This window comes from Myotis yumanensis, unplaced genomic scaffold, assembly GCF_028538775.1.
Source record: "Myotis yumanensis isolate MYYU_CA2020_CCGP unplaced genomic scaffold, mMyoYum1.0.hap1 SCAF_17, whole genome shotgun sequence".
NCBI classification, from domain to species: Eukaryota; Metazoa; Chordata; class Mammalia; order Chiroptera; family Vespertilionidae; genus Myotis; species Myotis yumanensis.
The window spans coordinates 42339366-42477082 of record NW_027223768.1 but is presented as its reverse complement, the minus strand read 5'-3'; the positions used below and the strand labels follow the sequence as shown (position 1 = coordinate 42477082).

The 137717-nt window shown below is 56.2% G+C and overlaps 4 protein-coding genes across 15 annotated transcripts; 3 read left to right on the top strand and 1 right to left on the bottom strand.

Moving 5' to 3' along the window:
* Nucleotides 1–4090: 4090 nt before the first annotated feature.
* Nucleotides 4091–35526, top strand: UAP1 (UDP-N-acetylglucosamine pyrophosphorylase 1). 3 transcript variants are annotated; one of them, XM_070396286.1, is made up of 12 exons: nt 4128–4176; nt 4981–5047; nt 8705–9041; nt 15423–15627; nt 17536–17711; nt 18849–19021; nt 26745–26938; nt 27656–27796; nt 28342–28530; nt 29714–29764; nt 32580–32646; nt 35002–35526. In XM_070396286.1, the coding sequence occupies exons 3-12, from the start codon at nt 8762–8764 to the stop codon at nt 35092–35094; spliced, it is 1569 nt and encodes a 522-aa protein (XP_070252387.1). In that variant the 5' UTR covers nt 4128–4176; nt 4981–5047; nt 8705–8761; the 3' UTR covers nt 35095–35526. The 3 variants fall into 3 exon arrangements, with proteins under 3 accessions (XP_070252385.1, XP_070252386.1, XP_070252387.1); XM_070396284.1 differs by lacking the exon at nt 4981–5047 and having other exon boundaries at nt 4091–4176; XM_070396285.1 differs by lacking the exons at nt 4981–5047; nt 29714–29764 and having other exon boundaries at nt 4091–4176.
* Nucleotides 35527–44647: 9121 nt separating this feature from the next.
* DDR2 (discoidin domain receptor tyrosine kinase 2) lies at nt 44648–109574 on the top strand. Of its 3 annotated transcripts, XM_070397432.1 has the most exons (17): nt 44648–44814; nt 68254–68354; nt 80717–80819; nt 81944–82175; nt 82264–82411; nt 82680–82785; nt 85924–86107; nt 87057–87300; nt 90626–90688; nt 91386–91516; nt 94246–94456; nt 95549–95772; nt 96801–96928; nt 98519–98710; nt 98945–99179; nt 99928–100077; nt 103643–109574. In XM_070397432.1, the coding sequence occupies exons 2-17, from the start codon at nt 68273–68275 to the stop codon at nt 103775–103777; spliced, it is 2568 nt and encodes an 855-aa protein (XP_070253533.1). In that variant the 5' UTR covers nt 44648–44814; nt 68254–68272; the 3' UTR covers nt 103778–109574. The 3 variants fall into 3 exon arrangements, with proteins under 3 accessions (XP_070253533.1, XP_070253534.1, XP_070253535.1); XM_070397433.1 differs by lacking the exons at nt 44648–44814; nt 68254–68354 and adding an exon at nt 69266–69318; XM_070397434.1 differs by lacking the exons at nt 44648–44814; nt 68254–68354 and adding an exon at nt 70741–70894.
* Nucleotides 109575–113060: 3486 nt separating this feature from the next.
* Nucleotides 113061–127517, top strand: HSD17B7 (hydroxysteroid 17-beta dehydrogenase 7). Of its 3 annotated transcripts, none has more exons than XM_070396208.1 (9): nt 113061–113114; nt 113234–113366; nt 114282–114374; nt 115293–115403; nt 117209–117403; nt 121075–121179; nt 121862–121918; nt 124978–125076; nt 125209–127517. In XM_070396208.1, exons 1-9 carry the CDS (start codon nt 113080–113082, stop codon nt 125299–125301), a joined length of 921 nt encoding a protein of 306 aa, XP_070252309.1. In that variant the 5' UTR covers nt 113061–113079; the 3' UTR covers nt 125302–127517. The 3 variants fall into 3 exon arrangements, with proteins under 3 accessions (XP_070252309.1, XP_070252308.1, XP_070252310.1); XM_070396207.1 differs by having other exon boundaries at nt 113234–113437; nt 115289–115403; XM_070396209.1 differs by lacking the exons at nt 117209–117403; nt 121075–121179; nt 121862–121918; nt 124978–125076; nt 125209–127517 and having other exon boundaries at nt 113234–113437; nt 115293–115358.
* CCDC190 (coiled-coil domain containing 190) lies at nt 123334–130940 on the bottom strand. Of its 6 annotated transcripts, none has more exons than XR_011468652.1 (7): nt 130767–130940; nt 130320–130413; nt 129741–130021; nt 128192–128312; nt 126234–127989; nt 124172–125439; nt 123335–123561 (listed from the first exon to the last, which is right to left on the bottom strand). XR_011468652.1 is itself a non-coding variant. In XM_070396210.1 (5 exons), exons 3-5 carry the CDS (start codon nt 129934–129936, stop codon nt 127530–127532), a joined length of 777 nt encoding a protein of 258 aa, XP_070252311.1. In that variant the 5' UTR covers nt 129937–130021; nt 130320–130413; nt 130767–130940; the 3' UTR covers nt 123334–127529. The 6 variants fall into 6 exon arrangements, 1 of the variants encoding a protein (XP_070252311.1); XR_011468653.1 differs by having other exon boundaries at nt 123335–124140; nt 124779–125439; XR_011468651.1 differs by having other exon boundaries at nt 123335–124137; nt 124779–125439.
* Nucleotides 130941–137717: the final 6777 nt, after the last annotated feature.

The following is a 137717-nucleotide window of genomic DNA, read 5'->3' as shown; positions in this document are numbered from 1 at the left end:
TTTTTACATTAACATTAGAAAAAAAATTAGAAAAAAGGGTAAAAGTAAAAATTTGATTTTATAAAATTTGTTGAAAATACTTGTGCTGGGCCCCAGTTCTACCTTTTTTTCTTTTAAACGCTCTGTAATCATGATTCTGCTCTTTATCTGTGTTGGGTTTGGCCGGTGACATGGGCTGTGAAAGAATTCACAACTGAAAGGAGAGATACTGAGAGGAAGTTTATTTTCCTTCCCAAGAAAGGAAAGGGCCAAGCACTGCTAGTCACCTCAGGACAGGAAACAAAAAACGACTTCCACTTGTAAGAATAATGGCTACTGTCACTAGGTGAAAGGAAAGAAGGAAGGTTTGGCCTAAAATTGAACAAATACCAGAGGATGTCTTAAAAAGGATGTTTGCTTTCCAGGAGACAGTCCGACAGATGTTCTAGGGAGGGGTCTTATCAGTATTTTTTTCAAGTCTGTAAAACATGCTTAGAGTAAAAGTTATAAAGAGTTCAGAAGAGGCTTGCTTGAAGGGGTGAGGGAAAGGGAAATTTCTACTAACTAGAGCAGCGGTTCTCAACCTGTGGGTCGCCAACCTGTGGGTCGCGACCCCTTTGGGGGTCGAACGACCCTTTCACAGGGGTTGCCTAAGACCATCAGAAAACACATATAGCCCTAACCGGTTTGGCTCAGTGGATAGAGCGTCGGCCTGCGGACTGAAAGATCCCAGGTTCAATTCCGGTCAAGGGCATGTACCTTGGTTGTGGACACATCCCCAGTAGGAGGTGTGCAGGAGGCAGCTGATCGATGTTTCTCTCTCATCGATGTTTCTAACTCTCTATCCCTCTCCCTTCCTCTCTGTAAAAAATCAATAAAATATATTTTAAAAAAGAAAAAAAACCACATATATAATTACATATTGTTTTTGTGATTAATCACTATGCTTTAATTATGTTCAATTTGTAACAATGAAAATACATCCTGCATATCAGATATTTACATTACGATTCATAACAGTAGCAAAATTACAGTTATGAAGTAGCAACGAAAATAATTTTATGGTTGGGGGTCACCACAACATGAGTGCCGGGAGCCGGTCCATCCTTGCTGCTTGACACAGTCACTGCAGAGAAGAAACATCTGCACAGCATATGTTTCAAGGGACCTGGCATATATGGCATACTGTTCTTAATATGTTTGCTCCCCTTCTTGGCGCTATGTGTTTTAACCAAGGTCACCTCTCCGAGAAAGGTTGTTTTCCCAGGTAGGGATTTTTCCCTGAAGTTAAGGAGGGGATAAAACCTCTTAACTAAGTGCCAGGCGGGTAGTTAATCACTTTAACTACAAACAATCACCCTTAAGCTACATAATCTTTACTCCCTGGAATGGAGATAAGAAACGCCCTAACCTTTGCAATAGAAATTGACAGGATTAAAATTAACTGGTATAAATACAGATGTAACAAGACAACAAGACAGAGAACCTAGAGAGAGAACCAAGAGACAGGACTTGGCTGGAGATCCTAGACAGAACCTAGAGACAGAACCTAGCGAGAGAACATGGCTAAAGAACCTGGAGAACCTGGCTGGAGAAGCTGGATGGAGAACCTAGCAAGAGAACATGGCTACAGAACCTGGCTGGAGATCCTGACCAGAACTTGGCTGGATCCTAACCAGAACTTCGCTGGAGACCAGAACTTCGCTGGAGATCCTGACCAGAACTCGGCTGGAGTTCCTGGCTTGAGGTCCTGGAGGGAGAACCTCGCTATGCTGATCAACTGAACGCTGACCCTGTGCCATTCCTTCTTCGCCGACTCCGTCCACACCTTTGGGGACCCCTGGACCTGCTGGGGTTGGACCCCAGCACATGAGGAACTGTATTAAAGGGTCGTGGCATTAGGAAGGTTGAGAACCGCTGAACTAGAGATTCCTTGGTGCAAATTATCCCTAAATTGTGAGAAGAACAGGGAGGAGGGGGATACAAGAATGTAGCCTTGAGAGTAGCTTATCTTGTCCTGCCCAACAGTTTGAATCAGAGGAGCCAACAATCTTGTGGTTTTATTACCAGGTGCTTCTCATAAATTATAAAAGGCCACAGAAAAAAAAAAGCCTTTTTCCTGTCCTTACAATTTGTTTTTTAGGATTTATAGAATGCCTATAGCACTGCAGACACTACCACCAATTCCTTCTCATTAACCATTTACTACACTCACGTGGAGTAGACATTATTCTCACTTTATAAAGGAAGCAGTTGGGGTTTAGCAAGGTTAAGTGACACATTTTGTAAGGGTTGAACTGTGATTTCGAATGTTTCCCAGTTTTAATTTTTCTAAGCCCTCATGCATATCTTTCTCAAGGAGTAGGAAGAGTAACAATCAGCATATTTTTTAGAAAGCAACTGTCTTAAACCCTTCCCTGCATCGGAAGTGACAGTGGTCAGTGACGTGGGCAGGCTTCCAGGTCTGTCCGCATAGTACCTGGGCATCATTCGCGGAGTGGTTGTTCTTCCCAGTTATCCTGGGAGGCGTGAGGAAGGGCTGCTCCTGGGATCCGGGATCCAGAGGGCGGTGCGGGTACCCAGGTGTCCCGGAGCTAGACGGGTGCCTGACCCAAGAGGAAGCACTCAACATCAAAAGTTAAGATTTATTTAGTATTTACTCTGTTCTATATTCATTACTTGTGTTTCCTGGTTTAATCCTCACAATTTGTTTTTGCTTTTATTTTATAGATGAGAAAATTGATGCATAAGAGTTAATTAACTTGCCAGGGATCACAGCAGTAACGAGGCTGGAGCTCTGCAGATCCTGCTCTCAACCCCTCCATTTGCCAGATAAATGGGTCAAGGTCTGGGATCGTGAGAGAGTTCAACTTCCTGAATATAAACTTACCAGCCTACTCACCCAGTGTTAATTTTTCTGTTTGTTTTTTTAAAAATCCTTACCCAAGGATATGTTTTTTACTGATTTTGAGAGAGAGAGAGAGGAAGGGGGAGAGAAACATTGGTTGGTTGCTTCCTGTATGCCCCCAGGGGGAACCCAACCACCACCTGGTGTGCGCCCTGACTAGGACTCCACCGGCAATCCTGGGTCCGAGGCAGGACCCTCCATCCACTGACCCGCCAGGCCAGGGCGAATGTTCCTGTTTCTTGGATGCAGTGGGTGGTTTTGCAATTGACAGTGAATACGGGCCTGTTTCACCTAAGAATTCCCCATGCCCGGATTCTTTGTGTAGAATTAATCTAACGTGTTTCAGCGTCCGGACTTCTTGCAAAACTGCGCGCGGTGCAACCCAGCCCCAAAGGTAACGAAGGTAACGCGCTTCTGCGGGCCCCGTGCTGAGCTGGCAGCCGGCAGCGCCCCTGCCCACGAGGCCCGGACAGGCAGCGGTGCACCTGCCACGGTGACCTCGGTGACCTCGGGGCCCCCAGCCCGGGGGCGGGGTGGGGGGTGGGGAGGCCACAGGCGCGGAGCCTACCCTGGCGCCCGCTCACTGCCTCAGTTTACCTCCTCTCTATGCTGGCGTGTCCGGCTCCTTTCCTGCCTGTGTGAGCAAAAGTAACGGGTCTCCTCCCGCGCTGGGGCTAAACCCACACGACAGGCCAGCGGGCGCGGCAGTGGGGGAGGGGGAGGGGGGCAGCCGGCGGAGGGGGGCATCCGCGGCGAGGGCCCTCGTCTTTTTTTTTTTTTTTTTAAACATTTTATTGATATTTTACAGAGAGGAAGGTAGAGGGATAGAGAGTTAGAAACATCGATGAGAGAGAAACATCGATCAGCTGCCTCCTGCACGCCCCCTACTGGGAATGTGCCCGCAACCAAGGCAGATGCCCTTGACCGGAATCGAACCCGCCCCATCCACTGAGCCAAACCGGTCAGGGCGCGGGACCTCCTCTTTTGACACCGCAGTCCGGCCGGTCCCACTCGGGCCGTGGGGCGGGGCCTGGGGGCGGGGCGGGGGCGGGGCCGCGTGTGACGGGCGCGGCGCTCGGAGGGGAGTGACGCAGGCCCCGCCCCGCTCGCGGCGCTGACGTGTCTACGGCGCTTCCTCCTTCGCTTGGCCGCGTGGGCGCCTGCGGGGCGGGCTGGCGGCGGCTCCCGCCCGGCCCTCCCGCCCCCGCCCCCGCCCCCCGCCCCCCGCCCGGCGGGTATAAGTGCGGAGCGGCCGCCGCCGAGCCAGCCCGGGACGCCGTCGCGCCGAGGTCGGTCGCCGAGAGGCCCCGTCGCCAGGAGGGACGAGGGGGCCGGCGCGGGGCGGGGCGGGCGCGGTGGAGCCGGTGCCCCACGTGGACCGGGACGGGCTGGGCGACCCTGACGCCGGCCGCGGCTGGGAGGGGGTGGCGGCGCCGGGAGCGGGTCCTGACGGTGACAGCGGTTCCGCGGGCGCCGCCCGGGGACGTGGCCGGAGGTGCGTGGCGGCGGGGGGCGCCGCGTTGGCAGGGACCCGAGCCGCCTGGGTTTGGGGCGCCGCGGGTAGGTCCGCGTGGCCTCCGCTGCGCAGGTGCCGCCCCCGTGCTCGTGGGGATCGGCGGGGAGCGGTGCCCGCGTGGCTCGGGCGCGCAGGGGTGGGACCCGGACATCACAGAGCCGGGCCGGGTGGGCTCAGTGGCTGAGCTCGGCCCGCGGCTGGAAGCGTCCCGGGTTCGATCCCGGGCAAGGCCGTACCTGCACCTGGTGTGTAGGCTCCAGCCCCAGCCCCAGCCCCGGTGGGCGCGGGGGGCAGCCCGTGGACGGGTCTCTGCTTCCCCTGCCCTCCCGCTCTCCGGGGTCAGCGGGCAGTGTCCTTGGTGAAAGCGTAGATGGTTAGTCCCTCCCGCACCGCAGGTCGCTGCTTACCTGGGACGGTTTGCCTTCTGGGCTCTGCGGGCGCGGGGTCTCGGCCCAGGACCAGAGTTGTCTTATTTGCGAGGATTCATTTTCTCAAGCCTCGGAAGGTGGGGAGGTATCTAAGGGCTTTTGGAAAAGTTTGACTTGTGTCTTAAAATGCCGTCATACTGTGTTTGCAGGTTGAGTAGGCAGAGCCCTCTGCACTGTGAGCTGTCGCTGACGGCGGTGTCCGGAGTGTGTGCACAGGCAGGTGGAGGGTCCGGCAGTGGGGAGGGCGGACGGGGCGGACCTCTCCTTACCTGGCTCCCTGCTGAGCTTCCCCAACCTCAGGACAGACTGCATTGCTTGGAAAATGGTTTAATAGAAACTCTCAGCTGCCTTTTTTACTTGGTAATTTTAAAGCTAAGTAATGGCACCCTATCTCCTGACACCTATAGAAAGGCCTTCTAAAGCCTGTGAGTCCCAGGCTCCGTCTGCTGCCCCTTGCTCTAGTTTCCACCTGCCCCGCCTGGGGCCTCATGGAGCTTGGAGCTCCTGTCCTGGGCGCTGGTGACCTCTGAACTCCCATCTCAGACCTACCATGACAGGAAGTGGAGATGGATTCTCTCACTCTGAACACATCCCCACGTCTGGGCCTGTCTGTGTGTCCCCGCTCAGGACCTGGGACACCACCTGCAGTCGCTGCTGGATGCCTGTGGTCCTCTAGGCCGCCCCAGAACCGCCTTCGCCTTTGTGCCGAGCCCCGGCCATCTCTCCTCTAGATGACTCCGTGGTTCCCTGACGGTCTGCTGGCCGCTTTTCCCCACACAGCAGCGAAGTGACCCTTTAAAACCCGAATCAGACCAAGATACTGCTCGGCATCCAGGGCCCTCGTGAAGTGGCTCCGGCTTCATCGCCCTTCACGCTGTCCTTGAACAGCCAGCCATGTGCCTGTGCTGCGGCTGCTGCACCTGGAGCTCCGCAGCTGGAGGCTCCTCCCCAAGGTGCTGGTCATTCAGGTGTCTTGGCAGAAGTCTCAGCGAGGCCCTGCTGACCACACCGGCTGGGGACCAGCTCCTCCCCCTGCCCGCCCCCCCTCTTTTTCACCTTCCTGGTTTGCTTGTCTTCATAGCAATGCCTCGTCACACTCCTGACATTGCACCTGTCTCTCCCACGCTGGGGTGTGGGCGTGCACAGAGTTGCTTGGTCCACTGCTGTGTCCATCACCTGGCTGACCGTAGTGCTCACGATACCTTTGTCGCACGAACTAATGGCAATGACAGTCCATAGTTTTCCTCTGAAAGTCTTCCGATGTATCTGCATATTCTAGGACACGTGTAGAGGAACCTGCTCATGCACGTAGGTGAGAGGTGGCCGGGCCCTCTGTCCTCCACACAGCGGCAGCACAGGGAACAGCAGCAGCCTTAGCCCTGCGTCCGCTCCTGGAATGCTTTATTCACTGGGTTATTTTCATACTCTCACTGGCTGGACTTTTCTCTTCGTTCTTGTATCCTTGACAAACTCTTCATCCTCCAAAGCCGGACTCCGACAGTGGCCACCCTCGTGTTCAGGAGGCCGTGACTCTGGTCTGGGGTGCACACGTGCTTTTACACGAGAGCATGTAGGAGGGCTTCCTGGGTGCCGTGTGCAGGCTGAGTGCTCAGCATGGCCCTGGCACCTTGATGCTCCTCACCTCCCGTGAGCACCTCTCATCCTTGCTTTGTAGATGAGGAAGATGAGGTCACTTGCTCCAGGTCACAGAGTGAGCAGATGGTGGAGCTGGGCATGGCCCCCGTCGGTCTGACCCCAGAGCTCGCTCTGGTTAATACCCCACCTGTACGTAGGCCTTCAGCTGAGCGGCTAGTATTTCCTCTGCTTTTTTGAGAGATGCTGCCGATTGTGGAAAGATCTTAGGTATTAGGGTCAGGGTTAAAATTCTGGGTTAGAATTCCTGTTCTATCAACCAGGTAAGTAGCCTTGGGCAGAGTAGTTAGCCTCTTTGAGCCTCATTTTCTCATCAGTTATAAAGATTATTTTATTTATGCCTTTGAACTTCTGTGAGGGAAATTTCATTGTTCCCATTTCACAGATGAAGGTACCAGAGTTGAACGGATCTGCTCCTTGGCCCAAGCAATAGAGTCCCAGGAGTAAAAGTAGGTTCTGTTTGGTTCCCAAACCCATAAAGTCCGACTTCAGGCTGGAGTGTGTGAGGGGCCTCTGAGGACAGCTGGTCCTGGCAGATGGAGACCGAAGGGAGGCGGTGGAGGGTGGTTAGGGTCTCGGCACAGTGCGGTAGAGCTGTCCCGTGTCATCAGCAAGCCTTCGTTTTCATTTCATGGTCAAGCCTCAGTGTGGTCGCAAATCAGTGTGACTCGGAAAGTGTTTTACTGCGGGTGTCGTTCCTTCACACTGTCCCATAAAGCTCCTCACCCACGGGCCTGGGCCTTCTCTTCCTTTCTCCGTTTCACTGACATTTTTGCAAAGTGAGTCAGCTACAAGAACATCACGTATGTCTATATTCCTGAATAAACGCCATATGAATAACGTGTTTCTCTTGCACACACACAAAGATACAGTCTTCTTTGCCTGGCAGGCAGTGTAGCTTGGCGGTGAAGAGTGTGGACTGAGCTGCCTCTGAGGTGGGATCCCAGCTTTCACAGCTTAGGGCCTGGGCATGTCTCTGGGCTCTATTTCTTCCTGCCAAATAGTCCCATAGCAGCGTCTGCCGCCGTCCTGCGGACTAGAGGCACCGTGTGTGCGGGGCAGGACGTGCTGCCCCGTGAGCGCACGTGGTGGGTGTGCGTGGTGCTGCTCAGGTCCTGTTGGAATGGCGTGGACGCCGCCTCTCGCCGTCCCCACGGTGGATACGGCGGGCTGTGTCCTTGGTGCCTTCCCTTCCGAGCTGAGCCGTCACTGCCCAGTGATGCCTTCACAGTGACCCGCCTGCTTCCTTGGCGCTCGTCGCCTGGTCCTCGTGCCTGTGTGGCCGTCCCTCGTGGCCCTGCTCGGGTTGTCCTCTGGGCCTCTGCTCCTTGGTTTACTCTGAAAGTGCTGCCGCCCGTTCAGAGGGCTGCTGTTGGCTTCCAGGACTCTGGTTACTTAGTTTTCAGGGCTCTTGGCATTGGCCTCGAGCCCAACCCACATCCCTCCCACCATCCACACAAGACGCCCACCCAGGCCTGCTCCCGTGGCCGCCAGCTGTGCCTGCTCCACTCTCATCGGTGTCATCTGCTCCGCCCTCCAGGCACAGCTGTGTGCACTTCCGCTCTGAACTCCTTTTCTCTGTGAGGTGAGAAGGGTTACCTACTTCCTCGTTCTTTTCTCGAGCTGTGCCGCTTAACATTTGCTGTATTGTCACAGAATGCTCTCAGAAAACAGTCTCTTACCCATTGGTGGTTCTGTGTGTATTGCTTGTCCTCTTAGGGTTCCATTCTTAGTAAAGATAATGCGCATGTTTTTATCCCTTTTTTGAAAAAGGGATTGAAATAAAATTGATTATGTATGGTCCTGTCTTGAATTTTGTTGTCTTCTGAATACAACAGAGTTATTGCCGTCACTAGAGATTAAAGGAGGACACGGACTATTAGGCTGTCAGACATTCTTTCAGTGATGGCTGAGTGGTCAGAGGAACCATACAGAGGAGAGGTAACCACGGGTGGCGTGTGGGCCGGGAATCAGTCTGTCTGGGCTCCTGTCCTAGCTCCGCCACCTGAGGGAGACCATGTGGGTGAAGTGTTCAGTGCAGTGCCCGGCATGCGACGCTCAGTGTTGTCTTACAACTTTGGGGTCTTAAGGTACTGTGAGGAAAGGCCGAAGTTCATGTCTTAACATCAAGTTTGTTTAATGTACTTATTTATCATAGGAAAAACCTACCAGGTTTCATGGCTGGACTTTGACCTTCTGTTGATTTCTTTTCTCTTGTAGGTTTCTAGGTGCAGAAATCACACCCCTGTTTTCACAAAGCGTGGCACCCAGGGCATCATGAATGTCAGTGATCTCAGACTCCGGTTGTCCCAAGCTGGGCAGGAACACCTGCTGCAGTTCTGGAATGAGCTGGAAGAAGCCCAGCAGGTAGAGCTCTATGCAGAGCTCCAGGCCATGAACTTTGAGGAGCTGAACGTCTTTTTCCGAAAGGCCACTGAAGGGTTTAACCAGTCCTCCCAGCAAGAGAAGGTGGATGCACGGATGGAGCCTGTGCCCCGGGAGGTGCTGGGCAGTGCTACTAGGGATCAAGACCAGCTCCAGGCCTGGGAAAGTGAAGGTACTGGTGGGGAATGGGCTGCTCTGAGGTGTAGGTGAGCTCCGCTGCCTGTTAAAGTCGAGCCCTCTAACACTGCGACTCTCATAGCCCTTCAGCCAGGTGACCTCAGAAAGTGATGATTGTGCTTGTTTTGCCAAGACCTGTGCAGTGTCTCCCGTTGTTGGTCCCTGCATTCTCTGTTCATTCCGGTGCCGAAGCCGAGCCTCCTCTCATTCCAGTCTTCAAATGCCTCTGGTCTCTTCCTCAGCTTTCATGCTTCTAGATTTCCCTTCCTGAAGCTCAGGTTGCATGTTTATGCTGCTTGAACGAAACACCATCCTCCACTGGCCTGAGTGGTCACTTGCAGCCCTGTCTCCACTTGTCCTCTCCGCTGCTGCTGCCGCACGTGTCAGCCCGGCCGGTAGTTAGTTCTCCGAGCCTCCGCTCACGCGGTCCTGCCTGACGTGCTGGCCTTCGGGCCGCGAGGCCATCCCTGGAGCGCTGCCCGTGGGGAGCTCTCGCCCTTCTCTCGGCCTCAGCACGCCTTCTCTCATCCGCCTGTGGTGAGAGTTGTTCTCGTCGCCTTCACTGCACTTCGGCTGCTGTAGAGCAGCGGGTCCTGTCCTCGGCAGGACACATGGCACTTAGGACAGGGTTTTGAGCAATGAGCTGGTTGATGTTTGTTGAATGGCCCAGTGCTTTTTCTTCTAAAGCAGATCCTGAAAGCCGTCCCTCTTTCGAGATTGACACAGTAGCTCAAGTGTTGCTTTCTTGGTGGAGGTGAGAGCTGTGCTTTCTATGACCTTCTCCTCTGGAAGGAAAGGGTGGCTGAGCCCTGAGCCCAGGCCCAAGTGTCACATGTGCTCCGTCTGGTCTGGGCCTCGTTTTCTCAGTGAACAGACCGGCCTGGGTCTGTTCCTTCCTTTCTAATAAACATCACTGTACTGCAGAAGTCACATCAAATACCAGGGGTCCTGTAGGGAAAGGGCCTGGAGCCTTAGCAGACCTGTTGCTACTCGCTCCCGCCACCATCCTGTGTTTGATCACATCCAAGCTTGCTTTTCTCGATGTGCGGTAATATTCCAGCCAGGACCTTTCAGTCCATATTTGTACCACACTGTGGCTGTTTTTCTTTTCCGTTCTTTGGCACTCCCTGCTCCTCACACACAAAAAAGAAGGACAACTCCCACTATCCACCTTCTGTGTAGCTCGTATCTTTCTCTGAGCTTACAGATTACCTGATTTTCAAACTGTTCCAAAGGGCCCCAGGGTTCCGCGCCCAGGAAACTGTCCCCTGTCCCATGTAGGGCGGGAAGCAGAGTCTACACAGGTGGGTCTCCAGCCCCTTCACCCCCCACTGCCAGAGCAGTTCTGCTCGACCTCTTCTGTGTGTCTGATCTTTGCATGAGTTTTATTTAAAAGGAGTTAGAGATGAGAAAACATTGGCAATAGTCAGGAAGCTGCAAGGGCAGCTCTGAAATGCTTGGCAGCGACTAACCTCGCTTCATGCCGAGAGAGTGGCGTCCAGATGGACCTCTGCACAGAGATCCTGGAACCAGAGTGGTACCGGGACGCCTGCTGGCTTGGACTTGCCAGTCCTTCCTACTTCCCTGCGTTCTAAAGGCTGCACCAACCAGAAGCCGCGGCCTCTCGTGCCCTGGAGTATCCCAGCGGCCATGTTTCTCCTGGTAGTTTTATGGGGTGAAGTCTTCGAATGAACTCGTAGGGGAGTCGAGCTGTGACCTTGTAAAATGGACCATGAGCACTTGTCAAGGCTTCTTGTAACTTGAGTCTTTTTTACAACCTTCTTGTTGGAATCTGTAACAAGATTTTAAATTTCCTTTAAAATTAGACTGAACTCTGACAACCTAGCCTAGTATAAAAGAAGGTACAAAGCAAACTTCCTTTTGGCTTATTGTCAGGGAACAATGTTTACTTGTGGTTTAAACAGGAGGGGTGGAGAAGGAGACGCTTAACTGACCTGATATCCTTTTCCCTCAGCCAGAAACTTCCACGTATGCGAAGTCATGACAAAGCGAGGTTCCGTAGGCAGTTGTCACGGGGAAGAGATTGCCATTGTGAAGAGTATGATGTTATGTGTCAGAAAATAGGAGGGTCCTGGTAGATATTGTTGCCCCAGGAGTGGGGCAGGAAGGAGCAGTGTGCAGGGGTCCCACAGTGCTGGCGCTCGGACGTGGTGAGGGACGTGCAGCACTGGGTGCGAATCACTTCTACAGGCTCTGCGTGCGTGCGTGACGCCCACAGTGCTGCTGGGTGCCAGAGACGGTGCTGTAAGTGAGGCCTTGAAGTGCTCTGGCCAGGTGTGGAGGAGCAGCCCAAAAGCCTGTCTCACAGCGTGAGCCCTTGACAGGGGCGGCGGCCTCAACCAGAAGTCACTGGGAAAGACGTGCTGGGAAAGTGTATTTGCTTAGTAAACCGCCCTTCATTTTTAAATAACCCCCTGCTTATACCAAGCACAGAAGAATCTTCCAGTGTTATGTTATACTGGCAGCTTAGCATTTGGTATCAGCTCTTTTTGCCTGTGAGACACTTGAAACATTCATCTTCGGGGTGGCTCTCTGCCTGCGGTGCTGAGGCAGCAGGTGGGCGTGTTGTCTGGAAATGTGGTCAGAAGGTGGCCCCTCAGCGCTTTCTGTGATTTAGTGCAGAGGGTGACCTTCAGGGGTTGGTCCTGAAGTGCTGACATTTAGAGAGAGGGGAAAGGAGAGAGAGGGAAACATCCATGTGAGAGAGAACACCAGTCAGTTGCCTTCTGTACGTGCCCAGACGGGATCGAACCTGCAACCTTTCGGTATACGGGACAATGTTCCCACCAACTGAGCCACACCAGCCAGGGCTGCAGTGACATTTTTAACAGATTGTTTTACTTTAAAAGTAGCACATACCTGTTTTAGAGAAGTTGGAAAATAACTAAAAATTACAGAGAAATTTCTACCATCCCATAGTCCAGAGATAAATATTCAGTGGTAATATTTTACAGTACTTTCTTACACACACATATACAATTATGGTTTGTGTATAATTTTGTAGCCTGCTCTAAGAATTTGTTATTATGAAAACTGTCAAGCATATTTTGAAACAGATATTTATAAAGAAAAACAGTATCATGAACTCCCACACTCACATCACCTTGCTTAAATAATTATCAAACATTTTCGACTTTTGCTTTATCCCTCTCTTTCTTTTTCGGTGCTGTGGTATTTTAAGGCATACCTCCAACGTCATGTTATTTTACCCGCATTGAGTTCTGCAGCTTCACTGCTCACAATGTCACTTTTAAACGTAATGAAATTCACAGTAATCCCCCAGTAACTAAAACTAGTTCAAATAGAGGTTTCCTTCATTAGTCTGTTTAACTAATGTGCTCAAAAATGTGCTCAACATTCTAGGGGAAATGGTTAATTTATAATATCCTAGTTTCAGCTGTGATTAAAAGTTAAAGATGTAAAGTGTCTGTCTGACTCCCCCGCATTCTCTCCCGGCGGAGTCGCCGGCCTTCCCCACCCTGTGCTGGTGGAGGGTCAGATCTCCACCTTCGCACCTGGCATCCTCCAGGTCAGACAGGTGCCCAGTCAAGGTGTGTGAGGAGCTCATCCGAGCGGATGGTACCTAGGAAGTGGTAGAGCTGTGGCACGTCACTGTAAACCCTCCCGTTTCCTGTAAATGTTGCCAATTTTACTTAAGTTCTCAATGTACTAGTATATAAAAAATACATATAAAAACTCAGCCGGTGTGGCTCGGTGGTTGAGCCTGGCCCTGTGAACCGGGAGGTCATGGTGTGATTCCCAATCAGGGCACAAGCCCGGGTTGCGGGCTTGATCCCCAGTGGGGAGTGTGTAGGAATTACCCGATGAATGATTCTCATCACTGATGTTTCTATCTCTCTTTCCCTCTCTAAAATCAATAAAAATATATTTTTAAAAAATGCATAAAGCACAAAGTTGGTAAGTTAGATGGACCCACATTACCTAAGGATCCTATATAATAAAAAGGTAATATGCAAATTGACCCTAACAGTGGAACGGCCAGGAATGACCGGTCGCTATGACGTGCACTGACCACCAGGAGGCAGATGCTTAACAGAGGAGCTGCTCCCTGGTGGTCAGTGTGCTTCCACAGGGGGAGCGCTGCTCAGCCAGAAGCCGGCTCATGGCTGGCCAGCACAGCAGCAGTGGCAGAAGCCTTTCCTGCCTCCACGGCAGTGCTAGCGATGTCTGACTAATGGCTTAGACCCGCTCCCAGTCAGACATCCCCCCGAGGGCTCCTGGGCTGCCAGAGGGATGTCTGACTGCCAGTTTAGGCCTGATCCCTGGGGAGTGCCCTAAGCCGTTATTTCGACATCCCCTGAGGGTTCCCGGGCTGCCAGAGGTATGTCTGACTGCCAGCTTAGGCCTGGTCCCCTGGGGAGCAGGCTTAAGCTGGCAAATGGACATCCCCCAAGGGGTTCCGGACTGCAAGAAGGTGCAGGCTGGACTGAGGGGACCCCCCACCCAAGTGCACGAATTTTCGTGCACCGGTCCTCTAGTATGTAAATAAACAATAATTGATACCACTGCTTCATTCACAGAGTTTCTGAGAACTGTGTGGTTTTTTGTAATCTTCACGTGAAGATAGGATATTTTTTCATTGATTTTTTTTTTTAGAGAGAGTAGAGGGGAGACAGGACAGGGGGAGAGAGAGAGAGAGAGAGAGAGAAAAGAAAAACCACATCAATGTGAGAGAGACACATGGATTGGTTACCTCCCGTACATCAAGCCTGCAACTGAGATACATGCCTTTCACTGGGCTGACACTAACCACTGAGCAACAGCAACCAGGGCAGTTTCTGAGAACTTTAATGAGAAAAGCCACCCCTCACTGCTTTCTCTCATCTAACACTTCCCAGCTCTTCCCAGCATCCACTCTGCCTCTTCTTCCCAGTCACTGCCTGGTGCCGAGGTGTCACCTTACCATGATGATGGGGTGGCTCTGAGACATGGTAGGCAGAGAGGTTTAAAAATATCAAAACTGAGAGCCTCTATGGTTTGATAATAGTTTCATTTGTTTGCATTTGGATCTTAAATCAATCCTGAATTTATTTTTATTTGAGGAATAGTTTTTACTCAAGCATTGGTTATTACTTACTAGAGGCCCAGTGCACGAATTCGTGCACCCGTGGGGTCCCTCGGCCTGGCCTGTGAGTTCGGGCTGAAACCGGCTCTCCGACATCCCCCAAAGCGTCCTGGATTGTGAGAGGGGGTAGGCCAGGCCGAGGGACCCCACTGGTGCACGATCAGGGCTGGGGAGGGACACGAGAGGTTGGCCAGCTGGGGAGGGACCGCGGGAGGGCTCCAGGGAGTGTCCGGCCCATCTCACTCAGTCCTGATCGGCTGGACCCCAGCAGCAAGCTAACCTACCAGTTGGAGCATCTGCCTCCTGGTGGTCAGTGCACATCACAGTGATTGGTAGACTGGTCGACTGTGTGCTCCTTGTGGTCAGTGCACATCATAGTGAGCAGCTGAGTGGCCCTAGCATGTCATTAGCATGTTATACTTTGGTTGAACGGACGACTGGACACTTAGCATATTGGGCTTTTATTATATAGGATTGCCGAACATTCAACTAGTGAAAACGGACAAGCTTCTAGCAGCAGAAATAAATCAGCAACAAAAAGACTCAGTTTCACATTCTGCTGCTGTGGATGGCCCATTAAAAAGGCAGTTTAATCCATTTTATTGAAGTATAACTTATACACTAACATACTAGTCTTAGGAGTTTTAACAAATGTATACACCCACATAACCTCCACCTCTGTCAGAAGAGAGAACATGCCCATCACCCAGCCTCCTGTCGTTCGCAGGCATGCCCTAAGCTCACCCAGTCGGTGGGTTTCAGACCTGGGTCCTGACCTCAGAGCCTGGCTTCTAACCGCTGCGCTGCACACGCTGTCCTCACTGAGGCTGCTTTTCTGTACATTTGCTGCATGGTGGCTGCCTAGGAGATTAGCGTGCTCGTGGATTGACTGATTAATACTGATTTATTTATACGCTGGAGGTCATTGAAGAGCATCCATTCACCCTGGGGCCTAGACATCTCCCGCCCCATCTTTGTCTCCACTTGCCGAGTAGTCAGTACTTGTAAAACATTCGTAACATCTCTTGGTCGTCACCTTCCAATGATGAGAAAGATGACCATTGGTTCATTGAAGTTTATTACTTGGTGTTCGGTCTTTGGTTGGGTGTCTGTATAAATTAATTTTTTAATAATAAAAATGTTTTTATTACAGGAGAGTCACTGTGATTAGTGTGGAGTCCTCATTGGTTATGCAGAGGGCGACCTCAGGGGTGGGCCCTAAAGCGCTGACGTTTAGAGCTTTCCTGACACCAGCGTTTTCTCTCCTAGGACTTCTCCACATTTCTCAGAACAGAGTGGCGGTTCTTCTTCTAGCCGGTGGGCAGGGGACGCGGCTCGGTGTCACATACCCCAAGGGGATGTATGATGTTGGCTTGCCATCCCATAAGACCCTTTTCCAGCTTCAAGCGGAGCGAATCCTGAAGCTTCAGCAGCTAGCTGAGAAGTGCCATGGCAACAGATGCACCATCCCCTGGTAAGAGGCTCGTTGCGGGCCCCAACATGTGCTGGTTTCAGAGACTCAGAATGCATGTGAGCTGTATTCCTCAGCAGACATAGTTACTGCTGTTTTTATTGGGAGTTGTAATCACCATGTGTGTGAAAGGTGGCACGTATGAGCCAGCAGGTGAGCGCTGTAGCTTTAAGCAGCAGTGTGTTCTTCCCGCGTCTACATCCTCACCTGAGTCCTTTGGGTGCAGTGGGTTCTCTCCGTCTGGAAATTTCCTCCTCGTTGGTGGTTTGTGTGTAGAATGTCTGAACGTTTGAACCTTCGGAATTTGGAGGCGGCTCTGGTTCCCAGTGCCATTCTGCTTTCTGTCTCCCCTCTCTGAGAGCGCTTAGGGTCTCTCCTCATCTCCAGGATCTGGAATTTCTTGACATGGGGTGGGTCTGTTTTCAGTGGGTTCTCTCAGCCTAGGAACTCGTGTTCTGAAGTTCTAGGTTATCTAGCCTTTCCGAACCCCCTCCCCCCACAACCCTCCTCCCTGGCTGACCGCTCCACTGACTTCTCTGCTGTGGGCCAGGCTCGGCTGGGGCCGGGCACCAGGTCTGCCTCCGCCAGGGTTCCTCCTGAGCACCCCCATGGTGGAGCTTCTGCTCTGCTCTTGGGACGTTGTTGACTTAGCTCCTTAGTCTGTTTCTCCACAGCTTTGGAATTAGCACGTTTTGTGGGGTGACCCGCTGTGGATGTGAGATTCCTCAGGTCCCTGATCATGTAACAGCCACATGTGACCAGCAAACGCTCTGCTGGCTTCTCTGCCCATCTGCCTGGCCTGCAGGTGGCCCAGGAAGAGGCCCCTGAAAGACCCTCCGGTCCTGCGGTTGAGTCTGGCCAGTGTTGCTTCCCACCGGCTCTGTGCTTCCCCAGACGCCCAGGTCTTCCCACACAACTGCCGCTCCATCTGGGTCCCTGTGGGGACGTGGGAGGGACATGGTGTGCTCAGCAGCCAGCAGGACTCCCAGCCCAGGCCCCTGCGGTCATGTTGGCTTCCTTCTCTCCGCACAGCTGTGAAGTTGTGTTTCTCTTTGTCACCTTCTAGATCACATCCAAGCCCTTGTGCCCGGAGTTCAAAATGCCCACGACAGTTTGTTAAAGAGACAGATACCTACTGTGGTGGGAATGATACCATTGTCTTCATTGATTCACTCGACACATGTCACTTAGTTGAGTGTGTCTTCCAGGTGCTGGTTTTAGATTTGTCCTCCTCTGCCACCTGTGCTGGGGGATTCCTGTGGCAACAAAGAGTATAACTGTCCTCTGATTTTACATGAAGGCGACAGAGCCCACATTCCATTTCCGAATTGTAGCAGGAAACCACCAGAGATTATTGGATGTATCATAGTTACCCTTTTCTACTTTGTTAAAATATGAATTTGTTAACATAAAAACATTCAAACCTGTAAAGAATTTTTGTGAGTTTATTTGAGCTAAACTGTCGACAATTGCCAGGAAGCAGAACCTCAGTGGATTGAGATAATACTCCAGAGATGGTGGTTTTCACCTGTTTTTATGCATTACAATCAAAGGAGGGATGTAGGCGGGCTTCATGAAATCCATTGGTGATGGATTAGGGAGACGGGAGAAAGCAAAGTTGGGGGGGACTTCTTCCCTGAGCTTGTCAGCTTAGCGTGTGGCCCCTTTTGTCCACGGGTTTTTAATTTAAAATACACTTTTCACAGTTCCCAGCTCTTTCCTTGAGCTGGCTGCAGGCTCTGTTGCCGGTGGTGTGCAGAGGCATGTCTGATACCGAGGGTGGGAGGCGGTGGAAAAGGTTCCCTGAGGGAGGCCAAGTGCTCTCAAGATTTCCTTTCACTCGGGGCCCAGACAAGGCTTTTTGTGCCCTAATCCGATGGCTCGGTCTCAGAAGACACTTTCCTCCTGCAGGTATATAATGACCAGCGGCAGGACGATGCAGTCCACCGAGGAGTTCTTCGCCAAGCACAGATACTTCGGCTTAAAGAAGGAGAACGTCATCTTTTTCCAGCAGGGGATGCTGCCAGCTATGAGTTTTGATGGCAAAATTATTTTGGAAGAGAAGAGCAAGGTGTCCATGGCTCCAGGTCTGAAACCTCGCTTGTTAATGGTGACTAGGAGTGGGTGATGTAGTAATTGAGTTTTAATTTCCCTTTTAACGTCATCTGGATGTTGAAGATGAATGCTTTAGCATTTTTCGCAGTTTGGCAGTGATTTAAAAACGGACGTGCCTGTGGTGGGCTTGGTGCGCTTTTCTTCTTTTTGCGAGTGTCTGTCCTGGAGAGAGCCTGTGCGCCCAGAGCGCATGCTCCCTCTGCAGCAGGCTGCTCCGCCGGGGTTTATCGAAGCGAAAATTGCCAGCCACTGCAGTTTAAGAAGTAAGAGGCTGAGTTAGGGTTTATCGGTGCCCTTGCTTCATAAAGAGCATTGAAGTAATCGTTTGGAGCCGTTAAATTGCCAGGGAAATGGCCTCAGCAGGTGGAGTCAGAGAAGGAGAAACACAGCTGCACACACGGTGCCCTCAGAGCCTCTGCATCGCACAAACCCGGGCTGCGTGATCACAGGCAGCCCGAGCCATGACCTGGGTGTGACTCTGGGAGCAGGAGGCCAGGCTGCAGGCTCCTGTCTGGATCTGTGAGGGGAGGGGAGGCTGGAAGGAGACAGTGGTGTCCACAGGGTGCTTTTGGCTTCTTTCTTCTTCTTAATTCTTGCTGTCAGTGGAAGAGCTTGCTGTCCTGAGCCTCCTCTGTGCTGTCTAATTCGCATCATGCTGTCAGCTGTGGCTGAGGTTGCTGACAGGACATGAGGCAGCAGGAAAGGCAGAGGGAGGGGGCTTTCCTTGCATGGAGCTTAGGTCACCGACCTTCATGTGAGTCTGGTTTTAAACCAGTGACTTCACATGAAGTTTCCATGTGGTTTTCTCTCTGACATGGGTGACATCGTCAGGCTGCAAATGCAGTCAACGCCAATCATACAAACAGTAATAAAACTTGGAAGTTGTGGGATAATCATTGTCTGATAAGTAATTTGGTATTTCACCATATATTTCAGGCTAAATTGTTAAAAGGGCAGATTAAAGGAAAGTGTGGCCTCTGGGGTTGACTTGTTCATGCAGTGACGGCTTCTGACTCTGCTTGGACATGTTTTCTTGGCCCACACGGAGCGACCTTCGGGTGACCTTCAGAATGGGTCTGCTGTGCTCTAAGGGCTGTCTCATTTCCCAGACGGGAACGGAGGCCTTTACCGGGCTCTGGCCGCCTGGGACATCGTGGGGGACATGGAGCGCAGAGGCGTTGTCAGCGTTCACGTCTACTGCGTCGACAACATCCTGGTGAGAGTGGCAGACCCACGGTTCATTGGATTCTGCATTCAGCAGGGAGCGGACTGCGGCGCCAAGGTAAGGCCTCTACAGGGCTCCCTGCCAGCACCTCTTGCAGGAGTCCGGCCAGCGTTATTGGGTGATTGGAATATGGTAGAGCCATTCATCTCTCCAGGGATCTTACCCACTCACACCCACTCTTTTTCTTAACGTGGCAACGTTTGATTCCAGAAGTCAGGTTGTACGCTTGTCCATCAGGAGTGAGAGTTTGCAGTCAGCACCTGGGAGGGTGGTCCTCCCCAGGCCCGGCACCCACGGCCTCTGAGCCGGCTGCAGGGCTGTGGGGACGAGAGGCACAGAGAGCGGTCTTGGACGTCAGCAAGGCGCCCCTGGAGTCTCTCGAGTAAGACGGGGATGCAGATTGGGGGTGAGCGCAGTTGGGATTAGTGATGGCTCGACTGGCCACAGACATGCAGGGACTAAGTTGGAGGGAGGTTTGCAGGCAGTGCTGTGGGAGACGTGCCTTCAGGGAGACAGACAGTCCGTGGAATATATCTTGGAATCGGATGGACATGTTGGAAGGTTTAAAAATATGGATATAAATATTACTTTTCCTGGGAATCTATAAAGGTATCAATTCCCACAAATTAAAGTATCACACCGTCCTGATCAAAGTCTCAGTGACTCTATTCTGGGGCCAAAACAGTGATAAAGCTTAGAATAAACATGGGAAGGCGGCCAGGAAATGTTGAAGAAGGCTGGTGAGGAGGGGGGGAGAGGTTTGGAGACAGACTATCAGACATTCAGGTGGATTGTGAATACCACACGTGAGGCCTGCGGTGCTGACCCAGGAGAAGGCGGCAGATTGACGGCCAGAGCCCGCCCGGTGCACGGAGGAGTCTGTGCCACTCACACCTCAGGTTTCGGGGGTGAATGAGAATAAAGGAAGGTCTCTCCCTAAGTTCATACCACAATCAATTTCAAATGTATTATAGAGTCAAAAATTAAAAACTCCATAAAGATGTTAGAAGAAAAGGTAGAATAATTTTATGTATTTATTTAATTATTTAAATTCTTTATTGTTTAAAGCATTACATAAGTCTCCTTTTTCCCCTCATCGACCTCTCCCCAGCCTCCCTCACCCCCCAGCTCAGGCCCCCCCCCCGCCGTGTATGTCCATTGGTTATGCTCATGCATGCATGCAAGTCCTTTGGTTGATCTCTTACCCCCCACTCCCACCCTCCTCTGCCTTCCCTCTGAAGATTGACGTTCTGTTCGATGCTTCTCTGTCTCTGGATCTGTTTTTGTTCATCAGTTTATGTTGTTCACTATATTCCACATATGAATGAGATCATGTGATATTTATCTTTCTCTGACTGGCTTATTTCACTTAGCATAATGCTCTCCAGGTCCATCCATGCTGTTGCAAATAGTAAGGGTTCCTTCTTTTTTATAGCAGCATAGTATTCCATTGTGTAGATGTACCACAGTTTTTACAGTTTTTAATCCACTCATCTGCTGATGGGCACTTAGGCTGTTTCCAAATCTTAGCTATGGTAAATGGTGCTGCTATGAACATAGGGGTAAGAGGGTTCCTTTTTCTCCACATCCTCTCCAGCACTTGTTGTTTGTTGATTTTTTTTTTTTAATTAAATCTTTATTGTTCAGATTACATTTGTTCCTCTTTTTTTGCCCCCCCCATAACTCCCCTTCTCCCAGTTCCCGCCCCACCCTCCGCCCTCACTCCCCACCCACTGTCCTCATCCATAGGTGCACGATTTTTGTCCAGTCTCTTCTCTCATCTCCCACTCCCCTTCCCCCCCCAAGAATAGTCAGTCCATTCCCTTTCTATGTCCCTGATTCATTATAATCACCAGTTCATTCTGTACATCAGATTATTTATTCACTTGATTCTTAGATTCACTTGTTGATAGATGCATGTTTGTTGTTCATAATTTGTATCTTTACCTTTTTCTTCTTCTTCCTCTTCTTAAAGGATACCTTTCAGCATTTCGTATAATACTGGTTTAGTGGTGATGAACTCCTTTAGCTTTTCCTTATCTGTGAAGCTCTTTATCTGACCTTCAATTCTGAATGATAGCTTTGCTGGATAAAGTAATCTTGGTTGTAGGTTCTTGGTATTCATCACTTTGAATATTTCTTGCCATTCCCTTCTGGCCTGCAAAGTTTCTGTTGAGAAATCAGCTGACAGTCGTATGGCTATTCCCTTGTAGGTAATTGAGTCTCTTTCTCTTGCTGCTTTTAAGATTCTCTCTTTGTCTTTTGCTCTTGGCATTTTAATTATGATGTGTCTTGATGTGGTCCTCTTTGGATTCCTTTTGTTTGGGGTTCTCTGCGCTTCTTGGACCTGTAAGTCCATTTCTTTCACCAGGTGGGGGAAGTTTTCTGTCATTATTTCTTCAAATAGGTTTTCAATATCTTGCTGTCTCTCATCTTCTGGCACCCCTATAATTCTGATGTTGGTGCGTTTGAAACTGTCCCAGAGGCTCCTTACACTATCTTCATATTTTCGGATTCTTTTTTCATTTTGCTTTTCCGGTTGGGTGTTTTTTGCTTCTTCGCATTTCAAATCTTTGACTTGATTCTTGCGCTCCTCTGGTCTGCTGTTGGGTGTCTGTATAATATTCTTTATTTCAGTCAGTGTATGCTTAATTTCTAGTTGGTTCTTTATCACAACATCGAGGGTCTCATTAGATTTCTTGAGGCTCTCATCAAGTTTATCGGCAGTTTCTAGCAAATTATTGAAAGCCCTCAAAAGTGCGTTTTTTAGCTCTATATCTTCCATTTCTGTCATGTTTTTTTGTCTCCGCATTTTTTATGCTTTCTTGGTGCACCCCCTTGTGGTCTTTGTGCGCAGTCTTGTTGTAGTTAAGCCTTAATTGTTGTCGGCAATACTAGGGGTGAATTGACCTCCAGGCTAACTGGCTATGAGAGTCAGCTGTGTCTGCAGTGGGAGAACTTCTGTGCTGAATCTCTAGGGCGGTGCTAATCTAGCCTTTGCCTGAGGCTATCCGGCAAATGCTTCTGTGCAGGGCTTGAGCGGGGCGGGTCCCAGGGGATCTACAGGACGGGCGGAGGGAGCAGTTATGGCTGCTCTCAGTTCCGTCCCCAGCGGCTCTGCAACCGCTGCAAACCTCGGAGAGAAAGCTGCCTTCCCACTTCTCCCGTTTGAGTCTGGGTCCCTAGAAACTCGCCCGGATCTGGAGCTCAGAGTCTGAAACTCCCTCCCGATTGAAAACATCAACCGCGCCCTCCGCCGCCGGCCCGCTCCACGTGCACCTCCGCACCTTAGTATTTCACTTCAGCACTGCGCCTCCTCTGAGTCTGGGTATGGATTTCTCTTTACTTCTAGTTGTAGAATCTCTCCTCAGCCAGCCTTCCTGTGGTTCTGGGTAATGTCCGTTCCGTCTTTTAGTTGTATTTTTGAATTGGTTGTTCGAGGCGGCAAACTCCGGCGTTAACCTATGCCGCCATCTTGGTTCCTCCCTGATTTGTTGATTAGAATAATTTTAAAATATTGACATGAAGGGAAGGTCTTTCTGACAAAAACAAAATTAGATGACATAAATTTAAAAAGAAGGCTTGCCACAGAGACATGCCAGATCCCTGGTTGGAGATTTTCTGTTATAAAGATGTCCTTTCTCTCAAAATTTATCTGCAGTGTGAACCTGGAAGGGGTGTCAGCCCATTTGATCTCAGAAATGAGCAGCCGAGCTCCAGGCCTCAGTCAGTTCCAGGCTTGAGGGCTCCATCACCACTTCTCATTTTAGTATCATGTCACATTATATATAGACTAGAGGCCCTGTGCATGAAATTCATGCAGGGGGGGTGGGGCGTCCCCTCAGCCCAGCCTGCACCCTCTCAGCCCAGTCGGTACCCCTTGGGGGCAGTCGGACATCCCTCTCACAATCCTGGACCACTGGCTCCTAATCACACACCTGCCTGCTGGCCTGATTGCCCCTAATTGCGCCCCCCCCCCCCCCCCCCCCCCCGCTGGCCTAGTCGCCCCCAACTGTCCCTCCTCCACCCCCCCACCGCCGGCCTAGTCGCCCCATGCAGCCTGCTGTTCAGTCATTTGGTCGCCCCTCACTAACCCCCCTGCCGGCCTGGTTGTAGGCAGCCATCTTGTAAGGCTGTGAGAGTTAATTTGCATATTACCTCTTTATTATATAGGATTTTTAATATATATATTTTTTATTGATTTCAGAGAGGAAGGGAGAGGGAGAAAGCGATAGAAAAATCCATGATGAGCGAGAATCATGGATCGACTGCCTCCTGCACGCCCCCCATTGGGGATTGAGCCCTGACTGGGAATCGAACCGTGACCTCCTGGTTCATAGGTCGGTGCTCAACCACTGGGCCCCGCCATCCAGGCTCATGTCACATTATAAAAGCAAACCCTTAGAGTAGTTATGTTTGCTGGTAGCTAGGAACTGTGATCGGTGCCCTGACTTTCAGGAGTGTGCTGGTCTCACAGTCGCTCTTCTCGATGCCCCCAGGTCTGTGTCTGGAACCAAATGGGATTGGGCTGCTGTGGGTCCAGTTCCTAGAGCAGCGGTTCTCAACCTGTGGGTCGCGACCCCTTTGGTGGTCGAACGACCCTTTCACAGGGGTCGCCTAAGACCATCCTGCATATCAGATATTTACATGACGATTCATAACAGTAGCAACATTACAGTTATGAAGTAGCAACGAAAATAATTTTATGGTTGGGTCACAACATGAGGAACTGTATTTAAAGGGCCAGAAGGTTGAGAACCACTGTCCTAGAGGCATCGGAAACCACTTATTAATCTGTCCTCCCACCCTTTTCATTGTAGTAAAATCAAGACATACTTTTAAAAGCCGCCTGAGTTAGGGAGAGCCACAGTGCAGCAGTAGCGTTCTTTGCAGTGCTTTCTTACCAGGCTCCTGTGTTGTGAGTTAAGCTTTTTAAGGAATGAGAGCCTTGAGAATAGACTGTAGGGTGGTGTGGTTTGCACAAAGCTGAAAGGGCAGGACCATTGTGAGTTAAAGATCATTTTCTAGCGCAAGCCTGCACCCCCGCCCCCCCTCAGGCACCCATCTCCTACCCTCAGGGACCCCACGAGACTTGCAGCCAGGGGAGCAATGGGCAGCAGCAGCTTGTCCTGGGCCAGCTCCCCGAACCTGTCCCCAAGGCCCCTTTTCTCTCACTTCTCCGTGAGCCAGAGCAGCCCGTCTGGCTCTCCGAGGGTGCTGCCCTTCCGGCTTTAACAAACGCCCTCTCAGGCACCCACGCATTTCTAAAGCGGCTCAGGGACTCCGAGGCTCACGGGTGGCAGCTCAGCTTTCAGGGTTTGGCCCGTGACAGCAGAGCAGGCTCTGAGTTCTGCGCTGTCTTTTCTGAATAATGTAAGCTGACCTCCACCTGCGTGCGGCGTACCGATGCTCTCTCTGTGGTTTAGACTTACAGTCCCTGGAGGTTAGTACTTGTCATGGAAGGACACGCTTCACCCTGAGATGAACACTTGGCGTGTGTACAGTGCGCAGTGCTTCCTGCCGTTCCCATGGCGGTGGGAGCAGGGGACAGAGAGGACATTGGGAAACAAACCTTGTGCAAGTTTGTTTTTCTTTTTTTTTATTTATTTTTTTATTTATTTTTATTTTTTTATTAAATCTTTATTGTTCAGATTATTACATTTGTTCCTCTTTTTTCCCCCCATAACTCCCCTCCTTCCAGCTCCCACCCCACCCTCCACCCTCACTCCCCACCCACTGTGTTCATCCATAGGTGCATGATTTTTGTCCAAGTTTGTTTTTCTAACGGGATGAGAGGAGCCGATTCCAAACCCCCACTGTGGGCAGGGAGTGGGAGGCACGGCGGACGGATGGGATGGGACCACCTCCGAGAGGCCGTGGCCTGGCCGTGCTGTCCCCTCCAGCTCCACTCCTTTCCTTGGTAGAAGGCTCCTTTTCACCGTATCCTGTGCTCCTTTCAGGGCAAATAGTGCAAGGACACAGCGGGCAGCCCGCAGCTCGGCCTCTGGCCTCCTGGCCGTGGGAACCGAGCCCTCGCTCCTGCCTTCAGCCGCTGGCAGGTCGCGCTGGCTGTGCTGACTTAAGGAAAAGTTACCTTTCCTGATTTGCTTTCGTCTATACTTAGCATAGACTCTTCAAACCGGGGACACATTTTTCAAAATCCTTGGAAGCAGCTGGAACGTGAGTGAACAGGCAGAGCGTGCAGTCCCTTTAGCTACTCTATGTGATCCTTCTGAGGCTCTTTGTGTAGCGGAACCTGACCTCAGATTAGTTCTTTCACAGTTGTCTCCTGAGTAAGTTACACATTTAGATGAGTTGTGTGGGGTTGGGGTGGTGGGTGTCAGAAGTACCTGTGAGGTTTTTTGTTTTTTTAAAATATATTTTATTGATTTTTTTACAGAGAGGAAGGGAGAGGAATAGAGAGTTAGAAACATTGATGAGAGAGAAACATCAATCAGCTGCCTCCTGCACACTCCCCACTGGGGATGTGCCCACAACCAAGGTACATGCCCTTGACCGGAATCGAACCTGGGACCCTTGAGTCCTCAGGCAGATGCTCTATCAACTGAGCCAAACCGGTTAGGGCACCTGTGAGGTTTTTTTAATTAAATACTCTTACATCTCCCTCTGATTTCCGCACACCCCTTTCTCTCAGCTCCCCAGCCTGGAGCCATTGACAGAAGGTCCAATAGCTGGTTTACAAACTTTTTTAAAGAATAGAACCTCTTCAGACAAAACCTAGCTTGGGACACAGATCAGTCGGGGGGCCTTTCTGCCTGAAGTCGGGGTGGGAGCCAGCGACCTGCCTGCTGTCCCTGCCTCCCCGTGACATCCCTCAAAACAAGGAATATGCTGTTTCCATGAATGAAAATGGGGGGAAAAAGTCATTTTCAAATAAAACAGTGATTTGGGCAATATAAAACGAGAGGCAAAAGGCCTTACTTTTTGTCTTATGAATCTCAGAGAAATTTCATTCCATTTATTCTCAAAGTAGCTGAGTGTGGTTAAGGACACATCTATACTAATAATAGCCTAGGTGGTCGTCACGCCTTCCACTGTGATGCCCTCACGCCATCACAGTCCATCACCAGGAGGCTGCGTGCACATTGCGCGCGTGTGTGGGTGGGCGGGTACTTGAGGCGGGCCTTGCAGCTGCTCCACGCAACCAGGCCTGGGGGTCCTGTGGCCCCGCCTACCTCTTTGGGGCGATTGATCACAGGGCTCCCGCACTGTGAGAGGGCACAGTCCAGGCTGGGGGGAACCGCCCCCCTCAGTGCATGAATTTTGTGCACCAGGCCTCTAGTTAAATAATAAACATAAAGGTATTTGGGGGACGTAGGCTTCTCATTCAGTTATTCCCAGTTCCGGTGATTCCTGAAATGTGTCCCCAGTTTGAAAAGTTTATGCTGAGTATAGATGAAATCAAATCAGTAAAGTTAAAGCTTTTCTCCAGCAACTGATTTCCTTAAGTCAGCACAGCCAGTGCCGACCTGCCAGCGGCTGAAGGCAGGAGTGAGGGCTCGGTTCCCACAGCCAGGAGGCCGGAGGCTGCGCTGCTGGGCCGCCTGCTGTGTCGGGGACTTGCTGCTCCCTGGGCAGTTAACGATGAGCCCCCCATCCAGTTGGAAGGGAGTCTGTCGGAGACTGGGCAGGGGTAGGTGATGGTCTGCAGCTAGCGACTCCCCCTGCCTGGTAAGTGCAAGTGCACCAGGGCTGTGGAAATGGTGACAGGCAGCGTAGCGAGTGCTTTTCTTCCTGTGCTGTTGTCTGCCTGGGGCAGGTGGTGGAGAAGACGAACCCGACAGAGCCGGTGGGCGTGGTGTGCCGCGTGGACGGGGTGTACCAGGTGGTGGAGTACAGCGAGATCTCCCTGGCCACGGCGCAGCGGCGGGGCCCGGACGGACGGCTGCTGTTCAACGCGGGGAACATCGCCAACCATTTCTTCACTGTGCCCTTTCTGAGAGACATTGTCAAGTACGGCAGGGTGGGGCATTGCGGATTGTTTGCTGCGTGAGAAGTTGGGAGATAACCCCAAGTCCAGTCCTGCAGAATTCGTCCACTTCCTGGGGGTCACCTCTGCCCGGTGAAATGTTTCTGGCGCGGGGGGTCAGTGAGTTGGGGCATAGGAGCCCCTCCCGGGGCATAAGCTGAGGGCACAGCGTCGCCCCCCTTCTTCTCTTCCCTCCCGCCAGTGTGCTAGGCCTTGGTGAAGCGAGGGACAGACACGAACCCCTGGCTCTCCCACAGCCGGACACTTTGGAGATGCATTTGCCCCACAGCTGCTGAGCCAGGGTCTGGGACGTGTAGAGGGGTGTCAGTCTACGGGAGCTGGTGCTGAGGAACCTTAGGAGCCAGTGCCTTAGAGCGTGAGGGCAGCTGGGCCCGGGCGGAGCGTCTGCCCTGCCTGCCTGCCCAGGTGTAGAGGGAAGGGCACGTGCTATCTGACCCATCACGGGCCAGCTTCAGCGCCAGGACGGCTGCTCAGTCAGCCTGGCCCTCGGCATCCGCTCAGTTCCCAGCGATCCCCAGTCCACTGTGCTGCTTGTAGCCTCGCGCCTTCATCCGCAGTGACTTAGTGCTCCACTTCCCCCCCCACTCGGAGGAGAACGCTGACAGACCACGGCGTCCTGGGGAGGCGTTGGTGTGACGGCCTCGGAGGCCTCCCCTCCAGTGACCTCTCTTCCTGCCCAGTGTGCACGAGCCGCAGCTGCAGCACCACGTGGCTCAGAAGAAGATTCCGTGTGTGGACGCCCAGGGGCAGCGCGTGAAGCCCGATAAGCCAAACGGAATAAAGATGGAAAAGTTCGTCTTCGACATCTTCCAGTTTGCAAAGTAGGTGTCACAGCCCGTAGGATGGACCGAGGGTCTCGGGACCTGCCTTCCTCTCCCAGGCAGGGCGCTGTGATAGCATCGGAGCCCCAGGCCACGAGTGTCGAGTTGCCGGGAGGCTCTTCTCATGTCAGTGGTCGTCAGCAGGTGGCTCTCCTGCCCTTGCTCTGGCTGAGCGACTAGCAGGCCCGCCAGAGAGTCGGCCCTGGGTTCAGGCGTCTCCCTGCCCGAGAGCCAGGGTCACAGCGAGTGTTCTCAGTTCCCGTAGCTTCAGGAAACCGAGGAGCTGACCGGTATGAAAACGCAGACGACCGATCAGCTAAGAATCATCTCACCAAATACATTCCTAAATCGTCCTTTTTCTCCCCCAGAACAGACACTAATGGGATCTTTTTGCACCAAGATTTCTAGTCTTTGTGACTAGTTACTTCTTGGAGTCTTCGTCTGGGCTGGGTGGAGGCCCGTGAGGGGAGCGGAGGCCGGCGGTGGGGGCCATGCCGGGAGCAGCTTTATTTGTAGTCAGGCGTCTCTGTTTGCTTCCACGGCAGGAAGTTTGTGGTGTATGAGGTGCTGCGGGAAGACGAATTCTCCCCTCTGAAGAATGCAGACAGTCAGAACGGCAAGGACAACCCCACCACGGCCCGGCACGCGCTCATGTCCCTGCACCACTGCTGGGTGCTCAACGCCGGGGGCCACTTCATCGACGAGAACGGCTGCCGCCTGCCCGCCATTCCCCGGTGAGCGTGTGCCCCCCCCCCCCCCGCTCCTGGCCGCCTCCTCTCTCTCGGTTGTTACTGCATCTTTAACCAAGCAGAGCGTCCCTGCCTGGTGGGGGGGATGCCTGCTCTCCTCAGGGATCTGCGGAAGCCCTCGTGTTCACACACGTCTCCCGGGCGTGAAGTGACTCCGACTGAGCAGTGGTTGGAAGGGGACCCCTCTGGTGCCTCTGGGTCTGGCTGTCAGCAGCAGCTGTACTGTAGGTCACTGCCCACACATCTGGGGGACCCCCAAAACTCCCGCCACCCCTATGAGACACAGGGCCCCCGTGGCAGCATCAGGTCCTAAGAGAGGCGCCAGGAAGGGAAATGAATGCCACCGAGTCCCGAGTCCTCAACCTTGAGCAATGTTACGGGATTTTAGGTGGGGCAGGTGGTGGAGAAGACGAGATCTCGCCGTGGCCAGGGAGATCTCGCTGTACTCCACCACCTGGTACACCCCGTCCACGCGGCACACTACGCCCACCGGCTCTGTCGGGTTCCTCTTCTCCACCACCTGCCCCACCTTAAGTCAGCAGAGCCAGCGCTGACCTGCCAGCGGCTGAAGGCAGGCGTGAGGGCTCGGTTCCCACAGCCAGGAGGCCCGGAGGCCACGCTGCTGGGCCGCCTGCTGTGTCGGGGACTCGCTGCTCCCTGGGCAGTTAACGATGAGCCTCCCGTCCAGTCTCGGTGGCATTCCAGTTGGAAACAAGGAGATTCTTAGAGCTATTCAGCCGGATACAAAGGCCTTTTAGGCTAAACCTTATATTTTATGATAAAACCTTCACTGGCACCTGAAGTCCCTGCTAAGTCGTTTGGTTTCTGTGCTCACAAAGCATGTCCTGCCGTGTTCAGTTGTGCCCTCGCGGGATGGAGTGCTGGCTGGGTGCGCACAGGTGCTGAGCCCGGGTCCGTGCTGGGCCTCCGGCGGCTGGTCTGGCTGTCACCAAAGGGGCGTGCTGAGCGTGTCCCGGCCAGGGCCGCCGGCATGGGCGTGTCAGCTGTCCTTGCTTCGTCTTGGCCATTGAGTTTGTTTTTCAACCCTCCATCTCCTTTGTTGAGTTTATCCCTTACCACTCATCCTGCCTCCAGGCCAGCAGAGTTGGCAGTCCCCTCATTGTTGTTTGGTTTGCTCCCCCAGTAATGCTTCTTTATTCCCACATAGCACTGGTGCGCACGGACAGCCCGAGGCCGTCACAGCCGGGGTCGCGGACAAGTAACTATCCCGCCTGCCTGCAGCATGGTGTCGGGCTGCGCTTCTCCCGGAGCTAGTGTAGCGCTGCCGCGGGGGGCGGGGCTTCGGTGGGCGCTGCTTCCTTGGTGGCAGGCATCTGTCTGGACACTAACTCAGCGCTGTGCATGCTGGGCACGGGCAGCATGCCGTACTAAGACCCCACAGGTGTCTGAGCCGCAGTGAGTGTCCGCGAGTGCAGGTAAGGTTGGCACAGGCGTCCGGCGGGAGCACCACACAGCCACCACGTGGGCTGGGGTGTCTCCTGGACTGGAGTCATCCTGAGGCCCGAGGGGGCAGGAAACTGTTCTTGGGTTTGTTCTCATGCTAATAGCTCCCCATTCGGTCTCTCTGTGTTAGTATTAGTCACTGTCCTGCTCCTAAGAAAGTGTCTTGTTGTAAGAGCAGGTCATTTTTAGCTGGAGCACCCATGTCCTCTCCCCTCTGGGTGCTGCCAGCATCTGAAAAGCTATGGTCTGTGTAGCTAGAGAGCGTGGCAGATGCTGTCGCAACCCCGCAGGGCAGGCCTGGTCTGGAGGGAGGTTGTGGAGACCCGGGGACTGTGCCGGGCAGGGTCGGGGCAGGTTCCCAGCAGCAGCAGAGCTCTGTGGTCGCGTTGCCACCTTGCCCGGCAGAGGCCGCCCGTGGCTGTCGGGTCTGGGACGTGGGCTGTGCCAAGGAAGGGGACTCCCAGAGCTGGCTCCTGTCCTCTAGGAGCCTGGAGTCTGTCATCCTTGCACCAGGCGGACTGGGTGCAGCGCCTGGAAGCAGCTGCCTTTATGATTTAAGAAATAGATTTTCGACCTTAAATTTCCTTCTCATTGAACCACACAGCTTTTAGCCTGAAAAGTGAGCGATTCTTAATTATACAGCTGCAAACACCCTCCAGCGTCTCAGCGAAGATAAAGGTTTTAGAGTTCTCCCTGTTCAGATTCTTTTCGCTAGTACAGTGGTTCTCAACCTTCCTAATGCCTCGACCCTTTAGTACAGTTCCTCATGTTGTGGTGACCCCCAATTTCATGTTACAAATTGAACATCATTAAAGCATAGTGATTAATCACAAAAACAATATGTAATTATATATGTGTTTTCCGATGGTCTTCGGCGACCCCTGTGAAAGGGTCGTTTGACCCCAAAGGGGTCGCGACCCACAGGTTGAGAACTGCTGCTACTTTTCTCCCTGCTCCCTTTAGTTCTCTGGTGGGAACCTCTGTGGTGCAGAGGGAGGTCATGTTCAGGCAGCTGTGTATTCCTCGGGTTCAAAACTACCACCTGATCCTGGCCCCCAAGTCCCTCGGCCTCAGGTTCAGGGTCAGGTTTAGGTGGGACTTCATTTTCCCATTTGGCGTATGTGACCCTGAGCTGCCCAGGGGGTCTGCGCCAGATCTCTGGGGCTCTCGTGGTGGAACCTGACACAGTCTGCAGAGCCCTGCACCCCACCTTTAAAGCATCTTTCCTCCCGTCAGCCCGGGAGCCACCCCACTCAGGCCGCAGATGCTGTCAGCGTGCAGAGGCCCCGGGGCTCGTGAGGAGAGCAGGCGTTTCCTGCAGGCCCGGAGGGTCCCAGTGCATGTGCGTCTTCATCTTCCCCTGAGGATATGCTTGCTGACTTGAGAGAGGGGAGGGAGAAACACCCATGTGGGAGAGAAACATCGGTTGGTTGCCTTCCTGACATACCAGGGTTTGAACCCGCAGCCTAGGTATGCGCCTGAGCAGGAATCCAGCCAGCTGAGCCACAGCGCGGGGCCTCAGCAGATGCTAATAAGCATCATTTTGTTCAAGTAAATGAAGGAGGGCAGGCACTGTGGAGAGCAGTCAGGGGAAGGTGGGTTTGAGCTAATGTAGAGGACGGGAGATGGAGCTCGCCACAGGGGCCTGGTGGGGATGACCTGGAATAACCCCGAGTGGCCCGGTCAGAGGAGCGTGGCAGATGGTGGTCCTGGGGGCAGGACATGAGCAAGAGCACCTTGAATCCAGCTGACGGTTCTTTTGGAGAAAGACCGGGCGTGGCCCACGCAGGAGCTCGGCTCTGGGCTGAGCTGTAGTTTCAGGCCACGTGAGAGCACAGGGATGGAGAGAGGTCTCCAGGCGGCAGGAGGCCGGGCTTCTGTGCGCCTGGGGTCCTGTTGTAAACTCTTGACATGGCGAAAGCTCAGAGGTCTCATGGCTTTAGATATGTTTTAACACTTCATTGCTTTGTGCCAGGTGATGGAGACTCTCAGGCTGGCAGGTGCTGTCGGTGCTGAGCGTGGCCTGGAGGAGGCGCGTGGTGACGGGCCTGCTGTCGCAGCCTTGCGTGGCTACGGGCACTTGGAACACGGTCATTGTGATGCGAATTGAATTTTAAAATTAAAATTGAGATTTACAGTTTCAAGGAGTTCAGGTCTGAGTGCCCCCTGTGGCGAGTGGCTGCCGTGCAGGCTGCACCGTTATTGTCTTTGTCAGACTCTGCGCCTAGCTCTCTGGTGTGGCGAGGAGTAAAGTGACTGTGAAGGATCAAGCACCTGGGGACGTACCTGTACCGTGTCTGTTTAGTCTGCTGTCCCTTCCTTGTCAAATTAAAACTTGGACGTGAGATGTCCAGGAGGCGATGTGTGCACCGGCGGGCGAGGTGCGGCACGCCCCGGGCTGTCTGCTGACCGTGACCGTGTCCCGGAGCCTAATCCTCAGGGCGCTTGGTGGTCGTAGGGGCTGCTAACAGCAGAACTCTGTCCTCACAAGCTTCTCAGAGGAAAGCCGCTCTGCCTTTCCCTCTAGCGGGCAGCGTGGGGACAGTCTGTGACACGTGGTCTCTCCCCAGCCTGAAGGACGCCAGCGATGACCCGATCCAGTGTGAAGTCTCCCCCCTCACCTCCTACGCCGGAGAAGTGAGTAACTTTGCTTTTCTGCTCGTTTTTAAAGTAGAGTCTGGTTCTGTTTCATGTTTAAGTGGAGCTGCCCTCACAGGACGGAGCATTGCGGGGACCCTTCCCTGAGAGCCGGTCCTGGCAGAGCCGCCTTTGCTCTCGGCCCCTCCTCCGCGAGTCCATCCGGCTGTGCCGCAGAGCCCACGGGGCTGGTTCCCACGAAGAGACACTTCCACATCAGTGCATGTCCCTTGGACATGGAGATAGAACGGGCTTTTCAAAAATATGTGACCGCCTTGTTTTGTAGATAAATCATATGGCTCTTTTTACTTTACTTTTCTATACTAATAAAAGGGTAATATGCTAATTAGACTGGATCAACCGGCCATCTTCCGGACATCTGACTTCCTTCCGGACAAAGCCATGGTGGTGGGGGCCGAGGCAGAGGCAGTTGGGGGGGAGATCAGGACGGCAGGGGGTTAGGGGCGACCAGGTCTGCAGGGGAGGGCTGTTGGGGGCACAGTTAGGCCGGTAGGGGAGGGCAGTTGGGGGCACAATCAGGCCGGCAGGGGAGGGCAGTTGGGGGCACAATCAGGCCGGCAGGGGAGGGTAGTTGGGGGCACAATCAGGCTGGCAGGGGAGGGCAGTTGGGGGCACGACCAGGCTGGCTGGGGAGGGCTGTTGGGGGCGAGCTGAGGGACACCACTCCCCTGCACAAATTTTGTGCACCGGGCCTCTAGTGTTTTATTAATCCTCACCTGAGGATATTTTTTCCATTGCCCTTCAGAGAGAATGGGAGGAAGAGAGGGAGAAAGAGAGAGAGAAAAGCATCGGTGTGAGAGAGACACATCGACTGGTTGCCTGCCACACGTATTCCGAAGGGGCGGATCGAACCTGCAGCCCAAGTACATGCCCTTGACTGGGAATCGAATGTGAGGCTGATGCTCCAGCCACTGAGCCAGCGGAGGGTCTATTGTTCATAACCTAGTGCTCTCGCTTTGAGAACCAGGGACCTGGTTCTTCTAACCCAGCGGTTCTCAACCTGTGGGTCGCGACCCCTTTGGGGGTCGAACGACCCTTTCACAGGGGTCGCCGAAGACCATCGGAAAACACATATATAATTACATATTGTTTTTGTGATTAATCACTATGCTTTAATGATGTTCAATTTGTAACGATGAAATTGGGGGCCACCACCACATGAGGAACTGTATTAAAGGGTCGAGGAAGGTTGAGAACCACTGGTCTAATGTGTGACGTATTTTCCAGAAGCCCCGGCAGAGGCAGCCACCCCTCCCCCATGCTTAGCAAGTGACCCGCGCTGGGGACGATTAAAGGAAGAATGAGTGTCATCCTATTCACTTTAGAAATAACATTACAGTCAGAATAATTTTGCTGTAGTGTGGTCTTTCATGCTGTTATAAGTAGGTCATTAAGCTCACTTTAAAGTGTGTGCCCAACAGTCAGAGAAAGAGAAGTATCACTTGACCTCACCTTTATGTGGAATCAAATGAACCAGATAAACTGATGACCAGAATAAACACAGAGAGAAGCATGGACAGACTGGAATCTCAGAGGGAAGGCAGGAGAAGGTGGGTGGGAAGAGATCAACCAAAGACCTGTGTGCATATGTATAACCCGTGGACACAGACAATAGGGCGGGGTGGGCGGGGTGGGTGCGGGGGCGAACAGGAGCGGCTGGAAGAGATCAATGGGGGGAAAAAGAAGACCTATGTAATACTTCCAACAATAAAGATTAAAAAGATAATAAAATAAAATGTAAAAAAACAACAAAATAAAAACAAACAAAAGACACCGTCAATTCTCCACTGTCAGCTGCAGAGGTTTAAAGGGATTTGATGCCAACAAATTGCCAGGCCACTCAGAGTCCCGCCCGGCTCCTTTTAGACAACCTGGAAGGATTTGAAGGTCAGCAAGTACCAGGTTCATTCAGAAATGGGTGAATGCCAGGCTGGTATTCTCGGGGAGCCGGGAATGTTGGCAATTCAAAATAGAAAGAAAAAACCCTGGCTGCTTTATGTTCGATTTTAATCAGGTTCCTAATCCTCTGACCTTGTGCTAACTTTTTCTAAGTTTTGGGTTTTATTTTAAAGTTGCTCATGGCATAAGACAACTACAGGCATACCAGGCCACCAGGCCAAACTACAGGCATACCAGGCCACCAGGCCACCGGGTAGAGAAGTATTGCAATAAGGAAAAAGTGCACCAAATCGGTTCTTACTGACTCACCCTCTTCTCTCAGCCCAGCTTCTGTGCTTCACACCCTAAAGCATGTCACAGCCCCAGCCGCCTCGCAGCCGCCGTCCGCCCCACTGTCGCCGTTTCCTAACCTGCTTCATCTCGCCCTCCTCTCAGGGACTGGAGAGCCTCGTGGCCCACAGGGAGTTCCACGCGCCTCTGATCATCGACGAGCACGGGGTCCACGAGCTGGTGAAGAACGGGCTGTGAGGCAGGCGCTGTCCTCGCACCGAGAGCAGCTTCTCCTGGTGACGGACCGCGGGACCCGCAGGCCCTCAGGCTGCCTCCTGCTCCGCGAGCCCCTGCAGCTGCTGCACGGCCCCCGGAGCCGTGGACTGGGGTCAGGGCATTTCTGTGACTCTCAGCTCATTGAAGGTCTTATTTATATTTTTCAATTGTAGGATGTTCCCCATCCCAGGGGACCATGCCGCCCGGGACACATCCTGCCGCTTGTGTCCGGCAGGGTGCGTGGCTCGGTCCTCGGCTGGCCTGGCCCCTCACGGTGTACGTAGAGATAATGTGCATCGCTCACGTCGAAGGGTTTCTATGGTACTGAAGGTTGGTTTTACTTTATCAAAAAGTAAACTTTTTAAAGAAAATAATTAGACAGGGAAATAAACTTTTAATCTCTGTGGAGTGTCATTTGTACCTCCAGGAATTCATTCCGTTGGGAAAAGAGGGAACTTGGAAGGAACCTGAGATAATGCAGACGACAGGCTGCCGCTGTGGGAACTGGCAGGCACGGCGTCGCTACCCAGCGCCGGGACTGGTCAGTTCTCGCAGGGACTGGTCTGGGGACACATGCGGTGGCACAGCTGAGGGGGGGTGCAGGGCTCAGTCCTGCCGAGGCCGGGACCTCGTTCACCCCAGGGCTCCGCTTGCCTGAGCGCTCGAGGCACGTCTCCCGGGAGGTTCGGCACTGCCCTCCCGGCATTTTTGTCTTCTTTGTTTCCAGCTAGAAGATTTTTACAAAGGAGAATAATGTGGTTATTAAAACATGGACCATAGATCATTAGTGTCTAAAATAAGATTTGCATGAAAGTATTGAACTTCATAAATACATTTTACAAAGCATTTATTGACCAAACGCATAAAATTAGCATCTGGATAAATGAAAAATTCTGAAATCTGTCTTGGAAGCGATGGATACCTTTCCTCTTCCCTGCCCGGCTATGGTGGGGGAGTCCTGGGAGGGCCCTGGGCGTGGAAGCGGAAGTCTCAGGCCCGGTTCTGGCACGCAATGCTGGTACTGGTGTCTACGCTCATTTTCTGTGGAGAGGCCTAAACCATGTGTTGAGCCTATTTTCTGTTTTATCTCAGTAACAGCCTGACTTTGCTGCTTTCTATCCCATTTCTCAAAAAGATTTGTGAGGTTTGCGTTCTCCATCCAAGGGAGCTCCTGTCCCTGCCTGTCTGCCGGGTTCCCCCACTGCCCCTCCCGTGCTGGGTCGCACAGCGATGGCCGGCCGGGACGGTTTGATCGCGAGGACTGTGGTGGGTCTGGGTGCGAGGTGCTAGCGGTCTCTTCCTTCACAAGCCCTAGTCGGGAAATACAGAGCCGGGGAGATGCTCATGAAAATAGGAGTTAGCGGCCTTGGCATTTGAGTGGGATTTAAACCCAAGTGTCTCGACTCCAGGCCCTGCCTTCATGAGGCTGTGCTGCCCTGCCCGCCTCCGCACCCAGAGCCTCCGCACCCAGAGCGCTCTGGGCGGCGCCCTGCGCCAGCCGCAGCTGCGAAAGAGTAAAGGCACGAGGCAGTGCGGCCCTCCTGCAGCTGCCGGCGGAGGAGGATGGAGAAGCTGGGAGAGCAGGCCACGTGACAGGCCATGTGCTCAGAGGTGGGCCAGCCTGCAGCCTCCAGGAGGAAGCGGCACTGGCACCACGAGAGACCAGAGGTCACAACGAGATGCTGCCGCCAGGGCCATGCCCTGGGTGGTGTGAAATAAGGGGAACTGTGACCGCCACACAGCCTCTGCCCACTTACTCTAATGTACAGGAAGGAGCATGTGTGCGCGTGCACGTGTGTGTTTCTCTGTGGGTGTGCATGCGTGTATTTGTATCTGCATGTGTGCACAAGTTTGTATGTGTCTGTGTGTGCATCTGAGTGTGCGTGTGGTTGCAGGGACTAGCAAAGCAGTTCTGGGAATAGCTAAATCAACGTTTGAGCCCAGAGCTGGGCTGTGTTTAGATGAGTGGCTGTGTCAGTGGAACGTCTTTCTCACCCCCCCTCCCCCGCCTTCCTACAGTCTCTGCACACGTGTCCACTGCTCGGAAGGCACACGGAGGCCCATGCGCTTGGCAGTGGAGAGCAGGGCCGGCACTAAATCAGTTCCGTTCATTGTGCTGTGGGTCGTGGGGCACGTGCTTCTGGGGAGTGAGAAGAAAACCCTCCGTACGGTGTGTGCCGTGGGGTACAGGTGGGAGTTGGAAACGCCACCCACAGGCAGCAGTTGTCAGACTGCTTTGCTCACGGACCTTGTCTCAGAGGTGAGACGTCCTAGTGGCAACCACACCGAAGGCCCAGCGTGTTCTTGCCATCGGCGTGTTAGAAAGGGCGGCGTCTGCCTCCCGTGGGCCCGGCCTCCGCACTTCACCGACCTTCCGCAGTGCCGTTCCAGCTGGCTGCTGGAGGCTCCGGGCGTTGTGGCCGTGGCCCCTGCGTGTCCTCAGCAGCCCTGGCCTGTCGGGGCTGCAGGGAGCAAGCCTTGCGGGGGAAAAGGAGGTCGAGCTGGAGCCTGGGCGCAGGTGCGCGGCTGATCCTTCACGCACTTCTGAATGCGGACAGGCTGGTTGTGAGCCAGCTGCTCCCGGCCTGTCGCACCACTCGGCCTGGGTGGCCTGTGCCGCCTTCCCGGGAGGTTGTGTCTGTGCAGTCGGGGCAGCAGTTGCCAATGCGCAGGCACTGGAAGCTCCACCCGAGGCTCCAGAATGCTGCCGTCTGTGCGTACCCAGGGCCCGCGTCCACTCCAGGCCAACACTTGCATCTCCCCTGCCCCCAGCTCGGCAGGCACAGACTCTGCTGTCAACACTCGCATCCCAGAAGGACAAACAGGTCACGTGGTCTGAGCATTTTGCATAGGAGGCAACCAAGGACCGAAGAGAATTGACCTGTGGCTAGTGACAAAGCACAGACTAGAGTCTAGTCAGCCAGACTCGGAGCTGAGGGCTTCAGTTCACTGAGCGTAATTAAAGGTCAGTGTGGATCCAAAGGTAGGAACTGTGGGGGGAGATGAGGAAGGGGAGAGTAGGATGGGCCCAGATCCAAATCCCAGAAGGAGTACGAACAGTATGGACTGCAGAAATTAGTAAAGTGTTCTTATTTTATACTAGTGCCTTGGTGAACGGATTCGTGCACATTGGAAGGAACTTAATTAGAAGGTGGCTGGCGGGGCTGGGCGAGACGGGCTGGACACACCCTGGAGCCAACCTCCTGCGGTCCCTCCCCAGCCGGCTGCACCTGGGGCGGCACCATGGCTCGAAGGGTGTCTGCAGAGTAAGTAGGGTCCCTCTGGCAAATGGGGTCCCTCGGCCTGGCCTGCAGGGATCAGGACATAACAGGCTCTCTGACATCCTTGAAGGGGTCCCGGAGTGCGAGAGGGCACTCTGCAAAGCTGCAGTTGTACAGGGTGTGGAACGCAAACGCAGGTGTGCAGTAAACCAGATTCGAGGCAGAGAGTGCCCCACAACAACATAGCCCACGGCTGAAGGTAGAATCGCACGGCCCCGCAAGGAATCGGGCTCCCTCTCTGGTTTCAGGGCACGTCACCTGAGAACTGCCACTGCCAAGTCACTGCAGCTCGGCAGCTCCTTCATTGAGCATCTGTCCCCTGGTGGTCAGTGTATGTCAGTGATGGTGAACCTTTTGAGCTCGGCGTGTCAGCATTTTGAAAAACCCTAACTTAGCTCTGGTGCCGTGTCACATATAGAAATTTTTTGATATTTGCAACCATAGTAAAACAAAGATTTACATTTTTGATATTTATTTTATATATTTAAATGCCATTTAACAAAGAAAATCAGCCAAAAAAATGAGATCACGTGTCACCTCTGACACGCGTGTCATAGGTTCGCCATCACTGGTGTATGTCATAGTGACCGGTCGGATGGGTGGAGGGACACTTAGCATATTAGCCTTTTATATATATAGACTAGTGGCCCGGTGCACAAAATTCGTGTACAAGGGGATTAATTAGAGGAAATATTTTAATATTGCTATTTGCCCTTTATGATAGAAGTGTCAGAGATGAAAGAAAATTAGTCAAATGTATATGAAAATCTCCCTCCTGTCAGAGTCTGGGGTGCGCCGCAGGACCCAGAGTCAAGTCCCCGCCCACCCATGCACACCTTGAAATTGCATGAGATCCAGACTCAGCTGGCCCCACCGTCAAGCCCCGCAGGGCAAGGGGTGCTGCCTCAGGTCCCCCATCAAGCCCCACCGGGCGGGGGGCACGGCCTCAGGTCCCCCGGCCCTGGTTCGAGGGCGTGAGGGCGCGAGGGCATAGCGACCATTGCATATTGGCTCTTTATTATATAGGATGCTCTCTCCAGACCTCCCTGCAACAAAAGTCCTTTGGTTTGTTTGGACCCAGAATGTCAGAACATGGCTACGCTGTTACAGCATGCAGGAGAGGAGACCCAGAGGCCCTTCTCTGCTGTGATTAAAAAAATGCCTGGGTACATTTTTCTTGCTTTTACACTCTCAGAAGATTTATATAGGAGAATTCTTTTTAACTCATGGAGCAGAGCTTACCTAGTATTTACAAATCAACTCTTGACCCAAAGCATAATGAAAATATCAATTTTCAGTCGGTAGGCCGAAAAAAAGTTCTATTTTAGACATCCTTATTTTTTCCAAGTGTGCAACTGAGATTATGATAGTTTCACATTTCTATAATCGATTTCTTTTTTACAGAGCGCCTGTTAAGAGCCTCAAACTTAGAACACCAATTTTATTGTCATTGGATTCTTTTCTCTGAAAACTACAAATTACATTTATGTTATTTCCCAAACCCGCTTTCTTTCTTTTCTCCATCCCTGGGTTCACAAATGATTGCTCCACATGGAGACCCGACAGTGGCTGGTGCTGTGGTGCTGGTTGAAGTTCATATGTTTAACCAGCTGTTTAACCCGGAACACAGTCCAACCTGGTGGTAACCAGACCTCAGATGTATCTGCAAATACAGATCTCTCCCAGCGAGATCTCCTCATCTGCCTTTCCATAGACCAGGAGACTCTCGGGGCAAGCAGGACACACCACAATTATATCATCTACAACATTTGAGAGTGAAAAATTGGAAGTTTTACCAATATCCTGTTTTTGTCATTCCACAAAACGTTTTTGTGTGTGTGTGGTTGTCTTTTCTACTTTTTCCATTTTCTTTGAGACATTATTTTCAAATGTACATTTTAGGGATATGATTATGTAATATTGTGTTTCAGATTTGGAGGCTTTGTGGGTTGTTTCTAGAGACCCTGTCTTTTCAGCTAACTTCAAAATAGAAACTGAAATGCTGGAGAATCGAGATTAGACCTGGGAGACCAGGCCGATGCGGTTGGCCCTCAGCACCCTTCGCCCCTGCACTCTCTGGGTGTCTTTTGTCAGTTGCTTCTTATTTCCATCAGCATCTTCTGTGAGGTGTCAGGGGTCAGGACGCCTGGGCTCTCACCTGCCGTGTGATGAACCGGAGCGACCAGGGCCGACTCATGACCCCTTCCGGCCCCAGTCTCCTCACCTGCAGAGTGGAGTGGTGCGTGTGCGTGCGTGTGCGTGTGTGTGCGTGTGCATGTACGTGCCTGCTTGTGAAGGACTTGGCTCAATGAGCTGCACGTGTATTTCTCTGTGACCCCGATAAATATTTCTGGTTGTGCGTCTGAGCCTCACTCATCTGTGCTTTCACTGTTTCCTGATGTCCTTTCCTGATGTCCGCTTCCTATGTATTTCCTTCATATGTGTTTCCTGCCTTGTGTCGGGGCTAGTTCACATGGGTCCAGTGGTTGCTATGAGGCAGATACTGTTGTAACTGCTTTACACTTATTAGCTCATTGATTCTTCACAACAACCCTCTGAGCTACGTACCAGGACGTGGGGCTGTCTTCTCACGCTTTGCCTTTCACCATGAAATTGGATAAGCATTTTTCTCATCACGGCTCTTCCTTTCCTCCAGGTGATCATTCCCGGCGCCTGGCGAGCTGGCCTTGCGCTCCTCTAGGGTGTGAGCGCCTCGCTCAGGACCTCTCCGCCTCAGGGCCACCTTCCCGCCTTGCTCCCCAGCTACTCACATGCCTTCCCCTCCCTCACTGCAGAGGCACAGCTGCCGCTCGGAGAGGGGCCTTGTCGCCCAGCCTTTCCTCTAGAGTGTGGGAGGCACTTTCTAGCCAGGACATCTTTGGTGGCTTCGTTCTGTCTGCCTGGGATTCCAAATTGTATTTACTCCCCAAGACCCTGAAAAATGCTATTTTTTTCATGGAGCTCACCATCCATCTAACAAGAATCTTACAACCTAGACCTCATTCTGGGCATTTATCTTCTACCACATATTACAGTTCCGCTCCCATGGACTGAATAAGACGAGAGGTTGGAGCTGTGGGGGAGACCTCCTCTGGCTGTTCAGCAAGGACAGGGGGAGGGAGGACAGGGGGAGGGAGGACAGGGGGAGGGAGGACAGGGGGAGGGAGGACGGGGAGGGAGGATAGAGGGAAGGGAGGACAGGGGGAGGGAGGACAGGGGGAGGGAGGACAGGGGGAAGGAGGACGGGGAGGGAGGACAGAGGGAGGGAGGACAGGGGGAGGGAGGACGGGGAGGGAGGACAGGGGGAGGGAGGACAGAGAGAAGGGAGGACAGGGGGAGGGAGGGCTGCTGGTCAGGCGTGACACGGACGCGAAGCTGTGCCTCCAGCAGTGAGTCCTGCAAAGGCAGGAGGGCCCAGCCTCCAGGGGTCCCTCCCGCTCTTCCTCTGGGAAGGGGGCAGAGGCGCTCGGGCTTATTGTCATCATTTAGGGACACACCTGTGACAGTTCCCGAGTGGGAGCACGGAGCCCCTGAGAGGGACTAGGATACGCGATGAGCTCAGGTTCGGGTTGGAGGGAAGGAAGTGGTGGGTGGAATGAGCAGAAAGAACACGTAGGGAAGTTCATTCCAGAATCATAATTTTTTTTAAAAGAAGAAGAAGAATGCTTACAAAGGTCATCTGTAATGGCAGCCTGACGGGCGCGGATGGCTGATGCTGACCAAGGCCGGGCTCCGCTGCAGGAGTCCGACACGCACACCCAGTGACGCCTCCCCAGGGAGAGGCGGCCAACAGCCGTCTTAGAGCCCAGGAAGCTGCGGCACAGAAGGCGGGTCATGGGCGAGTCGGATCGGGCAGGGAGAACCTGGGGAATGACAACTATAACGTGAGGTGGTGGTGGTACAATAAATAAAAACAGTTAAATGCTCTCAATAAATATAGAGAGTCGGAGTTTGCCACACAGAACAGAATATGTTGTTCATGGGAATTAGCCTAAACCAGAAAAATAAGCCAGAAAAAAATACACTTCAAAGATTTAGAAAAAGGAGAATAACGTTTAAGCCCAAAATTAGCAGAAGGAAGGAGATAAAGATCAGAACAGAAATTAAGAATAAAAAAGCAATAAAAAGTTCAATAAAGCTAAGAATTGGTTTCTTGAAAAGATAAGTAAAATTGACAAACATTTAGCTAAACTAAGAAAAGACGCAAATAAAACTGTAAACGGGCCCTGGCTGGTTTGGCTCAGTGGATGGAGTGTCGGCCTGCGGACTGAGGGGTCCCGGGTTCGATTCCGGCCAGGGGCACCTGCCTGGGTTGTGGGCTCGATCCCCAGTGGGGGGCGTGCGGGAGGCGGCCGATTGGTGATTCTCTCTCATCATTGATGTTTCTGTCTCCCTCTCCCTTTCTCTCTAAAATCAATAAAAAATATACTTAAAAAAACAAAACAAAACAAAAAAACTGTAAACGGAAGAGGAGACATTATAACCAATAACCCCAGAGACCCGCACAGTGAGAGGCTGTGGCCCAGGCCGACGGGCGCTCCAGCCCACCTGGCCCCGCCAGCCCTCATGCCGGAGGCTTTCCCTGGCCTTGGTTCCCTGTTTATTTGGGCCTAAAATCTCTTAAAGGTTTAAAGTAAAAGCATTTTGTGCGATGGCACAGTGTTTAGGAAAGAGCGATGGGAGGGGACTCGAGAGGTGGGTTCCAGCTGTGCTTAGCCTCCGGTACTGAGACCTCACTGGGGACTCGCGGTGAGAGTGCGGCGGCTCCGGGGCCTCTGGGTCCCAGGCTCCTGCGCTCAGGTGGGAGCAGTTGCCCTTGCTCTGTCCTCTGGTTCCAGCACCGAAGCTGGCCTGGCTGGTGGGGAGAACCGGCCTGCGCCTCCCAGGAGCGCGAATTGCACAGACTCAGCCTGGCCTTTGTCCTGGAGGCTGAGAGTGCCGCTGGCCATCCCGGCTGCGGCTGTAGGGGAAGGACCTGGGCGTAGAAATCCCCTCCTGCTTTGGCGTGTTGTGTTGGAGCCCGAGAGCTGTGTTTGCGGGGCAGCACGGTCCGTTCAGAGAGCTCAGAGGTGGCCAGGAAGCAAGCCCTGTCTCTGAGCCATGGGCCTGTCGCCCTCCCGCAGGCCCGGGTGTCTGCGCCTCCTGCTGGGTCCAAGGACAGCGGCCTGCCTCTGAGGAGCGTTAGGGCTCTCCTTGGCCCCCCACTGGAGGCCTCCTTGCTCCTGTTCCTCTTACGAAGTGTCTCCTGCTCCGGGCGCTCTGAGGGACGGCCCCTCCATGGTCCCTGCCCACTCCTGGCGCCCCCAGCCTTGCTGGTCTCGGGCTGAGCCATCCCAGGGCCTGCCCAGCTGGAGTGGAGGAGATGCAAGGCCTGGGAGCCTGGAGGAAGCAGTGTCTTTGGAGCCGTCTCTGAGGTGCCTTAGGTCCTGTGACTCCTGCTGCCACCCACCCCGCCCCCACCGTCTCCAGATCTGAGCCCTGGGGCCCTGCACCCCGGAACCGGCAGCCTGAGTGTGGGGCATCTGGGCTCGGCGGGGTCGAGGCCACCAGCCTGGGTGGATGGAGAGGAAGGCAATTTGTCATTTAGGAGCCGAGGGAGGCTCCTTGCTGCGGCCCCTCCCCTTCCGCGTGACCTCTGGCCATGGCCACAGAGAAACAGGGAAAGGCTTCCCAACAGCTTAGGAAGTGCTTGTCAGCGCCGAGTTTCCATCCAGCGCCTGAGTGCAGGCTGCAGCGGCCCGCTGAGGCGCGGCCCCCTGGGAGTTGAGTGGGAAAATAGGGATCCTGGAGCCTCCAGTGTTTGTGTGGGGGAGCGTGGGAGGACGGGATGGAGTCAGATCTCCCTGGGGCGGGGGGGGGGGGGGGCACTCTGTGCTCAGCTCCGTGTGTGCGACCCCAGGTCCTGGGAGCTCCGGCGGAGAGATCCCACCCGTGCGCTGTGCCCGGAGCTCCGGCCCAGGAGGGACACGGAGCGGGCACCGGCGGGGACCAGTGCGGGTGGAGGGGGGACAGGGCGGGAGAGAGCTGTGTCTTTAAGACTGTGCGGTGGTTATACGTACTTTTCTCTCCTGTGAATGGGTTTTGCTGTAAATTACAGCTCTGCCCGTGGTCCCTTGGGTCAAAAGAACTGGTCTCCAAACAGAAACAGCTCCGATTGGTGCCCTGCGCTTCCCTCCCAGCCCCTTCCTAATTGAAACCAAATGTGCGGCGTGCTGGATGCTGGGAGCCTGGCGCTGGCCCAGGAATCCTCAGAATGTGAGGTTTCTCGCAAAGGCATCTTGCATCAGCCCCGTGGATGCGCGCTGCCGCGGCCGCCGGCTGAGCGGGCGGCCTTCACACCCCGCTCTGCTCTCCCTGCGGCCGGACCGGGACCACAGCTCCGTCCTCGGCTTCTGCCCGCCGTGCGCACTCCTGGATGAGCGTAAGTTCCGCGTGTTTTTTTCTTTCCTTCGTTTTGTTTCTTTTCCGCAAACGAAAGCTCTGACTGTGCCGGGGGCAGCGGGGCGGCTCCCGGAATCCGGGCCTCCCTGCTCCAGGCGCTGGGCTCTGGTTCCAGGGAAGATCGGCAGAGCTGTGCCGAGGGCCAGGCAGCCACAGGCCAGGCAGCCGCGGCCGGGTGGAGGCAGGCCTGGACGCGGAGCGGGAGTGGGGCTGGCACTGGCCTTGAGGCCCCAGTTTGAGAGAGGACGTTCCGTGGTGCTTTGTTCTGGGGGCACCTCGGGCAGAGGGGTGCCTCGCTCTGAGGTTCTGTGCGCGGGGCCTGCGTGAACGCGGACGCGATGGGAAAGCCCGCTGCCGTCCTGGTCCCCGCATCGGCCGGGCGGCGCTCCCTTTGTCCCGGGACTTGGGGCTGTTTGCCTTGTTGGCTGTGGGACCTCTGAGTCGTGGCCGAGGCTCAAGAGTCCCATCGACAGGAAGGAGCCTGTCCAAGGGCGGACGCCGCCAGCCATTTCAGGCGGGAGCCCTGCCGGGCGGCGGGGCCTCAGCACCATTTTGCCGTCTGCCTGGCCGCAGCGCCCTCCCAGGAAGATGCCCTCGCAGGAAGTCGGGGCCTGAAAGGCGCTGGTGTCACCTGGCCTCGCCGAGGCTGGGGTGAGCTGGCCTGCATGGGGCCTCTGCTCCCCGTCCCTCTGGCCCAGCTCCATGGAGCCATTGCGGGCAGCACGGTCGGACCCCGTCAGTGAGCAGGGTGCTGAGGGCGTGGTGGGGCATGGTGTCTGTGGGTGCCCTGGGCTGTGTGTGGACACAAGACAGCGACCCCCAAGTGCTCAGCACCCCAGGCTCCGCTCAGAGCTCCGCGTGTCACGGCTCCACCTTCTGCAGGGGGCGGCCCAGGAGGGTGAAGGGGAAGCCATGGGCCAGGTGCTTAAACGCAGCTGGTAAGTCTGACAGCCGTGCTGCCCTTGTTGTCTGCATTTTCTAGCGGAGAGGGCCCCGCACAGCAGGTGTACAAATGATGCGATGTTGTCTGCCTTGGACATGCTCACTCACCATCGTCTGGTCCCCATAGAAGAGCCTCGTCCTCTCGGGATGAGGACTCAGACCAGTGCCTGAGTCCCCAGCAGTGTGCCCGCCGCGCAGCTCTGAGAAGGCGCTGGGCAGCCTGGCGGCGGCTCATTCTGGGGCTCCGTGCGCTCCTCCGTCCTGCAGAGCACGGGAGAGCCGCCGGCTCGGTGGGTGCCCCGGCCGGCACCCCTCCGACCCCTGGTCTGTGAGGGTGGCAGCCGCGCCTTGTGGTGCTGCTGCTCTGAGAAGTCCTGGACGTGGCCGTGCCTGAAGGCTCTGCAGGGCCTGCACCCCCAGTTCAGTGGGTGGTCATGTGAGCAGCCTCGGCCAGGAGGGGTGCGCTGGGCGTGTGACTGACAGGGTGGCCTGTCTCCGTGGCCACCTCCTTGATGGAAGCCGTCCCTGCTCACGGTCACTGTCCCCAGGTTTCTATCTGAGCCTGTGGCTGGCGTGGCCAGGACCCCTCCCCCAGCTGTGGCCGCGTCCCTGCGGGATCTGTGTCCCCAAAGAGGATCAGCCCTGGTTGCTCCTCTGCATTTTCCTGACGCAGCGTCTGCCGTGTTGCTCTGCGCAGAGGGGTCTGAGGTGCCGGCACCTCCAGTGTCTTTTGGGGAATTGTTGATATTTGGTTCCAAAAAGTATCGGAACAGCCGCGACGGGAAAGCGGGAGCCTCGCTGCCTCTCGCAGCACAGCCCGGCGCTGTGCGTGGGGACGGCGCTGCCTGCGTCCAGGCCCCGGGGCCCCTGAGGTCTCGGCAGGCCCCTCAGCTGTTGTCACCCACGAGGTCCTGAATCCGCTCAGCCCCCCTGTGGGTGCAGCTCCCTGTGGTGGATGCACGGCGCTGGGTGGGCAGGTGACAATGTGGGCGTCCAGACCACACCGATTCCTCATCAGACCCCGGCACCCCCTGCCCTGCCACCACCCACTCTTCCCAAGGCAGGGGCGCCCCCTGGCCTCTCCCAGGCCCCGGAAGTGGATGAGAGCGGGGGCCCCTGAGTGTGTGCTCACCCCTGACTACCCAGGCACCCCTTCTCAGGAGTCAGCCGCTGGGCACTGTGAGCACAAGCAGCCGTACCAGGTCTGCCCTCCACCAGGGCCCCGCACACTCCCCTCCGGCACGGGCACCTCCCCCCCGCACGTGGGCACCTCCTCCACTGCCCATCTCTGCCCGCTGGGCCTCCACCTTCGCTGGCATCACAGGCCCTGGAGCTCTGTAAACAGGCAGATCCAGGCGCCACCCCAGACGGCCAAGAAGGACACGTGTGCCTGGTGACCAGGGCACTGGACCGAGCCGCCTCCCTCGGCGACCTGGTGGGTGTCCTGCCTGCATGTGGGGGCCTGGAGGACCACGCGGGGTTTCGTCTTCATCTCAAGGACGGACTCAGAGTGGAGAACGTGGTCTTGGGAAGGACGCGCCTCTGGCCAGACCCTCGCGGCCCGGGGCCGGCGTGCAGGAAGCACAGGCCCGTCCGTCAGGGGACTTCCCGGGGCGGTGGGCCAGTCTCCCTCCCTGTCCTAAACGAGGTGGCCAGAACTAGACAGGTTTGCATGCCTGTGGCCAGAAGGGAGCTGCGTGGACGTGGGGTTTTCTGCTTCACTCCGTCTGAGGTTAACGGGACTCACCCCTGTTTGGCCGCAGGTTTCAGAGTATTGACTGAGGGCCAGGAGCCAGCCCCGCTTCTCAGACCCCTGTTCCGCCCCGGGCTCCCCTTCTACGCTCTGCTCACCTGTGCCCGTCTCCATCCTCAGGCAGCCACGTTCTCCATGTTCAAGATCGCGCCTCCTTGCTTGTCCCGGGCTCTATTCTGGGTCACGTGCCCCGTCATGTGCGGCTGGGGCTGCCCATCGCGCTGAGCTCTCACCATAACTCGGCTATGGAAATGGTCCCCTTCTCTGAGACGAAGGACAGAGTTCTAGTTATGTTTCCAGGGTGAGCTCAGTCTACGCCTGCCCCCCGGTCTCCCCTGAGCCCTCGGTGGGTAGCTCCTCTCACACCTGCAGGGGCCTCGGTCCCTCGTGGAGCAGGGGACCCAGTGTCCCCGAGACCTTTTCGGGGAATCCACAGGTCACCGCTGTCTTCATAGTGGCACTAGATGCTCTGCCTCTCTCTCTCTCTCTCTCTCTCTCTCTCTTCTGCCACGAGGTGACGTGACATTCACTCTCACAGCAAATTGAATCCAGAAGCAGCAGAGACTCCTGTGTCCCAGTGCCACCCTTCTCGCTAAATACTTCTGAAAAGACGTATTTTTAGAAAAAGTCATTATTTATGTTACCATGCAATTGTCATTTCACTGATTCGTAAAAGACGAGCTCACAGTCCTCGTGTCTTCTGAGTTGATGGACGTCATGAGCAGAGCCTCTGGACAGCCTGTGGGCCCAGGTGGGTGTGGGGTCAGGAGGGGAAGAAAAGGGGACTGAGGCTTACTCTCCGCACGTCTCGGGCCCAGGGCCCCACCCCAATTAGAGGTCAGTTCTGGGGGTCCCGGCTCAGGGGGACGGCCCGGCTGCACATGGCGCGGGATGCGGGACCTTTCCTGTCCCTTCGGGACCTGCCCGGACCTCTGGTTCCTGCATCCACTTGGGTTTCTGCTGACATGGCCGTGTTATTTAAAGTTGCATCTTCCACAATAGCTGCAGGTGGTTTAGGGGGAAATACTGAACAGAACTACTACCAGCAGCATGACAGCCAGAGCCCGCGAGAGGTTCAGAGGCCTCAGTACTAGGAAGCCTGGTCCCGGTCGGCTCCTGCAGATGGATATACCCCTCCACCTCCCTGTCTCCATGTCGGCGGCAGGTCAGCAGGTCAGTCTGGTCTGGGACTGTCAGTCAGCAGGCCCCACCTGCAGTGCTGGGACTGTCAGTCAGCAGGCCCTGTGTGCAGTGCTGGGACTGTCAGTCAGCAGGCCCCGCCTGTGGTGCTGGGACCAGGCTGGGTCCCGGAGTCTGGAGACTGGACCTGCAGCCCTGAGGGAGGAGCCCTGTCCTTCGTGCCGGCAGAGAGAGGGGGGAAGCCCACCGTGGCCCAGACGTGTCAGTTCCTCGCAGTTTCTGCAGTTTTCAGAGCGAAGTGTCAAGAAAGTGGCTGCAAGCTCTTGGGGGGAAGGCTGAGTTCCCGGGGGTTTCTCCTAACTGTCAAGGCTTTCATGGGTTTGCCTGTTCATTATCTAGGGACCCCACCCCCATGTCTCCTTAGCCACCTTGTGGGAGAAGATATCTCAGGTGCCCTTGTCCCCACAGACTCCTTGAAAGGAATTCTTTCCTCCTTCCCCCCCCTCCCCCCTTCCGCACAACAGGCTCCCGATACTGCATCGCTAAGAGGTCTTAGCCTAGTCTCCATGGCATGCATTTCAGAATGAACAATTCGTAGCTACAGTTAACCACTAACCAGAAGTTATTGCAGCTTCTCTATTGCATGAGATCCTCAAACATTAATTATCTGAATCATTCTGCTGTACCTTTCAAAAACTATCATTGTGGTCTTTCCTTCCCCGGCCACTCCATTGTAAGTGACTATTTCCAGAAATTACTACTGCGCTGTCCAAGGCATGTGCTGTGTATAGACTCGGCCGGGAGCCTGGTCGGCGCCTTCACGGCCCAGTGTCGGACCTGGAAGTGTCCCTGGGGTCCCCTGGGGTCTTCTGGTCATGGATCCAGGCTTAGTCCTCCCGAGAACGAGGAGAGAGTGCCACTCGGTGTCCTGCGTGTCATTAACAGCAGGTGTTAGCGTCTGACCTGGAACACCGGAGGGAAGTGGCTGAGACAGGTTGGGCCCAGGGCCGCTCCACGCCCTCGCCAGCTCTCCGAGCCTCAGGGCCTAGGGGACGGGTCCGGCTTCTGCGCCCTCGTCCTGTTTGGGCCGGGGGCTCTGGCTTGGGTCCCACAGCACCGAGTGCTCCTAATGGGTCCGCAGAGCAGTCCTGCCCGGGCCCCTCCGGACGTTAGTGCTTCCAGGGGACTCAGGCTGAGGCTCAGGTGCCACCTCCCGCTGGTCCCCTCTGAGCCCCCTTCCCTCCAGTGTCCTGTCCCATTCTCTCCCATTTCCTTCTGTGTCTCTGTCGACGGAAGGGGCCACATGCTGACCTGACAGCTCAGGGGAGGCCTGCATGGAGGTCTTGCAAGCTCAGAGACCTAAAGTCACCACAAAGGATGGTCTGAAATTAAACTTTAAAGCAGTTACGGTGGGTAGTCAGGTCCTAGGCCGGTATCTTCCCTGACAGGGTCAACCTTTACCTTCACTGAGCCTGTCTTTTTGCATCTGTGATAACATCCCTGTGAAATGTCTGGGTCACTTGTAACTTCCCTTTTCCCAGACCCCTCAGGGCACAACCCAATGTGCCTGGGCGCCAGGACAGAGACCACAGATTCCTTCATTGTTACTGTTATCATGTTAATTGTTGACTGTTAACTATCCTGCACCCACAGAAGTATGTGTCTGTCATTTTACTTTTTATCCAATCCCAGGGGTCCCCCCTCCCTGCCCCCAACTCCGCTTTGCTTTCTCCCACCTCGATAATCTATCACCAGTGGATTTCCTGTAACCCACCTACGTCCCTCCTTTGATTGCAAAGTATAAAAATAGATGAAAGACCGCCATTCTCTGGAGCACTATCTCTGCTTCTCAGCAATTGGCTCAAATAAACTCACAAAAATTCTTTACAGGTTTGAATGTTTTTACATTAACATCTCTTTGTCTCTCCGCTCCACCTGTCACACTTTCTTCCCTTCATTGGAGGGTGGCTCCCGAGGGCGGTGCCGCTGAGCTGACTTCTCCGTGAAAGGAGGGGCTTCATGCCGAAACCGGTTTGGCTCAGTGGATAGAGCGTCGGCCTGCGGACTGAAAGGTCCCAGGTTCGATTCCGGTCAAGGGCATGTACCTTGGTTGCAGGCACATCCCCAGTAGGAGATGTGCAGGAGGCAGCTGATCAATGTTTCTCTCCCATTGATGTTTCTAACTATCTATCTCTTTCCCTTCCTCTCTGTAAAAAAATCAATAAAATATATTTAATGCTGGGGTCCAGCCCCAGCGGTCCAGGGGTTCCCAAAGGTGTGGACGGAGTCGGCGAAGAAGGTTTTACACGGAGACAGTGTTCAGAACTCTCTAGCTTTCCTTAGTCTCCGTGGATCTTCCTGTGCCTGGCTGAGGCCACAGAGAGAGATCCCAAGGCAAGCTGAGCCTTTATTTTATAGTGAGAGGTAAACAAGGTAGTGGTTTCTGTAGTTACACAGTTCTTGTGAGTTTCACTTGTTTTGACCATAGTTACACTTCCTGCACTTCCCTCAGCCCATTAGCTTCCCAGATAAGATCTAGAGAGCCTCATAAGGTCAAGCCTAATTATGCTAAGAGGACTGTGCCCTCTAAGCTGGGAATTGTTTGTGACTTTGCCCACAGGTCAGTCCGAGGCTTAACCCTATATCAGCTCCCCACAATTTAAAAAAAAAAAAAAAGGAGGGGCTTCAGTTTCCCCGCAGGAGCCACCACTGCATCCGCATCTGTGCCCCATGTCTCCTGTCTCTCGGGTGGACTTCTGGTCCGGGGTTGGCCTGGTGGGAGGCCGCACGGGGGCTGGGACTGAACAGCCCGAGTGTCGGCTGTCTCAGAGGGTCCCATACGCTGGGGGGAAATGAGACAGTGTGGCCGTCGCTGCACAGACCTCAGTCGGGGAGTTTGGATCTGTGCCCGGTGACCATGGAGGAGGCCAGGCCGGCCGAGCGCATCAGGAAGCGCTGATAATATTTTTGTTGTAAAACTTGACTTTCCAAAGCCCTGGGCAAGTGCAGAAGCCTCTGCCTTCAGGAGGAAATACCAGACAGAGCCCTGGGGCAGTGACAGGACTGAGGACCCATAGGGCCCGAGGCTGGGCCAGCAGGGGCAGGTGGGGCGGGACAGAGGGAGGAGCCGCCCTCCCTGCCGGCAGGAGTGTCCCGAGGACACCCCATAAAGGTCATGTCACGTAAGCTGGTCTTTTCCCCACAGTTGAATTTTATGGAGAATTTTCTTTTCTTCAAAGAGGAAATATATTTGTAACTAAAGAAATATCATTGAAGCAGAAACTCCTTGCATTCAATAAAAACTAGTAATTCTATGTGAGCAATCTGACCCCAGACTGTAGATCAGCGCCCTTACCCCGTCCGTGCTGTTGGGAGGGTCTCACTGCTCTGGGTCTATTCAGAGGAAACACTCCCAACGGGCGACACAGGTCACAGAGACGCAGCCTCAGGGGCGAAGCAGACGCCCGCCCGTGGGCTGGGGAAGGGAGCCGAGGGCCCGCCTTTAAACCACGGTTCTGAGAACTTTGGATGATACAGTTACTTCAGGTTTTATTCACAAAGTTGTATGAAGGTGGTCAATCAATTATGTGAAGATGCACAGGAAGGACCTCGGGTGAAGGCGGGCCAAGATGCTAACCAGGTGGATGTTTGGGGGACACGCGTTCTTCGTGCTGTGGGAAGTGTGTGACGAGCCTGCCTTCCTTCACCATCAGGAAGGAAAGGGAAACGTCAGGAAGGAGTGTGTGTTGTTCCCAGAGACAGTGAAGCCAGCCTGTCGCCTCCCTTCCCGGGACGCGGAGGCTCTTTGCTCTTGGAAGGTCTGTCCTGCTCCTCCTGCTCCCAGCGGGTCATCACCACATGTCAGTCTGCTCCCGGGGACGAAAGCTGCTATTCGTGCCTGCTCGTCACACGTGGATCTTGGGCACACATGGATCTCTCATGGGCACACGTGGATCTCTCATGGGCACACGTGGATCTCTCATGGGCATATGTGGATCTCCAGCACACGTGTATCTCTCTCCAGCACACGTGTATCTCAGGCACACGTGGATCTCTCTCCGGCACACATGGATCTCTCATGGGCACATGTGTATCTCTCTCCGGCACACGTGTATCTCTGGCACACGTGGATCTCTCTCTGGCACACGTGTATCTCTCTCCGGCACACATGGATCTCTCATGGGCACATGTGTATCTCTCTCCGGCACACGTGTATCTCTGGCACACGTGGATCTCTCTCCGGCACACATGGATCTCTCATGGGCACATGTGTATCTCTCTCCGGCACACGTGTATCTCTGGCACACGTGGATCTCTCTCCGGCACACATGGATCTCTCATGGGCACATGTGTATCTCTCTCCGGCACACGTGTATCTCTGGCACACGTGGATCTCTCTCTGGCACACGTGGATCTCTGGCACACGTGGATCTCTCTCTGGCACACGTGGATCTCTCTCCGGCACACATGGATCTCTCATGGGCACATGTGTATCTCTCTCCGGCACACGTGTATCTCTGGCACACGTGGATCTCTCTCTGGCACACGTGGATCTCTGGCACACGTGGATCTCTCTCTGGCACACGTGGATCTCTCTCCGGCACACGTGTATCTCTGGCACATGTGGATCTCTCTCCGGCACACGTGGATCTCTCTCCGGCACACGTGTATCTCTGGCACACGTGGATCTCTCTCCGGCACACATGGATCTCTCTCCGGCACACGTGGATCTCTCTCCGGCACACGTGTATCTCTGGCACACATGGCTCTCTCTCCGGCACACGTGTATCTCTGGCACACGTGGATCTCTCTCCGGCACACGTGTATCTCTGGCACACATGGATCTCTCTCTGGCACACGTGGATCTCTCTCTGGCACACGTGGATCTCTCTCTGGCACACGTGGATCTCTCTCCGGCACACATGGATCTCTCTCTGGCACACGTGGATCTCTCTCCGGCACACATGGATCTCTCTCCGGCACACGTGTATCTCTGGCACACGTGGATCTCTCTCCGGCACACATGGATCTCTCTCTGGCACACATGGATCTCTCTCCGGCACACATGGATCTCTCTCTGGCACACGTGGATCTCTCTCCGGCACACGTGGATCTCGAGCACACATGGATTTCTCTTGGGCACCCATGGATCTCAGTCACCTACATGGACTGGAGATCTAAACCCTTGGTTTTCTGTCAGCATCGTTCAGACTCAAACCCAATTGCGCTCTCTGGCTTCTCTACCACACTCACTTTCTGCTAAGTCAGAGCCCCTCTCAGAAGCACTGGGCTTCACCTGGGGCCCATCTCCCTGTTTTTGACCCTCTGCTCATGCCCAGGGGCAGCACATACCACCCAGCCCAGCAGGCTAGGGGCCCCTTTCCACATGACAGGTTGACGGTGCTGGGTGGGCACGTCTGGGTCTGGATGGCACACCTGTGACCTGAGGGCGGGTGACAGCTGGTTGCCACGGCTCCCTGCAGCTCTGAAGCTGGTGGCCTTGTTCTCTCACTGTCCCAGATGCGCCATTCACCTGTCTGCACCTGCCTTGGGTGTCTGTCGAGCTCACGTTCCTTTTCTGCCACGATGTGTCCCCAGCAGTTCTAATTCGCAGCGAGTGTATGATCCGTTGGCCACTCGTACATACCGCCTCTTGTCAAAACCATGGCAAGGACCTATGAATAGTACTTGAATAAAAATTCAGCGCCGTGGGGAGATCAAGTCAACGTCGGGGAAGAAGGTGCGCCCTTCCATGGCGCTGGCCTGGGACCCCGCAGGCGAGGGGCATAGAGGCCGTCTACAGCATTTCTGGGAACCTCAGGAAGCCACATCCGGCCTGCAGCTCATTCTGTGATTCTCAGGATTGTTCTTTTCCCCGACCGCAGCCTCCTCTCCTTCAAGTTCCTACAGATGCCTCTTCCTCCTTTCTCGCCGCAAGCCCTGTGTCCATGTTGGACACAAGAAGAGGTCAGCTGAGAAAGGTGAGGCTGTGCTGACATGCTGCCAGGCCCCACACAGGGCACGCAGGAGGGGGCGTGTCCCAGCAGGAGGGGCGTGTCCCAGCAGGAGGAGGGCACGTCCCAGTGGGAGGAGGGCGTGTCCCAGCAGGAGGGGGCGTGTCACAGCGGGAGGGGGCGTGTCCCAGCAGGAGGGGGCATGTCCCAGCCGGGAGGAGGGCGTGTCCCAGCAGGAGGGGGCGTGTCCCAGCCGGGAAGAGGGCGTGTCCCAGCGGGAGGAGGGCGTGTCCCAGCAGGAGGGGGCGTGTCCCAGCGGGAGGAGGGCGTGTCCCAGCAGGAGGGGGCATGTCCCAGCGGGAGGAGGGCGTGTCCCAGCAGGAGGGGGGGCATGTCCCAGCAGGAGGGGGGGCGTGTCCCAGCGGGAGGAGGGCCTCTCCTGACCAGTCTCACAGTGGGGCTGGCTGAGGGCGGGCCCCTTGTTTACCCTCTGCCTGGGAGCGTTCTCTTCCTTCTGTTTCTCATTAGCTGCAGAAGAGTCAGAGCTGCTTACAGGCAGGAATCTTTCTGGTTCATCTTTGCAGCTCTTTCTGGAACCTACTATGGTGCTAAACGCAGGGTGGACGTCGGTGCTGGGAAGGATGAGTGATAGAGGACAGGTGCTCCCGAGGGCAGTGTGAACTCGGGTCTGTGGTTGTGGTCAGAGCCGATGATGGGTCATTCATTGCTCAACAAATCTTCAGGGGGACCCAGTTCACCCCAGCACTGCTAGATGGTGAGGGGTACCCTGGGTGCAGCAGAAACCTCGTGGATTTGTAGGAATATGGCTGTCGAGACGGGCGGACCCGTCATGATTTAAGCGCCTAAGGAAATATGTAGGGAAATAGAGTGGAGTTGCTTTGGGGTTCATGTGACACATGCCAGGCACGGGATGGATCCCTTTACGTGTATTCCTTGGCTCACGCGTGCCCGGAGGCTCTGCGACACAAGGCTGTGTAGGCGCTCCGGGCTCCCCACCCGGGAGACGGACACACGTCTCCTGCAGGAGAAAAAACACTGTACAGAGTGGCCGATGCCCTGCCCTGGTCACCAGCAAGGGGGGCAGGGCTGAGAGCCCAGGCGAAGGGGGACGGCGCTGCTGGCTCGGAGAGGAGGGGTGAGTGCAGGGGACAGGTGTCCAGTAAGCGGCGGGGGCGGGGGTGGGGGTGGGCGTGGTGACACACACAGGTGGGCCTGGCAGTGCACAGAGGGCAGGGGAGGGACTGCGGCGGGCAGTGGGGGAGGCATGATAACTAGGGATTTGAACGAAAAGAATTGAGATGAGATGACCTGAGACAGGAGAGGGAGAGGAGAACGTAAGAAAGCACCGAGTTCTCCCACAGGAAACCCGAGCATTTCCACGGGCGGGTGTCATCCAGGGGCCGCGGGCCAGGCGAGGAGAGAGCTGGGCGAGGCAGGCTCGGCCAGGCCAGGCTGTGGAGGCAGAGGCGACAGCCGGGCAGAGGCAGGCAGAGTCCCCGAGGCTCCCGGTGGGTGTTGGCCACGTTTTCTTACCGCGTGTCACGGTCCTTCTGGCCTGTCCGCGAGGCTCGCCTCCAGCCCGTGTCCTCGCGTCAGACCCTCACCGGGAGTTTGGTGTCCACGTCGGCCTCCTCACCGGGACTGGCTCCCAGGTTCCCATTCTGGTTGCTTCTGGTTGTGTTTGCAAAGCCGCCCACAGACCAGTGCTGAACCCACATGCGCCGCGGGGTACATGCCATAGTATCCTTCCCACGCCCCACACTGTAGGGATCCATGTTATCTGTGTGCATGTTATCGTACGTGTGTTATGACACACAGATTCCTGTACACTCTGCTTCTTAATTAATTGACTTCGTGTTTTGATGATGCTTCTAAGTGAAAAAGACTTAAATAGGCAAGTCCCTCCCTATTGTGTGACAGCAAAGATCAATTCCCAAGCTCTCTGGGGAGCAGCCTGCCCCACACTGACCGCGAGTCCTTCGCCCGGTGGCTGCGCTGACCGGCCCCAGGGAGTCTGTCCCCCTGAGACGGAGCCTGTCAGAGACTCGGACACCCCTGAGCCGGGCTCGTCGCCGGACGCTTGTGCGGGAGTTCCGGGCGCAGAGTGCCCGGACCCCACTGGCTCCGCGGCAGTGTCACCGTCACGCACGTCCTCTCGTTCAGCCTCTCACGCCCTGTCAGCTCTGTAATTAGCGATGGAGGCGTTCGTTGTGTGGATGCTACAGTGAGCGCAAATGGACTTTCAAACTCTCTGCCGGGCCCCACCTCTCAGAGAAAAGCACCGCGTCCTTGCAAGCTTGGGGGGAGGGCCTCTCGGGGCGGCCGTGGGGCTGGCAGCGCTGCCACGGAGCCCTGCTCAGGAGCAGGCGGCCCCGCAGCGAGCTTCTCTCACCCTGCAGACCCGGCTCCGGCCTGGAGGAGAGCGGGCGCATCGGTGCCCAGGGACGCACGGGGAGAAGAACTACCGTCTGGCTTTTGGTTCCCTTATGGCTTGTGAAAGGGTGAGGAGGTGAGGCAAGTCTAGATTCATGGAGTGTGTGCTTCGTGTTTGTGTATGGCCAGCTAATTGCCTGCTATCTTCTATCCACCTATCTATCTATCATTCTATCACTATCATCTATTGATCGGTCTATCTATTATCTATCTACGCTGGTCCTATTCAGTTACATACCTGACCCCACAGTGAATGATGAGTATTTAGGGTGCACATTCCAAGCATTGGGGGGTGACGGGGGCCGTTCTTAGGGGTACGGAGAAGCTACGTCCGCAGTGGAGGGAGCATTGGTCCGCCTGCACGGCTTCTGACAGGGGAGCTCCCTGCTGACTCTGGAAAGTCTGAGGACTGGCTCCCAGGCGTCGGTGTGGTGCGCGTGGAGGGAGGCCGTTAAAGGCCCTTCGCTTTGGACGTGTGCCGAGTAGCTGGGAACGCGGAGCTGGGGTCAGTGACACGTGTGGACACACATGTTTCTCCAGTGAGAGCCAGAGTGTGGTCTGCGGGCAGGCGCCTCGGCCTTCCTCTGCCCGACCGCGTCAGGCCTGTGAGCGTGACCGTGTGACTGAGGCGGCAGCTGAGGCTCCAAGGCTGATGTCTCTCTCGGGGGACCGGGGTTCCGCGAGATGGGAACCGGCAGCACCTGCCCTGAAATTGGCGCTCGGAACCAAGGCTGCGTTGGCACCATAACACCTGCGCATTCCTTGATTTCAATCTGTTCGTGGGAAAGCATTTATGCCCCATTTCTATCACAATTTGAACTGTGTGTGGGGTCTGAGAATGGAGCCATCCGTCAGAAAGGCTCTGCTGTGACTCGCACAGGAGGGCGTCCAGGGTGCGGCCGGCCTCAGTCGTTCGAAAGCTGTCCTGGTTGAGCCACTGTGGCCCCAGGACCCTGGCTGGAGAAGGCCCAGGAAAGCCACGGCAGGGAGGTGACGAAGCGTGCCCTTGGCCCTGCCCCGCCCGCTGTGGTGCCGGTGGGTGCCGGCAGGGGAACTGGCTTCTTCGCTCTCGTCAGTGGGTTGGCACCTGTGCCTTTGCTGTCCCTGGGGATGGAGTCCCAGCCCCGGGGTCTCCTCACAATGTCCTGCCGACACCTGCCCGCTCTGTTGTGACTGGGGTTCCTGCGTGTCTCAGCTGGTGTCAGCTGCCCTGGGGGTGGGCCCGTGGCTCCGGGGCCAGTGGCAAGGTGTCCCTGCTCAGACACGGCGAGGGACACGTCAGCCCGCATGGGCACGTAGCTGAATCGACAGCGCACGTGAATCCACGTGGATGTGCTGACGCTCTCTCCATTGAGCCAAACCAGCCAAGGCACCAGGCTGGCTGCGAGCTGCCGGTGGTCGGTGGGATTTCTGGAGTGGGTCCTGCACTCACTGCCGCAGTCACTCCCAGATGGCAGGCCGTTCCGACGGCGCAGGCCCAGGGCACACAGTGTGGCGAGGGGGTCCCGGGAGACAGGATCAGCCCTGTGGCCGACATGCCCACCGGGGAGCTGGGGGCAGGAAAGACCTGAAGGATGGCGCTGGAGACAGGCCACCGCGGGCAGGCTGGGTTAGGGACGGGACATGGACGGCACGACTGTGTGCGTCGGGCCTGTGGGGACCGGAACCTCGGTCACCGAGTGGGGTCCATGAAAGGTGTCTGGTGTGGGTGGGGTGAGTGCTCGGAGCGGAGCTCCCTCCTGGGGAACCTGGGAGCCCGAGGCACAGAGAGGAAGCAGCCGCCACCTTCCCGCGGCCCCTCCTGGCCGGGCTCCGCGGGCCGCGGGCGTGTTGTTTGGCTGGGACTCCTTCCCTTTGGTTTCCTTCTCCGGGGCCCGTTTCAGGGGCTCAGGGCCAAGCAGAGACACTGGCCTGCATCCCGGCCTCCATGGCCACGCAGGGTGGGTTTGGAAAGACACTGATCGGGGCCATTTGCTGGGCACCCGCTGGGCGCCAGGCAAGTACCTACCTTCCCAGGCCCACCCTCCGGGTTGGGGCCCAAACCACCGCTTTCAGGGAGGCCTCCCCCCTCCCCCTCCTGCTCCCCCTCCCCCTCCTTCCTTCTCCCCCTTCTCCCCCCCACCCCTCCAGAGCCTGCAGCTGCCTGCCCTGCCTGCGTGTCCTGACTTCTGGACCGGAGGCCCTGATTAGCTGCCACCTCTCCATGCCCATTGGGCTGGTCCCCAGCAGCCCCTGTGCCCTCTCCTCACTCGCTGCCCCGTCTCCGTCTGGTGGGAGGTGGGTGGGCACACAGCCTTTGGACCTGCCTCTGGGGCAGAAGCACCTCCGCCCTGCCCGTTGGTTGGCTGAACCTCATAGAATTCGTGGACAGGGCCCCTGGCGGGAGCGTTCCTCTCAGAAGGTTGGGGGCGGACACAGTGTCGGGGAGAACTAGGAACCGCCTCCCAGCAGCTGGGTGCTGAGCCCCAGCCCTACGCCTGGTTCCGCACAGAGTCTGGACATGCCGCCCGTCCTCGCGTGGACGTCCTGTGCCGAACCCAGGCTTCTGTGGGGAATGGCCAGGTGGCTCTCACGTGGGCCTGCCCACTTGGAGGCGCATCGGCCATGAGACTGGCTGGAGGACTGTGGCGACGTGACCATTCCCACCAAGCGTGGCGGGGTTGGCACTGTCGCTCCGCGCCCCGTGTCTGTTGGGCTCACTCAGAGCAGAAAACAAAAGCAGAACTAACTCCCGTGAGGCCATTTATTTCCTTTCCACGTGAGTCACTTACTATTCCCACCAATTCTGCCCACGTGGAAGCCCAGGTTTGGTTTTCTAGCGGGCGCACAGGAGGGCGAGAGCCAGTTCCACAGTGAGGTCCTCAGACAGCGATGCCGAGATGTTTGCCTCTGCGAACGCGCAGCGGACACTCAGGAAGACCTCTCCCCTAACGGGTGTCTGGGCTCCTGCACTTGGTGTCACGCCGCCGACAAGCCCAGCCGTCTCCGGCAGCACTGCTGCTCCCGCGGCGGCCCCGGGACTGCACGGCCGCAGAGGTGGGGCCCCCCATGGGGGACCGTGGCCTTGCTCTGAGCCGCTCACGAGGTTCTCGATGCTGGCCCTGCGGACTCTCACCTGCGGCACAGCTTTCTGTTTGCAGCTCAGCTCAGCCCTCACTGGGTCTCAGCCGTGGCGTCCTGGCTGCTGAGGACACAACTCCTGCCACTGTGGGGAGTGTGAGCCCCGGTGCCTCTCGCTGTGGCAGACCCTTGGCCTAGATCCACCTGGACACTCATGTCTGTGCCACGGTCCTCTCCAGGGACCCAGGTGCTGGCATCACGCAGCCACTCCAGCGCGTCCTGGAGGCTCACGCCTGGGGGGCCGTTTGTCCCCGGGCAGCTGGGACCTGGGGCTCCGGGATGATATGGAGACTCTGAGCCCTCGGTCGTCCTCCTGGCACTTCTGGCTGGGACCCAGAGGCTGAGCCGTGTGGGCCGGGCAGTCCCTTATTGAATGTACAGTGAACATGTGTACCACGTGGGTTAATATACATTCTCTCCAAAGTGTTAGGAGCACTGGGAGCCCAGGACTCACGCTGGGTCGGGTGTGTGACAGCCGTTGGAAGGCGTGTTCCTGAGAAAATGCAGCTCCGAGGGCTCAGCCGGAGGCCATGGTCCGGTCCCGTCGGGCACTGTCGGGGCAGGACGGCGTCCTCGCCTCGCACTGCGGTGTGAGACAGGGGAGGGAGCTGGGTGGCGGGCCTGAGGCCATGGTTCCTCCTGGGTTCTGTCTCCCACGCATTTGCCAGGAAATGAGATGGGACACACGCTGGACAGCATCAGCTCCTGCTCCTGCTCGTCTCAGGACGGACGCCGAGGCAGGCTCAGGGCTGGGGGTCAGGACCTGGAGGGACACAGACACAAAGGCAGCCTCCCTGGACGGAGGCAGACACCTGACAGCGGGCTTCATGCCTGGCCCAGGAGACGGCTTTGTTCTTACAGCGGCACATGGTGGCCGCAGTGTTTTGGGGAGGCGATCAGTTTTGTCCTCCAGCTCTGACGTCCGCGGGAGCTGAGCGCCGCCCTGAGCAGTGTAGCTGCAGAGAGAGCGGTGTCCTCACCTGCCACGCGGCCACCGAGTCCGGCCAGACGGCACGTGCACAGCACCAAGGCGGCGTGGCCGCTCTGTGTCAGCGAGCCGTCTGGGGAAGTCGCGGGCGCCCGTTGCGTTCCGCCCCCAGCCCGCCTCCGGCCTCACTGACATCCCTGGGCTCGCACTGCCTAGAAGCTCCTTTGGGTCGTGGCCTCCCTTCCTCCTGGTGGGTGAGTCCTTCCCTTTCCTTGGGGACTGTCTGCCTCTCCCATCACCTCAGCCCCTCTTCCCTCCAGCAGGGAGCCTCATGGAACCAGCGAGCCCACGAGGCCCACCGCACATGGAGCCCATGGTCCCAGGTGTGTGGCCGTGTCCACCGCGCGATTCACGTGCGGCCCCAGCCCAGCCCCCACACCCACGCCTGGGACTGCTGGTCTCAGAGTGTGTAGTTTATGGGGCTGCAAAGTAGCTGCATTGACATGCAGTTTAAATGCTGCCTCTTAACCTGTCAGCCTCCTGCCTCCCGTCCTCTCACTCACGACCCACTCTGTTCTCTGCTGTGGGTTTTAGTCAGAGGACGCTGCTGCTCGTGGTGGGAGGGCAGGGCCCTGCGGGCTCTGCAGCGGGCGGTGTCGGGCGGTGCACGGTCACCCTCAGAGGAGCAGCTGTGCACAGGCTGTTTCCACCGAGCCACTCAGCGGGCAGAGATCCATAGTGTGTGCGTGCATTGAGTGTGCACGTGTGCATGTATCATGTGCGCACGTGTGCGTGCATCGAGTGTGCATGCATGTGCATGTTTGGGTGTGCCCATGTGAGTGTGGTGTGCGCGCACTGTGCACATATGTGTGTGTTCTCGTGTGCACACGTCTTTTCCTCTTTGCCACCGGGCGCGTTGCTGGCGTGCGGAAAGTCAGTGGCTGCCGGCTGCCGCGTGTGTGCAGCCTTCGCTCCTTTGGAAAGCGGGCATGTGTTTAGGGGAAGAGACGAACGAGGCCTGAGGGAGGGAGCCGGGAAGCGGGGCTTCGGGGTGCCTGCGAAGGTGGTCCCAACAGGTACCGCGTCACGCTGGGTGCCGTGGCCGCTGCAGCGGCGTCCGGCTCAGTCCCTGGTCGCAGTGTTTGTGCTAATACAGCCGGCACCATGCAAGTGGGTAAAAACGGAACAAGATTGAGTCGTATGAAAAAACTAGCTTCCAGTCATGGTAGAAGGTGATTGACACGGTGAGGAGCTGGGGGCCGGGTGAGATTGCTTGCTCGGTCCCGTGGGGGGTGGTGGTGTGAGCGCGGAAGGGCCCAGGTGGAAAAGGCGTGGTTCTGACCACCAGCCCGTGTGGCGGACGGCCCCACAGCCACAGTCCGCTTGAGGTCCTGAGACCGAGGCGGCGGCCGCGGAGGGAGCAGGGTCTGCGCACCTGCCAACCACAGACTCCGCTCCTCTTCCTGCTCGGGCGCACGGGCGGGAGTCCCAGCAGCCCCGGGGGCTGGGATCCAGGCGTCCCAGGCGTCCCTCCTCCCAGCCCCAGCCTGGCCCACGTCTCTATGCTCCCAACCTCCCCCGACCCGCTGGGAGCTGCTGGGGTCCCTGTGAGTGTGACACCGTCTACCATGGTCCGGCCGCCAGGTGGGCGTCCCCACAGTTACTGCCGAGGAGGCTCCCGCACTGACTTCAGACCTTCCTGCCTTTGTCCTTGTGTGTGTGTGTGTGTGTATGTGTGTGCGTGTGTGCTCGTGCGCACATGGGTGTGTGCGTGTGGGTGTGTGTGGGTGTGTGCATGTGCGTGCATGTGCATGTGGGTGTGTGCGTGTGTGTGCGTGTGTACATGTCTGACAGACACTGTAATTGGGGAGGAACTGAGAGCTGGGGAAGGGTCGTCCACATGCTGCCGTTAAACCCACAGTATTGTCATGTCTCTGCCTTCCTGGCATCTCTCAATCTGCGGGGTCCAGGGTGCTGAGGGCGGGAGCTAGGTTTGTGGGGGCAGCACATGCTTCTCATCTGTGGGACCCCTTCACCCAGAGCCCACACTCCAGGGATGTCTGTGGAGGCCCCCAAACAGTCAGGGCCGATCTCAGAATGTGAGGCCTAGGAGCCTTGTAGGGGGAGCCGAACAGCACAGATGCTGCTTCCAGTTGCCTTGTGGGCGACAGATGCCCTGAAGATTCGCCGGCCATGGGGAAGCCGGAGGGAGACTGTCCCACGGCTCCGTCCCATCTGAGTGCGGATGCCTCCCGGGCCCGGGACTGGCCTCCTTCTCATGAGGCCTTTGGCTGGACTCCTCGGCCTGTCTGTGTCCCAGGGGTGAGGACAGGTTCCTGCAGCCTGGGGCGCGGGCCCACCCTCTCTGCCAGTCCAATCGCTGCAGCTGGGCCTCTGTCCCGGAGTGACCTGGCCCTCCCCTGACAGGCCCAATGCATGGCCACAGTGACATTCCCTCTCGATGCAGCTGTGGCCACGGCGACGCTCACTCCCGATGCAGCACGTGGCCACAGTGACATTCCCTCTCGATGCAGCTGTGGCCACGGCGACGCTCACTCCCGATGCAGCGTGTGGCCACGGCGACGCTCACTCCCGATGCAGCGTGTGGCCACGGCGACGCTCACTCCCGATGCAGCGTGTGGCCACGGCGACGCTCACTCCAGTGCCGCCAGGGGCTACTGCAGGGCCAGCGTGGCCTCTCCTCTTCTGGGGCCTGGGTGGACCGTGCGAGGAGCCGGGCAGCCACGGGCTTTGTGCTGTGACATGGAGGCCATGGAGCGCTCATTGTTGTGGTGTAGGGTGGCCTGGGCCGTGGGAGGGCCGTCTTCGTGACAGGCAGTGGCCTGGTGCTGAGCTCGCAGTTTGGAACCAGGGCCAGTGGATCATGGCGCCAGGGAGGAGCGGACCGAGGTGCTCCATGCCTAGGGGCACACGCCACCACATGGACCCGAGGGCCGGCGCCTAGGGGGCCACACGCCACCACATGGACCTGAGGGCCGGCGCCTAGGGGGCCACACGCCACCACATGGAGCCTGAGGGCCACGCTGTCTGGGCCTCAGCTGGGTTCCCGGGCGTCTGGGTCTCATCTCAGGGACACTGGACTCAGTGCACCCAGCAGATCACTCTGCTGGGAAAAGGCCGCTGCCCCTGCCCTACCCGTGTCCCGCTCACCAGAGAGGACGCCAGCTGTGGCCCCCGTGCTTCCTGTGGACAGTGTGACAGGCAGAGGACGTCACCCGCGTGGTCTGTGCCGACGGCCGGAGGGGTGTTTGGTGATGGTGGCGGCGGGACGGGAGACTGGGAGCTCTTGCCCCCTCTACCTCGGACAAGCTCTAGTTGTCTGCATCTCACAGATGAGAGAGTGAGACAGAGGGAAGCACAGTGCTCCTCTGACCAAGGCAGGGCCGGGGCTGGCTGCTCCGTCCCCTCTGAGCCGTGAGGGGCCTTCCAGGGAGAGCAGGGTGTGAGGAGACCCCTCAAACATGTGGAGAGTGAGGAAAAAACGTGAGGATGTTGGGGCAGCTATGGGACATGTGTGTGCACGTATGTGCATGTGTGTGCGTGTGTGTGTTTGGGGGCTGTCTCCTGCCAAAACCAGGCCCACATCTGCACACTTGTTTGCTGAGTGTTAATCCCCCCCGGGTCCTCTTCCCCTTTGTTGAATCTGAAATGGAAATGACTCAGCAGAAAGGAAAGCCACGCCTGATGCCTGAGTGAGAATGTGTGGCCCTTGAGCTGGCGGTTCCCCGACCAGGCCCTGGTCACCATGGTGCACGGGGCTCCTGACCCGTCTGTTACCGGGCCCTTCCCATGGCCGCTCGAGGCCCGCCTTCCTGCAGGGAGGCCGTTCGTGGGGGTGGAGGCCCCACTGTGGCCACGCGACCGTCCTGGAGGGCAGGCCCCTCCTCTCTGGCCTCATCACAGGCTGGGGAGAAGGGTCCTGCGGGGGGTCGGTGACTGGTTTTCAGATCTGAGGAGCCCAGCGGCTGCCATGCCGGCGCCTGCTCCGTGGGAGGATAGCCTGGGTTAGGCACGCTTCTGCCTGCAGATCCTGGGAGGGTTTGCTCTTTGAAGGCACCGCCCTGGTCCTTCGGGAAAGTGGAGAATTGTCCGTCGCGGGGGGACTCCCCGATGGGGGGAGCAGAGGGAGCTTGTGTGAGCTCTGAGTGCAATGTGAAATGTGCTGCGTGGGAGCTGGGCACCCGAGGACCAGGGCCGGCTGTGGGGGTTCGGCTCTTTCCTAGTTCAGCTTCAGAGGAAAAGACGGTTCATATTCAGACTTCGGGGAGAAAGCGCTGTGCCCGGGGGCTGACTCCAGGGGTGTGGGGCTCCCCTTCTGTTAGGACAAAGGCCCCCGGGATCCACTCCCCTGCCCACCGCTCCCCGGGTGTGTCCGAGTGGACCCGGGGCTGCTTCTGCAGATAAACGAAGGTACTCTCACAGCTACGCCTCGAAAGCTCTTCCCTGTACCTCTAAATCTCCACCGTCCATCACCACCCATCTATCCACCGCCTAGCCATCTGTCCAATACCCAGCTACAGTCTGTCTGTCATCTCTCTGTCACCGGCTATAATCCATCCATCTGTCACTTTATCTTCCTGTGATCCATCTACTATCAGTCGCCAGTCACCTCACTCGCTCTGTTACACGCACTCACTGCTGCCGTGAAGCACAGACACCAACTGTTTGGAGACAGACAGGCTGTGGTTCCCCCAGTGCCCAAAGCCCTGCTCCCCCTGCCCTCCTCCCCCCGTCCCCCGGCCATGTCCCAGGGGTGGGAGCTCACTAAGAGAAATCTTCCCAAGTTTTGTTATTTATTTATAAAATATTGCACCAACAGTGCTCAAGGGTTCCTCTCTCTCCACATCCTTGCCTATATGTGCTGTCTTTTATTTATATACTAGTGGCCTGGTGCATGAAATTTGTGCACATTAAAAGGGGATTACTTAGAGGAAATATTTTAATATTGCTATTTGCCCTTTCTCTATAATAGAAGTGTCAGAGATGAAAGAAAATTAGTAGAATGTATGTGAAAATCTTCCTCCTGTCGGAGTCTGGGGCGTGCTGCGGGACCCAGAGTCAAGTCCCCGCACACCTGCAGTGCCTCAAAATTGTGCAAGACCCAGATCCGGCCAGCCCCACCCCCATTGGGTGAGATTCAGACCTGGCCGTCCCCACCCTTGTCAAGCCCCGCTGGGCGAGGGGGGGGGGGGCACAGCCTCAGGTCCCCCAGCGCACCCTCAGGTCCCCCGGCCTGGCACTGGGGCAGGGGGCACGGCCTGAGGTTCCCTGCCAAGCCCCACCAAGCGGGGGTGGGGGATGGCGTGGGCGCAGTCTCGGGTCCCTGCTGATTGCTCGTTAAGGCTTATGGGAACTTGGCTTCTGCTTGGGCACAGCCATCTTGACCATTATGGTCAATTTGCATATTCCCTCTTTATTAGATAAGATTTTAAACAGTAGCCATTCGGACAGGTCTGAGGTGGTTTCTTGTGGTTTTGACTTGCATTTCCTGATGATTAGCGATGTTGAGCATCTGTTTGCCATTTCTGTGTCTTCTTTGGAGAAATGTCTATTTTAATCCTTAGCCTCCTTTTTACTCGGGTTATTTGTTTTTATTTTTGGTGATTGAGTTGTGGAAGCTTTTCACATACTTTGGGAATTAATCTCTTATCAGATGTCGGTTTCCAAACGCTTTCTCCCCTCTCAGAGGTTGCTTTTCCGTCTGCTGGGGGCCTCCCATTTGTTTGTTTTTGTTGCCTGTACTTGTGCTGTGATGTCTACAAAGTCAGTGCCAGGACCCCTGCCATGAGCTGTTCCCTGCTTCCTTCCGAAAGTGGTACAGTGTCCGGCTTCGGTTCTGAGTGGCGTCGGCGTGGAGCAGGGCGGTCCGCCCCTCTGCGCCGGGTGCGGCTTTCTCTGCGCCGTTGGCTGAGGAGACGGGCCTTCCCTCGGCCTCCCCGGCTCCCTTCTGGAAGTTCGCTGGGCCATGGCCTCCACGGAAGCAGTAGGAAGACCCTAAAAAATAAAAACAATAAAACCACCATGTGACCCGCCATCCTTCTGCTGGGTATTTATCCACAACAACAGAAACGAGGGCCTCCGGGAGCTGGGTGAGTGAGCGAGGAAGGTGTATGTCCACGCGGTGGAACACTGTTTCGCCTTAAAAAGAAAGGACAGTCGGCAAGGCCCACGGGTGGACGTGAGGACCTCGGGACGTGAGCCAGTCATAGAGCGAGCACAGCACGCTGCCGCTGATGTCTCCGAGACCGCACGCTCACGGGAGGAGACCGTGAGGGGGTTGCCAGGTGCTGAGGAGACAGCAGGAGCCTGGAGGGCTGATGTCCACATTGTGCACATGGTCCCATATTCCGTCATCGGGAATCCTTCCTCAGATTCTGGGCCTTTGACACAGCCCCTAATTTTTGTGGGTGTAACTTCCTCAACTTCCTTCACCAGAAGCGTCTCCAGGCTCGTCCTGTCCGTCTCCTGCCCAGTCCAGACCCGCCGGCCAAGGCGCCCGGCTGCTTGCGTGGGCGATGGTGTGAGACACAGGTCTGCACAGGGAGCTTGCGCATTGCTCTTGGGGTGCCATTGCTTCTCAACCCTCTCAGCTGACAGAGCGAGAGGCGTGTGTGCGCGTGCTACCCGCGTGCATACAGATACTTCATTAAGGGGGACGTGAGCTCGTGCTGATGCCTCGGCTCGGCTGCCCACGCTGGGTCATCCTGGGGAACATACAATTCCCACGCACCGCCCAGAGCCACTGAGTCAGGACAGACAATGAACATCACGGAGTGTTTTTCTTGGTGTAATGTTGGCATTGTATCAGAATTATGACAATATTGTAAGTGTAAGTTTTACTGCTCATCACTCACCATTCGGGTAAGTATTAACCTTTGGGCAACTTTGTTTCCTGCCTCTGGTGTGAGCATTTCAGTTCCATGCGTGTGTGAACTAACAGTGTGAAAAGTCTCACATGTGTCCATTCAGCTCTCAGGGTCTCCGGTTTGAAGCTCTAAGTACAGAAACCAACGCTGTGGACGTGTGAGACTCGAGCACGCGGTGCCCTCGCCGCACGCCTCACTCACCGCTGTCTTCTCTCCCGTGCCCCCGTGGGCCGCGCTGCAGGTCCCTCGCTGCCTCTGAGATGGCCCCGGCCCCCAGGATGCCCTCGGTGCTGCTCCTGCTGCTGCCCATCCTGAGTTCTGCACGAGCCCAGGTCAACCCAGGTAACAGCGTCGCTCAGCCGGGCCCAACGGGCAGGCAACGGGGTGGGGGAGTGGGGGTGTCACAGCAGGAGCAGAGGGGAACCCACTCCCCACTGGAGAGAAGCACGAGGAGACCGATTAAAGAGGGGGTGGGGCCGCAGCCACGTGCTCGGCGCCCATAGAACAGGAGCCGCTGGCTGGCGCAGGCTGCGCTTTCCTTGCGGCTCTGCAGCAGGTTCTTCTTCCTGCACGTGCGGCGTGCTCAGAAATACACGTTTCAGGAGGAGTCTTTCAGCCCCCATGTTTTTATTACATATGTTTAAACTTGACATTGACATAGACAATGGTATCACTTGCCTGTTGCCACGGTGATGCTGCCTGGCCACCTGAGCAGGGAGTGACAGTCGGGCCTGGATGGACCGTTCTCTGAGCTCCTCTTGGTCCCCACGAACCTGGAGCCAGCTGGTACTGCCCGTCTCTGTGGCCTGGCTCTGAGGACCAGGTTGCGGGCTGTGCCCCGCAGCTGGTGTGGGTGCGTCGCAGTGGAAACGGCTTGGCGGCCAGAGCAGACGCGGGAAAGTGTGGCACCGCCTCGGCCAGCCTGTCATGCGGCCCGGCCCAGGGTCAGAGGGCCAGGGCACGGAAACCACTCGGGGGTGCAGAGGATGGGGCTGCGTCCGCATTGGCCGCCGATGTAAACCTAGGAAAGCAAACATGCTAGGTGCTCACCCCAGGTGGGGAAGCAGCCGCCCAGCCCCGTGCCGTGGCCCGCGCACCTCCTCGCAGTGGGTGAGTTTTGCTGGCTGTGCACCTTCTGTCAGTGCCATCGGTGATGCTGAAGCACTCCCGTGTGCCTGGCTCTTCTGCCCGAAGGTGTCTGTGATGTTCGCCGTGTTTCGTGCAGTGGAGCCTGTCTTGCTGCATGCGTTGAGTATGGAGGTGTCCGGTCCACGTGGTGGAACAGGGCATTTCCGGTTCGGCCGTTGTAAGTAACGCTCCTGTGATCGTGCCGTGCAGGCCTTCTGTGGGGGATGCGCTCAGTTCTTTTGGGTGTGGACCTAACCGTGGAATTTCTGGGTTTTAGGTCACCCGTGACCATTTTTGCCACGGAGTTTTCCCAGATGTCTTTGCCTGTTCACCAGCTGCGCAGAGTGAGGCTTCTGCTCCATCTGCACTAGGACCTGAGAGCGTTTTCATTTTCTTTCCTTTTTATTGAATTTACTAGTGGCCCGGTGCACAAAATTCATGCACATTAAAAGGGGATTAATTAGAGGAAATATTTTAATAATGCTATTTGCCCTTTCTCTATAATAGAAGTGTCAGAGGTGAAAGAAAATTAGTAAAATGTATATGAAAATCTTCCTCCTGTCAGAGTCTGGGGCACGCTGCGGGACCCAGAGTCAAGTCCCTGCTCATCCGCATGCACCTCGAAATCATGTGAGACCCAGACCCGGCCGGCCACACCCCTATTGAGTGAGATCCAGACCTGGCCTGTCCCAACCCCCTCAAGCCCTGTCGGGCAGGGGGCACAGCCTTAGGTCCCCCGGCCCGGTGCTGGGAAGGGGGCGCAGCCTCAAATCCCCCCGTGCACCCTCAGGTCCCCCGACCCAGCACCAGGGCAGGGGACACGGCCTGAGGTCCCCTGGCCTGGCGCTGGGGCGGGGGGCTCAGCCTGAGGTCCCTTGTCAAGCCCCGCTGGACCGGGCTTGGGGCGCAGCCTGAGGTCTCCCACCGCAGCCTGGCACCAAGCAGCCTCAGGTCCCTGCTGATCGCTTGTTACGGGAACCCCGCCTCCGCTGTGGGCGCAGGCATCTTGTGACAGTGTGATGGAGTGAGGGTCAATTTGCACACTCCCTCTTTATTATAGAGGGTAGGGGTGACACTGGTTAAAAAGTCACACAGGTTTCAGGTGCACAACTCCACGACACATCGCCTGTACACTGTGCTGTGTGTTCAGCGCCCTAGTCAAATCTCTGCCGTCCCCACCTACCCCGTCCTCCTCTCCTCCCTCCCGCCCCTCAGAGCGCATTTTATGCTGTTGCCCTCGCGTAGCATGAGAGTCGCTTGTGAGAATGCTCACCCTTTCTCCTCGCAGAAATCCCACTTCCATGCCATAGGCTTTGTGCCACCAGGAGGTGTCATCGACGCACCTTAAACTCAGACTTACTGGCGTGATAGAGCCAGCGCCCTGCGGCTGTCCCGCCCGAGCCAGTGTGGGCCTCCGGTCTGAGCGTGGACGCCGTTCTCTCCGTCCTGCTCCCGCCCAGTGGGGTTGGGTGGCTCCTGCCACACAGACAAGCCTGCTCTTCTCATTGTGTCGTTGTCCCTGCTCTCCTCTCCTCTCCAGGAAGAGCCACTGTGAGTGACAGAGGGCAGGGTGCTTTCCGCTGGGCACACTCACGAGACGGTGGGGCAGGAGGGCTGTACAGCTGAAGCGAAGGAGCAGCCGCCGGTCCGAGGTCTGGCTGCGGCGGAGCAGGAGCGTAACCCTGCAGCATTTCCCTGTTGCTAACAACTCTGTCAGCGGGAAAGAGACACAGGTCTCGACTGGAATGATCTGTGTAAGAACACGAAATATTGGTGTGTGTTGTGTGCACATGTGTGTGCATGTGTATGTATGTTTTGTGAGCGCATGCATGTGTATTTGTGTGTGTGCGTACATGTGTGATGTGCATTTGCATGTTCACAGGTGTGTGTGTGCGCGTGTGCGCATGTGTGCATGCACTTGTGTGTGTAGACTTGATATGGCCTGAGCAGAGCCCTGGGAAGGAGAGACCTCCCGGTTGAACTTCTCTCCAGTGAGTGGTGCAGGACGCTGCGGGTGGCTCCTCGGTGTGTGCTGTTGGCCTGGTCGGCCTGCGGGTGGCTCCTCGGTGTGTGCTATTGGCCTCGTCTGCCTGCGGGTGGCTCCAGTGTCCGTCCTGCCAGTGAAAGGATCTCTCCATTGAACAACGGAAACACATCTGCCCCTTCAGCGCCCTTGATTGTGCCAAGTAGAAAAAAGGGAATGCCCCGTTCCAGGAGAACCACCTGGCATTCCATGAGCCCTTGGTGCATTCCTGGAGCCACTGGGAGGTGTTAGCAACGTGCTCCTCCCACACCTCCTGAGCAGGGCGTGCTGAGTCCAGGTCCGAGGGGAGGACTGGGCCCGGAACACAAGGCAGCTCACTCCGGGGGCGCACGGGGCTCGGTGCAGAGCTGGGCTGCAACCCTCCAGCCAGCACCTTCCTGACCTCTGTGCTCACGCCTCCTGCAGAGCCAGCGGCAGCGCTCCCAGCCCGGCCTCCAGGGGCTTCTTGCTGAGAGGTGGAGGGTGAGAGGGAGCGAGAGACGAGGGAACTGGTGAGGTCAGGGAAAGGAGAGCAACAGCTAGAACACGTCCCAGAGGTGCCCCAGGTAGCGAAGGTGGTGGCTGTCGCGAGGGGCACCAGGCAAAGGCACCTGGCATGGCACCTGAAGCAGGAGCCACGTGATTCTTGGATCCTCGGCAGGTGATGGGAGTTTTCTGGTCAACAGCTTTGTCTTCACCTGTGATAACAAGATACTCCACCATGTTCTCCCTCCCAGGATGCAGGTTCCATTATTTTTAAAAATTAGATCATTTTATTTTATTTTTTAAATTTTTAATAAATTTATACCCCCTCAGCCATCCCTCACACCCTCCACCTCTGGCAACTGACCATTGGTTCTCTGTTCCTAAGGGCTTAGTGTGTTGTGGTGTTGTTTTTAGATTCCACATTTAAGAGAAATCAGATGGTATTTGTCTTTCTCTGACTTCTTTCATTTAGCATAATACCCACTAGGGCCATCCGTGCTGTCACCAATTGTTAGATTTCGTCCTTCCTATGGTCTTGCAGTATTCCGTCGTGTAAAGGTACCACGGCTATTTAATCCAGTCATCTATTGGTGGGCACTTAGATTGCTTCCATCTCGTTGCTATTGTAAATATCGCTGCACTAACTCTGCAGATTGCTGTGGGTAGTGCAAATATTTGAACAATATTGATTTTTCCACTCCATGAGCATGGAATATCTTTCTATTTCTTTGTGTCTTCTTCAGTGTCTTTCATCCCTGTTTTGTAGTTTTTACCTCCTTGGTTAAATCTATTTGTAGGTGTTTTGGTTCTTTTTGATACAATGTGAGTGGGCCTGTTTTCCTCCTTCCTCTCGCTGGTCGTTCGCATCAGCAGAAATGCAACAGCGTGTGTGGCCTTGCCCTGGGTCAGGCTGCGGGTCCCTCTGCGGTCACATGTCCCCCGAGCTGGGGCAGGGCGTTCTGAGACTTCCACAGGCAGTCGGCCTCCTCCACCCTCTGTCCGCATTGTTGCCAACTTGGTTCTTCTTGTCGCTGAGGCGCATTCCACACAGCGTGGAGGGTGTGTGATAACGGCGGCGTGAAGACAGGCCCTGGGACCTCCCCACGGCAATGGAAGGCGAGAGGTCTCGGTTCTAGTTCCAGCCCCATCACTATGCAGCTTTGCGACTTCAGGTGACTCTCTGGGCCTCACTTTGCTCACCTATAAAATGGGCAGAATAAGCTACTCTGCACTTCACAGGGAACCAGATGAGACAGTGGGGTCAATGGGCTTTGGAAAGTCACACGCAGATATTGAGGGCTGGGATTTGTCACTTTTGGATTTGTGATTTGTGATTTTTTTTTTTTTTTTTTTAGAGAGGAAGGGGAGGGAGAGAAACAGTGAGAGAGAAACATGTATAGGTTGCCTCCTGCATGCGCCCCACCTGGGGGACTGAAGCCGAAATCTGGGTATGCGCTCTGACAGGGAACTGAACTGGTGACCTTTGGTGCCTGGAATCATGCCCAACCACTGAGCCACACAGCCCAGGGCAGCCGCCCAGGACTCTTTGGTGGTTTGGACACATATACAGTTAAGTAGAAGTTTGACTTTACAAACAGTGAGGTTTTGTGGGGAGACATTAAGTAGAAGGTGATGAGCTGTTTAAAAGTCTGTGACTTTCTCCTGCTTCCCAGAGTTTATGACCTGGGCCCCTGTCTGTGCTCATGACACCGCCTCCGCCTCCGCCTCCCTGGTGCTTGCTCCCATCAGTGACGGTGGGGGTAGGAGAGGCAAAAGGAAGTCAAGGAGCTCCCACGCTTCTCTGTGTTCTTCTGCAAAAAAAGGATCCAAATTATCCATGTGGGACATGGCCTTACAAGGGGAGAGGAAGCTGGGAAGGATCCTGTGGGAGAACCATCGCTTTACATAAACGGTGGGGATACTGAGCCCAGAGGCAGCTAGCCAGAGGGGACCTGGAAGTCCTGCAGGCCCTGCTGTGGCCCCGCCCCCGGCCTCCTTCTCTGCTGTGGCCCCGCCCCCAGCCTCCTTCTCTGCTGTGGCCCCGCCCCCAGCCTCCTTCTCTGCTGTGGCCCCGCCCCCAGCCTCCTTCTCTGCTGTGGCCCCGCCCCCAGCCTCCTGCAGGCCCTGCTGTGGCCCCGCCCCCCGCCCCCTAGAGTCAGGACTTGAGGTCTAACAGTGCAGTGTGTCCTAAGCACAAGGGAACTTAAGCAAAGGTCCATCCTGGTGCAGGAGCTGGCTATGGGGGCAGGGTAAGCACACCACGAGGAAGCTGTGATTTCAAGTTGTTTGCTTTCAGGGGGTGAGACCAATATTTAAGGCTTCATTACGGCTTTCCTTATTGAGGAATTTGCTCAGTCGTGACAGAGCTTTGCTGGGAACTACTAATGCATATATATCTTCGCTTATCGGTTGTGTTTCATGATTAGATAAAATTGACCCCTAATTTCTCTTATGGGGATGGATCTGAATTTCCCCCTTGAAATGCCAGGAGTAAGAGACTTATACGTATTTGGACAAATGTGAGCACATTTCCCTTGTTTATAGCCACTAAGATGCCTGGCCTGGGGGCAGAAATTGGCTCGGCAAAGCTGGGGTGATCTTCTCTTAGAAATGTGCTTGATCTTCGACGCTCTTAAGAAGGTGTGAGCCCATAGTCGGACCGGCCGACAGTAAAGTAGGTGCGCCCGCCTCACGTGGCGGAGGAGAAAGTCTTCACTCTGGGTCCTGCGTCGGGCGGAGCCTGAATTGTCAGTCAGTCGGTGCTTTTTAAAATGCCCGTGTGTTGTCTGGAGCTCCCTCCCTGGTGGGTCCTGAACTCTGATCTTTGCCTGGTCAGAGCCTCAGCTCAGCCTCCCTAGTGTTTACGTTGCTGTCTCCACACCCAGCAACTGTGCTGAGTGAGAAAGGCTGCCTCCAGGGGGGCCGTCTCGGGAAGCTCTGGACTTTGTCTCCCGGACCCTCTGCCTGTGCAGAGCCTGCAGTCCACCCCTTGCCCAAACCGACAAACAGCTAAAGTGGCCGCAGAGGGTCTGTCCCCCAAGTCTGCACCTCTGCCCTCCCGACCTCACCGATGACTAGGTGCCCTCAGAGACCATCTGTGATTCATCTGGTTCCTCTATTTCTTCTCAGGGGGGCACTGGTTCCTGCCAGCTCCTCCAACCCAACAAAAACAGGAATAAGAAGCCGACTTGTACTTGTGGCCATTGTGATTCAGGCTAACTGAACCTTTTACTTTTGAATTGGCTCCTGGGAAGCTCAGAGCCCAATTGGAGGCCCATCCCTAGCAAAGCATATAGAACCAAAGGCAATGTATGTTGGATATTAACCTGAAATAAGCTCCTTCATTATAGTCCCTATTTTCTGTTCCCCTTAACCCAGTTTTCTCAACCTGTGGGTCTCGACCCCTTTGGGGGTCAAACGACCCTTTCACAGGGGTCGCCTAAGACCATCGGAAAACACATATATAATTACATATTGTTTTTGTGATTAATCACTATGCTTTAATTATGTTTAATTTGTAACAATGAAATTGGGGGTCACCACAACATGAGGAACTGTATTAAAGGGTTGTGGCATTAGGAAGGTTGAGAACCACTGCCTTAACCCATCTTTCCTTCCTTCCTTCCTCCCTCCCTTCCTCCCTTCCTTCCTTCCTTCCTTCTTTCCTTCTTTCCTTCCTCTCTCTCTCTCTCTCTCTCTCTCTCTCTCTCCCTTTCCTTCCTCCCTCCCTTCCTTTCCTTTCCTTTCCTTTCCTTTCCTTTCCTTTCTTCCTTTCCTTTCCTTTCCTTTCCTTTCCTTTCCTTTCCTTTCCTTTCCTTTCCTTTCCTTTCCTTTCCTTCTGTTTTTCTGTCATATCTTACACAACTTTGGAAGCCAATTGCAATCTTTTTTTAGGCTGTGTCAGAGGGAAAATAATTACAAAATAAATAATACTGCCCAGCTGGCATGGCTCAGTGGTTGAGCGTTGACCTATGAACCAGGAAGTCAAGGTTCAATTCCCCGTCAGAGCACATGCCTGGGTTGCAGGCTCGATCCCCAGAGCAGGGGGTGCACGAGGCAGCAACCAATAATTCTCTCTCATCATTGATGTTTCTATCTCTCTCTTGCTCTCCCTTCCTCTTTGAAATCAATAAAAAAGTTTAAAAGAATAATACCTAACTTTTTTTTTTTTTTTTTTTTTTTTTTTTAATATATTTTATTGATTTTTTACAGAGAGGAAGGGAGAGAGATAGAGAGTTAGAAACATCGATGAGAGAGAAACATCGATCAGCTGCCTCCTGCACATCTCCCACTGGGGATGTGCCCGCAACCCAGGTACATGCCCTTGACCGGAATCGAACCTGAGACCCCTCAGTCCGCAGGCCGACGCTCTATCCACCGAGCCAAACCGGTTTCGGCAGTACCTAACTTTTATTAAATGAAATGTCTCTAAGTAGTTGGCACATATTAACTCATACGTGTCACAGCGTTCCTACAACCAAGCACTGTTATCACCATTAAACGGCAAGCAGCCTTCCAAGGCTAGAGAAGTGGCTGCCATGCCTACCAGGAAGGCCCCCATCCGTCCCTGAGCGCCCCGTTTCTCACAGAGCACCCCGCTCTGTCTGACCCCACCAGATCTCACCACCCGCTTGGTACAGACGAGGAAGGCGAGGCTCGGAGAGCGCAGCATCAGGTGCTGAGCGCAGGCGACTCCCCGGCTGCCTCTGCTCCCAGCGGCCAGCTGCTGCGCTGGTGCAGCTCCCTCCTGGCGGGTGAGGCGCGTGGTCTCGCTGTGCAGCCTTCTGACTCCATTAACGGGAGGATGCACCTGTCTGACCCTCACGCGGTGCCCTGTGCTCAGGGAGCTCAGCAGGATTATTTCTGGAAAGTTCTGGGTCTTCCAGGAAAACCGTAATCCCAGAGGGCAGTTCCTAAGGGGAGTTTCGAGGCAGGCAAAAGGGGTCTTGGCAGAACAGCTCCTTTTGCCCGGAGCAAACCCAGTCATCGTCCGCGGCCCCTGGCAGGCTCCCGTGGCGTGGAGCCCGCCCTGATACTTCCGGGCGGAGCTGCAGGTGGACTGTGGGCACGTGTTTCAGCCTCTTTAACTGGGGCATCCCGTCCCTCTGCACTTGGAAGAACTAGACCAGTGATGGCGAACCTTCTGAGCTCGGCGTGTCAGCATTTTGAACAACCCTAACTTAACTCTGGTGCCGTGTCACATATAGAAATTTTTTGATATTTGCAACCATAGTAAAACAAAGACTTACATTTTTGATATGTATTTTATATATTTAAATGCCATTTAACAAAGAAAAATCAACCAAAAAAATGAGTTCACGTGTCACCTCTGACACGCAAGTCATAGGTTCACCATCACTGAACTAGACAATGGTAGCCTGGGGTCGAAGAGCGAGGACACAGGGATCAGGAGACCTGGGCCCGGCCTGGTCACATGAGTCAGCTGCATCCTTGGTCAGTCAACCTACGTCTCTGGCTCCGATATTTAACTTGGGGCCATCACAGGGGTGTGGCTCCTGGAGGCCCTTCCTGGCTCTGAAGGCTCAGGATTGCAGGCGTCCTGTGGCCCACAGACCGTCTTGGGTGTCCCCCCACCCCCCACCCCCAGTCACCCGTGTCCTCCCCGTGCCCAGAGGGGCCTCGTGTGCACCTGGCGTTTTCCTGGAAGCGCAATAGGACTCTCACTGGCAGGACCTGAAGCCTGGGGCTCGCAGCCAGATGGCGAACAGCAGCAACAAGCAGCCCTTTGAGCTTCACCTTGGCAGCATCATGGCCGTGGCTCCTGGGCAGCTGCTCCTCCCAGGCCAGCCCGCCAAGCCCACTGGATGCAGCGCCCGGATGCGCCCCCGGGCCTGGGCCACGGGCGCTGGTAGTTTTCCACTCCGGGAGCTGGAAGAGGGAGCTGGCTTCTCCGTCCAGGAGACGGGCAGCGGCAGCGTCGGGGAAATCACCAACACAGCCTGGCAGCAGAGGCAGGAGCCACGCTCAGACTGAGTGCCTGGCCCTGCGCCCCTCGCTGTGCCCCGGCCTGGCTCCGGCTGTGCCCGGATGGGCTCCCAGACAGACCTTTGGGGTCTGATGAGTGACAGAGTGGGCTTGGGGGCCCTCGGGCCTGGCATTTAGAACCAGGGCCACTTGCCAGTCTGCATCTTCACTCCTGGCTGGATCCCTTCCCCAGAGGAGTTTACCCGGCACAGGCGTGCTCAGCAGGCAGGCCCGGTGCTGCTGCTCACTGCCGCCGGTGCCCGGGGCACGGCTCGTCCTGGCCCACGGACCCACCGGATGCAGGACGCCAACCCTGGCTTGTCCTTCCCTGTGCCCTTCCCCTGCGGCCACGGGGGCCCTGACTCCCGGCCCTGCCCGGCTGAGCCTGTGCCTGAGTGAGAGCTCTCAGAAGGGTGCCCGACCTGCTTCTCAAGGTTGTTTGGCTATTCTGGGATCTTTGCGTTGCCTGTGAATTTTGGAATAATTTATTTATGCAAAAACGCCCCTCCCCAGGCTTTGGCTGGGTGGCTCGGATGTCCTCGCAGCCCTCACTGCGCCACCTCCCCCGGCGTCGCTCCGGAGCGTCTCAGCAGCGTGGCACGGCGTGCGCACCTGCCGTGCTGCCTTGGTCTGTCTTCAGGTGTCTCACATCACGTCACAGGGAGGACAGCTTCCGCTTCTCCGGAGGTCTCTGCGCTGTCGTCTGATGCGTTTTACTGTGGTGTAGGCGTGAACCCCACAATTCATTATTACTTTTGTTTAAATGGCCGCTTACCCCTTAAAAACATACAAATAACAAGAAATTGTCCTCTGTGTTTACGATGGAATTCCCATTTTGGACGGGAAGGTTGCTGTCACGGTGTCTGTGGGCCTCTGGTCACAGTGGCTCCCTTTTCTCTGGCTGCTTTTAGGTGTTCTCTTTGCGCCCGTTTTTAAGCAATTGGACGAGGATCCTGTCGTATAGTTTTCTTCATGCTTCTTGTGCTTTAGCTCATAGAGCTTCTTGGGTTTAGACTTTTCATCAAATTTTTTAAAAATAAATCTTTATTGTTGAAAGTATTACATATGTCCCCCCATTGCCCTCTCCACCCCTCCCCCTTCATCAAATTTTATTCAATTGATTTTCTGTCTCCCTCCCTGCTCTTCCTCAAGGAGCCCACTGACCTGAATCCAGGAGGCCTGAAAATTCCCACATCTTACTGATGTTTTATTTTTGTTGTTGATTGATTGATTTTCTGTCTTGTTTCTTGTTTTGGATAGTTTCCATTGATGTTTTTAAGTTCATAAGTCTTTTCTTTAATGTCGATCTGTAATCCCATCCAGTGCGCTTATCTCACACATTCAAGTCTCATCTCTAGAAATCTGATTTACTAATTTGCTATCTATATATATAAAAGGCTAATTTGCAAAGTGTCCCCTCGGGAGTTTGACCGACTGGGAGTTTGATCACTTGCTATGATGCACGCTGACCACCAGGGGGCAGTGCGGAATGAAGAGAGGCCCCAGCCGGCAGCCAGCTGCCACTAAGGACCCTACCCTTGCATGAATTTCATGCACTGGGCCTCTAGTCTATATATAGACTATAGACTATATATATAAAAGGCTATTATGCTAAGTGTCCCTCCTACTGTCTGACCAGTCGCTATGAGGTTCACTGACCACCAGCGGGCAGACGCTCAATGCAGGAGCTGCCTAGTTGCAGTGACTTGGCAATGGCAGTTCTCGGGTGACGTGCCCCGAAACCAGAGAGGAGAGAGCCCGATTCCTCGTGGGGCCGCATGATTCCACCTTTGGCCGTGGGCTATGTTGTTGTGGGGCACTGTCAGCCTTCAATCTGGTTTACTGCACACCTGTATTTGTGTTCCACACCCTGTATGACAGCAACTTTGCAGAGTGCCCTCTCGCACTCTGGGACCCCTGGGGGGATGTCGGAGAGCCGGTTTTGGCCCGATCCCCGCAGGCCAAGCCGAGGGACCCACCTGCTGGAGGGATCCCGCTCACTCGTCAGATGCCTTTCGAGCCACGGCACCACCCCAGGTGCAGCCGGCCGGGGAGGGACGGTGGGAGGTTGGCTCCAGGGCGTGTCCGCCCCACTGGCCACCTTCTAAGTAATTTCCTTTCAATGTGCACGAATCCGTGCACCGGGTCACTAGTATCATATAAGCTCTCCTTATGGTTAAATACATGCAACACAGTTCTGTTTTACTGTTTGATTTCCCAACTCTCATTTCGCTATTCGCTCTGAATCAGTTGCAATTGGTTGATTTTTTTCTCACTGAAGGTTCTATTTCCCTGCTTCTTTACATGATTTTTTTTTTCTAATTGCATGGGACATGTTTATGCTCAAAGGTATTTGTTTTTTATCTGAAATGTGAATGTAGCTGGGAGGCCTGCATTTCCTCTGACCAGCCCTTCCTGCAAGCTCTGTCCCCACTCAGGGCACCTCCAGCCCCGCCTGGGCTCTCGCCTTGTTTCCTGTCTTTCAGGGTCGCTGCCCTGGGTTGTCTGATGTTCATTATATTGGACCCCAGTTTTTCACATGCTTTATCCTTGTTTGTTTCACCCAGGAGAGCGAACCCGGCCTTGTCCCCTTCCCCGGGTGGAGGGGTCCATCTCTGAGGGTCCTGATTGAGCCAGGGGCCCAGCCTGGTGCCGAGGGGCCGCGGCTGTGCTCCGCACCTTCCCGGGGGTCTGGGCTTGCTCCCGAGTTCCATGAAACCACCCCCGGGAGGAAGGGGTGCTCTGGCCCCGCCCGGGTTGCGAGGAGCATCGCCTGTAGGAAATCCCATCTGCTGACAGGGGGTGGGGATGGGAAAGTCCACACAACTCGCGTTACAGTCCTTTCAGCCTTTGGACCAAAAGGTAGTTTGGCCGCGGGTCAGCGCTCGGACGATGGCGTGGTGGTCGGTTTGGGGGCAGAACCAGGAAGGAAAGGCTGAGCGTCACGGTGAGCAGAGCGAGTCATCGCGATCTGGAGGATCCGAGGCGCTTTTTCCACGTCCAATCACCAGCGGTGCTCTTCCCAGGGAGGCCTCTGGACGTAACAATACGGATTTCCTGTCTTTGCTTTCTCTTGGTCCAGCCGTGTGCCGCTACCCCCTGGGCATGTCGGGAGGCCACATTCCGGATGAGGACATCACAGCCTCCAGCCAGTGGTCAGAGTCCACCGCGGCCAGATACGGACGGTGAGGGCGGGGCCCAAGGCGGGGACCGGGCAGCAGCTCCGAGTGGGACAGGTTTCCTGGACAGGCTGGTGCTTGGTGGGAGCGTGTGGGAACCAGAGGACGTCACGGGCCTGCCCTGGGCTGCGTGTTCTCAGGGAGAGCTGGGGCTCGGCCGCAAGTGCAGGTCTGGCGACATCCTGACCGCGGAGGCCAGGCCACGCTACAGCAGGGGCTCCGGGTGCAGTGGGCTGGCCTCGCCCTCTTGCCGGGAGATGCCGGAGGGTGGCTGGGCGGCAGGTGCGGGGGTGCAGGTTAGCGAGGACCTGCTCTGGGAGCACCCTGCTCTCAAGGACGCCTCCCGGGAGGCCCTGTCCCCAGGAGTGTGGCGCTCCCCGTGCGCTGGTACCGGGTCGTCTGCAGGAATAAACTCCTTGTCAAAAGCCCCTCTGCTTGTTAGGGCCGAACCGCCTTCTTCGAGCTGAGTCTTTTGGTGTGAAGTGTGGATTTCCGTTAAACTCGCATCACCCATAAGAAGAGCAACCTCCATAAATTCCACTCGTGCGTTAAGGACGAGAGGGGTGGTGGTGGGGCTGGACGGGGTCAGCAGGGGTGAGCAACACCTGTGAGCAAAGGCTTGTGCCAGGGAAGAGGGAGCGTGTCCCAGGGTCCCCGAACGAACCTGGCACCCAGTTCCCCATTCTGCTCCCGGCAGCGCAGCCTGGACGTAAGCACCAGATGATACGCGGTTCCCTCTCCCCTCACTCCCACCATGTTTCCACCTGCTGGGCGGCCACCCCACTCCTGCTGGCTACGCTGCCCACACTGGGAACCTTAGCCCTCCCCAGACACCCAGGCGACCATCAGGGGAGGCAGGTGCAGTGACTGTGGGGGAGGCTTCACGGCACCTCCACTGAGGTCTCTGCATCCCGAATCAGGCCTCCCTGTGGCCTGAAGGCCCCAGCTCCCAGTGGTGACTGTCCTCTGGGTCCCTGGTGCCAGGGAGAAGGGCCTGACCATGCGGGGGCACGGTGGTGCAGCCACCGAGAGGGAGAACTCCCTGGTCTTGTGCCAGGCCGGGCAGCTGCTGGCTGCGCTGGGAGCGGAGTCCGGGAGTCACGGATCAGCGTCTTGCCCTCATGTCTCAGGCTGGACTCGGAGGAAGGGGATGGAGCCTGGTGTCCCGAGATCCCGGTGGAGCCCGATGACCTGAAGGAGTTCCTGCAGATCGACCTGCACTCCCTGCACTTCATCACGCTGGTGGGGACCCAGGGCCGCCACGCGGGCGGCCACGGCATTGAGTTCGCCCCCATGTACAGGATCCACTACAGCCGGGACGGCGCACGCTGGATCTCCTGGCGGAACCGGCACGGGAAGCAGGTAGGAGGCTAGACGTCTAGCCCTGGAGGGAGGCTGGGGGAGGAAGGGTCAGCGGAGCATCACAGCCCCCTCTCTGCTTTCTGCTCAGGTGCTGGACGGAAGCAGTAACCCCTACGACATCTTCCTGAAGGACCTGGAGCCACCCATTGTGGCCAGATTCGTCCGCTTCATCCCGGTCACCGACCATTCCATGAACGTGTGCATGAGGGTGGAGCTCTACGGCTGCGTCTGGCTGGGTAGGTGTCCGAGCCACGCTGCAGAGAGTGAGGCGGCAGGTGCGCGGTCCCAGATGCGGACTTCCCTCTCGGTCAGAGGAGAGGAGGACCATCGCTCACCCAGCCCGGCTGCTCCCCATCCCGGGAGGGGTGTTCCCAGCGTGGCATCACTTCAGTCACCCCTGGCTGCGCTGTGCCCGGGTCGGGGCCTGGTGGGCCGCAGCGCAGGGGCAGCCGGGAGGCTCCCGGGGTGGTGGGCTCCGGTGCTGACCGTTCGTTCCCCTCGCAGACGGCTTGGTGTCCTACAACGCTCCGGCCGGACAGCAGTTCGTGCTCCCTGGAGGCGCCGTCATCTACCTGAACGATTCTGTCTACGACGGAGCCGTCGGGTACAGGTAATTCCCGGAGACTTGGGTTCTCAGAATGGGAAAATGGCCACTAAAAGAGAACCATGGCTTGGGATCAATAGCCAATCAACCAGTCAATCCACCCCCAGTTTTCTTCAGACCCTGTCCTGGGCGTCACGGGATAACATAGATGGAGCCAACGGGGAGTTTATTCCCAGGAAGTGGGGCCTCCTGGGAGGACAGGGAATGGCAAGGAGCGGAGCTCACAGGGCGGCTCCGGGCGGAGGACGCAGCGTGCTTTCCCCCTTGAAGCGGAACATAGGGTCTGACTCACGAATGGCAGCCTGGCAGCCGTGCACGGGCCGCAGGGACAGAAGGCGTCCGTTTAATAAATTGCACAGGTTAAGAGGTTCAGGCAGGATGACCCATAACTATGGTGCTTTAGAAGGTGCGAAAGGCTTAGGGTAGACAAGGAGGGTTTCGAGGATGGGCTGGTCCTTGGAGCAGTGGGGAGGGGGTGAGGACAGGATGCCTGGCCCAGGAGCTAGAGCAGAGGGTGATGGAGGGGAGTGAGGACAGGACTCCTGGCCCAGGAGCTGAGCAGAGGGGGGTGGGGAGGGGCTGAGGACAAGGACTCCTGGCCCAGGAGCTGGAGCAGAAGGGGGTGGAGGGGGGTGAGGACAGGATGCCTGGCCCAGGAGCTAGAGCAGAGGGGGTGGAGGGAGGTGAGGACAGGATGCCTGGCCCAGGAGCTAGAGCAGAGGGTGGTGGAGGGGGGTGAGGACAGGACTCCTGGCCCAGGAGCTGGAACAGTGATGGCCTGAAGTGGACCTGTGAGACCGTGTGCAGTCCATTCAGGCCCTGCAGGAATTAGGGTTGGATAAGACCTGTCCCCACCTGTCCCAGGTGGCACCACACTTGGCCATTCGCCCACCCACTTCCACACCTTATCTCGCTCAGCTCAGTTTTGATCGGCAAAAGTGGAGCCTGGCGGAGTCAGCCCACGGCGAGGGCCAGACTGGAGCTCTGAGGTTGGTGACTCAGGAGCGTGGAGGTCCAGGGCCCACGGCCCTGAAGGGAGAGCAGGCGGCTGTCCCCGCCGCCCTTACTGCAGCCTCCTTCTCCGGTCACTTCCTTCCCGTCCGCTTGGTCCCGCCCCTCTGCTGCCTTGTCGGTGTGCCATCATCCCTCGGCCACAGCCCAGCGGCCTATTCCCAGGGCCCAGAGGAAACCCCAGGCTTGAGTCCAATTTGCTAATCATGGTGCCTGCCAGGCGTGGTCCATGCAGCCATTGGTCCCGAAGCTCTCAGTAGGAATGGGGCTAAAATAGGGATCAGCGGCCACACGTGGGGGTGAGTGAGCCGTGTCCCGAGCGGCCTGGCGCAGAGGAGGGGGACGCCCGGAGGAGCCCAGCACGGAGGGAAGACCCTGGCCCACGTAACGAAGGTTCCTTCGCTTTGCTCCGAAGCTTGTGGGATTAAAATGGAGGGAGAAGTACCCTGAAGAGAGAGAGCTGCTCGTGTAGGGAGGGCCAGTGAACACCTGGCGGATGGATAGACGGGCCCCAGAGGGTGTGGAGCCGCCAGGCAGGGGGCGTGGAAATGGCGTTGGGGGCAGAGGGGCAGCGTGTGGACAGGACCACAGCCTGCCTTTAGGGGAGCAGCAGCTCAGTTCCCTGAAGCCACAGTGCGAAGCAGAGCGAGGCAGATTCGTCATAATTTGGAGGAACCTGAATGCCAGGGCCAGGAGGGGTTGGGGAGAAGGAAGTCGAGGCCATATGGTGACCGAGGGGGTGAGCAGGGACGTTCACGCAGGGAAGGAGACTAGAGCTGGCCGTGATGTGAGGAGATGGGCGGCGGAGATGCCGTGTGGCTGAGCGGGACACCAGCCCGCAATGCAGAGTCTTGGGAAACGGCCGAGCAGCAGGGCTCCCGGCAGCTCCACCCTCAGAGCGGCCTTGTTCGGAGGTGGGAAGGCTGCCGGGCCCAGAACAAAACTGAGCCAGTCCCTGACCCTCGTGTCATCCATGCCTCTCACTCTGTGGGTCTCATTTTCTATGAATTTGATTAAAATGAAATATAAATGAGTACTTAAATGTGGCAGGTTTTTTATTCTTTTTTTTTTTTTTTTAGTGGATTTTGTTATTTATTTTTGGGTATCCCTCTCTAGTCCTGCTGAGGTGCTACTTCCCACTATATTTATCTTATTCATTCAAGTTTCAAAGTCCCCAGTGGAAGCTTCTAATTGGCCAAACTTAAGTCACATGCTTAATAGAGCTGCCAGAGGGCAGGGAGAGGAAGTATCTGGTTATTTGGGCTTCCAAGGAGACAGACTCGGCCAAAATTCACAGCCAAGAAATTTCTTTTTTTTTTTGATCATCATAGCCAGGTTCCTCTTTAGGTTCTCCAGCCAGGTCTGTCCCAGGTTTTTTATTCTTAAGTTACAGTTTACTCCCAATATTATTTGGCATTGTTTCCAGGTGTACAGCATAGGAATTAGACGTTGCTGTCATTTACCACGTGGCACCTCAAGAAGTCCAGGCCCCCGGCACTGTCCATAGCTATTGCACCTCACTGGCTCTGCCCCTGGCCCATGGCTGCCTGGGACTGCCAACTCGCACTTCTCAATCCCTCTGCCTCTTTCACGGGTGGGGTGGAAGGGCCAGTGGGCTCCTGCCCTGTAGTTTGGTGTCGGATGGAGTGTGGGGTGTGGGCTGGCTTACTGAACCGACTCGCTGAGCAATGAGTTTCCAACCCGCTCAGGGACCAGGACTGGGGATGGCAGGCTGCGGTCCACTCCACCTGCATCTCTGCAGCCACACACTCCTAGATTCGTTAATCACGTGTCTTTGATTAATATCGAGTCATTAAAAAAAGACTTGTTATGTTAGTATGTAAGAATAGGTAAGGGCACAAGAGAGTATAGTAAGTGATAGAATATTGTTTAACAGCTTTGCTATTGAAGGGGAATCAAAATCAAATGTTTTGTAAAATTCATCGATATGAAGCTTCATTCTGCACCGATGCAGGATGAATGAGTCGATACTGTCAGATATATCGGATTTTTCATAATCCTACACCCTCCATGACAACCAGCTTTTTCAGAACCCGGTGCAGCCGGTGAGAGTTCTTCCGTGAGCATGCGCTAACTCGGGCCTCTGTCCCGTCCTCTTGCCTTGGCCGGCAGCATGACCGAAGGGCTGGGCCAGCTGACGGACGGGGTGTCCGGCCTGGACGACTTCACCCAGACCCACGAGTACCACGTGTGGCCCGGCTACGACTACGTGGGCTGGAGGAACGAGAGTGCCACCAACGGCTACATCGAGATCGTGTTTGAATTTGACCGCATCAGGAACTTCACCACCATGAAGGTCAGCGGGCACACGGCCCTGTGCGTGGCGGGGGCTGGTGGCCTTGGGCGGGGCTGCAGAACACGCTCCTGACTGGCCACGCGCGGCCCCCAGTCCCCCAGGCGGTCTGGCCATTTCCTCATTGTAAACAAGGCGGTCGGGCGAGGCCACTGTCCCTCGTGGCGTGTGGTGTCCACTCGGAGCCGGCGCGTCCATCAGCACGGTGGGCGGTCTCCAGGGCCACCATGCTTGTGGGCCCATGAACATGGTTTACCTCCTTCAAATATCAGAGGAAAACAATGAACTTCAGGGCCAAGAATTATCCCCCCTCTGAACAACACAGTTGTACCATCTAATTTTAATGTCTTTTTAAGGAGGGAGGGGCCCACAGAGGCACACGTGCCAGGCTGCGGAGGCGACCCCGTGCCAGGGGGGGTTCCTGAGGGTCCCACCCAGGTGCTCTCCCCACAGAGAGGGGGGCTCCGCATTTTGAACCACTTCCCACCCGGCTGCCTCCCCCAGCACCGAGGAGCCGGCCTCCACTAGCTGTTCACAGGCAGGGGTGTCTGTTCTCTGACGGACCCCGGGCTCCTCCAGGGGCTCCCCTGTCGGCTCTGTCCCTGCACTCAGCATCTGACAGCTCCGTCACCGCTGTGAGCGGCCAGGTTAGTGCCCTGGTTGCCTGCACCAGCCGTCTCTCGTCTCTCGGTCTAAATGTTCTGCCACGCTGGAGGCGAGCTTGGGGGCAGGAATAGGACCCTGGCAGAGAGCACCTCTCTCGGTCGCAGCCTCTGCAGGCAAGCGGCCGCGGGCCATCCTCTGGGCCGGACCGCTCAGCCCGCGATGGCCGGCTTCAGTCTTCCTCTGTAGGGACTTGGGGACTCTGTCAGGAGGCCTGGAATACAGAGCACGTCCATTTCCGCGTGTGGCCAGAGCCAGCACGGGAGTCACGGCCCGGCCCCTCCCCCAGGTGCACTGCAACAACATGTTCGAGAAGGGCGTGAAAACCTTCAAGGAGGTGCAGTGCTACTTCCGCGCAGAGGCCGGCGAGTGGGAGCCCAACGCCGTGTCCTTCCCGCTGGTGCTGGACGACGTGAACCCCAGCGCCCGCTTCGTCACCGTGCCCCTGCAGCACCGCATGGCCAGCGCCCTCAAGTGCCAGTACCACTTTGCCGACACCTGGATGATGTTCAGCGAGATCACCTTCCAATCAGGTTGGGGCGGGGCCCCGGAGCGGGCGGGGTGCGGGAGCTCCCCCGCCGGTGGCTTCTGATGGCAGGGACGGAGGGACCGCGCTCCTGGCTGCCCCGGTGGAGGGCCAGGGCCGGGGCTGTAGGGACAGGACATGTGCTGGCTCCCACCTGTTTGTCTAAGAGAACAGAAATGAGGATTGAAAAGGGAGAGCACGGTGTGGTAGACGCTTCTGTGAGGTAAGCCCGTCGGCAGGAGCCCCCGCGTCACTGTTCAAACATCGAGAGGAAATTCCCTAAAAGCACAGGAGGCACAGGGAGCCATGGGTCCCTCCGCTTCCCCGACCGGCACGCCGGTGTGCTCCATTCCCCCTTTGCTAAGTACAGTGGGGCCTTGACTTACGAGTTTAATTCGTTCCGAGACCGAGCTCGTTAAGGAGCTCGTTAACACAAATTTCTCTATCAACTCAATGCAAATAATCAGCCGAGAGACAGCTGGTATCTCAAAAAACTCGTTAGTCGGGACACTCGTAAGTCAAGGCCCCACTGTACTTTAGGGCAAATCGAAGGCAATTCAGTACTAAGAACGCTCGAGTGCCGCTAGGAAACTGGCATCATCTTTACATGCATGACGTCATCATAACATCTACCAACACTCACCAGCAGGCACGGCCACGCCTGCACGTCCCCAGCGGCCGCCCACTCTGCTGCCCGTGGTGTCTTGCTGCGCTTGGCTGGTTGGATGGGCCTTGGGGCTGTGTCCTTCATTGTATCCCACACGGCTCTTTCATCTGAAACAGTCCTTTTCAAAAACTGCGACCTGGCTTGGCTGGCGGCTCATCCCTCAGACGGGAGGGTGTATCTACGGCCGATTTCAATTCCGGTTCCATATTTATTTTTGTCAATGGCTTTTCCTAGATGGTGCTTCGAGCTTTTTAAATTTATTTTTTATTTTTATTTTTTTTTGGGGGGGGGGACTGATTGTTTTATTTATTTTTATTTAAAAAAATATTTTTATTGATTTCAGAGAGGAAGGGAGAGGGGGAGGGAGAGAGAGATAGAAACATCAATGATGGGAGAGAATCATTGATTGGCTGCCTCCTGCATGCCCCCCACTGGGGATTGAGCCCACAACCGGGCATGTGCCCTTGACCAGAATTGAACCCGGGACCCTTCAGTCCGCAGGCCGACGCTCCACCCACTGAGCCACACCAGCCAGGGAAACGTTTGCCTGATTAACCTGCCAGAGCTTTCACCCCGCCCCCTGAGAAATAATTTTTAAAGGGACAAGCAGTAGATTTACATAGATTTTTAGAGTCTTTTGCTAGTTTCTTTACTAAAGGCTATTTTTACACAAACCCTGGGATTGTGTAAAAAACTTCTCAGGGGTCAGGAAGTCAATAGATTTAACCATGTTCATGGGCCCACAAGCATGGTGGCCCTCGGTGCTGGGGGAGGCGCCCGCCTGGGCTGGGGGTTAGGGGCGCTCTCGGGCAGGGAGAGGGACCTCTGTGCTTAGGTGCCCCCAGACCCCGCACGTCCGTAATGCCCGCTGCTTGGGTCAGTCAGCTCCTGGGGGGACGCTGAAGGGTGGCCCTCCAGGTCTTGGATACTCTGCATTTGTCAGCGCCGCGTCTTCTGAGGGGGCCCCTCCTGCACCGTTCGTGCCCAGGAGGCAGGGCGCGTGCCTGGTTTCCCTTCTCGGCAGCTGTCGGAGGGAGTCGGTGCCCTCGCAACCTCCAAGGACGTCTGATGAGCTGTTGGCTCTCCGTCCTGGTTTTGTTTTGGTGTCATTGCGCACGCATTTCACTGCTTTTTAGAAATTCAGTGTGTTGAGTCAAATGCTTTCTGAAGCTCAGACTGCCCTGCGGGGAGCGCCTACCCTCGAGCATACCCTTCGGACCTGACCCCACGGCCTCTGGTAACTCTCCTGCTTTAGGAGGAACAGGGTGCCCCGCGCCCATTTTGAGCATTTACTGCCCCGGAGTGGGACCAACCATCTCCTCGGCAATCTTGGTTGCTGTTGGTGGGAATGAAGTCTGGAGGTCACAGCGGGGGCACAGGACTGTGCCAGGTCTGGGGAAGCTAAAGGCGTTGAGGACGCTGTCAAACTGGGACCAACCCTCAGCGGTCAGAGGAGAGAAGGGCCGCGGGCAGTGGAGTTGCCTGGACGCTGCCCGAGGACTGAGCCTCGTGCGGGGCCTGGAGGACGCGCTTACCTGTGTGACGGGGACCGCGGATTTCCGTCCTCTCGCGGGGCGTGCACAGCGGCTGGTACCGGGCACAGCTAATGGCAGCCCGGACGGTGCTTGACTCCTGGGGCCTCCTGAGCTTTGGGTTCCACATCACGATAATGCTCGTGTTCACTGGACCCTGAGGACCCGGTTCCGAGCCGTCCTGGGGGGCCAGCTGCCGCCGCACGCGGAAAGCACGCTGCGAAGGAGCGCCGAGGGTTTGGCGAGGACGTCCGTGGAACAGAGGTGCAGGTCTGGTTCTTGACCTCCTCGGCCAGACACCCAGAGGAGAACGTCAGTCTGGCGAATACTGGGGTCCAGTCCTGAAGCTGCCGCCTCCCAGAGAGAGCACTCGGTGCCGTCCTCTGTCCGCAGGACGAGGCTCGCTCACAATTCCAGGGCCAGGCCATGCGGCAGGGTGAGAGCCCTTCTGTCACAGTTGGAGTTCCTGCAGGGAAAGAGGCCCTTGGCAGGAGCCTGCACCAGGCCCACGTCCCCGAGTTCCTGCGCGTTGTCTGACTTGGGGTCTTACTTCCTATGTGTGCTTTATGATAATATGTAGTCACGGCTCTCCACACCTCCCTCCCCCCCCTCCCTCCCTCCCTCCCTCCCTCCCTTCCTTCCTTCCTAATCCTCACCCAAGGATTTTCCCCCCATTAATTTTTAGAGAGAGTGGGAAGGGAGAGATACAGAGAGAGAAACATCAATGTGAGAGAGACACAACGATTGGTTGCCTCCCACATGTGCCCCACTGGGGCTGGGGATGGAGCCTGCAACCAGGTACATGCCCTTGACCGGAATTGAACCCATGACGCTTCAGTCCGTGGGCCGACACTCTAACCACTGAGAAAAATGGGCTAGGGCCACATCACTATTTCTTTCTTTTTTATACCATGGCACTAGTATATAATAACTTAAACAAAAGTTTTACAAAAGTTGCGCTTACTCAGTAGATGAATGGTGATGTTTTTGTTTAATGTATGACATGATTTCATGTTTAAGAAAGGTGAGTGGCCGGCCGAGAAGTTGATTTCACGCTGTGCCGGCCGGGCCCATCCTCTGCAGACTGCTGCCTGCTCCTCGCCCACAGCTCTGACTCCGCCTGTCTTTAACAGATGCTGCCATGTACAACACCTCCGGGGCCCTGCCCGCCTCGCCGGGGGCGCCCACCACCTACGGTGAGTCCCCCTCCCACAAACCAGGTGAAGGGAGCTCCTGGGGGCGGAGACTGCACCTGCTGTCTGTGTGGGAGCTGGCGCAGCTGGCTCTGCCCGGAGACAGCGCCCCCAACAGGTGGGCCCAGCCTCCGCTCCTCCCTGCCCGAGGCGGAGGTGGCCTGCTTCCAGTGGCTTCGTGAGAGATGGGGAAATGGGGAGCAGAAGCAGGGGGAGACCTTTCTACCCGCGGCCCCCCGGGTGTCCATGGATGGGTGGGGCGCTGAGAGCAGCACCAGCCTCTCTAATCGGAGATATATGTGCAGACATGTGTCCGTAGCTTCAGACACTCACTGGCTGCGGGAGCCAGCACCTGGGAAATGCGTGACCCTGCGTCTCAAAGACGAGCCTCGGCAAGTTGTCACATCTCAGAGAGCGCAGACCAGGACCCTCACCTGGTTCTCATGAGGTGTGACGAGGGGCCCGTAGACCCCGGCCGCGGTGATAAAGGAACGACATTTGGGGAAAGTTGGAAAGCTGTCCATGATCCCGTCTGACACGGGAGGAGGAGGAGGCAAGAGGACTGACTAGCAAGGCCGAGAGGGAGCAGGTGTCCGGGTGGCACCGGAGGAATTACCCTGAGAGGCCTGTCGCTGGTCCAGGCCCCCTTCTCTTCCTGTCCCACCAGATGACGGCATTCTCTCTCTCTTCCTGGTTGCAGACCCAATGCTGAAAGTCGACGACAGCAACACCCGGATCCTGATTGGCTGCCTGGTGGCCATCATCTTCATCCTCTTGGCCGTCATTGTCACCATCCTCTGGAGGCAGTTCTGGCAGAAGATGCTGGAGAAGGTGAGGAGGCGCCAGGCCGCTGCTGCCCCGGGACCCAAGGGCGAACTGTGAGGGTTTGCACCCAGCGAGGCGCTCGCCCGGGCCCCGGGAAGCGCAGGGTGGAGAGGCTGGTCGCTGAAGGAGCCAGGAAAGAACGGGCAGGTCCACGTTCTCATTCTCAGAGCGGAGACTTTGGGACCTCCCCAGAGAGCTCCTCCCAGTCGTGAGATCTCAGCTCAGGCTTCGCCTCAGAGATGCTGACACCCTGGGTGGAGGGGGAGGTGCAGGCATGTGCGTTTAAAAAAAATGAACAGAATGCCCGGCCGGCGTGGCTCAGTGGTTGAGCATCGACCAGGAGGTCACGGTTTGATTCCCGGTCAGGGCGCATGCCTGGGTTGCAGGCTCCATCCCCAGTGTGGGACCTGCAGGAGGCAGCTGCTGAATGATTCTCTCTCATTATTGATGTTTCTATCTCTCTCTCCCTCTCCCTTCCTCTCTGAAATCAATAAAAAAAATATATATATTTATTTATTTTTTAAAAATTAACAGGAGCCTAGCTGGTGTGGCTCAGTGGTTGAGCATTGACTCATGCACCAGGAGGTCACAGTTAGATTCCCTGTGAGGGCACATGCCCAGGTTGTGGGCTCCATCCCCAGTAGGAGGTGTGCAGGAGGCAGCTGATCCATGTTGCTCTTCCATGGATGTTTCTACTTCTCTCTCCATCTCTCGTCCTCTCTCTCTTAAAACACAATTAAAAAAATATTAACAAGTGCTTCTGATGGACAACTGATACCTACCCCAAATCTCTGACAATACTGCTCCTCTTCTTTGCTGTTTGCTGTTCATTTTTTGGCGTGTGTGTGTGTGTGTGTGTGTAAGCATCCAGCCTCACTAATATCCAAGCCAAGCTCTCACAGTTCTATTCCCGCTTCTCTGCATGCTTAACGTTACAATTGTCCATCCCTTTGGGCCCCTTCCTCGGAGTTTCTTGTCTAAGCCAACTTACATCTGTCTAACGCTTTACCGTCCACGAGGACTTTCACTTGACTCTCACTGAGTGATGGTGAGTTGGGCAGAGTTGTACCTGACGGCCTTTCTCATGGGAACACGTGATGTGCTCACGTCACACGGCTCACACCTGTCTCTCTGTTCTTTCAGTTGTCGGTCTTGAAATAAGTTGTCATTTTCTTCCGAAACATGCTCAGGTCACCACAGGTGGACCGACCATGACTCGCTTGGTCCCTCGGGCCAGAGACCAGTTTTCTGGACACGACTGCTCAGTGCCTCGGGCTCTTCTGGGGAGTAAGGGTTCCTACCTTTGGCCGTGGACGTCCTCCCTGGGCAGGGAGCTCCCGTGGGCGTGGGCTGTGGGGCTGGCACTGCCTGTGAGGGGCGGGCGGGCCAGGCAGAGCCTGGGAGGCCTCCAGGAGACCAGTGCCCACGGGAGGGGCGGGCGGGAGAGGCCGGGAGGACGGACGGCATCACGGGGCTCCGGACTGAGCTGCTCCGCAGTCAGTTTCTGAGACGAGAGGCTCGAGTTGGGGTTTCGGCCGCAGCATCTCACGGGAGAGAGGCCTCGCCGTCAGCCTGAAAGCACTTTCCCTGAATTAAGGCTCTCACCACAAATAGCGACTGGAGACCGACAGGAGCGCCTGCAGCACGTGGGACGCCTGTGACGGACGCGCGTCTGCGTCCAGGGAGAGGGCAGCCCAGGGGCGGAGGCGGTGGAGGCGGAGGTGGGGGCACTGGCGCTGGTGCCCTGGGCTGAGGCTTGCTGGGCGGTCGGAGCTGCTGTGTCCTGATCACACAGGCGGTGGGGCTGAGGGGCGGGTCTGCGTCCCCCACTCCAGAGCTGACTCTCTCTCTCTCTGTGAGCCATGCTTCACCCCTCCCCTGGGCCTAGCTTCCGAAACCCCCGCCTGGGCCGGAGAGGGTGCTGACTGGACTCCAAAGGGGAGGAACGTCTGCCCTGGACTGTCTATCTTGGTCCGTGAAAGTTCTTTCTCTCCCGGGCCCTGAGCAAGGGACCTGCAGAGGCCCCGTGGCTCCGAGCACTGCGGGCAAACACCCCGGGGAGGCCCGTTCCCGGCGTCACTCAGCATTCGCTTCAGGCTGTAGTTCCTGTGGGCTCCTGGCAGGGTGTGCGCGGATTTTTCTCGGGGAGGTTCAGCCGTGTGCATTGAGCCCCCCAGTGTGCTGGGCTCCAGCTTAGGTTTGGGGGTTTTACTGCCACAGGGACCTTCAGGCAGTAAAGGGGCGAAGCAGGCGTCTAAGTTTCTCATCGACACCCACAGTGTGAGGTGAGGGACCAAACAGCCAGGTTCAGATTCTGGCATCTTTCTGAAGGAGCAGCAGGTCACACCAGACAGGATGACACACAGTTAGTTGCCGTGATCCTGAAGCAGGTGTGGTTCACTGGGCACTGCTGGTTGGTCAGACTGTGGGTGAGAGGGACTGGGTGAGCCGTGGACGCACTGGGCTGTGGTTGGCACGGGGTAGCCAGCCAAGTCCACTGCTGCCGGGGACATCGAACGCTGGGCCTGAGAGCTCTGGTTGGAACGGACAGGCTCTCAGCGGGTCAGGTGAAGAACGTGCCAGGGCCTCAGGGGACGCGAAGTGAGGCCTGTGCCACCAGCCGGCACCCGCCGCACAGCACGCAGTCCCAGAGCTCGCAGAGCCCATGGGGGGCAGGTGAGAGGAGCCGGAAGGCCCCCCGTGCAGCGAGCCCTCCCTCCTTCCCTCCCTGCCAGGCCTCCCGGCGGATGCTGGACGACGAGATGACCGTCAGCCTGTCCCTGCCCAGCGAGTCCAGCATGTTCCACAACAACCACTCCTCACCGCCCAGTGAGCAGGGCTCCAGCTCCACCTACGACCGCATCTTCCCGCTGCGGCCCGACTACCAGGAGCCCTCCAGGCTGATCCGCAAGCTCCCAGAGTTCGCTCCCGGGGAGGAGGCGCCGGGTGAGGCTGAAAGAGCAGCAGGGAGCTGGGGGCAGCCTGGCCGAGGGTGGGAGGGTGGGCGTGCCACCGGCTGGTCAGCGGGAGGGGCCCACGGCCCCCACCGAGTGCTGCTCCTCTGCTCCCACCAGGGCCCCACCTCAGAGGTGGAAGCGAGTGAACAGAAGGGCTCACTGAGGCGTGGGGGCCAGGAGCCCCCTCAGGTGGCCGAGGGACAGTGCCCGGAAGGGCCTTCCCCGGACCAGCGTCTGGGGGTGCGCTCAGGACCGGGGCCCCTGGAGGAGGAGCAGTGGAGGCTGCGGGGCCCGGGGCCTCGGCTTCCCCACCCAGACCTGTTCCCTCGTTCAGTCCGTTTCCCTTGGTGAGCTTTACCGCTCACACAGATTTCCTGAGGAGCGTATTTCCCGGCTCTTCTCAGTAAGAGCTCCGCTTGGAAACGCAGTGCCAGCGGAAGTGGCTGTGGAGCGACATCAGAGGGGCTGCTGGGCCCGTTAGGGGCAGGGACGGTGCTCAGGGGCGGGGAGGGCAGGCGACAGACCTGAGGGAAGAGAGGAAGCTGCGGCCTGAGCCACAGGAGGGGCTGCGCGAGGGGCACCAGCCTGGAGTGCGGACAGGCGGCCGGAAGAGGGCGGAACGAAGCGAGTTCCCAGGCTGGGCAACGTAGTTGGTTTCTGAATGCTAACACCCCTCGTATTTCAATGTTTTCTTTCAAGTTAGGGAGTGTCTTAAACCAGATCCTGTAAATTTAACCAGAAAGCGGTTCACGACCTAAGCTAGGTCATTAAGCCAGGGGTGGTGCCTCACAATGAAGGAAGATGCTGTTAGAGAGAGCTCCCGCCGTAACCTCCGCCTCACAGGCCATGGTGGCCGGGATAGCGTCCCCAAGGTCACCCAAGGACATGCTTGCGGTCCTGTGGTCTGAGAAAGGAGAGGCGCGATGGTGGCCGATCCGAAGCCACGAGGAAGCCTCTGGGAGCCCAGTGTCGGGGGGGGGGGGGGGCAGACGGGGCTGGGGACCTGCCCCATCCCCCGTCTCTCACGGGGCCACCCCGGGAGCCTCAGAGCCCGGAGCGAGCCCTCCACCGTGTCTTCTAGGCTGCAGCGGCCTCGCCAAGCCAGGCCCGCCCAGCGGCCCCGAGGGCGCGCCCCACTACGCAGAGGCGGACATCGTGAACCTGCAGGGCGTGACCGGGGGCAACACCTACTCCGTGCCCGCCCTCACCATGGACCTGCTCTCCGGGAAGGACGTGGCCGTGGAGGAGTTCCCCCGGAAGCTGCTCGCCTTCAAGGAGAAGCTGGGGGAAGGCCAGTTCGGGGAGGTGAGTGGCTCTGAGAGGGGCATCCAGTCCCGGCCGCGCTGAACAAACGTGGCCCGAGAGCGGAGTCCCTCCACAGCGGACCCCCTGCGGACGCCCGCCACGCCTCCCCGCGGCTCCCAGGAAGCCGGTGTTGGGTCACCGCACCTCTGCCCAGCTGGCTTCTGTGTGGGAGTTACAGCGGGCAAGTCCCCAGGCTCTCCAGGCCCTGAGGACATTCCATATGTTCACATTGGTTAGGGTGACAGCAGGCGGGGGCCCGCAGGAGGTGATCGTCTCATAAACTGTCCCGACACCGTTCTCGAGGGCCCCCTGTTCTCCCTTCATGGGACTTATGTGCAAGGGCCCACACAAGCCCGCCCGCCCACGTCCCACAGCAGCCCGGGCCCGACTCGCAGACCGAGCCGAGGAGGAGCAGCGGGCGGGCGCCTCGAGGCAGGCCTGTGTGTTGGTCCTTCCCTCTCCTGTCAGCCTCCTCGTCACCGCGCGCCTCTGAAGGTCTGAGCAGTGGCCGCCCACGCTCCCTGGGTGACGCCTGGTTAACGGGTGGTTTCAGGTGCGGCGTGCTCCCCCCGGGGCTTGGTGCTGCAGGAGTCCGAGGCCCTGCTCCTGCTCTCTGTCCTCATGCTGCCCCGAGTGAAAGACGCAGGCTCGTTGTGCTGTTACAGGACCCGCACTTGTAACGCCAGCCCTGTGCTAAGGGGTCGTCTTAGAGGGGACACTGCCTGGCGTTTGATCCACAAAGGTTCAAGCGTGTGTAGCGGCTCGCACGGGTGGTGAGCCCTCCGTGGTGGATGCCGTGCTGCGGATTCGTTCACTCACACACACCGTGTTCCGGGCCGTGGACACGACCTGTATGAAGCAGCACACGTCCTATTGTTTTTATAAGTATTTGGGTAGTAGATGTGTCCATGCGTCTATGCGCCTGGTTGTTGGACGTGCGTGGTGAGCGGTTGTCCCTCCCCCGGAGGCGCCGCGGAGGCTGAGCCACCTCGGGAGCGCTGGTGCTGAGACGCATGCCTTTCGTCCAGGTCCATCTCTGCGAAGTGGAGGGGATGGAAAGGTTCAAAGGCAAAGACTTGGCCGTGGATGCCAGTGCCAGCCAGCCGGTCCTGGTGGCTGTGAAGATGCTCCGGGCAGATGCCAACAAGAACGCCAGGTCTGTGGCTGCCTTTTGAGTTTCCTTTATGTGTTTCATCCTCAGGTCAGGTCAGGGACACCCCGGGAAACTTCTGAGCAATCTTTTCTTTGGAGAGGGTAGGTCTGTGAGCCACCTCACGTTTCCATGGTTACGCGTTATCTTCTACCGGGCCAGCATCCTCACCTTTGTTCTCCATCTCCCTCCCAGAAAGGCACATTTCCCACTGGACTCACTACCTGTTCACTCCCTGACCGTCCGCACGGCCTGACCGTCCCACAGATGGCCGTCCAAGTGGGCGCTTTCTCAGCCATTGTCCACAGAGGCTCCCGAGTGTCCTTGCTGCCGGTCACCACCCTCCTGCTCAGCCTTCTCCGTCCCTTTTTCCATCTCCATTTACTTTCTCACTTTTCCCCTCTTTTGTGCTCCTTTTCTTCTATGTCCAGCAACCCCCACAGTGAGAAGCAACCTCCACTTGGAAAAGGACCATGACCTCAAAGCGGAAGGATCCACAGTCCTTTAGCAGTTTCCCCAACGGGGACCCTCCCTCCATAGATGGCAGTCTCGCTGAGACTCAGAGTGAGAGACAGTTTCTTATCCCTCCTCAAACACCGTGAACTCCAAACACGGCGGAAAGGGTACAGGAAAGGCCTTGCCAACGGCAAGATGTGGGATGAAGAAGAAAAGCCAGGGAGGAGAACTGAGAGGGGCCGGGACTGTCACTGAGAACTCCAGTGTGAGGGACAAGAGCACGAATGACAGACGACACCTTGGGTCTCATCCAGCGATGGCACACCCCCCCTGCGTCCACGCCCACTGAGCAGTGGTGGGCGGCCGGGGCTCTGGCCCCTGTAGAGCCATGGGGACCCCTGTTTGGGGTTGTTGTACTTGACGCGGTTCGGGGGGTGTCCATTGATAGAATTTTCCTAGAAAACTCCCAGGAGACTTAACCGATCTGCTCCAGTCATTTGGGGAATGTGGGCTGGTGGCCTCCCTGACCCAAATACCGCTGTGGGAAAGGGCATAGCCACTCTGTGACTCGGGCGGCTGCCACCAAATACATGGACAGTTACTAGTCTCGGCCCAGTGAGCACTTGTTTTGAAATGACCGCATATTGCTGCCCACATCAACTGTAAGAAACCGTGTTGATGTTGGGACCGGCGCTGGGGTGCCTGCATCCAGAAAAGCCAGCAGGAGAAAACGCAGAATTGCCAGGTGGACCCAGGGTTTCTGCTTTCTTCATAGAGTGGCTCCAGGGCTCTCCCTAGGGGTAAACTGCTGTGCTCGTCAGACGCGATTTCGGTGAAGAGTTTAACTTCGCAAGCAGTTCTGGGCGGGCGTATCTGATGCAGCCGGGGGCACCTCTCCGCGGGCAGGCCTGTGGCTGGGTGCAGGCTTGCCGCTGTGACTCACAGTTCTCGCTCTCAGAAGGCCGCAGTGCGGCCGGGCCTTGCTCCAGGCTGTGAGAGTGAGGCAGCCCGGCCGTCCTCTGTCCTCCCCAAGCTTGTCTGGGAACCAGGCTGGTGCAGGGGGGACGGGTGCTGTGCCACCTTTGCCTCCTGACTGGCTCTGGCCCCTCTGGGCTTATCCACGTGTGTCTCTCTCCAAAGGAATGATTTCCTAAAGGAGATAAAGATCATGTCCCGGCTCAAGGACGCCAACATCATCCGCCTCTTAGCCGTGTGCATCGCCGACGACCCTCTGTGCATGATCACCGAGTACATGGAGAACGGGGACCTCAACCAGTTCCTCTCCCGCCACGAGCCGCCCAGCTCCAGCCCCAGTCAGGTGCCCACTGTCAGGTACAGCCGTGTCCCTCCCCTGTCTGCCTTCCTGACAGGGACCTTGTCTGCAGACGGGGAGCAGCGAGCCCCACAGCTCACTGTGTCCGGACGGCGGGGTTGGCGTGTGGGGAGTAGCCACGCAGGGAAGAGCAGAGAGCCATGTGGGGTCGGTGTTGGCTGGAACCGTGCAGACTGTGCACTTGTCACGGCTCCTTCTGTCCACAGGCGACTTTCTCTCTTGTTTTTCCTCAGTTATGCCAACCTGAAGTTCATGGCGACTCAGATCGCCTCTGGCATGAAGTACCTTTCCTCCTTGAATTTTGTCCACCGAGACCTGGCCACACGGAACTGCCTGGTGGGCAAGAACTACACCATCAAGATCGCCGACTTCGGGATGAGCCGGAACCTGTACAGCGGGGACTACTACCGCATCCAGGGCCGCGCCGTGCTGCCGATCCGCTGGATGTCCTGGGAGAGCATCCTGCTGGTGAGCGGTCTTGGCCCTGGGGGGGGGGGAGGGGGGGCATGCCGTGGCCCAGGGGTGGGCACCGTGGCTAGGGACTCCCGGGCCGCCGAGGCAGCCGCAGGCTTGGTGTCTGCTCAGATGGGATGACCTGCTTTGAGTGCTAATTGTTACTTTTTGGCACTTGCCTATTTCTGCTGGTAAATGTGACATGCTCACTGTAGAAAACTTGGGGAAAAGGGTTAAAAATACACCCATGGTGATAAGGGAGTTAGTATTTTTCCCCTCTCTCCTTTCCACCTACTGAGTGGTCTTCATTAGTTTAGGGAATTAAAAAATCATTTAAAGAAATGTTATCTACACAAAATAGTTCTCTTCCGAATTAATTTCATAACCATATTTCTAATTCATTATTTACACTGATCTCTATATTTTTATTTTAATGATTATCACCGTTTACTTTTTATTTTAAGTTCATCATTCTTTGTTTTATAATTTTTATTCAACTCTTGGTCTTCTGGACCGTGTGTGGGTAAGAGAGACTTTTTTTCCAAATGTCATTTCTTCTGACCATCGGCCCTGAGCCCGTGTCCAGGGGACGCAGCCCTGAGTGAGGCACAGGTGTGGGGACTGCCCGGTCCTCTCAGCGCCTCCGCCGGCCATTTCAGAGCCCGGGGGGGGGGGGGCGGGGGGCGGTCACTCAGGCTGTGAGACCCCAGCCCCTCCTGCGCGCAGGTGGTTCTTATTTTCTCTCCTGCCCCGATCTAAACAGGGCAAGTTCACCACGGCCAGCGACGTGTGGGCCTTCGGGGTGACCCTGTGGGAGGCCTTCACCTTCTGCCAGGAGCAGCCCTACTCCCAGCTGTCCGACGAGCAGGTCATCGAGAACACCGGGGAGTTCTTCCGGGACCAAGGGAGGCAGGTGAGGCCGGGCTGGGAGGCGGGGCCGGTGCTCTCTCGGGGGAGAGAGCGGGCCTGGCTTAGCAGGACAGGCTGGCTGGAGGACGGGCCACCAGATGAAGTCCTTTGTCACGAATCATCCAGATAACGTGAAAGACCAGCTCTTGCCCAGGCACCGTGCACACACTCTGCTCCTGTGTCCCCCTAGGATCCTTGGGGGGCAGGAGGGAGCAGGTCAGGCTCCTTGGCAGCCCAGACATTCCAGGAAATAAAATCCTCGCTCTCAGGTTTGATCTATCTCTTGATTTAAACCATGAGGTTTGTCTCCCTGGTTGACAAAGAGAAGCTTGAAAGTAAGTGATTTATTAGCGTTCATTAAAAATTGGTTTGGACTTTCTGGCGATGTTTCTAGACGACCATGTCCCGAGACAATCAGGTATGCCTGGACTTCCCACCCTCAGCCGGCACCGCCTCTCAGGACAGGGCAGCAGGGCTTCCAGCCTCAGGGGTCCCCGCTGCTGGCCGGGTGCTCTCAGGCTGGTGGCTGGCGCAGTGAAGCTCCTGTGGGTGGGAATCGAAGCTTCTGCCGCAGGGCCCTGGGGTGCGGCACCAGCGGGGAGAGGAGGCTCTGGCGGAAGAGGAGACATGGGTCCCAGGGTGCAGATCGGACCAGGCCAGTGTGCGCACGGGGTGGCGGACGATGAGGGCGCAGCTGCACGTGGGGAGCGCGCTGCGGCTGGATTTTACCTTGACACTCGGTGGCCATGTGTGGCAGCGGATCTCAGTCCTCTTTCTTGTTATGAGGCCACAGCTCCCTGCTGTGGCGGAGGGCAGGTTTACCACGAGTGCCGGAGGGAAGGGACGGGGCCAGAAGCTCTCACCTCCCCTGGCAGCTGGGCTTCTGGGAAGAGGCTGGTTCTGGTTGGAGTGGATCCTGGAATTATCGGCGAGGGAGGAGGATGGTCTCTCTCAGCTACTGTCTGGGGACTGAAATCCCACAGGGGAGAATGTGTCCTTGAGGCTGAATCGGACCATAAACAGCCGCAGAAGCCAGCATGCTGGCCCCGCAGGTCCACCGCTGCTCACGTGTCACACAGCTTTGACGCAGCACTAAGGTTACAAATTTAGTTACTTAAATGTTATGCTATTCAGTTTCACGATATAATAGTTTTGTCATTTAATGGAGTTTCAATTTCTAATAATTTCTGGGATATTTTATTCATTTTGTTATTTTTTTTAAAATATATTTTATTGATTTTTTACAGAGAGGAAGGGAGAGAGATAGAGAGTTAGAAACATCGATGAGAGAGAAACATCGATCAGCTGCCTCCTGCACATCTCCCACTGGGGATGTGCCCACAACCCAGGTACATGCCCCTGACCGGAATCGAACCTGGGACCCTTGAGTCTCTATCCACTGAGCCAAACCGGTCTCGGCCATTTTGTTATTTTTTAAAAATAATTCTTTATTGTTGAAAGTATTACATATGTCTGCTTCCTCCCCCCCGCCCCATTGACCCCCTGCAGCCCACCCCTGCCCCCCCCGCCTCAGGCCTTCAGCACCCTATTGTCTGTGTCCATGGGCCATACATGTATGCATACAAGGTCTTTGGTTGATTACCTGCCCCACCCACCCACCCTCCCCCTCCTTCCCTCTGGGATTCTGTGCTCTGTTCCCTGCTTCCATGTCTCTGGATCCACTCGGTTCATCAGTTTATTTTGTTACTTAGAATCCACATATGAGTGAGATCATGTGATACTTGTCTTTCTCTGACTTATTTAACATGAAACTCTCCAGGCTCCTCCATGCTGTCCCAAAGGGTAAGAGATTCTTCTTTTTACTACTGCATAGTATTCCCTGGTATAAGTGTACCACAGCTTTTTATCCACTCATCTACTGATGGGCACCTGGGCTGTTTCCAGATCTTAGCTATTGTAAATTGTGCTGCTATGAACATAGGGGTGCATATGACCTTTCTGATTGGTCTTTTTTTTTTTAGGATATATTCCTAGAAGTGGGATCACTGGGTCAAATGGTAGTTTTTTACTCATTTTAAAATATTCAGTGTAAAAAGTCCACCATTTCCTACTGGTAGTGAACCAATATATTCTGACCAAATGCCCAATGGTTGAGTAGTGAAGTCAAATATTTGACGAAAGCCCAGGCCAAAGCCACATATCACCACCCTGTTCTGAGTAAGCTCCTTGCCTCTAAGCACAACTTTAAATTTTCAATAAAAATTTATTAAAATTGCTCTGGCCAGTGTGGCTCAGTTGCTTGGGTGTTGTCCTGTGCACTGAAGGGTCGCCAGTTCGATTCCAGGTCAGGGCACATGCCCAGGTTTCAGGTTCAATCCCTAGTAGGGGGCGTGCAGGAGGCAGCCAGTAGATGTTTCTCTCTCTCCCTCTCCCTTCCTCTCTCTCTAAAAATCAATAAACTAAAAAGGAAAAAATTATTTAACACATTAACTTACTAAATGTAATTTATTAAATTTCTATTTTATTATTTTATATTACTACATTTTATTATGTAAATACTAGAGGCCCAATGCACAAAATTCATGAAAGCGTAGGACTTCCTTCCCTCTGGCACCCAGGACCTGGGCTTCCCTCGCAGCCCCGGCTTCGTCCAAGGGTCGTCTGGAAAGATGCCTGGTCTATTAGCATATTACACTTTTATTATTATAGATGATATGAATTTACAATTCATATTTTACTGCTTTCTGTCGTATGGGTAGAATTTCGGTGTGTGAACCGTGAAAGTCTGGGTTGGCGCGTGTGGCCGTCTCTCCCACTGTCCCTGCCAGGGGCCGCCCAGCCTGCGTGTGGTCTCTGTGCCTCTCCAATGGCACCGTTACCATCACTCCTTCCCGAACAGAGTGGATCTCATTCAGGAGAACTTCAGCGACATGAATTCTAGCAGGAATTTTATACACAGGGCCCGTCGCTTAGGCAAACCTGAAATCCTTTGCATGCAATTGAAAGTGTGTAGAAGCCTATAGAGCAGTGATGGCGAACCTTCTGAGCTCGGCGCGTCAGCATTTTGAAAACCCTAACTTAGCTCTGGTGCCGTGTCACATATAGAAATTTTTTGATCTTTGCAACCACAGTAAAACAAAGACTTATATTTTTGATATTTATTTTATATATTTAAATGCCATTTAACAAAGAAAAATCAACCAAAAAAATGAGTTCGCATATCACCTCTGACACGCGTGTCGAGCAATCATTTCAAGACTGAGAATAAATGTGCTTAACGTTTTTGTTTTCAATTTGTCTTAACAAGCGGTGAAGAATTTCCCGAGGACACTTTCCTTGGAGGCTCGTGGTCTAAGTGGACCCCGGGTTCTAACCACTTGGTCTCCAGTCTGAGATGTCATTTGCTGCCGCCTGACCTTTGGGCTGGTGGTAGGGACCCCAGAGCAGAAAGTCCTGCCGAAGGGATGGGAGACGAAGGGGGCGGGCCGACAGGCTGCGGGCCCCTCGGGACTCAGTGACCACCTCCAAGACGGTGGAGGAGGGCGAGTCAATGCCGATGCAGCAGCTCCCCCTCCCCTCTTTCCTGAATGTTCTTTTTGTTTCCAAAGACCTACCTCCCGCAGCCCGCCATCTGCCCCGACTCCGTGTACAAGCTGATGCTGAGCTGCTGGCGGAGGGACACGAAGCACCGGCCCTCGTTCCAGGAGATTCACCTGCTGCTGCTCCAGCAGGGCGACGAGTGACCGCCTCCGGGCCAGGCCGCCCGCGCGCGCGCGCGCCCGCGCCCACGCCACGCCCCGCGCCCACGCCACGCCACGGACGCCAGTGCACGCGAGGCAGGCTGTCCCTTTCCTCCCGCCCCTTGTTTCCCACCGCTCCACCCCCCTGTCCACCCCGGACCCATATATACTTTTTTTTACATTAAAGAACTAAAAAAGAAAAAAAACCGCTAGGGCAGGTAAAATCCAGTAAAGAAATTTTCATTGATGTACCACAGTGTTGAGAACAAAGCTAGATAATTTAGATAATTTATAAAGGCTAAACATGCTTATGTTTATAAATGTGCAGGTTCTACAATGTTTTTTTTATGTTGCCTTTAAAAATAGTTTCAGAAGTAAAACCTTGAATACTAATGTCTTAGGGACCCAGAGATCAGATTGGGGAAACTCGCCAGACGGGTTCGCTTCCTAGTTGGGCCTCTGGGCTCAGCCCTGGCTCTGCGCGTCCCTCTTGGGTCCAAGTAGCTGACACCTGTTTGAAAACGCGCCGCTCTCTGGAATGGGTGTTTTGTTCATTCGTGGGCAGGGCTCAGGTGGAGGTCTATGTGCCTAGAAACAGAGATTGCGTAGGAAGGAATTGTATTGTGTGGAGGTCGGAAGGGCTGTCATGGCAAACAAGCCCGCGGACAGCCCCGTCTTGCTCACATGGCCAGGTGTGTCTCAGTGAGGCCGCTTTTGAATCCGTAAAAACTGCTGTTTCGATAGCTTTACCTCGGCCCTTTGGTTCATCTTCTCTAAAGCTGCCAATTGTTTTAATAAATGAATCCGGTGCAGTGGCGGCGGGCGGGGTTCCTCAGGCGTGTGCGATAGGGGAGCGCCTGTTCCTAGTGTTCCTAGGGGCCGCCTGGGACCAGCGAGGGGAGCGCCGCCCCCCTTTGCCCGGGGCACGCAGGATGAGTGGGCTGAAGAGCTAGGGAGACAGACGTAGACGTGGACCCCAGAGCAGTGATGTGTGGATGGTGCTGGGTGACCCCTGCACAGGCCAAGCGTGATGGAGAGAAAGAGGGAGGTCTGGCTTCCCAGCCTGTGGGAACAGATACCGGTCAAATCAGAGTCCCGTCAGAACGGCCGCGAGCTCCCTACCCCCCACACCCCCACACCCCCAGAGCCAGGGGATAGCAGTGAAGGGAACCCCAATTCCTGCTAAGGGGACACAAGAGAAGACGGCAGAGGACATGGCTCAGGCTCAGGAGCAGCGTGACCCCTGGGCCTGCTTCTGATGCCCTCGCGTCCCTGCTCAGTCCCGGCCTTGCTCCAGGCCATGGTGGACGCCTCACCCCTGCTCCCCAGGGCACTGGCAGGGCCTCTCCTTCCCCCAGCAAACGCCCTTCCCGTCGTGTCCTGGGACTCGGTCTCCAGTCTCTCCCTCGATGAACTGGAGGTTCGCAGGTGGGGAGTCAGGACAGTGGCTTGGGGAGCTTGACCCGCTTCTGCTTTGAGCAGCTGCGCCATCTCGGACAAGTCTGCGCCTGCACTGTGTCTCCTGGCCTGTGAGCTGAGAGCGCTGCAGCGGTGGCCGCGAGGGCTCCCAGTCCCATGTGTCCAGTCTCGCTGGGAACCTGCTCACCTCCTGTCCCGAGAACTGTGGTCGGCAGGAGGTTGGCAGGGAAGTTGCTCCAGCCGCACTAGTAACACCGCCACGTGTGCGCGCCCACGCCCGTCAGACACCTGCAGGGCCGAACACGCTCGCTTCCCCCTTGGGACTTGCCCCTCTCTGCTCGCAAGGTCCGTGTTAGCGTCACGTCCTATTGAGAGTCCCCAGAGAAACAGCTGACAGGACACACACACACACGTTTCTGATTCTTGTAAGGAATCGGCTCATGGCACCATTTGTAGGGCCGAGCAAGAGACCCGGGAGACTGTGGTCACCTCTGGGGATAGACCACCGGGGGCCAGTCCAGGGAGGAGGCTGAGGAGTCAGCTCCGCTTCAGGCTGAGTGGACTCCTTTCTTTCCATCCGAGTCCTCATAGAGTGGGTGCGGCCCGCACACTGGACAGGCCTCTGCCTTCCTCAGTCCAACAACCCACAGCTAATCTCGCCTGGAAGCAGCTCTCAGACACCGAATAACGCTAACCTGGCACCACAGGGCCCGTAGGGTGAACAGAGATCAGTCATCACGTTTCTCTAGAATTCAAGGGACTTGAGCACGACCCCAGCGGGGCCCAGCCGGCCCTGCCAGGACTGCCGGGGGCAGGAGGGCGGCATTTCTCCCGTCCTGCGCCTAACTTTTCTCCTCTTGCTTCTTTCCCACATCCCGCCTCAGCCCCTGCATTTCATGACCCCGCAGAGAGCAGACCTATTTAAAAGGAATGTGGGGTGTCTCGGTTTCCCCGGCCGTGGGCGAGAGAGGTCACCGGCTCCAGGTGGCTGGCAGACCGCATCATTGCGTCCTGTTAGCCTTTCTAAACGTCACCTTTATTCTGTATATGGAACGCTTTCCGTCCAGGTGGTGGTTTTGGAGTCAGATCGGAATGTCTGTGTAGGTGGGTCAATGTGCTGAGAGCTAGGCCCCGCCCTGGATGCCCGGCCCAGACTCCCCTGCTCAGAAAGGCCTGGCCTGGAGGCCCGAGGGGGCTGTGGTGTCAGCGCGGGGGGCAGGATCGCCTGTAGGTGCCCGAGGTGTGGCGAGCACAGGACGGAGGGGGTGGCAGATGGTGAACGAATGTGCGTGTGGCTGAGCGGAGGCCGGTGGCAGGAAAAGGCCGCAGGAAGGAGAGCGGACCTCCCATAGGTGGCTGCAAAGGGTCCGGAAGAGACGGAACTGAGTCAGGGCAGAAAAAGTAAGTGTCGTGAAGACGAAAGGAGGATATGTGTGGAGAGAAGGAATTCTGGATGATGAAAAAGGAGACGTCAGGGGCAGTGTGAGCAGAAGGGAGCTTTGCAGAGCCTCTGAGAGAGAAGTTCCTCATGGGCACAGTCCCTCGTGGTGCCCGGCAGGGAGGCCCTTTCATTCCCAAGGAAGCAGGTGGCAGAGGTCTGGACGCCTGTATCCTCAGCTGCGAATCCATCAGCTCCGCCCACCACGGACCTGGTTCCCAAGAGCTGCCTGGGATGCAGACCTGGGCCCGGGGAGTTTGCAGACCGCCAACCGGCTTTGCGTCCCATCTCTTGCTTCTGTTAAGGCATCACTGCTCGGCCCAGAAGGGCCACAGGAACAGGGAAGCATTAGGCTCGAGATCGGTCGAGTTAGTCTCGTTTGACACCCATGCAGAGGTGGGTGCGGGTGGAAGCCCTGTGCCGTTCCCACTCCATCCAGGCTTCCGCACAAAGTGGAGCTCAACCATGTGTTTTGTGTCAAGGAGAACAGAGAAGTTCCAAGGAAATATTCTAAAACAGAGTAGCATCTGCTTTGCCCAAAACTATTAAAAAGTGAAGAAAATTATAGTTAAGCCTTAAATTATTCTTCAAATAGGACCGCTAAGGCCCTGATCCTAAGTTGAATTTAGTGTAGTCCTGCCCTCTTCGCCTTTCCGTGAGACCTCTGACCTCTGACCTGTGGCCTGGCAAATGGCAGGTCCCTGAATGCTTCTGGGAGTTACAGATCCTGGTGTATGTTGGGAAATCCTCCTGGACGGAAATTTAACATTTTTACGAAGCAGATGAATGTCTTTTCCGCTTGGTAAGTGCATTGGAATGCTTCCCAACACGGGAAGAAGCCGGAGTGGTTAATGAGGACTGATTCTGGCATTCTGATTCTCTGCTACAGTCAGCTGCACTACTTGGTAGGCAATTCTTTCTAAAACTACTTATTTCAAAACATTTTAAAACTGGCAAGAAGTTGCAAAACTAGTACAGAGTGGCCTCACCCTAACACCAGGCTTTCCCACTGATAACATCTTACGGAACCATCACGCTTTTCCAAAGCCAGAAAACTGACATTGGTCTAATATTATTAGCGCAACCACAGATCATACTCAGATTCCACCAGCTTTGCATCAGCACTGATTTGTTCTGGATGAGTTTAACCCTTGCTGGTTTGTAACCTGGCCTTGCTTGGAGGCCTCCAGAAAGACACCATCTGGATACAAATGTACAAACTCTTAAAGAGAATGTAACTCACTCGTTCCTTTATCAACGAGCATTATCCTGCCTGGGCTGCGCACGTGCACGCATCTGCTGACTTTGCTTGGCTGTTTAGCATCTGGAACCATCAAGAACAACTTGGAAGAATCAGGCAACGCAGAGAACAGTGAAGACCTGACATGGCTTGCTGGCTAGCGAATCTATAATAATAAAAGTGTAATATGCTAATTAGACCTGACGTCTTTCCGGATGACCTTCTGGACGAAGCCAGGGCTGTGAGGGAAGCCTGGGTCCCAGGTGCCAGAGGGAAGCTGGTGCCGGCAGCCGGGGAAGGCCTACTCTTGCACAAATTTTGTGCATCGGGCCTCTAGTCAGGTATGAAGGGAAATCCAGGTGGTTCCTGCTGTTTCTACAGCAAGGAAGGATCGTAATTGTGGCAAAGAGAGCACTCCAGAGTGAACCAGTGTTTTGGTCAAGGAGTAGGTGGCACCGAGTTACAGCCCCAGGGCATCTTGTGGGAGGACTAGAATACAGTGGTATAGACCCTAAATGTGATAAACTATTTCAGAATAGTAGAGGTTTCATTTGCCTAAATATCTGTTCTGAAATGAAATAAACCACACTAAACCAAATTAAATACTAATTTCAGGGGGGACGGGAGGGGTGGCTGGTATTGGGGCTCCAGCTCTGTGGCTCCCAGCTGCAAGGTTTGTGGCGGTGTCTGAAGTGCCCTGTTTAGGACTCACAAGATTGTAACTTGTTTACCACTGCATCCCACATCCTGTAAAGTTCCTGGCCCAGACTCGCCTGCTGGGCACCCCATACATGCACCCCTTACTGAGTGTTGTTTTTGAATGAATCAAATATAGAAACAGAAACTTGTCAAACTGCATGACTGTGGTGAATTGGGGAGAACTGCTCTGCTGTGATTTAGAGGGTTTGTTTTCACTTGAGGAGAGAGTAGAAAGGGCCAGAGCTTACTGGTGGAGAACAGCCCCCATCAGTGGATGTCCTGTGTGTGCCTTATTCTTTGAGGTCTTTCGACAGCATTTCAAGGTCGTTCTGTTTAAGGCACCCCGTCCAGAGCAGGCACCAGACTCTGGCGCCAAAGTCAGCCCTTTGGAAACAAGTCTTGCTGATGTCTCGTCAATAACCTCCAGGACTCTAAAGGGGCAGGACCGGTCAGCCCGAGCTCGCCGAGCTCGCAGGCATTCGGGACCGCAGGTACCAGCACAGGGAGGGTTTGCGAGGTTTGAGGGAAGGCACCGTGGGGTAGGCAATCACTCCGAGTGAAAACTTGTTTTCTTGAAAAGAGGCTGGGAACTAACGGAAGGTGTGAGCATTCCTACAAACACACCGAGTGTGCAGTGTAGCTGCTCACGTCCGCCCTTCACTATCCACGCCGCCCATCCCGCCCCCGTTGTCTGTCCGTCCCGTCCGTCCGTCCGTCCGGTGGCTCTGCCTCTGCTGCAGCGAGGAGCAGGCTTCCTGGGGGAGGGCACACCTGGGCTGCTGTGCGGACTTTGGAGGGCCACGTGGCTTGTCAAGGGGTAAAGAGAAAACTGACTTAATTTGGCTTAAAACTATTGTAGTCATTCCAAAATAGAGCATGTAAGAATTCTCTGTATTAGAAAAAGAACGAGATACCAATTGTATATTTTCTTTTCTTTATTTATTCTCTGTAAGTCTGATAATGGTCAACTGTAAATAACAATGATTAAAGAAATATGCGCCTGATGGTGGTTTGAGCCTTATCCCTCTTCCCCCGGGCCTCGCCTCCTTCCCGAAGCGCCGGGCGCCCGGGGGCAGACCCGTGGGGCGGGCTCAGCGGAGGGCTGCTGACCGGGCTTCTCACAGACCAGCCGGCTTTGCTGGCAGAGAAGCACCTCGGTCCCTGGCACAGCCAAACCCAGGAGCCGGGTTCTGTGCCGTCAGACAGGCCGAGGTTAAGGGGGGCCCTTTACTGTCACCAAACTGCAGTCCCTCCTAAGTCCAAGCAGGGTCCCCCCCCCCCCCCCCCCCCCACACACACACAAACAGCAACAACAGCTGAACCGGAATGCTGACCCGGCTCTGAAACAGATTTGGACGGAACCACCCAAACAGCGCCTCCTGCCTGCCCTGGAGGGTATGTTCACACTCCACTGTTCGCCCAAGGTGGACACTTCTCCCAGCGACGGCCACCCGGGTGGTGTAATGGGGCCACCCGCGGAGACCACCACCAGGGACTCAGATCAAGATTTAGGAGCCTTTATTAAGCTGGCCAGCGACTACAGTCACAGCACCCTGCCGAAGCAGAGGCTGAACTGCAGTGCCGACTTCAGGAGTTATACATTTTATTATTAAATTCTGTGCAGGCCCAGAGAAAAATGTGTCTTTCAAATTCAGGGCCCCCAATATGGAGGAAACTCTCTTTACTTATACTTTTCCCAGTCCTTTGTTTCCCAAATTGGGAATGAGACTTCCGGGCCTTCTGAGAAAGAAGACCTGCGTGCTGGGAAGGGGCCATGAGGCCATATCTCCAGGCCTGGCCTGGTGTCCGCACTGACAGCTCTGTCTGGGGCAGAGTTTACGGCCTCTGGAATGGGAGCAGTCTTACTTTCCTATTTAAGACAGAAGCCATACTATCAGGGTTAACATTTCAAACAGCAGTTTTTATATAAGATGGACACTTCACTGGGCGACGGACTATCCAGAGGAGGCCACGGGGGTGAGGGACGGACATCACCCAGAGGAGGCCACGGGGGTGAGGGACGGACTGTCCAGAGGAGGCCACGGGGGTGAGGGACGGACATCGCCCAGAGGAGGCCACGGGGGTGAGGGACGGACTGTCCAGAGGAGGCCACGGGGGTGAGGGACGGACATCACCCAGAGGAGGCCACGGGGGTGAGGGACGGACATCGCCCAGAGGAGGCCACGGGGGTGAGGGACGGACTGTCCAGAGGAGGCCACGGGGGTGAAGGACGGACATCACCCAGAGGAGGCCACGGGGGTGAGGGACGGACATCATCCAGAGGAGGCCACGGGGGTGAGGGACGGACATCACCCAGAGGAGGCCACGGGGGTGAGGGACGGACATCACCCAGAGGAGGCCACGGGGGTGAGGGACGGACATCGCCCAGAGGAGGCCACGGGGGTGAGGGACGGACATCATCCAGAGGAGGCCACGGGGGTGAGGGACGGACATCACCCAGAGGAGGCCACGGGGGTGAGGGACGGACATCACCCAGAGGAGGCCACGGGGGTGAGGGACGGACATCGCCCAGAGGAGGCCACGGGGGTGAGGGACGGACATCGCCCAGAGGAGGCCACGGGGGTGAGGGACGGACTGTCCAGAGGAGGCCACGGGGGTGAGGGACGGACATCGCCCAGAGGAGGCCACGGGGGTGAGGGACGGACATCGCCCAGAGGAGGCCACGGGGGTGAGGGATGGACATCACCCAGAGGAGGCCACGGGGGTGAGGGACGGACTGTCCAGAGGAGGCCACGGGGGTGAGGGACGGACATCGCCCAGAGGAGGCCACGGGGGTGAGGGACGGACTGTCCAGAGGAGGCCACGGGGGTGAGGGACCGACATCGCCCAGAGGAGGCCACGGGGGTGAGGGACGGACATCGCCCAGAGGAGGCCACGGAGGTGAGGGACAGACATCGCCCAGAGGAGGCCACGGGGGTGAGGGATGGACATCACCCAGAGGACGGCCACAGGGGTGAGGGACGGACTGTCCAGAGGAGGCCACGGGGGTGAGGGACGGACATCGCCCAGAGGAGGCCACGGGGGTGAGGGACGGACTGTCCAGAGGAGGCCACGGGGGTGAGGGACGGACTGTCCAGAGGAGGCCACGGGGGTGAGGGACGGACATCGCCCAGAGGAGGCCACGGGGGTAAGGGACGGACTGTCCAGAGGAGGCCACGGGGGTGAGGGACGGACATCGCCCAGAGGAGGCCACGGGGGTGAGGGACGGACATCGCCCAGAGGAGGCCACGGAGGTGAGAGACGGACATCGCCCAGAGGACGGCCACGGGGCTGAGGGACGGACTGTCCAGAGGAGGCCACGGGGGTGAGGGACGGACATCGCCCAGAGGAGGCCACGGGGGTGAGGGACGGACATCGCCCAGAGGAGGCCACGGAGGTGAGAGACGGACATCGCCCAGAGGACGGCCACGGGGGTGAGGGACGGACATCGCCCAGAGGAGGCCACGGGGGTAAGGGACGGACTGTCCAGAGGAGGCCACGGGGGTGAGGGACGGACATCGCCCAGAGGAGGCCACGGGGGTGAGGGACGGACATCGCCCAGAGGAGGCCACGGAGGTGAGAGACGGACATCGCCCAGAGGACGGCCACGGGGCTGAGGGACGGACTGTCCAGAGGAGGCCACGGGGGTGAGGGACGGACATCATCCAGAGGAGGCCACGGGGGTGAGGGACGGACATCACCCAGAGGAGGCCACGGGGGTGAGGAACGGACTGTGCAGAGGAGGCCACGGGGGTGAGGGGCGGACATCGTCCAGAGGACGGCCGGAGGCTGCAGAGCGCCCACTCCGTCCTGTGCCGGCGGATGGCTCTGGCCCACAGTCCCGTGTTAGAAAACCGGCGATTCTTGCCTGTTTCCACATCAGTCACCCCAAGAGGACTTCTTAGAGGAGGCGGAGTGGGCGGGCGTGGCGGTGAAGGGGCCCTCAGCCGGGTGCTCACGTCAGGAGGGACCAGCAGGGGGCAGTGCCACACGCCGGCGCGTAGACCGGCCTCCGTGATGGGGGCTCCGCCACCCCGGCGACCTTCCCCGTGATGGGGGCTCCGCCGCCGACGCCGGCGCGCGGCCAGAGACGCGGTCCGAGCGCGGCGCGGGTCGGGAGGTCCCCGAGGGCGGCCGCTGCCGGGCGGACGGGGGTCCGGGTGCGACCGGGTGGGGGCAGGAGGGCTGGAGGCGGGGTCATCTGCGTGGCGGCAGAGCGCGGATTGGCTGGGGCTTGGCGTCCCTTGGCCCCGCCCCTCTGCCTATCTCACCCCACTTGGTCCCCGGAAGCAGAGGGCACACGGCGGGCTGCGATTGGAGGGCCCAGAGCGCCGTCTGTGACGCAAGAGGAGGCGGAGCATCCCCGGGCCCGGGATCTGATTGGAGGACGTGAATGGGGCGTGGCATTCCTGTGTCACCGGGTCCTGATTGGGCGGCGGGCGTGAGAGGCGGGGTCGGCTGGGATCCGAGCTGCGCGGGTCCTGCTGGGCTGTCGGGCGGTGCGCGGAGATGAGGAAGGTGGTCCTGGTCACCGGGGCGAGCAGGTGAGGCCCGTGCGCCCGGCCCGCAGCGGGCCTGCCCCCCCTTCCTGTCCGCCTGGCTCTGACCCGGGAGACAGGCGTGCTGGGCACCGTGTGGTTAATTCCGTTTCTGTCTAACCCAGTGGCGTCGGCCGAGCGCTGTGCCAGCGGCTGCTGGAGGAGGACGACGGGCTGCACCTGTGCTTGGCGTGCAGGAACCGGGGCCGGGCCGAGGCCGTGCGCGCCGCGCTGCTGGCCGCCCGGCCCTCCGCCCAGGTGAGCACCGTGCAGGTGGACGTCTCCGACCTGCGCTCGGTGCTGCGGGCCGCCAGGGAGCTCAGGCGCAGGTGGGCCTCTCTGACGGGCTTTCTCACTGTGGTGGTGCCGCCAGCAGCTGCCATCGAGGAAGGGCCTGCGGTGGCACCGGCGTCTGCCCTCATTCCCTGCGATCATGCTTATTTCATGAGGAGTAACCCAGGCGCGCCCCTGGCGGGCGGCCAGCCCGGCGCCTTACCCAGTGAGCGCCTTGGACACCTGAGAGCATTTTCTGCATCTTTGCTCGCTGGGTGCTAAATAGGTCAGCAGGTACCGGCATAAAGAGATGAGAGCAGTGTGCCCGTGAGGCATAGGGCTTGAAGCTGGGCAGATCCTGGAACCCAGCTCCCCTCCCTGGCTCTTCAGGGCGGACATTAGTGACCGCAGGTTAGCAATTTATAGCAAGGAAGATCCTTGGTGAGTTAGCCAAGCTTAAGGTAATCAGTGAGCTGCCAGCCGCCCACAGCGTTGGTGCTGGTGCGGTGCTGCTGTCCTTAATTCTCCAAGCAGCTCTTAGAGGCGGGTGGTATTGCCCTGGTTTAGGGAACGATGGTTGTTGTGATACAAATTCCGGAGTCTGTGACTGTGTCCAGACAGATCAGATTAGGTGAATGTTATTATTATATAAATTTTACTTGTCAACTAGGGAAGATGTGAATCTAAAAAAATAAATAAAGCCCAAAACTTCCTCAAACCAAAGGAGGGGTGTTTCATAGACAGGGTAGCTGCAAAGCCTAACGGGGGACGAAGCGAAGGAGTGTTGATCAGAGAGGTCTGACTTCACCGTCCACTGTAGCTCCCAGATCCTGTGTGAAGCCAACATCCGAAAAAGAACGCTCACGCGACTGACCCTCCTGTCTTGGTGTTTGCCGGCAGGTTTCAGAGGCTAGACTATGTGTACCTGAACGCCGGGATCATGCCCAGCCCGCACCTGAACATCGGAGCGGTGCTCTCCAGTCTCTTTTCAAGGTAATGCCAGTGCCCAGACAGCCGATGGTCAGCAAGGCGTTTGCCTCGGCCTGGTTTTGCCCTGGGCGTGTGAAGTTGGGTGGCAGAAGGGTGTTGAGAAGAATGAAGACAGGAGGGAAGAAAAGCATTCGTCTCTGGGGAAAGCTGTGTGTCATGATTCCGTGTTCTGGGTCTGAGACGTCTGTGGTGAGCCCAGAAGAAGGTGGGTCAGCTGCGGGACTCAGTCCCCAGGAGGCACCTCTGGCCGGGTGCTCTGACCCGCAGGCTGGGAAGCGCACGGAACTCGCTGGCTCCCTGGAGAGTCTCAGTACAGTGCGGTGGCTCTCACAGATGTTTGACCCCAACCTGCAGGAAGAAAGCACTCTTACCTTGTGACCTCACCTACTTATTCATAGAGGTTCTTGCTAGACTTTTGTTTCACTCTCTTCCATTAAACACACACACACCCTCAGTCCCACACTGGCCTTCACCTGATACACTGACCTTGCAGCAGACACTGTGGTAGGATGCTCGGTGCTCTAAGGATGACCAGTGAGAGCACCAGCCGCCTGGCTGGTTGGGCATTCGCCTCAGTGTGTGGGGGACCCCTCCTCCGCATCACCATCGGCATCACCATCGCCATTGGCATCGGCATCGGCATCGCTGTTGTCCCCGTGGACCTGTGATCTGGTTTGGAAAGAGGTGCCGAGGCTTTAGCAGGTTTAGAGGCCCGGAGGCCGTTGGCGCATGGCCTGTGGCATGTGAGGCATCTTGCGTTGTATGTAACAGCCCCCCAGTCTGAGAAACAGGTGTGTTCATTCCCGTGTTACAGAATCAAAGACATGGAGTTGGGGGCAGAAGGGCAGCAGGGAGCGTCCCTTCAGGGGTTCGGTTGCCGGAGCGTGGGAAAGTCATGCAGTTCTCTTCTGTTTCAGAAAGGTGATCCACGTGTTCTCCACCGCGGAGGGACTGCTGACCCAGGACGACAGGGTCACTGCCCACGGCCTCCAGGAGGTCTTTGCAACCAATGTCTTTGGCCACTTTGTCCTGGTAAGTGCCATCAGGCCTGCACTCAGCACTGGGTCCTGAAGGCTGTGGGCACCATAGCTCTGCTTTGTGAAGCTCAGCGGCGTGGGCTGGCGTTGGATCTGGGAGTATTTAAATAGGACCCGCACTCTCCTCTGAAAACATTGGTCCCTGCAGCAGCCTCTTGAGAGATTATTTTTCCTTTTGCCATCAGCTCTGGAGAGCAGAGAGAAAGTAGAAAGGAACACAGGCCTTCGAAGATCATGCTCAGTGGTCTGTAGAGCCGGACTGGCCTCAGAGAGGAGGGGAGCAGGCAAGCCATTACCGAACGGGACTCATAGCTAATCTTTTGTCGCCCGTTTCTCGAGCCCCCGCACTGTGCGCTGCAGTTCCGGCACAGCTGCCTTGTCCAGCTTGTTCCATGCTCCGGCCTCAGGCTAATCTCTTGGGTGACATTAGCATCTAGACTGTCACGCCAGCTGTGTCCAGTGGCTGACCATTGCTAGGGGCAGCCACTGGCTTTGCCAGTGCAACCTGCTTCTCTGATGCTAGGTTCATGGTCACTTTTCTGCACGTTGAGCCTGTTTTCCCTGAAAATTGGACCACCTTCTTGAGGACTAGCCTATATTTTATAATAAATTGAGGTACATACAAACACTGAATATTATGAAACCGTGAAAAGAAATGAAGACTATTTTGCATTGGTGTGGGATAGCCTCTAGGATTTGATTCTTACAGCGAAATAGCGTAAAGTTACATCTTTACAAAGTACGTGCACATGTATATAATATTTCTAGAATTATATAAATTAGGAACACTGGCTGCCAGGGCCTCGGGGATAAGTGGGAAGTTCATGTTTCATTCTATATCCTTTCGTACTATTTTTTATATGATACTAGTTTTCAACCAAAAATTAAAATATTAAGTCAGGATGGGTTGAATTCCTATCTGTCATTTAAAAAATAAGTTCACCAAGATCATTATCTAATATTTCTCTTATTTTTTCCTAACCCTTTCCTCTTCCTCTGGCATCTTTGCTTATTAAAGTATTGGTACCGACAGGCACACAGGATGTACTTGCTGCCCCGGGATGTAAACTCGACTTGAGTTTCTGCTCAGATGTTTCCGTTGGGTCTGTCTTGGACCTGCCCTTATCACAGTGGCTTTGCTTCTGCTTTAAGCACGTCCTTGCTGACACTAAGATGCCTCAAGGTCACTGTATGTTCCCTGCCCTAGACCTAGAACAGACTGTTCCTCTAAGACAGCAGTTCTCAACCTGTGGGTTGCGACCCCTTTGGCGGTCGAACGACCCTTTCACAGGAGTCGCCTAAGACCACCCTGCATATCAGATATTTACATTACGATTCATAACAGTAGCAACATTACAGTTATGAAGTAGCAATGAAAATAATTTTATGGTTGGGTCACAACATGAGGAACTGTATTTAAAGGGCCAGAAGGTTGAGAACCACTGCTCTAAGGAGATCTGGTTCCTTTCATTGGAGCGGGTGTTAGACACCAGAACCTGGTGCTTGTTGAGGCAGCAAGGGGATGCGTATGTGTGTACCAACCCACATGTGTGCACGTAGTGTACATATTTCCACATGTAACCATCCGCACCTTAATGAATGTGAACACGTGTCCATGCTGTTGTCTTCACTCTCATCCAGCACCGCGCAGGGCCTCTGGCCCCTCCCTGCTCACCTGTGATGTCCCCTCTCCCAGTGACAAACCTACCCCGTTACAGTAGACATTACAGTGGTTTCCACATTGTTGCCCGTACTCCCCAGTCGATCTTGGTTCGCTTTTTGTTCCTGTTTTCCACTCAGATTCGGGAGCTGGACCCTCTCCTCGGTCGCGGTGACAGCCCGTCTCAGCTCATCTGGACGTCGTCCCGCAGCGCCCGGAAGGCCAACTTCAGCCTGGAGGACTTCCAGCACAGCAGAGGCCAGGAGCCCTACAGCTCCTCCAAGTACGCGCTGGACCTCCTGAGTGTGGCCTTGAACAGGAACTTCAACCAGCGGGTGAGGCCGGGCTCTGGCGCGGGTGGGGCGTGGTGTCTGAGCCGCGCTGCTCCGGTGGCAGGGCTCGCCGCTCCCCGTGGCCGCTGAGAAGACGCAGCGTGTTTCTTGAGCAGGATTGCCCTGCGGAAGGAAGAGACCTGTATGGGATCGATAGTTGGTGTCTAGGCACATTTTGGGACAGAGATAACGAGATCCTGACTTCTAGGGTACAGGGGTTCGTGCCCCGCCCTGTACTTCTTCCAGCCGCGATTTCTGGGGCAGAGCCGCGCCACGGCACCTGCGCTGCGAGCCCTCGCTGTGCTGTAGGTGCCCTCTCTCTGCCTGTGTATTTCATACCTTTCCCGTCCCAGAGAGCGGGGCTCAGCGTCCCCCTTCCTGTGAGGATGTGGAGAGGTTAAGTGAGGAACTGGTGGGGGTGCAGCTCAGGGTGGGACCCAGCCGTGTGACTTTGCGGCCTGGATCCGCCACCCCGTGTTCAAGCCATCAGGCCATCCGCCACCCCATGTTCATATTGGTGTCCAGTGGGAGCGGTGGCCCTTGGTGAGCCCTGCGCTCTGCCTGTCCACGCCCCGGGTGTCGAGGGTGTTTCGTTGGCGGGCACCCTTGTCAGTCACGCTGGGTCCTGCAGCCTCGGGGTCTGGGGCCTGCTGCGTCCTTGTGTGTCTCAAACGTTAACATCTCCTGTCGTTCCCACGGGGTTTTCCTGGGGCTTTTTCTGTGCTTGGGGTGTGAGGCTGTGGAGCAATTTAATTCCACTAATATTTACAAAATCTTACCATGTTTAGGGCACGGGGCCAGGCCTGGGGTGGAAGAGGAGGGAGAAATTACAAGAGGACCGTGAAACCATCTGCCTGTACGGGAGCTGCTTTTGTTGGCGGTGTTAATCCTCACCAGCGGAGATTTTTTCCATGATTTTTATTTTTTTTATTTTTTAGAGTGGATGGGGGGAGGGGAATTGATTTCTTTTATTTTTTAGAGAGAGAAACATCGATGTGAGCGGGAAGCATCCGATCGGTTGCCTCCAACAAGCACCCAACCAGGGCTGAGGCTCGAACCTGCGACCCTTTGGTGCAGAAGCCGACACCACTGAGCACTGGCCAGGGCGGGGGAGCAGCTTTGGTGCATTAGACACAGCAGCCGGCCTCCCGGGGGAGGGTCGGGACCTGCGCTGTCCTGGAGCGGAGGCCTGTCGGGCGGGCCCCACTCTGCGAGTCCTGACTCTTAGTGGTGAGGCTGTGCACACGTAGCTGCTGGGAGCCCGCGGCGGGACCTATGGTCCTGGCTCAGTCCCGGGCCTCGGTTTGCTCACCTGGCCAGTAGGGACAGTAGTAGTTCCTGCCTCCTGGGTGGGGAGCGAGGGCGGGTCTGAGCAGTCAGTAGTGCTTTGCGCTCAGAGCGTGCCTGCGGGTGTGCACAGGGGTGCGCTTGTATGGTGTGTGCACATGGTCTGCATGTGTGTGCTCGTGCGTGTGTGCGCTGTTGTTATTCTTGTTACTGTGTTACGGTTTGAGCCCAGTGTGCTGGTCCAATGGAGATCCTCTGGCTTCTTGAGATGACAGCTTTTCACAACTGCTTGTCCCCAGACCCCCTTGTGGGGGCAGGTCAGCGTGGGCGGGCTTGTCTGACCTTGGACAGCCTGGGCTAGTGAAGTCTGGTTGTCAAGCAAGTAAGGCAGGGTGGGGCACCTTTTCTGCCAAGGGCCACTGGTATTTATAACATCGTTCACTTCCTGTAGTTCCCTTAACATGAATTGCTGTAACTGTGAAAAACGCTCCTAGATTGATGGAATTTCGAGTCCCGCCTGCGGTTGCCTTGGCAGGGCCAGACCCAATGATCCCGAGGGCCTCCTATGGCCCCAGGGCCAGACGTTCCCCACCCCACAGTAAGGGTTGGGATTTCGTCGTGCAGCTCTGGCCGGTGTGGCTCAGTCGGTTGGTGCTTCATCCTGTCCTGGTTTGATCCCCAGTCAGGGCACGCACTTAGGATGTGGGTTTGATCCCCAGTCAGGGTGCATGTAGGAGGCAACTGATCGATGTTCCTCTCTGACATCGATGCTCCTCTCTCTCTCCCCCTCTCCCTCTCCCTCCCTCCCTCTCTCTAAAACCAGTAAACATGTCCTTGGATGAGGATAAAGAAAGAAGGGAGACGTGGCTTCGGCTCAGCCTCAGCGTGGCCTTGGCTTTTGCTCAGAAAAGCAGCCAAGAGAGAACTGCACCCTCCAGAGCTGAGGGATGCGTGCGCGTTGGGGCCCACCGGCTCGCTCCCCTGAGCTGCCGTCCGTGGTGACGTGCCCGGCACCCAGAGCACCGGGCCTCGTGGTCCGTGGTTCCCTGTGGGCAGTGGTTGTGGTGAAGCCCCTCCCTGCGTGTTTCTGCTGTGGCTCAGCATCAAGGTTTAGTTCACAGACGTCTTCACTTAGGGCTGACGCGTCCCTGCCTGGGCCTGACTGGCTCCCAGAACAGAGGTCCCTGGCTGTCTCGGGGGTAACCGTGACTTTCTTGGGAGGAATTGTTGGTCTGTAAGGCTGGGAGTCCAGGCCCCTGGTAAGCGCAGGGACTCCCGGGGGGCTGGGTGGGGGTCAGTGTGCGTCCGGAGCCTCACCGCCCCGAGCAGAACAAGCTTTGCAGGTGCTTTCTCCCCACGGCCGCCTGTTACACTGCTACTTGCAGCATTGCGTTTAAAAAATAAGATGAAAAGTAATAAAAATGAGTTGAAATGGTCAATATCAAAGAAGGTCAATGTAGTAAAAATTAAACGGATTCACTAGTAAAGCAAGTCCCCGTTCTGCAGGGGCAGACTGCACAGCGCCCCCTTCTGGTCCACGAGTTGTGTTGCTGGGCTCGACAAGAGTCCTGGCGGAGGCCCCCTCGGAGGCCTGCAGGGGGCGGGGTCTCTGTGGGCCACTCAGCCCTCTGCTCTGAGCCCAGCGCCCCACCCGCAGCTGGAGTCTGGGTCTGTGCCCCTCTGGGAGGCAGACACACAGGGCAGCTCGTGTCTGTTCCCAGAGGCAGAGACTGTCCTGTGTGTCCTTTTGTCTCCAGCGATTTTTAGGGTTGACAAGCTGACCTGCACCTGACCCAGCAACACGGGAAACTCAGGTGCCAGGCCCCTTTCTCCAGCTTCAGGTCTGGCTGCTCTTCGTCCGGGGCGTTGCTTGAGATTAGAGACGGTCTCACTAATTTTCTGCACCCTGAGTACCCCCCACAGTGGGTCCTCAGCCCCGAACTTCCACTAACAGGGTCTCCCCAGCAACCAGGACCCCTCAGAGCAGAGGCCTTTCCTGCCTGTCCTGGCGCGTTGGTGCGTGTCCTTGGTTCACCAGCGTGTCCAGGGCTGAGTCAGCGCCCCGAGCTCGGCCCTGCCCGCCGTCCCTGCGCCCCGAGCTCAGCCCTGCCCGCCGTCCCTGCGCCCCGAGCTCAGCCCTGCCCTCCGTCCCTGCGCCCCGTGCTCAGCCCTGCCCGCCGTCCCTGCGCCCCGAGCTCAGCCCTGCCCGCCGTCCCTGCGCCCCGAGCTCAGCCCTGCCCGCCGTCCCTGCGCCCCGAGCTCAGCCCTGCCCGCCGTCCCTGCGCCCCGAGCTCAGCCCTGCCCGCCGTCCCTGCGCCCCGAGCTCAGCCCTGCCCGCCGTCCCTGCGCCCCGAGCTCAGCCCTGCCCGCCGTCCCTGTGCCCGCAGGGCCTGTTCTCCAGTGTGGTGTGCCCGGGGACCATGCTGACCAACCTGACCTACGGGATCCTGCCCCGCTTCGTGTGGACACTGATAATGCCGATCATATGGCTGGTGAGTGCGCCCCGCCCAGCGCCTCCTTTCTCTGTTTATGCAGCGGTTCCACTCGGGACTGAAGGGTGTGTGGGGGCTGGGAAATGATTTCAGAAATTGAATCGGGAGGTGGCAGAACCTCATGTCCCTGGAGGATTGAAGTCCATGGCAAGTAGCCTCTGCTTCCCCCAGCTGACCCCACACTGCCCATCCCTTCTCTGGGAGGGCGCGCTCCCCTGAGCGTGCTCCGTGGGCCGTGTGAGTGGGAACCTGGCTGCATGGTGGTTACAGGCTTCCTCGCGTGCTCGGTGTGGTCACGTGCACGTGCACACAGCTCCTGGGAGGCCGAGTTTGTGCTCACGGCCAGAGCCACAGGTCAGCGCTTCTGGTTTGTGTTTTGAGCGTTTCTCGCAGGAGAGCTTCAGCCACTAGAAAAGGCTCCTTTGAGGGACTGTCCTTCCATGTGGAGCTCAGAAAACGCCCTCTGTCGCCAGGCGCGAGGAGGCAGGAGGAATACGCCTCCGCGCTCCAGGGGCTGGCCTGGAGGGTGGGATTAAGTGCCATTTCTGTTTTAGACTTCTTTACTTCGACACTTAAATGTTCAGGGAGAAGAAGTGCAGGTTGTCTTTAAATGTGTGATGATTGCTGCTTTTGGGGCCTTGTTCTAAACCCCCACGAATGACTCTTGTTTTCTCTCCGTCAGCTTCGCTTCTTTGCAAACGCTTTCACCTTGACGCCGTACAATGGAGCTGAGGCCCTGGTAGGTGGGGGCCACAGGGCGATGGTGGCCGGCACTTGGGCTTCCCGGGGAGGTCACCTGTGGGTCAGCCTAGAGCAGTGATAGCGAACCTATGACACGACACGTGAACTCATTTTTTTGGTTGATTTTTCTTTGTTAAATGGCATTTAAATATCTACACTAATAAAAGAGAAACATGGTAATTAGCATATGACCGCCACCCTTCCCATTGGCTAATCAGCATATCCTTATGCAAATTAACTGTCAGCCAAGATGGCGGCCGGCAGCCATGCACTGAAGCGAACAGGGAGGCTTGCTTGCTCCAGTGACGGCGTACTGGCATGCACCAGGCCTCTATCCTATATAGTAAAAGGGTAATATGCCTTCCTGCACCGGGATCAGTGTGACAGGGGGCAGCGCCCAAACCCCCTGATCGCCCTGTGGCGATCGTGTGTGACGGGACGGGGCCACAACCTCCCTATCCGCCCTGCTCTGTTCGTGACAGGGGAAGGCGCCCCAACCCCCTGATCAGCCCTGCTCTGTGCCTGATAGGGGGGAGCTCCCCAATACCCTGATCACCCTGCGGCTCTGTGTGTGACAGGGTGCGGCGCCCCCAACCCCCCCCCCCCCCCCCCACGGGCCATGCTCTGTGTGTGACAGGGTAGAGCCATAACCTCCCCATTGGCACTGCCCTGAGTGTGACAGGGTGCAGCGCCCCAACCCCCTGATCCGCCCTGCTCTGTGTGTGACAGGGGGCAGTGCCCCAACTCCCCTATCGGCCCTACTCTGTGAGTGACAGGGGGGAGCTCCTCAACCCTCTGATCTGCCCTGCTCTGTGCATGACAGGGGGGAGCTCCTCAACCCCCTGATCGGCCTTGCTCTGTGCGTGACAAGGGGGAGCTCCCCAATCCCCTGATCGACCCTGCTCTGTGTGTGACAGGGTACGGAGCTCCAACCCCCCTGATGGGCCCTGCTCTGTGAGTGACAGGGGGCAGCGCCCCAACCCCCTGATCGGCCCTGCTCTGTGAGTGACAGGGGGCAGCACCCCAACCCCGATTGGCCCTGCTCTGTGCGTGACAGGGGGTGGCGCCGCAACCTCCCCATCGACCCTGCCTTGAGTGTGACAGGGGGCAGTGCCCCAACCCCCCAATTGGCCCTACCCTGAGCATGACTGAGGGTGGCATCGCAACCTCCCGATCCGCCCTGCTCTGTGCATGACGGGGCAGCGCCTCAACTCCCCAATCGGCCCTGCTCTGAGCCTGACCAGGGGCTGCACCTAGGGATTGGGCCTGCCCTCTGCCACCCAGGAGCAGGCCTAAGCCAGCAGGTTGTTATCTCCCGAGGGGTCCCAGACTGCGAGAGGGCACAGGCTGGGCTGGGGGACCCCCCGGGGGAGCCCCCCCCGCCCCAGTGCACAAATTTTTGTGCACCGGGCCTCTAGTATAAAATAAATATCAAAAATATAAGTCTTTGTTTTACTATGGTTGCAAATATCAAAAAATTTCTATATGTGACACGGCTCCAGAGTTAAGTTAGGGTTTTTCAAAATGCTGACACGCCGAGCTCAAAAGGTTCGCCATCACTGGCCTAGAGGCAGCAAAGCCCAGGCCACTTCCTGGGACGGAGATGCTCCTTCCTCCGTTCACATCGGAGTCGAGCTGTTACTGTTGGGAAACCAGTGTGTTTACTTGCTGCGCTCCGGCCGGCCGGGGCTGCCGCGCTCCCTCGTTGGGGCCGACGCTGCTAATGGCTCACGGTCATCGTTTCTGTCGGACACACAGGATGTCCCCAGGGTCCTCTACTGTTGGGTCAGGGCCCGCTGGCCGCACCGTCTGGGTGAAGTCCCCCACTTAGTCACTCTGTGTGTCTGTCCCTCACTCCCCAGCGCTCCTTCAGGACAAGGGCAAAGGCCACCAACAGAACTTTAAACTGCCTTAATCGTAGGAAGAGACGCTCAGTTTTACACTGAGAAATGCAAACCAAAGTCACTGAAGCTTCCAACTCCGAGGGTGGAGAGGAGGGAGTTCGCGATGTTGCCTCTGGGCTGGGGTCGGTGGACCCCGCAGGACAGTGAACACGGTCAGTGCGCAAACCCAGCCATTCCGGCTTTGGTGTTTATCGTCTCTGTGTGCTCAGACTCCAGGTAACGCTGGACTGTCCCTCATCACAGTGCGGCTGTGACAGCAAAGACCTGTCCGTCCGTCCATTGGAAGCTGGTTATATAGATTGTGGAATGCCAGCTGCTTAGAAAGAGAATGAAGCAGACCCGCTCACCCTGAGTAAAATGTCTGCAGACGCTTGCGGGGTGTGGGGTCCTGCTTCCCGGTCAGGGCGAGCAGAGGTCCCGCTTCCAGCAGATGCGCGGTCGTGGGTGAACACGAGATGCTGGTCGCCTTTGCTTCCCGAGAGGGGACGGAGAGGAGGGACGGAGAGGAGGGGACGGAGAGGAGGGACGGAGAGGAGGGACGGAGAGGAGGGGACGGAGAGGAGGGACGGAGAGGAGGGACGGAGAGGAGGGACGGAGAGGAGGGGACGGAGAGGAGGGATGGAGAGGAGGGACGGAGAGGAGGGGACGGAGAGGAGGGGACGGAGAGGAGGGACGGAGAGGAGGGACGGAGAGGAGGGGACGGAGAGGAGGGACGGAGAGGAGGGACGGAGAGGAGGGACGGAGAGGAGGGGACGGAGAGGAGGGATGGAGAGGAGGGACGGAGAGGAGGGGACGGAGAGGAGGGGACGGAGAGGAGGGACGGAGAGGAGGGACGGAGAGGAGGGGACGGAGAGGAGGGACGGAGAGGAGGGGACGGAGAGGAGGGACGGAGAGGAGGCGCGGCGGGAAGGGGGCTTGTGTGTCACTGGGGCAACCGCTGTTTCTGTGAGTTACCTGGTGAGCGGGGCGCCATGAGCTTTAATTTGGGGATTAAGAGAAGAGGCTTTTGCTTCAGGTGCTTTCCAAAGGATGCCGTCAAGCAGGCTGCCCTCTCCCTTCGAGTCCCAGCAGCGGGTCATGGAGCCGTGACAGCGAGCTGGTCGAGAGGACTTCTAGTCCAAGTCCCCACCGGCCGCGCCCTCTTCCTTTCCAGGTGTGGCTCTTCCGCCAGAAGCCCGAGTCCCTCAACCCTCTGACCAAGTACCTGAGCGCCACCACCGGCTTCGGGAGCAACTACGTGACCACGGAGAAGGTAGGCTGCCCGCTGTCCCGGGGCGGCTCCGGCCGTTCCCCGTGGCCGCCTCAGTCCTCCACGCGGGCGAGCGCCCTCCCGTTCCCAGAGTGTTGGTGTCGTTCCCCGCCACCGTTTCCGGTTCCCTTCCAGATGGACCTCGACGACGACACTGCTGAGAAGTTTTACCGGAGCCTCCTGGAGCTGGAGAGGCACCTGCGGGCCACCCTGCTGAGCACCGACTAGTGGAGCGACGGTGGACGGTGGCCGAGCACGCGCCCTCTGTCCTGTGCCCGGGCCCCTGGCGCGGGGGATGGTGCTGTTTGTGGTGAAGTGAACTCTCCGTCTCCCTTCCGTCCCGTGTTCTCTCCAAGGCTGTGTGTGCTCGTGGAAAAGGTTCACAAGTGAAAATCACTTGGCTGTTCTCCAGAATGGTGGCCCACCCAGCTCAGCCAGAGCCCCCACCGCCACCTCCCGGGGCTCCTGTCCCACCAGCTGGAGCCCCAGCCGGGCTCCGGGCCAGGCCTGGCCTCAAGGAGCCAACCTGTGGGCACATGGGTCCTCCTGTTGGCCGGTCCTGGCGGGGACACGGCCGCTCTGAGTGACAGGCTCAGCTGTGCCCTTGTCCCAGGAGCATTTTCTTAGGCCTTTCCCTTAATCTTCCCACTGCTCCTACCAGTCCCAGGCTCCAGCCTGGCCTCTCCTTCAGGCGCCACCTGGCTGTCGCAGGAACTAAGGAACTAGTGTGCTGGGGCCGCCTCAATTATTTCTTACAATTTTTTAAAATTTAAGGTGACAATTTAAAAATATATTTTTATTGATTTCATAGAGGAAAGGAGAGGGAGCTAAAGATAGAAGCATCAATGATGAGAGAATCATCAATTGGCTGCCTCCTGCATGCCCCCTACTGGGGACTCAGCCTGCAACCTGGGCATGCTCCCTGACCTTGACCAGGAATCGAACGGTGACATCCTGGTTCATGGGTCAGCGCTCACCACTTAGCCACACCACCGGGCTTTCTTACCGTATTTTAAAAGCGTCATCCTGACATTGAGGTCAGTCCATGTTACCATGGGCCTGGCTCTTAACACCATCTGCAAATCTGTTCATTACTGACCAACCCATTTTCATGCCCATGTTTTAATGGATGTAAATTTGGGCAAGAATGATTTACTTACATCTTATGTTTCAATAAAATTTTCCAGCTGAGCTATTGCTGGTGTTGGCAGTGGTCAGAGGCAGTGGTCGGAAGTCAATTCAGACTTTGTTTCCATGACATGAAGACAAAATGCTGAAATGCTTAGATGTTTTTACCCTAGATATAACCAACACCTGGGACACAATAAAGTGAGTGAAGTTTCGGATGAGTCAATAACAGTGAAAATTATATTTAAATATAATTTCTATACATTTTGAAGTATGAAATTTTTATTATAATCTCTCTAATTTTGTTGCTAAAGATATTTTCAATAAAGTTGGACATTCTGTAGGCAAAAATGAGGACTGGACCCTCCCTGTGAAGTGAGGGTGAAGCGGGCCCCGAGGGCAGTAGCGCCTGGCGGACACCCAGGTCCCTGAGTGCAGGGGGCGGGTTGTCTGCTTCCTCTGCCCATGGGAGGGTGAGCATTGAGCGCCATAATGTGCGCGAGGGAAGGAAGCGTTTTCTGGAACGATGACAACGAAGTTTTTATTAGAGACGGTGGGGTGTCACGGCTCAGATGCTACAGGTCAGGCACGGTGGCACCACGTGACATGTCTGGACACAGCGGGGGGAGGGCCGCAGCGGGGCTGCGGCAGATCTGGGTCCACAGGAGTGGAGATGGCACGAAGCGGGGAGTGCCCAGTGTGTGTTTCTGTCCACGGCCCAGCAGCGGCCACGCTCGGGCTGCCTTGGCCTGGCCCCTGGGCTCCGGCTCTGGCTGCAGGAGAAACACCCACACAAAATGGGGAAGAGACGGGCACAGATGGCGGGCTGGGCGGTGTGCACGCAGCCTCTGTCCTGGCGCGGCCTCCACCATGGCCCCTGAGTTCATGTTCGTCATCCGAGCCGCCCTGGGCTGCCGCCCGCCCCCCGTTTTGCTGGGCAGGGATGCTGGCGGGAGCACAGTGCTTGCCAGCTGTTGATTAGGTTGCCGGTTTGATGTGAGCAGGTGGAAGGTGGGAACAGAAAACCTAAGTGGGGCGCCTGGGAGGGAGGTGGTCTGCACAGGCCGGGAGTCCAACCCTCAGGGGCCCAGGACCCAGGGCGGTGCCCTTTGGCCAGCAGGTAGCGCCACAAGCGACAGAATGGGCGGCACCACCTCTTCAAGGCAGATTCCTATTTCTGAGACCTTAGCCAGGGGTGCGGGTGCATCACTTACCGGTTCCCAGGAGACTCCCCTCCCCTCGCTTTTCATCGACTGGCCTTGCAGATTCGGGGAAAGGGGGAAACGATTGAAAATAAAATTGTGCACATTTCTCTAGTGGCTGACGTGTTACTCTGAGGGCTTGGGAGGGTTGGAGAGGTGACCTCCAGGCGCCCTGTGCTGGGTCCCGGGACCCCCGTGCCCAAATATCTCCCCCAAGCAGAGCAGCCGCTCAGCCTCGGGGGGCACCCGGTGCCGCAGGTAGTGGGCGTTGGAGGCCCTTGCCAACACCTCGAGGAAGGAGGGGGCCCCCGGGGACACGTCGGGCTGCAGGCCTGTGGCCTCCGGTCTGGCCTCGCCGAGGGCCCCGCCACGGTCACCGGCTGGGCTGGCCCCGGGGCCAGGGGCTGTGGAGCAGGTGGCGGCGGCTGGGTCGGGCGGCATCTCCCCTGCGAGGGGGGAGGTCACCTGGCTTTGAGGTGGCGACTGCTCTTTGCTTCTCGTGGGGCCCTCGAGGCCATCGTGGCAGGAAGGAGGCCCCTGGGGCCGGGCCCCATGTGCTTCCTGGGCTGTGTTGGTGGCCAGGGCTCTGGGAGGGGTGAGAAGAGGAAGATTCTCTGAAGCCCATGAAGATGCCCATATGTTGAATTTCCAAGTGATTGCACCGCGGCCCCACATGGGGTGTCAGCCAGGCCACAAGGGGGGTGCGTGCTGCCCAGGGGTGGTGTTTTCTCAGGGAGGAGCCCTGGCAGGGACAGCGGGAGGAGGTGGGTGGGTGCGGAGGGGCTCACCTGGCTCCAGTGGCCCGAGGGGCCCCGAGGTCCCCTCCCTGCTGCGGGCGCACGGGGGCGCCTCCTGGTCTCTGCTGAACCCTGTTCCCGGGGGAGGAGGGCCACTTGCTCTTGCGGTCTGCTGGGAGGAAATGCATGCCTGTCATGGGCTGAATTGTGTCCCACACTGATCCCTCGCAGCCCTGACCCTGGGCAGCCTGTGGCCATTGGCGGAAGAGCCTTACAGAGGTGCTCGGGCACCATGAGGGCACCAGGGTCCCTAGTTGGACGGGACTGGCGTCCATCACACGGGGAGATCGGACGCAGACACCCGAGGGGGAGACACAAGGGGGAAGAGGCCTGGAGGTTGCCTGGGCTCGCTCCTCCCTCCCAGCGAGCAGCTTGGCCACACCTGGGTCTGGGCCCCAGCCTCCAGGGCGGGGCATGACTGTTGTTGAAGCCTGGGCTGTGGGTAGGATGCCCAGACCCAGGGCAGTGCGGGAGGAAGGAAGAGAAGCTGAAGCCGTCTGTGCCTGGGCCATGGCCGCCGCCCCGAGACCTCCAATGGATGCTAAGGCACCGGGACCTCCGATGGACGCTAAGGCACCGGGACCTCCGATGGACGCTAAGGCACCGGGGCCTCCGATGGACGCTAAGGCACCGGGGCCTCCGATGGACGCTAAGGCACCGGGGCCTCCGATGGACGCTAGGGCACCGGGGCCTCCGATGGACGCTAGGGCACCGGGGCCTCCGATGGACGCTAGGGCACTGGGGCCTCCGATGGACGCTAGGGCACCGGGGCCTCCGATGGACGCTAGGGCACCGGGGCCTCCGATGGACGCTAGGGCACCGGGGCCTCCGATGGACGCTAGGGCACCGGGGCCTCCGATGGACGCTAGGGCACCGGGGCCTCCGATGGACGCTAGGGCACCGGGGCCTCCGATGGACGCTAGGGCACCGGGGTCTCCGATGGACGCTAGGGCACCGGGGTCTCCGATGGACGCTAGGGCACCGGGACCTCCGATGGACGCTAAGGCACCGGGACCTCCGATGGACGCTAAGGCACCGGGACCTCCGATGGACGCTAAGGCACCAGGCGTCTGCCTGTTTGCCTCGAGGCCTCTGGGGGACGACAGAGCACTTGCCCTTTGGCTTAAGGAGAGCGAGAAAGCCCGGAGTGGACGCGGTGCAGGGCGTCGAAGTGTCCCAGCCTCAGCAGCGTGTGCGGCCGGAAGGCCCTGGGAGGCCGGGCAGTGGGCAGAGCTGGGAAAGCTTGTGCCCCCCCCGTCTGCTTAGCGGGGCCGAACCCTGGGGCTCAGGTTTGACCCCTTCCCTAAGGTGCCCTCAGGCTCACCGCTGCGCTGAGTGGTACGGACCCGGCATGGAAAAGAGGTGAAACCCACTCAAAGGGGCGCGAAGGGAGAGTAGAATGAAAAGCAAAGCGAGAAAGCAGGAGACCAAGGGTTCGAGCGGGAGAGCGAATTGAAAGAGGGCCTGGCCTCAGCGGTCAGGGGTGGGCACTCCAGGAGCTGCGAGGGCCTGGCCCCGCCCCGCCACCTCCCGGGGTTACCTTGCTGCAGCCTCTGCAGCTGTTTCTGCAGCTGCCGCTGCTCCCAGGCCAGCAGCCTCAGGTGGCACAGGTGGGCTTGCTCGAGTCTCTGCAGATGCTGGCTGAGCCTGGCCTCGGCCTGCTTGGCGTGCTTCCTCTCCAAATCCAGCTGCTTATGCAGCGGCCTCCTGGCCATGTGCTGCTCCGTCCCCTTCATGCTCTCCCAGGCGACACGGAGGCCCCGACACAGCCAGTGGGCGCCTGGCCTGGCCTCTCGGGCGGGTCTGAGCTGCGCTGCCTGCCTGTGAGGTGGAGGCGCTCTGTTGGGAAGTCTGCTCTGCCGTGAATGAGATGCCAGGGACCCAGAGGACGGAGGGGCAGTCGCTCCTCTGAGCCCCGCCTCTGCCCAGAAATCCGTGGTAGATGGAGTGTCCCCCCCACCCCCGCTCCCCCAGGACCTGCTGTAAGATCAGGGGAAGCACACAGGACTCTGGGGAAAGAAAGGCAAGGCTGTCTGTGGAGACGGCATCGCCACCCACGGGAGTGCCGCCTGCCTTCCTCGGTGTCCTGCTCAGGGCTCCCTTCCCTTCATTCACTCACACGTGCAGGTCTGTGGCCTGTAACGGCCCCGTGCCAGCCGCTCTGGGAGGACGCGGTCCCGTGGAGGGAGATTTCAGGTCGGTGACTTGGGGGCCTAATCAGAACAATCACTTTCAAAAGTGCAAAGAATGGGACCTGCTGGTCCAGGCGCTGCCCCCCTGGGCCTGACACAGCCCTTGGGTGCCCTCAGCCTCTCGTGTTCCCAGAACCGTCCCCTCCTCCCTCTGGACCCTGAGGACCAAGCCCAGGGCGACTTCTCCCTGCTCGGGTCTCCTGGCAGTAAGGGCAGGGACAGGTCTCCCGCTGGAGCCCGGGGTGAGTGGGTTTCCATCGATAGTGATAGTATTGTGGTGGCAAGACAAGGTCAGGACGAGGGAAGACGAGCGAGGACACAGGAGAAGCTAGGCAGCCGCTCTGTGGACCGAAGGCCAGGTGAGCAGCACTTACCTGCGAGCCCGGCTCCCCCGGAGGACGCTGCTCCCTCCTCTGCGCTGGGTAAGGAGCTGAGCTGCGCTTCTTGGGTCCAGGGGTCTGGTGTGGGAGCGAGGCCAGCTGGAGCCAGAGCGGAATATGCTTCAAAGCTCGCAGAGCCTGTGTCCCGCTCAGGAATGCTGGCTCCCTGGCAGGCTCGCCCCAGGCTCTGAGTCCTGCCCCCCCAAGGGTCCCGCCCCTTACTGTCCCCGTGTCCATGGGAGCCCAGAGTGGAAGCCAGGCATGTCCGTGCTTGCACCCCCTTCTTCCTCCACTGAGCCCTGCCCCTCCTGCCCCCATTCCTGTTCCTGGGAAACCAGGCCAGGCCCGGAGACGGAGATGCAGAGTGTTTTCTGTCTGTGCTCGTCTGCGGGCAGGAGGGACCCGCTTCCTGGCGCCTCTCACCACCCCCCCCCCCCCCCCCCCCCCCCCGCCTCGCTCCAACCCTGTTCCCCCATGTTAGTGCCAATGATAAGATTTCCCAGGCTCAACCCAGAGCCGGATGGGAAACTGCAGGTGCTTCGGGATCGTCTCAGGGACAACGCAGGCGGCCAGGCCCCTGTGGGTTATGGAACGAGGTGACAGTGGGATTTTGGCTGTTGCCTTGGGCATCATCCGAGAACAAGAGGCATGAATGCTCCGCGGGGTTTACTCATCTCCAGAACCTCCCGGGAGGCAGCCAGGCCGGCCTGTTCCCCAAGGCCCCCCTCACACAGGCTTTGTGGGGATCTCTGAGGGGGCTGCTCTCAGTGGGGAGCGCTCCCTCCCCCACCCTCCCAGGACACCACCCTGCTCCTCCTGAATGCCAAGCCTGGGCCAGGGCGGGTTCTGGAGAACCACCAGCCAGAGGGCGCCTAGCCCCCATCGGGGACCTGGCAGGACCACAGAGCAGCCCATGCCCACCTGGTGGCCCGGAGCTGAGCACAGAGAGGGGGCTCAGGAGAGAGTTACCCCTGCCACCCTGGGCCGCCCTAGAGGAAGCTGCCAGTTCAGGTTCGCAGAAGGGCCCCGAGTTTGAGGGGCAAGAAGGAGCCTGAGTGTGGGAGGGAATGGGGCCAAGCCCCGAGGTGCAGAGGGCCCCGGGCTCCTGGTCCTGCAGGAGCGGGGCTGGAGGAGGGAGCAGAGGCCGCGGCCTTGCCCTGGGAGACGCCAGGTCAAACGAGGTCATACTTCTCATACTTCGCCCAGAGCGCGCAGAAATGGCAGGGCCACGGGCGGACTGCAGGGGAGCGTCCTCACCACAGCCAGGAGCAGAAAACAGCGGGGCGCCCAGACCGGAGTGCTGCGCATCAGGAAGGACCAGCCTGGTCCCTCCCTCCTGTCCTCAAGCTCAGGGAGCGCAGTGCTGGGGAGACGGGAGAGGAGGACACGGAACCAAGGACCCCCAGGGTTGGAGGCTGCAGTGACAGAGCAGGTCACCCTCCCTCCCCTCCTGGGACTCAGGGAGGAAGGGATTAAATGACATGGGATCCGACTCAGTGCGAACTGGACTCTGGTGGAACCGCGGTGGCCAGGAAAGTGTAGGGTCTGCCCGCGGTCCTCAAGGGCCAGAATGCAAATGAACGACAGACAGAGGAAGGCCGTCACTTTCAGCCTCTGACGAGGTCACAGGCCAGGCCACCGGCCTCAACCCGGGGGGCGTGGGGGGACTCACGGTGGCCTCACCGACATCGCTCACAGCCACCGCTCAGTCCCAGGGACCGAGAGGAGAAACCCAGTGCCCAGCAGCGTGAGCGCACGGAGAGGCACCGCCGGAAACTGCTTCCCCTGAGTCAATCAGACCTTGAAGTCTGGCTCCCAACGCACAGGATTCTGGGGGAGCTAATGGATAAGCTGAGAAAGCAAGTCCGAACGTGGGTCTTTCTAACCAGTGACCTGGTTTCTCTGACGAGTCAATAGCAAGGGGGGCGGGGGGGGGGGGCGCGCGAAGAAAGGTCCTCTGGCCCGGTAATCAGCACTCAGCACTCGAGAGACACAGCCAGAGCAGCCGGCTTGCTTAGACCCGCCCCCACCGCCTGCCTGGAAGGCGCCCTTGGGACAGGTGGGCATTTGAACGGGAGTGGGTGTTAGAGACCCTAATGTTCTTGTGGATTTGCTGGTTGGGATAATGGTTCCATGGGCGGGCACTTCTGTTAGTAAGATCCTTATCAGTCGGCACCGCCTGACTGAGTACAAGGAGGGGACGTGTCTGCTCTCAAGCACGCCAGCCAAGTAAGATAAACTACCATGTGCATAGTTGTCTGCAAAGGGGAACATGGTGACGACTGAAGCTGGCACTAAAGGGTTTATTAGATGATTCTTTCTAAATTTGGAAATGTTTTAGGTTTTCTATAGTAAGTGCTTAAACATGTGTGCGGCAGCCAGGTGGAGGGGAACCTGATGACGGCCACAGGAGTGACAGGAAGTGACAGCCACAGGAATGACAGCCACAGGAATGACAGCCACGGGATGTCCAGAATCAGGTCAGTAATGAACACGCTCAGGTAAGATGCAGGCAGGACATGGGTATTTGGACAACAGCACGGCAAACTCAGCCTCAGGAATGTCCTCAGCCTCCCTCCTCAACAGTGGGGGAAAGTACACAGTTTTCGCATACCACACGCCCCACCTTGCGCCTAACTGCTCTGCACAGGACGCCGTCTCCATGGTGACACGCCCATGTCGGCCCCACCTACATGCTAAACATCCACCTCCCCTGACACGAGTGTCCCTGGGCCTCCAAAACAGAGTCCCACAAACTGGGCGGTTTATTTTACTTATTTACTTTTTAATATTTGTTCAATTGATTAGGTGACATTGGCCAACATGAACATAGGTTTCAGGTGTGGGTTTCTATGCTAGAAGATCTGTATGTTGCACCATGTGCCCACCACCCGAAGTCACATGTTCTTCTGTCACCTCATATCAGGACCCCTTCGGCTCCCACCCCCTCCCTCCGACAACCACCTCACTGCTGTTTGTGTTCATGATTTTTAGCTTTATATCCCACATATGAGTGAAATCATATGGTCCTTAGCTTTCTCTGACTCCTTTCACTTCGCATAATTTCTCAAGGTCCACCATATTGTTGAAATGACGCTGTTTCCTCCTTTCTCAGGCTGAGCAGTGTTCCACTGCGCATGTGGACCACATCCTCTCTGTCCGGTCCTCTATCGCAGGCACTGTGGCCACTGTGAATAATGCTGCAGTGAACATCGTGGTGCATAGATCTTTGCGAATACATGATTTCAAGTTTTTTGGGTATATTCCCAGGAGAGGGATCACTGGGTCGTAATTTTTTGAGGAATCACCAGACTGCTTTCCATAGTGGTTGTACCGTCTGCATTCCCGCCAGCAGTGAGTGAGGGTTCCCTCTTCTCACAGCCTCTCCAACACTTGTTGTTGCTTGTATTGTTGGTAATGGCCACTCTAACAGGTGTGACGTGCATCTCATTGTAGTTTTGATTTGCATTTCCCTAATTTCCAGTGAGGCTGGACATCTTTTCATCTATCTATTGGCTGTTCGTATGTCTTCTTGGGAGAGGTGTATTTTCAGGTCCTCTGCCCAATTTTCGATTAGATTGTTTGTTTGGTGTTGAATTTTATGAGTTCTTTATTTATTTTGGAAATTAAACCTTTGTTGGAGCTACTGTTTGCAAATATCATCTCCCATCTTGTTGGCTGCCTCTTTGTTATCAGTTTCTTTTGCTGTGAAGAAGCTTTTTAGTTTGATATAGTCCCATTCATTTATTTCTGCCTTTACTTTCCTTGCCTTTGGGGTCAAGTTCATAAAATGTTCTCTATGACCAAGGTCCATAAGTTTGGTACCTATATTTTCATCTATGCAACTATTGTTTCAGGTCTTATATTTAGGTCTTTGATCCATTTTGAGTTAATGTTTGTACACGGAGACAAACTGCAATCCAGTTTCATTCTTCTGCATGTGGCTTTCCAGTTTTCCCAGCCCCATTTATTGACGAGACTATCTTTACTTCACTACATGTTTCCGACTCCTTTGTTGAAAATTCTCTCTTTGTCTAAACATATGGTTTTAGAGCTGGGCTCTCTATTCTGTTCCATTGATCTGTGTGTCTGTTTCTCTGCAGCAACATACTGTTTTGATTATCATATCTTTGTAGTATAATTTGAAGTCAGGTAGTGTGATACCTCCAGCTTCATTCTTTTTTTCTCAGGTTTACTTTGGCTATTTAGGCTCTTTTGTTTCCATACAAATCTGATGAATTCTCGTTCTATTTCTTCAAAAAATGTCATTGGGATTTTGATTTAGATTACATTGAATCTTTAACTATGTTGATTCTTCCAATCCATGACCATGGGCTATTTTTCCATTTTGTTGTGTCTTTTTCAATCTCTTTTAACAATGCTTTGTAATTTTCAGTATACAGGTCTTTCACGTTCTTTGTTAAGTTTATTCCTAGGTATTTTATTATTTTGGTTGCAATTGCAGAAGGAATTTTTTTTGCATTTCTTTTTCTAAAGTGTTGTTGTTAATATATAGGAAGGCGATGGATTTTTGCACATTAGTTTCGTATCCTGAAACTTGACTATATTTGCCTATTGTTTCTAATATATTTTTGGTGGAGTCTTTAGGGTTTTCTATGTACAGAATCATGTTGTCTGTAAAAAGTGATGGTTTGACTTCTTCCTTCCCTATTTGAATATCTCTTATTTATTCCTCTTGCTTTGTTGCTCTGGCTAGCCCTTCCAGCACTATGTGGAATAAGAGTGGTGACAGTGGACATCCTTGTCTTGTTCCTGATATTAGGGGAAAAGCTTTCAGTTTTTCACCATTGAACATGAGATTAGCTGAGGGTTTATCATAGTTGGCCTTTATTATGTTGAAGTACTTTCCTTCTATCCCCATTTTACTGAGTGTCTTAATCATAAGTAGATGTTATATCTTATCAAATGCTTTTCTATCAATAAGTTCATATGGTTTGATCCTGTCTTTGGTTAATGTGGCGTATTACGTTGGTTGATTTGCATATGTGGAACCATCCTTGTGCCCGGGGAATGAACTCCACTTGATCGTGATGGACTGTTGTATTTGATGAGCCAGTATTTTGTTAGGATTTTTGCATCTGTCTTCATCAGAGATATTAGTCTGTCGTTTTCTTTGTGTGTGTGTGTGTGTGTGTTATATTTTCCAGATTTTGGAATCAGGGTTATATTGGCCTCATAGAATGTGTTAGGAGGTGTTGCCTCTTGTAGTTTTTTGGAAGAGTTGGAGAAGGACAGGTTTTAATCTTCTTTTGAATGTTTGGTAGAATTCACTGGGGAAGCCATCTGGTCCTGGACTTCTGTTTTTTGGGAGTTTTTTTTTTTTTTTAATGTTTTATTGATTTTTTACAGAGAGGAAGGAAGAGAGAGAGAAACATCGATCAGCCGCCTCCTGCACACCCCCTACTGGAGATGTGCCCGCAACCAAGGTACATGCCCTTGACCGAAATTGAACCTGGGACCCTTCAGTCCGCAGGCCAACGCTCTATCCACTGAGCCAAACCGGCCAGGGCATGTTTTTTGGGAGGTTTTTGATGGTGGTTTCTATTTCCTCACTGCTGTTCTGTCTATTTAGATTTTCTAGTTCTTGCTGATTTAGTCTAGGAAGGTTACATATTTTTAGGAACTTATCTATTTCTTCTAGGTTATTGAATTGGTGACATGTTGTCTTTCATATCATCCTCTGTATATCTGTGATGTCTAGGGCGACTTCTCTTTTATTTCTTATTTTGTTTATATGGGAATTTTCCCTTTTTTCCTTAGTGAGTCTAGCGAGGGGTTTGTCAATTTTATTAATCTTTTCAAGAACCAGCTCTTTCTTTTATTGATTTTTTGGTATAGTCTTTTTGTTCTCTACTTTATTTAATTCTGCTCTAATTTTTATTATTGCCTTTCTTCTGCTGACTTTGGGTTGCTTTTGTTCTTCTTTTTCTAGTACTTTAAGATGTGATGGCAGGTTGTTTACTTTGTATTCTTTTTTTTGAGATAGGCCTGTGACGACATAAACGCCTTCGTATCACTGCTTTCGCTGCATCCCAGAGGCTTTGATATGTTGTATTGTCAGTATCATTTGTCTCTATAAATCTTTTGATCTCAGTCATTTTTTAGTAGTATGTTGTTTAATCTCCACGTATTTGTGGCTTTTTTAACTTCCTCTTTGCAGTTGATTTCTAATTTCAATGCATCGTGGTCAAGGAATCTGCTGGTATCATTCCAATCTTCTTGAATTGGTTGATGCAGGTTCTGTGACCCAGCATATGGTCTGTCCTTGAGAATGTTCCTTGTGCTGGAGAAGAATGTGTAACCTGATGCTCTGGGATGAACGTTTCTGTAAATGTCACTTACGTCCATTTGGCCTAGTGTTTCATTTAAGGCCGATATTTCTTTATTGATTTTCTGTTTGGCTGATCCAGAGCTGTCAATGGAGTATCAAGGTCCCCAATGATGACTGTGTTTTTATCTGTTTCTCCTTTTAGTTCTGTGAGGAGGAGTTTTATATATTTCAGTTCTCCCTGGTTGGTGCATATATATTAACAAGTGTTATGTTTTCTCGATGTAGTGTTCCCTTTATTATATTATAAAGTATCCATCTTTATCTCTTGTTATCTTTGTTGTCTTGAAATCTATTTTGTCAGATATAAGTGTGACTACACCTGCTTTTCTGTGGATTTTATTTGCTTGGATAATCATTTTCTATCCTTTTATTTTAAATTTACCTTTGTCTTTGCAGCTTAGATGTGTCTCTTGTAGGCAGCATATGGTTGGGTTTTGGGGTTTTGATCCACACTGCTACTCTGTGCCTCTTTATTGGTGAATTCAGACCATTTACATGTAGGGTAACTATTGATGTATGAGGATGTCCTATGGTCATTTTATTTTTTGTTTTCTGGTAGCTCTGCCCCCATTGGTTCTTTCCCTTTATGTTTC

Excerpts from the sequence above, each read along its gene's own strand:
- UAP1 (XM_070396284.1), top strand. The coding sequence starts at position 8,762 with ATGAATGTCAGTGATCTCAGACTCCGGTTGTCCCAAGCTGGGCAGGAA. Across the intron at positions 19,022-26,744 it reads GAGCGGACTGCGGCGCCAAG|GTGGTGGAGAAGACGAACCC; the intron begins GTAAGGCCTCTA and ends TGCCTGGGGCAG. Across the intron at positions 28,531-29,713 it reads CGCCTGCCCGCCATTCCCCG|CACTGGTGCGCACGGACAGC; the intron begins GTGAGCGTGTGC and ends ATTCCCACATAG.
- DDR2 (XM_070397432.1), top strand. The coding sequence starts at position 68,273 with ATGGCCCCGGCCCCCAGGATGCCCTCGGTGCTGCTCCTGCTGCTGCCC. Across the intron at positions 82,786-85,923 it reads GACGGAGCCGTCGGGTACAG|CATGACCGAAGGGCTGGGCC; the intron begins GTAATTCCCGGA and ends CTTGGCCGGCAG. Across the intron at positions 100,078-103,642 it reads TCCGGGACCAAGGGAGGCAG|ACCTACCTCCCGCAGCCCGC; the intron begins GTGAGGCCGGGC and ends TTGTTTCCAAAG.
- HSD17B7 (XM_070396207.1), top strand. The coding sequence starts at position 113,080 with ATGAGGAAGGTGGTCCTGGTCACCGGGGCGAGCAG. Across the intron at positions 114,375-115,288 it reads CTCTCCAGTCTCTTTTCAAG|AAAGGTGATCCACGTGTTCT; the intron begins GTAATGCCAGTG and ends CTTCTGTTTCAG. Across the intron at positions 121,919-124,977 it reads ACAATGGAGCTGAGGCCCTG|GTGTGGCTCTTCCGCCAGAA; the intron begins GTAGGTGGGGGC and ends CTTCCTTTCCAG.
- CCDC190 (XM_070396210.1), bottom strand. The coding sequence starts at position 129,936 with ATGAAGGGGACGGAGCAGCACATGGCCAGGAGGCCGCTGCATAAGCAG. Across the intron at positions 128,313-129,740 it reads GCTGCAGAGGCTGCAGCAAG|CAGACCGCAAGAGCAAGTGG; the intron begins GTAACCCCGGGA and ends ATTTCCTCCCAG. Across the intron at positions 127,990-128,191 it reads CCTCGGGCCACTGGAGCCAG|AGCCCTGGCCACCAACACAG; the intron begins GTGAGCCCCTCC and ends CACCCCTCCCAG.